The sequence below is a fragment of the Malaclemys terrapin genome, chromosome 15 (assembly GCF_027887155.1).
Source record: "Malaclemys terrapin pileata isolate rMalTer1 chromosome 15, rMalTer1.hap1, whole genome shotgun sequence".
Classification (NCBI taxonomy): Eukaryota; Metazoa; Chordata; order Testudines; family Emydidae; genus Malaclemys; species Malaclemys terrapin.
This window is the reverse complement of record NC_071519.1, coordinates 22,371,791-22,515,969: the sequence shown is the minus strand read 5'-3', so window position 1 is coordinate 22,515,969 and position 144,179 is coordinate 22,371,791. Positions and strand designations below refer to the sequence as shown.

General features: G+C 44.9%; 2 protein-coding genes, 1 long non-coding RNA gene and 1 pseudogene across 7 annotated transcripts; 2 read left to right on the top strand and 2 right to left on the bottom strand.

Annotated features, from left to right (window-relative positions):
• Positions 1–4,785, top strand: part of LOC128823426 (transmembrane protein 45B-like) — a 5,751-nt pseudogene extending 966 nt beyond the window's left edge.
• A 7,071-nt stretch (positions 4,786–11,856) lies between these two features.
• NFRKB (nuclear factor related to kappaB binding protein) lies at positions 11,857–47,351 on the bottom strand. 2 transcript variants are annotated; one of them, XM_054005368.1, is made up of 28 exons: positions 47,243–47,351; positions 46,436–46,467; positions 45,411–45,511; positions 44,079–44,234; positions 43,190–43,391; positions 42,590–42,717; positions 39,865–40,039; positions 38,532–38,633; positions 37,583–37,656; positions 36,322–36,406; positions 34,666–34,846; positions 33,257–33,365; positions 32,620–32,746; positions 31,726–31,791; positions 30,567–30,646; positions 30,424–30,467; positions 29,398–29,458; positions 28,073–28,247; positions 26,642–26,748; positions 25,998–26,121; positions 24,771–24,850; positions 23,730–23,950; positions 23,317–23,590; positions 21,418–21,639; positions 19,476–20,261; positions 17,293–17,399; positions 15,785–15,920; positions 11,857–14,898 (listed from the first exon to the last, which is right to left on the bottom strand). In XM_054005368.1, the coding sequence occupies exons 4-28, from the start codon at positions 44,211–44,213 to the stop codon at positions 14,773–14,775; spliced, it is 3,927 nt and encodes a 1,308-aa protein (XP_053861343.1). In that variant the 5' UTR covers positions 44,214–44,234; positions 45,411–45,511; positions 46,436–46,467; positions 47,243–47,351; the 3' UTR covers positions 11,857–14,772. The 2 variants fall into 2 exon arrangements, with proteins under 2 accessions (XP_053861343.1, XP_053861344.1); XM_054005369.1 differs by having other exon boundaries at positions 29,398–29,455.
• Positions 47,352–56,851: 9,500 nt separating this feature from the next.
• On the bottom strand, positions 56,852–130,732 carry PRDM10 (PR/SET domain 10). Of its 4 annotated transcripts, XM_054005544.1 has the most exons (24): positions 130,487–130,732; positions 124,242–124,362; positions 114,938–115,127; positions 112,406–112,570; positions 110,863–110,922; positions 107,182–107,301; positions 105,192–105,411; positions 104,468–104,709; positions 102,975–103,178; positions 100,108–100,180; positions 99,036–99,153; positions 97,689–97,818; positions 91,936–92,163; positions 80,001–80,348; positions 77,882–78,037; positions 75,851–76,030; positions 74,590–74,700; positions 73,015–73,215; positions 71,965–72,108; positions 66,667–66,837; positions 64,226–64,366; positions 63,803–63,971; positions 62,735–62,847; positions 56,852–60,538 (listed from the first exon to the last, which is right to left on the bottom strand). In XM_054005544.1, exons 3-24 carry the CDS (start codon positions 115,028–115,030, stop codon positions 60,302–60,304), a joined length of 3,624 nt encoding a protein of 1,207 aa, XP_053861519.1. In that variant the 5' UTR covers positions 115,031–115,127; positions 124,242–124,362; positions 130,487–130,732; the 3' UTR covers positions 56,852–60,301. The 4 variants fall into 4 exon arrangements, with proteins under 4 accessions (XP_053861519.1, XP_053861518.1, XP_053861521.1 ...); XM_054005543.1 differs by lacking the exon at positions 124,242–124,362; XM_054005546.1 differs by lacking the exon at positions 124,242–124,362 and having other exon boundaries at positions 114,980–115,127.
• LOC128823305 (uncharacterized) lies at positions 130,526–136,099 on the top strand. The gene is made up of 3 exons (XR_008441724.1): positions 130,526–130,578; positions 131,142–131,181; positions 135,223–136,099. It is a non-coding gene; the product is annotated as an uncharacterized LOC128823305 (long non-coding RNA).
• The last annotated feature ends 8,080 nt before the right edge of the window (positions 136,100–144,179 follow it).

Below are 144,179 nucleotides of genomic sequence, written 5' to 3'. Positions count from 1 at the left end.
GGCCCAGCTCTGCTGTCAGCAGCGCAGAAATAAGGGTGGCAATACCATACCAAGCCATCCTTACTTCTGTGCTGCTGCTGGTGGCGGCGCTGTTTTCAGAGCCGCTCTCCAGCTGCCCAGCTCTAAAGGCAGTGCCACCATCAGCAGCAGCGCAGGAGTAAGGGTAGCAGTACCGAAACCTCCCCTACAATAACCTTGTGATTCCCCCCACAACTCCTTTTTGGGTCAGGAACCTACAATTACAAACACCGTGAAAATTCAGATTTAAATATCTGAAATCATGAAATTTATGATTTTTTAAATCCTACGACTGTGAAATTGACCAAAATGGACCTAGGGCCCTACGTATAGACCATGGGAAAACAGGCAGGATCTGCTCAACAGGCTCCAATATCCTGCCCTGTCCTCCAGTTAAAGTTCGTAGTTAGGCTGTGTTGGGCTTTTGAATAGTAATCGATCTTTCTGAAGCTAAAAGAAGGCAGATGCACCGTAAATCGTTTGCAGACTTAAGACAAGAGATCTCACTATGCTCTGCAGTAGTGCAGACTCCATGTCACATCTAGGTTAATACTGATAAAGTACTTACCTCTGTCGCAGCTGCACCTGCCTCCCTGTACCACAACAGGGCAAAGGGGGAGAGAGGGGGGGCGCCACAGGCAGAGCTGGAAGGCTGGGGTAAGGGGATCCTTGCACAGCGCCTGGATTCTGATCCTTGACTCGCCTACATGCCAAACCTAGAGCAGAAAGGTGGTTAAACGCTAATAGCTTTCTCAGTGACTTGGATCCTGTTCTCCCTTCACACCTGCCCTTTTCCTGTTGGATAGGGATTCTTGCTGGACAGTTTATTCCCAAGGGCCCCCATTTGCATCTCTCCGCCCAGGATCACACTTGGGTGGACCTGCTGACTTGGACACATGGAACCATGAACTTTGCTTATGTCCTCGCTGGCCTAGTGGATATTCTCATCTCCCTCCCACTTGGGCTGCCCCCAGGGCTGGATCACTTCATGCTCTCCCAGGCACTGTTTGTTGAAGGTTAGTAGCAAACAGCACTACTGACAAAAGGCTGCAGCAGCCTAGGTAACAGATGAGTCAGAAGCTCTAATAGCAGTGGTCCCCAAACTTTTTAGGGTCACGCCCCCTCTTACCCCTGTCTGTGCTCCCCTCCCCCAAGTTGGGGCCGGGAGTGGGTCTGGGGCTCCCGGGGGGAGGGGATGCAGACGGGGTAAGGGAGCCAAGGCCAGGACTGCAGCTGGGGGCAGGGCCAGGGCCAGGACCGGGGCCAGGTGCAGAACAGCAGCCAGGCTGCAGCCGCAGATGAGACTGGAGCAGGGTGGTGCTCCCTCCCCATCCTGTGGGAACTGGCTCAGGCCCCACCGTGCCCTCCAAACTTTCCTCTGTCCTTCCCTCAGGAGGGTGTGACTCACAGTTTGGGGATCTTTGTCTTATAGATTCTGAAATCCTGTTAACTCTTCAGATCCATCAGCAACACGATGGGTATATCTATACTACAAGCACTACAGAGGCACAATTGCAGCTATGCGGCTGTAGCATAGATGTTTCTTACGTCGACAGAAGGAGTTTTTCTGTCTATGTAGGTAATCCACCCCCCGCATAGCAATTCTTCCATTGACCTAGCCGCATTTACGCTGGGGATTAGGTTGGCTTAACTATGGTGCTCAGGGGTGTGGATTTTTTCACATCCCTGAGCAACAGAGCTAGGTCAACTTAAATGTTAAGTGTAGATCAGGCCTATGTGGCTTAAATAATTATAAAATCCTTCACATTTGTAAATTATTCACTTGAGATTTTCATTTCAGGGGAGGCTCTTGGCTCGTTTCAAATCAATGGCTATGAGAGAATCTTGGAAAACCTCTGGGCACATGGGCATAGTTTCATTGTCAAAAGGAAAAAAAAAGAGGGAATGAGACATTTTCAAAGAATGGGCAGAAACTCAGGCATCAGCACTAGAAGAAAAAGAGAGACAAAGCTCTGTTCCAAAACAGTGTGATTCAGAACAATCAGTTATTTACAGGAAGAAAGGTACTTCACATAACCTGACTTACCAACAGTCACTTATCAGTGACTTGCCTTGTCAACTGGCGACAGACTGTTTGCCTCATACTCATTTGGACAATAGGATCTGGCTTTTCCCAGAAATTCTTCCTTTACTTGCTTGCCTCAAGTTTTTAAGTGGCAACATTTCCTTTCAGAACAATAGGTCCTCTCTGTGATCTGCACTATCTGACCCAACTACGTAGCAGGCACCTTTTCCTTTAAAAGCAGTTGCATGTGCCCAAAGTAGGGAACATTTCTTCTTCAATCAATCACAGCCTAGGCTCCATGGTCACTGGTTGGCTCTTTGCATCCAGTTCTTCACTAATCATTTAAGCAGTATTAGCACGATTTGGTTTGAATTTTGGCAGGTTTTCTCTTTTATTTTCATGCCCATCACCGCCCCGCGCTGGATCAGCACATTCACTCACTGATGCTCATTGCCATATTTGGTGGTGCCCTCTGCTCCCTTCTGGAAGTGTTCATGCGAGATCACCCAATCCTGGAGCTCTTAAGGACTACCACGTTCCTTCTCCAAGGATCCTGGTTCTTGCAGGTTTGTAATTCTTACTCTGTACTTTCAGCTTGATTGACTAATATCTTGGGACCAGCACAACTAACAGCTCTCCGGGTTACAGCAGTTCTCTCTCCAGGTTATAATTGTACACATCGGTTCTTAAAACTTTACCTCCGATTTGGTAGAAAAAAAACCACAGATACACATTTGTAACACTAAGAGCGGCTCAGCCTGGGAATGTTGGTCATTTTGTTGCATTCACAACTTAATAGAATCAGGACTCATCTAGAAGCCAAGCAAGTCTTGCACTGTGCTCTCAAGGTCAGCAGCCTTGGGCTCTGTCAGACAAGCAGGGAGAGCAAATTCCAGAGATTAGAACCTAAGTCCTGCCCCCTTCTGACTAAATTCAAAGGTAAGGACAGTCAGGACAAACCTCAGATGATCTCAGCTGACCAGCTGGTGCATCGGGAAAATAGAATAGGCTAGTGGTTAAAGTGCCAGCCTTGGACTTGGGAGATCTGGATTCAATCCCCTGCTCTGCCACAGACTACTTGCGTGACCTTGGGCAAGTCACTTAGTGTCTCTGTGCCTCAACTCCCCACCTGTAAAATGGGGATATTAATACCTCCCTATCTCACAGGGATATTATGACGATAAAGAAAAACTGGATAGTTCTCCCATTACTATACTAATGTCAGTACCCCAGATGGGCTGTCTCTATAGCCAGGACCCAAACCACATAGGGCTTTGCAGATTAAAAACACACTTGTAGTCGGTCACTAAGCAAATTCTGCATTCCTTGAAGTGTCTGGATGGTTTCCAATGGCAGTCCCAAGACAGCACGTTAGAACAGTCTCATCAGCAGGTAAAATTGGTGTGCAAATCTGCAGGAAGGCACAGGTACAAAAGAAGTGCAATCTCCTAGACAGACACTAGAGTACAATGGGGAGCCTTTGGTCAGTGCATCCATATTTGATACTGAAGCTGTGTAATAAAGGAGAGGATGGGGCGTTGGAGGAGCTGGCCTGCTCATCATATCACCACTTATTCTAACTAGATCGGGTTTGTGCTGTACCCACCATGGGGAGGGCCAGGCTGGGACCAGACTGATCATGAAAACATCATGTTCCTCACCATGTGCTTCAGCTGGCACTATATAGGTGCTCTCCTCCTCTTTATCATCAACACCACCATCGTTTACTGGTACGTAGTGGGGCCAGGTGGTGGGAGGCAGGATGGGAGAACGGTCTGGGCAGACATGACAGTAACTAGCCCTGGTTTGTGTCAGTGACACACAACAGATAACAGAACTGCTTATATGCAGTGGGCAAAGAACTCCCATTATTTGTACTGTGGTAGCACCAAGAGGCCCCCAGTGAGGGATCAGTCCCTCCCCCCTGCACATTCCTAACAAAAATATGACCCCCGCCCCGCCCCACAGAGTTTATCATCTATGTATCGGGGAAGAAAACAAATGGGGGAGTGAGATTATTCTGACTGATGTAATAAGCAGGGGTTTCAGCACTGCCTAGCCATTGTCAATGGTGGGGATATGGACTTATTCCATGGGTGAACAAGCCCCTAACGTAGCAACTTTAGATGTTCAATTCAAAATAAAACGCACTGAACATTTCCCCCTTCTGAACTTATTTAAGCACTAGAGCAGCAAACAGAGGTGACATTTAACTGCTTCACTGCTGCCAAAATATAAATTCACTCCAGATACAGTTTGGTACGGAACATCCAGTCCATTGAGTTACATGTTGTAGATAGGCAAGATGAGCCTAGGGTACCCTGGAGAAAACATGCCTACTTGACTATCCAATATGTGGTATACTCAGCACCACTGGGGTTAAACTAATGGCTCACGATTTGGATCGTCAATTTAGGACCTGCATAATGAGAGGCAACCCTTCACAGACAACAGGACCTTGTTAAAATTTAACCCTGAAGATTAAGAAATATGCAAAAAAGTCATAAATCTTAGTTCTCTCACTTGATTCATTTCCTGACGGTGGGAGGCTGTCTCATAGCTTATTAACTATGCCTGTATCAATATTAATCTGTTACAGTTGCATTGAGAAGTGGAAGAAATATGGCCGTCGGGGAAAAGTTGGGAGTTCGACGTTCAACATGAGTTCGTATACTCCTCTCCTACTGGGAATGGATAACGTGGAAAATGTTGACTCCATGCTGGGGTCTCTTCCTTCCTAGAAGCCAGGAGGGTTTTCCTGCCCCCAAATAACATGGCTGCAGATTTGTCATGGTGGTTTTTTAACAAAAAAAATCACAGCGAGCTCACAGTACATTTAGTAAAAGTCTCAGGTTTAGGAAGAAATGTTAAAGTCACCAGGGGGACATGTCAGAGTGGTGTAGGGTGACCACATGTTCAGATTTTATAGGGACAGTCCCACTTTTTGGGTCTTTTTCTTATATAGACTCCTATTACTCCCCACCCTATCCAGATTTTTCACTTGCTGTCTGGTCACTGTAGAGTGGTGGTGTTGGGTCTTGCCCCTAGGGGATGGAAGGCCCTAGGGGATGGAAGGCCCTTGGGGAATGATTGGGCCTACCCCCAAAGGCTGGGAGACCCTGGGGGAGGTTGCAGAGTGACCCCATCCCACACTCACCCTGCAGTGGGGCGCCTGTACCCTGAGGCCTCCCAGAGACATCATGGACCAATGGATTAAAAACCAAAACACAGCATCTGATGCCCACCCACCCCCATGACAAACGTGCAGCTCCACAAATAACTAGTGAGAGGAAAAATGGATGGGGAAGCCGGAGATCGAGGTTCAATTCCTAGCTCCTCCCAAACATTCCCCTGTGATTCTAGCCAAGTCCCTTAACCTTTCTGTGCCTCGGTTAATCAACTGTAAAAATGAGGACAACAATACTTCCTTTCCACCACTGTCTAGTCTATTCAGTTTCTAAGCTCTCCAGGGCAGAGGCCATCTCCTTATGTATGTACAGCACGTAGCACAAAGGGGATGTGATCTAGATGCTCTAGATTACAGCTGGGCAAAAATATTTCACACAATTTATTTGCTGAAAAAATGCAATACTGATCAACCCCAATTCACATGATCGCCCCCTCCGGCTTAGATGCCATTCACAAAACAGAAGAAAGGTATCACCACCTCTTCTTCTTCTGTTTGTTGTGTGAATCTAGCCCTTTAAGAATGTCCAAAAACATTTGTTTCAGGTCAAATGACGTGCTTCATTGAACCCAAAACAGATTTTTTCAGCTCAGCAACATTTTTTCAGTTTTCAAATTCAGTTCAATCAGCCCCCCCCCCTTTTTTTTTAAAATCAGAACGGCCAACTGAAAAATGAATTATTCACCCAGCTAGACTCTAGCCACTACTGTAAATGCAAATGAATGTACACTAGCTGTCATTCAGTTCTCTTTCAACGGAATATAAAGGAACTTAAGCAAAGTGACTTACAGTGGGAGTCTTAAGCACTTTGAGAATTTTGCTCATCATCATCATTCCATTCCTACCCTCGCTGTTAAGACAGAAACCCTTTCCATTAAACAGAAACAGCAGCACATTCTCCCTTCCCACATAACAACGCTGCCTGTTCTGATGCCTGTTGCTCTGGGGTGTAACATTTGTGCCTTTAAGGTGTTTAAGGCAAAAGCGCGGGCGTTGGCCTGGCAGTCAGCTCTTGAACTACGTAAACAATACTTGACAGAAAGATGACTAAGTATTGAAAATAGGCACCAGGTACAGGACTGGAGTCACAAGTACTAAATCTGGATCTGCCAGGGACATTCTCCGCTACTTTGGCCATGTCGCAGTTACATGCTTCAGTTTCCGTTTTCTAAAGAGAGAGAGAGTCGGAAAAAGGTTTCCCTACCTCATCTACAGTGTAAGAATTATTGTAAAGCATTCTGAAGATGAAAAGTGGTACCTAACATTTAAATCATGGTCTGGAAAGTCATTTTCATTGAGAACCACCCTAGGAGTATCTCCAAGGCGAGTTTCTAGCCGTCAGGGTGCCCTGTACAGTTACAGAACAGACTGGCTTCATTTTTTTTAGTACATACTGTGACGGTGAACCCCATAAGGCTTTATGGGGAGGGGGTGCTTATAAATGTATGTATGACATAACTGGAATAATGTTTTGTGCTGCCTGTGCCATGTAACATATCTCCGTAAAGGTTATGGTCTACTATATCTATTCATCCTAGTTGTACATATATATATCATTTTCTACTTGAGGTTAAGAATATGGGCTGAATGCTGGCTTGGTTTCTAAGTAAGCTTTGTGAGGCATTTGGTCAGCTTCTTTAGGAAGGAATTCGCCAGGTTAAGTACCTGATCAGGAAACACTTGGGGAACAATGCATCTTGGAATGCTCCAATCCACATGAGAAGTCTTCCTGGAGACATGCAAGATACCATGTGGACAATGGCATCGGCCTGTAAAGACTGAGTCATGCAGGGGCATGTGACTTGCCCAGGTGACTCCAGAACTCCATCTTGGAGCTGGACTTTGCATAGGAGGGAGGTCTCCACCCACAAGAGTCTATTTAAACCCACTGGAGACCCCTCCATTTTGTCTTCAGCTGGCTAAAGAAGGAGCCTCTCCACCCCCCCTAGGATACTTGAAGGAGACTGAAACAAAGGACAGTAACTACAGGGGGTGTGAGTGATTGCTGGACCCAGGCTAAAAGGAGATTAGCCTGTAAAAGGGAGTGCTCTGGAACTGAGGAAATTATCTGTATTTAGTTTGATTAGACATAGATTTACGCATTTTATTTTATTTTGCTTGGTGACTTACTTTGTTCTGTCTGTTACTACTCTGAACCACTTAAATCCTACTGTCTGTATTTAATAAAATCACTTTTTATTTAGTAATTTACTCAGAGTATGTATTAATACCTGAGGGAGCAAACAGCTGTGCATATCTCTCTATCAGTGTTATAGAGGGCGAACAATTTATGAGTTTGCCCTGCATAAGCTTTACGCAGGGTAAAACGGATTTATCTGGGTTTAGACCCCATTGGGAGTCGGGCATCTGAGTGCTAAAGACAAGCACACTACTGTGAGCTGTTTTCAGGTAAACCTGCAGCTTTGGGACAAGCGATTCAGACCCTGGATCTGTGTTAGAGCCAGACAGGAGCGTCTGGCTCAGCAAGACAGGGTGCTGGAGTCCTGAGCTGGCAGGGAAAACAGAAGCAGGGGTAGTCTTTGCACATTGGGTGGCAGCTCCCAAGGGGGTTTCTGTGATCCAACCCGTCACACATACCCACCCATCAGTTGTTAAAAAAAGGCAGACTTCGCTTCTCATTAAAGGTGTTAATATTTTATGGATGTGTGTGGGGTAGGGGAAGTTTACTAAGGCCATGTCTACACGACAAAATTAAGTTGACCTAACTTACATCAGCACACAGCCACCGCCGCAATTACATCGCTCATACATGTCTACACTTTGCTCGTGTCGGCGGTGCATGTCCTCACAAGGAGTGCTTGTATTGATCGTACTGTTAGTGGGGGGCATTGCAGGAAGGCTCCTGAACGCCTGTAACAGTCGACATAAGCAACGCAGCATCTACATTGACTCTGCGTCAACCTAACTATATCAACCTTGACTTTACGCTGCTCGTGGCGGTGGAGTTAAGTTGGCATAGCTGGGCAGTTACACTGGCAGGAGCAAAATTTAAGTGTAGCCGCTTCCATAGTTAAGAAGCTGTCTTGCATCAACCTAACTCTGTATCATAGACCAGGCCTTAGTCCTTGTGGGTGGTGGCTAGAAGTTACTCTCTTGATGAGACGTGTGTCTATCCCACTGGTGGAGAGAGGAGGAATTAAGGCACTCGTATAATACATAAAAAGACATACCTTCTTTCTAACGCCATGTGTAGCTTTTCCACCCAAAGGGTCTGTGCAGAGGTAGCTGCTCCTGCACCGCAGGGCATATACCTCAAATTCTAGTAGAAGGAGCTTCAGAGCAGCAGTAACCCAGGGAGGGCTGCTCATGGTCAGCCAACAGCTTAGCAGCGACAGGGAAGGAATGAAGAACTCTTTCCATTTAACGAGCCCATAAGAGCAGGGATCTAAAAGTTGGACCCTTTTGGTGAGGGGAGGAGTGTCAATTGAACACTAGTTAGCACAGGCTTTCCAATAAGAATGGCCGAGAGCAGTTTCTTGGCTGGTATAAGCTAACTTAATCATTTTAATCTACACTGTAACTTTGCTTTTTCAAAAATTTCAGAGGAATTTGTCCCTAAATGCCACAACATTTAGGCCTAGAGAGGAGTGATGATCTGGGGAATTTGCTTGTACACTTTATGAATTCATTGTCAGATTATGAACTCTGTATCTTTACCAAGCTGCAAACTCCATTTCGAATAAAGGGCTAGTCGTCGTCTTCGCTGTTGTCTTCCTGTTGTTCTGAAATTCCAACGTGTAGCGGCAAAGGTCTGATAAGAGAGTCATTAAACATTGATAATCCTCCACCTAAATGATACGGAGATGGCTGCTGCCCAGAGCAAACTGTTTTTTTTTTAAATCTGAAGTCAGGGAGATGGTCACATGGGCAATGAAGTCACTGGCAGGGATCTGATCACCTGAGGAATCTGAGGGCTGGTCTACACTTGAAACGCTACAGTGGTACAGCTGCAACAGTGCTTCACTGTAGACATTACCTCCGCCAAGGGAGAGGTAATCCTAGTGGGAGCAGGTCGATGGAAGAATTCTTTCATTGATCTAATACTGTCTACAGTGGAGGTGTGGATGTGGATGTTTCACAGCCCTGTGTGATGTGGCTGGGTTGACAAAGGGGGGCTGAAAGTTATAAAAGGGCAGGAGCTGCTCTACTCTGGGGGACTTTTTTCTCCACTGGAAGAGGAGGGAGAAGCAACCCAGCATTGAGAGCCTGATGAAGTAGGGGTCCCCTGCCTACTTTCCTGAACATAGATGGACACTGAGCAAAGGTGAGCTAGCGAATGGCTTGCATTCAGCATATTTGTTGTTTTCTATATGATCTGTAATCTGTGCATTTCTCAGACCATTAAAGAACAACAGTGTTTGAGTAGTGTTGTGTGTTGCAACTCCCACGGGACCCATTGGAAAGGTAAACCAGAAGGCTCGCCTTGTCGGGTAGAACACAGAGAGGGTGGGTTTAATATACCCAGGGGTCAGTACTGGTCCTAGGGGCCTACAGCAGGTGGGCAGAGGGGCGTTATTTCCGTGAAGGGGTAGCAGACATAGTCGGTGCCCAGGGAATGTGTCAGAAAAGCCACGGGAAGAAACAATGCAACCTGGTGAGAGCCATGGAAACTCAAAGTACCTGGGGATCCAGAGGTGTGGATTCCCTTCACAGCAGGGAGAGCCAGACTGTATCTGTGACAAGGTGCAAGTTAATTAGAGACCCAAGTTCTTAACTGCAGAGAAACAAAAGTGCCTCAAGTAGAGCGAAGCACAAGGTCCAGTTTTAATCAAATGCTACAGATGACCCCAGCATTTCAAGTAAACAGTGAAAAAACATGGAACATTGTCTGGTAGGAAAGATCTCTTCAGAGCAAGCCTAAGAGTAAAGCATCAGACTTCTACAAAAGCTCTCTGGGAAGGGGTATCCCCTCTCTTATCCTCAGCACTACCGGAGGTAGGAAATAGGGTAGGCTTGAAAGGATTAGATGGTTGGTAAATATCAATTTAGCTGTTTTCAGTGTTGTAGCCATGCTGGTCCCAGGATAGTAGAGAGACAAGGGAGGCAATAGCTTTTTTTGGATCAACTTCTGTTGGTTAGAGAGACAAGCTTTCGAGCTCTTCCTCAGGTCTGGGAAAGGTACTCAGTGTCAGAGCTAAACAGAAGTGGAAAAGATTGTCATCATTCAAGGGACCATTCAATTTCTCCCTTTCCTCCCTGTTAACACCTCTCTAGTCACAGGGAGGAAAGGGAGAAAAGAAAACAAAAAAAGGATAGGGGTGGGAGGGTTAAGTGGAAGGATTGTTGGAACAAACCATAAATCCACAATCCCACATTAGCATCAACTTCCTGGAAACCACAATCAGCTTCAGCAATGGAACCCTACAAACAACTATAAGCAAGCAAACTATGGATCATCACATCTACCTTCACAGATCCAGTAACCACCCCAAAAACACCAAGAAACCAGGCACTCAGATACCACAGAATATACTCCAAAAAGGAAGTCTGGGATATATACCATAACACACTTAAAAATGCCTTCACCAATCAAGGACACTCCATCAGAGAAGTAGATTGCATCATGGAACAGGCCCCCAAATACCCCAGGAGAACCTGCTTCAATACAGAAATAAAACCCCCTTTGACGCACACTCCTAGTTGTCACCTACCACCCCACACTGGAAATCATCAAACAATTACAACCCACATTCGATGGGGACCACATCCTGAAGTCTTTTCTGAATCCCCTCTTCTGGCCTTCAAACAACCCCTCAAGCTCATCATCAGAAGCAAGCTCCCCACAGACCAGGGCACACCAATTCAAAGCGGCACCAGACCCTGCCAGAACAGGTGCAAAACCTGTAGATGTATCTCCACTGCTATGATAATCAACACCCCCCTGAAACACAACTTTCAAGATCCATGGGTCCTACATATGCCTATCACAACATGTGGTGTACCTCATCCAGTACACTAAATGCCCCAACAACAACTATATGGGTGAAACGAGACTGTCACTACACTCTCAAAGAACTCACACAGAAAAATGATAAAGACAGAAACATCCTATCACCTGTGGGTAAACGCTTTCCACAAAATGATTGTTCTATATTTGACCTCTCAGCCCTCATCCTCAAAGGAAACCTGGCACAGCTCCTTCAAAAGACAAGCCTGGGAGCTTAATTAATAACTTTGCTAGACACTAAAAACCATGGACTGAAAAAAGACACTGGATTTATAGCTTATTACAACAATCTGTAACACATTTATCTCCCTCCCGCCCCTCCACTTTCCTTCTATGACTGGAAATATGTTAACAGGCCACTTCACCTTGAATGGTCCCTTGAAATATGAGTTAACTACCTATGCTATCCAATCTATTCTATTCCACCTTGTAACACTGAGTACATTTCCCAGACCTGAACAAGAGTTCTATGTAAGCACCAAAGATTGTCTCTCTCATCAACAGAAGTTGTCGGTCCAATAAATTATTACCTCACCCATCTTGTCTTTAACTTCACTGTACACACACAAACGACAAAAAAAAAAAAAAAAAAAATTTCCACTGATAAGAACCAAAGTATACAGAGAGGCAAAGTAAGAAAAATGCTGCTTGAACGTATTAAAGTTTGATTTAAGGATATTTACTTTGTACATTTTGACATATTGACAATTGGTGTTTTATTGGTTATAAAGCTTTAAACTTTTGAATAGCAACATCTACTGTCATTAAATTGTCTGACCCCCTACCATGATTTCCCACAACTATGAACATTTAAATTGATAAAAATAAAAATAAAATGCTTAAAGATAAATGTTGAATTATCCATTGAAATTATTTTTTTAAAAGTGAATTCTGCCAAGCCTAGAAATAGCATAGGCAAGCGGAACACTTGTCTAAACTGCTAGAATGGTTTGGCAAAAAACAAATTTTTGTTGGGCGAACAAGGTTTGGTGAAAATGGCTTTCAAGCTCTCCCTGGGCTGGCAGAGCCGATGAATGCTGCATGGATACATCAAGTATGTTGAGTGGATAAGTATGTTTTAAACAGACACTTTCGGGGAGGGGCCATCTTTTCATTGTGTTTGTGTACAGTGCCCAACGCAACAGGGCCCTGATCCTTCACTAGTAGGTTCTAGGTGCTACCACAACACAGATGATAAATAACTTATCTGTGGCACCAACTGGTAAAAGGAAAACAAGCTCAAAACCATCAAAAATAATGGGGGCAATGGTTCAAGAAGGTGGAGTTTAATGGAGCCTGGCTGGCGCAGAGTAAACCCCTCCATTCTGCAGAAGGAGGGTATCTCCCACCACAATAATGCACCTAATTTGAGGCTGGGATATAGCTTTTTTCCCCCCGTGTAATGCCACGAGTTCAAGAGTTACAAACCATGTCTAATTACCAGTAATGGGCTACATTAAAGCCGCAGTGCTGCACACTGTAAGAAAGACATTCAACACGTCTCTAAGGCCTGAGACATAACTCTGTTAAATACGACTAGCAAATGGGGATTACCCTGATTTGGGATAGGATTTATATAATAAAAACATTTCAGGAGTATTGTGGACAGCACTTCAGTTTAGCTCTATATTTGACTAGCTTTGGTTACCTGACTGAGCTAAACTCGGGTTAAAGAATTCAGCTTCAAAACCAGAAGCCTTCCTGTTCATCCTGAAGGAAAAGGGACAAAGACACAGGAAGTGACTGATATGGGGAAGAGGGGAAAGGAAGCTTTATCTTTCCAGATCTTGTTAAGTGCACAAAAACCATGATTCAAGAGAGTATTTTAAAATGCTGCATTTAGGTACCTAGCTCTGCTCAAATGCAGCTGCCATCTGCTTCTTGATATATTTTTTGTATCTGATTTTCCCAAGTGGGTTGGCTATAGTTAAAAATAAAGAGTGCACGACATACAAGGTCTCAATCTAAATTCAATCAAAAGCCTCATGTTGCCCGGATCAACAGTACCTGAGCCAGCAATGAGTAGCTACAACTGAGTCTTTCAAGCAGAATCCAGCCTCAACAATTCAGCTAAACATTGGAAGACCATGAACAGCAGGGCTTTTTTTTTTTTTAAATAGACTATATTCAATGACGGTATCAATCAAAGGCAAACAAACAGTGTATTAAAAAAACAAGAGGAACAATGTTTAAGAAACCTTCTTATAACAGTGTCTATTAGCCCTTAGCAGATCAGATGATCACACTACATTTCATGACAGTATGACAGAACTCTTTCCTTGCCAAAATGAAATGGTCTGTCTAGAACTGAAGGGAGATGGCAGGTCAGATCTAAGCAGGAGGGTGGTTAGATCTCTGGAGCATGGGTTGTAAATAAAACTGCTTTCTGCATTGTTATTTTTTTCCTACCCTGACACTTCTTCTGGACTCATTCAGAGAAAGAATTTCAGTGATGTCAGAGTTGGGAGCAGAAGTCAGTTCATCTCCTGATCTGTAACATGCACAATCCCAACAACTTGTATATCAAGATAAAAATCAGAGACAGATAAAAATCAAATAAGGCCAGGCCAGCATCAACTTGGGTTAAAAGTAAAACACTTCTGCTTGAGTCAGAATGAATGCAGCGTGGACAAAACTGAAGGCTTGTTCTCTTTTCCTTTTAAACAGGCTGTAGTCTTCTCTGGTTGATGATTCAATCTCTGAGAAATGTAAGAAGGGAAATTCCCTGGCAGACTTTTCTTCCTGTGTCCTTTCTCTGAGCTCATTCACAGCCAGACTCTCATACGGGCAGATACATACATACAATAGTTATTAGCTATTTTACAGCAGAGGTTTTCTTCATCAGGCATGCTATGGGACAGGACTCTTCTATCTGGCCTTTGGAAGGATAACAAACGGAAAGTTTCTCCAGAAATGGTGATGACAGTCAATAAAGAATCTGGGTTGGGAAGTGAAAGGAGATGTCTTAAAAAGTTATAAAATAAATAAATATATAGAATTTGTATTACATACAGATTAAGCCCTAACAATAAAATCAGCCACCAACTACAGCCACCTCTACAGGATATAAAGAGAACTGATAGCTGGACTTCAAGACCAAGAATGAAGCTTGTCCATGACTTTAGAGAGTCACTGAATCCCTCTTCCCCTAGCAGCAAGTTTCAAAGGTAAAGGAAGAACCCAGGCTGACTGCCTGAGGCTAACCCAGAACATAATGCAATGACAGCAAGGCACACTGCCATTTGCAAAAAGGGCAATTCGAATGAGAAGAGAATAAAGACGCGTAGTAAAATCTCCAATTAGTCACTGCTATAGAGCTTGATTTTACAACTCTGGACTGAGATGTTTAGGTTCTTAAATACAGAGTCTTGTGTTGCTGTACTGAGGTTTCCACTGGATACCACAATTCTGGCTCCAGGCACGCCATGTTTTGCTTTTGGCACAGGTGAGGCTCCAGTCCAATCTCTGGATGGTCTGTGTTGGCACCTAAGAAGCCCTGACTGGTGATGGATGGGGGAAGGATAATAAGGCCAGGGAAGCTCTTGGAAAGTGATCCCTTTTCACAACTGATGTTCACTGTTGATCCTGTGTCTGTTTCGGAGATGGTGCTGTTGTCACAACAACAGTAGAGACTGCCTTGGTAGAGCCCGACACTGTTCCCTGCTGGAGATGGGAGGCTGATACTGTTTGAATTCGCACCTGTTTGAAATGAAAGAGCATTTAATTCACAGCAGAGCACAACATGTCGTCACACTGCACACACACAGCATCAATCCCAATTGGCCAACAGCACTAATTCAGGGCAAAGACTTCACCTGATTCAGTCACAGCCAGCATTAAAGTTAGTCCAAAAGTCACCCATACAAGCAATACTGAAAGGCACTGACTGCACTGTTTGGCATCAGCAAGTTCAAAGCATCCAGTGCAGTGGAGGAGGGATGGGGGGGGGGGGAGGAGGGGGGGAGAGAGACAGATTCTAATGAAAAAGGATTAATCACCAGTTTGAATAAATTCCCAAATCTCAGCTGCTTTCAGATTTTCAGAATAAAAGCATTTGATCAGTTAGATTCTCTGGACTTCTACAGGCCTCATATCACAGGCTCTCAAAGTATCCTGCAACTTCCCAGTTACTATTATACCAAATTTATGGATGGGAAACTGATGCACAAAGCCTGATGTGATTTGCCCTAGGAGACAGAGGGAGTTCAAGCTGCAGACCTCTGGCTGGAAGGTGCTAGAGAAGTGCAAAAGTATCAGTAAGTGTAAGATACAATCCTTTTAGCCCTAAGTCACTGCAGAGGGAGAAAAGTTGGCATGCTGCCTGACATTAATATTGTTCTTTTTCTTCGTCCTTACTATCCAGTAGCTCATTTCATTAAAATTTAAAACAAAATAAATCCAGATGCTATAGAAGGAAGTGGGGAGATGAACTAAATGTGCTCAGTGCAACCACCAAAGACATACATTTGCAGATTGGGTACCAATGTCAATGGAACCTTATGTCTTCATGGGCAAGACCTTCATGGAGATGCGACTGCAGTGAAGAGCGAATGGGCAGACCTATAGTCCTGCCAGGTATTCTTACCTGCGTGGCCTGGCCTTGTTGCTGCAGCTGTTGTAGCTGTTGTGCTGTCAGGAAGCTCACTGGTTTGTTCCCAGCAATCAGTTTTGTCCCAGCTGGCATGGTAGTCAGGATGATATTCCGACCCAGCCCACTAATGCTAAAGACAGAAACCAATTGAAGGTCAATAGTGATGCAGAGGGCTGAATTAACTGGACTCGGTGACACAACCTAGGACTCCCCATATAGCCCTGCATGCAGCTCCCGACTTAGCTCTGAGTGAGACAGTGGGACTACCCTGGCATTCAAGAATCACTACCAAATTCTGGTTATTTTCAAAAGTAGCTGGAAATGCAAATGGTAATACAGTTCTGTTGTAGTGTACCTGTATTAGCTAAATGCAGTAACTGCTGATTTGGTATGAAAGTATTTGTGTTTCTATGCCGCTCTGATCACTGACTAAACTGCTCTTCAGCTGCTAAGAGATGAAAGCCACTGACCTCATTTAGCACTGGTTCTAAATTTTTCATGTGACTATATTGACAGAGGTTAGAATGAATAGGTTATGCTAACGTTCACCATGCTGCATGGCAGAAGGTACTGCATGCTAGTCACATGACTGCAACACTGGAAGCTCTGAGGGTCACCCTGGCTTCTTGTCAATGGGTTAGTCTAACCAGACGGTTAGATAATGCAGAATGCAATCAGCATGTGGAATTTCCTGCCCTAGACGTAGTGGCTAGAGTGATGTGACAAGGATTCTAGAAATGAAAATGGACCATTACTTGCATGCTGATGGGATCTATGTTGATACAGTTACACTTGGGCTAGTTTCTCTCATGTTGACTGGGCCTCAGATCATGAATAAGATTAGATACTTCATCAGGGTGATTCTCGCTCATGTGAATGGAGCTGAGCTGATAGCTAAGTTCAGAGTAGGGAACAAATTCTCCTCCAGGGCAAAGACCTTGGGGCAGTGGTGGCAACCTGTGGTCTGCATGAGGCCCATCAGAGTAACCTGATTGCAGGCCACGAGACATTTTACTGATGTTGACCGTCCGCAGGCACGGCCCCACACAGCTCCCAGTGGCTGCGGTTCGCTGTTTCCGGCCACTGGGAGCTGCGGGAAGCAGCAGGCCTCAGGGATGTGCTGGCTGCCACTTCCCGCAGCTCCCATTGGCCAGGAAAGGTGAACCATGGCCATGGGGAGCTGTGGGGGGCTGTGCCTGAGGACGGTCCACGCCAGCAAAACGTCTTGTGACCCACAATCTGATTACCCTGATGGGCCGCATGTGGACCGCAGGTTGCCCACCACTGTCTTGGAGGAATGATCTGGAGGTGCCTTCCTCTGGAGCAGTGAGCAGGAATCATGTTCGGATCATGCAAGATGGGTATATCTCCTCAAATTTCCTGTGATTGTGGTGTGTCCAACCTCGATTTCTAGATCTCCATGAACCTGATTGTTGGACCTCTCCATCTCACTTAGAGAGCAAACGGAGATGCTGCTCACTGGAAGGTTGCACATTACTCACTTGGCCCCGAGGTTGCCCTTGATGATGGGGGCTGTCACCACATTCTTGCCTTTCACTGGCTGGCTGATCACTGAGAGCGGCACCGTGATTCGAGCTGGCAGTTTACCCTAGGGAAGTGGAAGATTATTAGACAATATTGGGAGTAATGGGGAGTTCAGTAAAGAGCCTGGCAACATACAGGTGCCACTTGCAGTCCTGGCATAGAAATCAACAACAGTTCTCAGCTTTGCTAATGAAATCTGTCTCATTTCTGGCTCATTAAAATGTACCCTACCTACCCTACCTCACAGCTTGCTCAACCCTATGTCTCCACAGCAGCATTTCCCAGGGAAGGGTTGTTTGGTTAACATTTGCAGCTTATTTAGCTGCCTTTATTGAGACACAGTTTTAGGTGCTCATCTTTGGGCATTAAAAAACAAGAAGTGCCGGCGTTAACTTTTACTGAACTCCCAGCTCAACACAGGCAGCACCTCATGAAATTCCAAAGCTGACACCATTCCAGGAGGTAAATGTTCCAGAGAATCCTATCAGGTGCAAAAGCGGCTTGTATGGCTGAGCGACAAGATGTAGAATTTTATGCCACTACTGTAGTAGTGACAAACTTGTCATAGAGAAAACTTATCTTAACAAGAGAAGGAAGACACTTTCCATCAGTGTTTGAAGGCAGCTTTTAGCCAAGGTCTAGCATATTTCAAGGTTCTGCAGCCATGATATTAGCTGCACAATCACATTTTATACTACAAGCCAGGTTTCTAGCCCTTACGGTTGCAAAGAAAGCTTTCCAAACATGAACCAAAAATACACAAATGCAGTGACATCTGCCGGAGTCTGCAGAGAGCCTGCAACAATGGGATCTGAGAGCTGCAAACTGCCCCCATTCACCTTAGTAAAGAATTAATGTTGAATTTAAAGGTGCCAATTTCATTGTCAAATCTACTTATTATTTCACTGCTGATCGTTTTAACATCCAGGTAACAGGGACTGTCACACAGACTGTCTCTCATACTGCCTCTGATGCCCACAACCGCATCTATACCCTACCTTACCCAGCTGCCCAACCTTCAGCTTCTGCAACAGCTTCTATAATAGTTATGCAACTTTTACATAAAATTCTTTAGCATATTAAAAATTCAACTTTGTAGGGCAGCATAAAATATTCTGAAATGAATATGAAATTAAACAGGATGGAAAACTGCAGTGACTGGATTTTTCCTTTTCATATTGATTTCAGTGAAAACCTCAAATTTTTCAGTTTATCCAAAGCTAACACAGCATCTCCAGCCTGCTGCCCTGGTGGGCTGCAGAATCCAGGGATCTTGCCACATAATTTCCATCCATCTTGCAGAGTACATGGGGCCTTGCTTGCCATCTGGATGAGGATATTTTGCTGGGGCTGACAATCAATAAATTGAATAATGTGCTGACAATTTGGAGAAATCAGCATCAAGTCTTCTCCCTGCAGCCCACCTTGGCTCTGGATTTTGTCCAGACTAAGGTGACCTATCTGGGACAGGGTGGGATGGAAAAAAAGAGACTATAAACTGCAGCCATAGATGGGTTATCCTTAGAAACAGTTTAGCAGATTCATCCTTAGTCTCTTGACTCCCTTTTGTTTTCCCATCAACATTTGTTACTGGCACACTTTATAAACTTGTATCCAGTTTTCTACAGTTGAGCTCCCAGGTAGGGTAGACTTGTGAGACCCTATCATTAAAACAGTTCTTTGTTGAAATGGGAGGAGGAAAGTAAATTCAGCTCCCGTCTCCCTCCCCTTGAAACAGAAGCTCTGACCATTGGCATGGGACTGGGATGGGTAAGACCCCTCCCACCACTCGTAAATCTTACTCCATAACCCACACACTTACCAAATCGGGGTGCCTTCCTGCTTCTCACCCAATTCTAACCTGCAGGCTCCTGGCCTGAGGGGAGGGTTGGGAACCAGCAGTGGGGACAAATGACCTAACTGAACCTGCCTCCTAGTGGCCAGAAGCCACCCCTCTTTCTGGCACAATGCTTCTTAGCAGTCACTGTGTAACTCTTATGAGCTGGTTAGTCCTTCAATGCTCTATGCTTTAAAATCAGCTAGTGCCCTAATTAAGACGGATCTGGGATGTTTCAGCAGAAAGAGGGAATGAGACTATCTCCTCTCACCCCAACCACAAGAGACAGCATGAGTTACTTACAGCCTGGGATGTAGATACGACTGTGGTGCTCACGGGTACCTGCCGCACAGCAGTGGCTCCTGTTCCTATGGTTATGGGAGTGCCAGCTGCCCCAGAGGCCACAGCAACTGCCTTGGACACCGCAGCACTCATGGTTGGTAAAGAAACAGCTGAGGTATGAACTGTGCCAGGCATGCTCACTGAAGAGGAAGAGGGCACTTGCTTGGCATGAGTGGCTACAGTAATAGTCTGCCCTGCTTTCGGTGGCATAACCCCCAGTCCTTGCACAATTCTTATGGTGGCAGCTGGCTTAGCCTCAGTGGATGCCACTGTAGTAATGGCTTTGCCCTTCTGATCTGCCATCGTCATGCCCAGAGCGGGCATCAGTCTGAAAGCTGAACTGGTCGACTCCGCAGTCTTTAAGTCAGGTGTCACTTTAACCACCGTGGTCCCAGCAGGGCTGGGAGAAGCAGAAGTGGCTGTGCTAGTCTTGGCTGGGGAATCAGCAGACTGGACAGGATTGGATGTCACGTGCAGAGTTGCAGAGATGCCCTTCCCGCTAGTGCTGCTTCCGGCAGCTGCTGTGAAGAGGTCCTGAGTCAATTTGACTGTGGTGACTTGAGACTTGGCAAGGGTGGCCATCATGTCTGGGGTGATGCGCAGCACAGTCTGTCCCTTGGCATCCGTGGTGATGGAAGAGGGAGGCAGGCGCAGCACGTCCTTGCCTTGGATCCGGAAGTTAGCAGCTGTGAGTGGGATGCCACTTCCAGCCTGGGTCTTCATGCCAAGTTGCCCTGTAATAGCCACCTGGAAGACCAAAGAGGTACAATCATGTTACATCCAGTGAGGAAATGGCCCGAGACGCAGCCGGACACAAACAAAACTTCCCAACAGGCTGATATTGCTCAGCAGATGCTGCTCTTTTTATCTCTTCCCCATCAGAATTGAACCAATTCTCCAACAAAGGTTCTAGAGAGCACTGTGCTGCTGGAAATTGTGTCGATGACTCATTAGCTGGCACCTCTTTCCTCCCCTCACACACCACACAAGAGATTGAGGGACGATAGATACTAGTTCCCTTTCAGTCAAGCTTGGGGAAGAAATATTACATTGGTGAGGCCTCATCTGGAATACTGTGTCCAGTTTTGGGCCCCACACTACAAGAAGGATGTGGAAAAATTGGAAAGAGTCCAGCGGAGGGCAACAAAAATGATTAGGGGTCTGGAGCACATGACTTATGAGGAGAGGCTGAGGGAACTGGGATTGTTTAGTCTCCAGAAGAGAAGAATGAGGGGGGATTTGATAGCAGCCTTCAACTACCTGAAGGGGGGTTCCAAAGAGGATGGAGCTCGGCTGTTCTCAGTGGTGGCAGATGACAGAACAAGGAGCAATGGTCTCAAGTTGCGGTGGGGGAGGTCCAGGTTGGATATCAGGAAAAACTATTTCACTAGGAGGGTGGTGAAACACTGGAATGCGTTACCTAGGGAGGTGGTGGAGTCTCCTTCCTTGGAGGTTTTTAAGGCCCGGCTTGACAAAGCCCTGGCTGGGATGATTTAGCTGGGAATTGGTCCTGCTTTGAGCAGGGGGTTGGACTAGATGACCTCTTGAGGTCCCTTCCAACTCTGATATTCTATGATTCTATGATTCTATGAATATCCAAGCCTACCGGGCTGGTAACCAAAGAGGTCAAAAATGTCCATTTGGTGTCTGCATGTTCCACACACGCACATCCCACATTTACACTTGCAGTGTGACCAACTGCATACACCGGAATTTGAAAACGTGGTCCAAATACAGCAAGCCTTCAACTGCCTGAACCTGCATGGGCAACAAAACCTTCCAGCAGTAATGGACTTGCTGTAGTTTTCCACGAGCCTTTCACAGCTGGACACCTAAGCTCTCTGTTAAGCCACAAGGAATAGAAGAGTGACTCACAGTCCAGCTCCCCATTTGTGCCTCTCACCTGCTTGAGGATATTCTGGCCAGCTACGTTCTGGATGACAGCGGTGGAAGAGGAGGAGGATGGTGCAGAGCTGCCTGGAGAGCTGGTTACTGGCTTTGCAGTGGGGCTGGACGCTGCAGAGAGTGCTGTCACAGCGATACCTGCCTGTCCTGTCACAGATGCGCCTGGCCGTTGCACCTGCACTGGGCTGGTTTGGGCTTTCACTGGTACGGTCATAACAGCCTAATGTAAAAAGTGAAGGCAAAAGATGCATGGTCGCAGGCAAGACATTCACTTCCCCATTGTGCCCTTCTTGCCGGCACACTGTCCAAGAGGCCCGGGACCCTTCTCCCTGCCCTGACTCATATGCCTCCACTTGTCATGTCCCTCCTTGAAACGGTTCTTTAAGGCCTGGAAACACAGCTACCCCAAACCCTTATTGGCAAAGGTGTGTGCTGCCAAGTTTATTGGACCACAAATTTGTACCTACAACAGTTTCACCCCATTGAAACAGGCTGGTGCCCATACTCCAAGGTTGGGGATCGGGTGCAGGCCGTGGCTTGTGTCAGTGTCAATTTTTCCTTGGGTAACTTCTGAGTAGGTTAATCCATCCTTCTAAGGGCCCTGATCACGTGGTAAAAAAAATCACGTGGCTCTTTTCACAAGAAAAAGTGTCAAGCCTGCTGACCTAGCCAAATTCAAACCAGGTATAGTTAATGTTGCCCAACAAAAAACCTGACCCCATAACTTCAGAGGTGCTCTCTTCTATGTACCCTGTCCCCAGATGCACGCCCTTCTGTCCAAACCAACATCTTCTGCTCTCCCCTGACATTTGCTCATGGTCATCCTGCCACACACTTATCTTCTGCAGAACTGAATTTAACATCCTCCCTCCTGATCCACTCCCATTCACTACCTTCATTGATAGTCCACTACCTTCTGCCTCCTAGGCTCATAACCTTATTATCAGTGATTCCTCTCCTCCTTCTCCCCCTATATCCAGTTCCTTTGCTAAGCTCCATTACCACTTCATTATAATGAAAGTCTTCCCTTTGCCTACAGCCTCCACTGCTAAAGGTTTTGTCCTCTCTTTACTTTACCACTTAGTAATAATTTGTATTGCAGCAGCACCTAGCAACCCCAGCCAGGAATCAGAGCCCTATTGTGCTAGGTGCTGCGCAAACAGAACAAGACGACTGTCTGCTGCCCAAAAGAGCTTAGCCATCATTCATCACTGTAACCATCTCCTTTCTGGCCTCCCTATTTCTCCTTTCTGCAACCTCCAGTCTAAACCAAACATTGCTGCTAACCTCACTTTCCTCTCCTGTCACTGAGCATATCAGCCATATTCAATCTGAATCCCCTCACAGACAGGAAGCCACTTACTGCACTAAACACAAGGGTCTCACATGTTAACCCCAGGTCCCTACACAATCTTGTGTCTCCTGCTTTTTCTTCTCACCTATCTACTTCCCTCCATATTTTCCCATTCCCAGTTTTGTTCTCTCTGTACTGTGCTGCCTCTTAGCCCTGAAACAGTTTCCCCTCTTCTAAGTGCCTCTTAAATCCCTCCTTAAAACCCACTTCTTCCAGGAAGCCTTCTCCTCCCACCTTTCTTGAACTTCTGCTCTACTCTTTCCTTCATTTGGCTTGTCTGTCTTAGACTGTAAGTGCTTTGGGTCTTTTATGTTTGTAAACTTCTATGTAAATTTATGGTGCCATATAAGTGAGTGATAAGTAATACTAAGACTGTTATGCAGCGGTGCTGGTCTAGCATGGCTGATGTGCTTCACCTCAGATGAGATTGCTTATTAGCAGTTGGTGAGTGATTTATATATATCATCTCCAGAGTGCTACGGGATCTATCAGGGTGAAGAGTACTTGAGAGCTGGCTCACCATTTCTACATGGCTATTCTCACCTGCGATGGTACTTTTGTTTGTGTGGCTGTAGCACGGATCTGAGGCACCGATGCAGGTTGCTGCTGCTGCGTTACCACTGGGGTTTGCTGAGACACAGGTGGGAGGCTGGACTGCGCAGTGACCACTCGGACCTGCGGGAGTCCTGAGGCGGCGGCAGTATGGCTTACCACCCTGGTTGGAGGCGGCTGTGGCCCAGCCTGCGTCTGTGCACTCTGACCTGTGGAGAGCAGTGTCCCCAGCTGGGGCATGGGAGGAGATGACACCAAGAGAAGGCTATGGAGAAATGGAAAGTCAGTGGGTTAATGAAGCTATAAAGAAAGACAACAAGAGAGACCAACAGTGCCCACAGTTCATGCATTGAACTTGTTCTCTGCCGATACTGGAACATAAAGGAGTGCAGGGGAAACATTACCTTTGGCTTGGCTTAGCTGGCTCCGGTCCAACACTTGGAACAGTCTTGCTACCCACAGAGACTGGAGGAGGTGAAATGGGTGTCGCCGGCAAGGCCGGTGTGGTGGGCGTCACTGGCGTCACAGGGGTTGGTGGCATGCTGGAGTCACTGAGGCTCAGCTGGCTTGGCTCTGAAGTGCTGCTGGGGAACACTTTCACTGAACTCTCCTTGCTACTAGACTTCTGCAACAAAAGCACAACGGGAGTGAGGGGCCTTATGGAAACAAGCGCAGTAGTTCATTGCGCAGGGATATCGTGGGTGAGACCTTAAAAATGAAGGCACTTTTCTCTGTGCGGATGTAAATGAGCCCTTAAAGCACCTTCCACAAAAGCAGGACCTTGGGGTTAGAGGCTAATGATTCTCCTCCCTTCTCAATGTGGCACAGGGTGACAGCAGCTGTTTGGCTACTGGTGCTTTCAGGGGTGACTGCATTTCAGTAGTGGTGGATGTATGCAGATTTCTTCGTCTCCTATTTCCACTATGTCAGACAGCCCTAATAATCTCATATCTCCCGCTGCCAACTGGCTAGTTCGCTACCTGGAAATAATTTTGATCAAAAATTATTTAGTGCTAATCAAAAATGCTGGAGTGGAAGCCCTGGAGAACGAAGTCCTCTATTTAACCAGAGCTCAAGTACAGCACGGACAATGGCAGGACAAGCGTCACACACACCATCCTGCTAATGAGTCTCAACCTAGGGAAGGATGTATAATTCCATTTCATTGGCCTCTCTGCTGAGCCCACCACCACCGATGACTATTAGCACCCACTGTGGTGCGGATTTTGTAGCATGGACAATTGTCCACTGGGAACTGGACTGAGACTCACCAATTCATTCTCTATGTGTGAATGTAACTCCAACAGATGGTAATGATTTGAAGACCTATCAATGTGGACTGAATTTGAACCAACAGCCTCAAGCTGAAAAGTTCAGTGTCCCACTCTCAAAGCCATCCTATCCCCTGTATTCTTTGTACCACACACTTGCACAAAGCAACTTACTATCTTGGCTGGAGGTTTCGGTTTCTGCTGGAGGGCTTTCTTGGCCTTTGCTGCAGCAGCTTGAGCTTGGTGAATCCGTTCTGCAGACGGGAACAATTGGGGGACAATCCCCGAATAAAGAAAAACTGAGGCAGCAGACTTGACTGGCCATTCACCAACTTTAGATTGGTCTTGAGAGACACCACATCAAAAGTTGTCAGTTGCCAATCAACAAAAAATAAATCAGACTGAAAGACCTGAAAGTTTGGCCACGATGATGGAAATCCATGTGAAAAAAAATGTGCACAAAAACATAGATAATTGCACATGCATCTAAGACAGCTGTATGTACACCTGTATACATTTCTTGCACATGGATCACTACTTTTCTGGACAAACATTCAAGTCTTTCAACTTGATATATTATTCTATTGATCAGTGCTCAACAGCTAATGGTGTGGTGTCATAAACACCAGAAACTGACTAGAAAGGGAAGTGAAACCGACTATACTCATTTCATTACCCAAGATGAGCAAATAATAAACAGCACGAAAAATGAAAATTAGATTTTTAACATTTTCTAATTTCCAATAATGTAAGAGGTATGTCATAGATTCCAAGGCCAGAAGGGATCACTGTGATCAACAAGTCTAACCTCTTGTATAACACAGGCCAGAGAACTGCCTCAAAATAATACCGAGAGCAGATCTTTTAGAAAAACATCTGATCTTGATTTAAAAATTGTCAGGGATGGAGAATCCACCCACGACCCTGGGTAAAATGTTCCAATTATTCCACTGTTAAAAATCTGTGCCATATTTCCATTCTGAATTTGTCTAGCTTCAACTATCAACCAAAGGGTTGCATTATACCTTTCTTTGCTAGATTGAAGAGCCTGTTATTACATATTTATTCCTTTCCTTTGTTAAGCTAAATAGTGACCAATACAGAGGTAAAATAACCTCTCTGCTCCTACTCGAGATTCCCCTGTTTATGCATTCCAGGATCCCATTAGCTCTTCTGGGCAGGGCATAACATTGGGAAGCTCACTTTCAGCAGATTATCCGCCACAACCTCCAAATCATTTTCAGAGCCCCTGCTTCCCTAGTGCTGTATTAACAGGCCAGGACATTTTTAACCTGACACCAACCCTTTCAAATATTCATCTAGAGATTTTAAACAGAACTTTCAAGTGTCACAAACAAGTCCAATCCAGATGCTTCACGGCTCCCTACAGCAAGCACCTACCAAACTCCTCTTCACTCCTGTCCCGGTGCAGGTATATCCACAGTTTGCGTCCGATATCGTATTTCACACAGGGATCTTTCTCATAGTGTAGCCGGTCCAGGGCACCGCTCACAACTGTATTAACCTGAAAAACAGAACTCACAGTAAACTAAACGTGCCCAAACTTTGCCCAACCAATGGGCATGTTCACAAATGACAGGAATTTAAAGGCTGAACCTATCTGGCATAAAAATGGAAGCAATTATTAGCGAACCTCATTTGAACAAGGAGGTGCAGCTTTTGGAGAATACAGGTTCCAGCCTATGCTGCTGTTTGTCTACCCAGACCAAGATGAAGCTTCACATTGCGAGACCTTCAGCTCTGTAGCAAAGATGAGAACAGTATGAACTCTGTGGGCCACATTTGGCCTGCTAGCTGTAGTTTGACCATCCAAAGCCCAAAGGGGGTGCGGGTGCTGTAGCAGCCCCATGAAATGGTGTATACAGCTCCCATTTCCACCTCCATGAGCCACAAGGTACCGGGCCTTATGTCCATCACCAAATAGTGCCTATCTTCATCAGCGGATTTTTTAGGAAGGGATGGTGGTTTCTGAGGCTTAGAAATGGCAACCAGCCCTATATGGACTATTGTCTCATCCAACTTACTTGGGCACTGGTGACATCGGGAGCCAGGAACTGGGAATCTTTAAGCAGCTCACAGATTTCAGCACGTGTACCCTCTCCATTAGGAAGGCGGGCCGCAGCATCACGAACTGAGATAACAGGAAAACAAGGCTTAGTCAGGGCTCCAGCTGCAAATCTAGGCAGTTGGCTTCAAGCCCTTCAATTTATATTTTCTTGTTTTGTTTCTCCATCTTATTCACAGGCTCCCCATCATTGGCTCTTTCCTTTGACTGAGGAGAGCTTCCCATGGATACCTTCCCAGAACCCACTATACTGATACTGCATAGATGGCAAAGGGCAGCTCCAGTGCAACATGCAGCATCTTCAACTCCTGTGGGCTGGAGGGACTAACTCAGGGGTGCAAATTCTGGCTCTGCCACTCAACTTCAGCACCCAAACTTTGCAATACAGAGGGCCAATCTGGCAACCCGGAGCCCAAGAGCTGTACCTAATCTGCATATACTTTTCTATAATGGTTTAAAGCAAAATACCTTCGGCACTAACATTTGCTCCTGCTTGAAACTTCCCTCGTAAATCAATAGAGATTGTTTCAGCAACAGAAACCCACAACTGCTAAAGAATGTCTTCAAACTGTAATTACAGGGAGGGGCAGCTATGAGTCATGGCTATCTCTGCCTGTACTGTGGACTAAGCGTTCAGGCCTTCTGCCAGAAGACTTAACACTCCGCTTCATGAAGAGGCAGTACCATAGCGCATTCAGGCATGAGTTAAATTCCCATGGCTCATAGTTCCTAATAGGCTCTTTCCAAAACTAAGAACTGATCTGTAACGGATCCATATCCCTTTCTTCACTGAGCGTAAAAATGTAGAACAGAAACACTGTCAAATATGTTATCCATGGGAGCATTTGACAAGAGCCAGCTTTCTAGAAAGAAGTTGGATTCACCCCCACTCCACATCTTTCCATCAACTTCTGTCACTTCGGCTTCTGCAGTCCCTATTCTGTACTGCCTGAGTCCAGCATGTGCAGAATGCTGACACCCACCTTCTCATACACCTCACTCCACTTCACCCAACAATTCCCCTGGGGCCCCTTTATATCAGGATCCAGCCCAAAATACTTCTCCCCATTTCCAAACCTTCCATGGTTTCTTCCAATCAGCCTCAAGGACCTCATCTCTCTCCTTCTCTGCTTTCCTCCCCATTTCCTGTCTCTCTCTCTCTCTCAACTGTAAAAAACCATCTTCTCTTCTGCTGTTCCTGCCATCTGGAACAGCCTCCCTGAATCTCTCCAAGCTCCTTATCAGCTCCTCATCTGAAACATGTTTTTTCCTTGCCTATGTCACCCAATTCCCCATTCCTCCTGCTAAGATTTTGCTGTGTGAGGCAATTTGTATGAAATATTTTTTTAAATAAAAAAGCTGTATTTTGCAGAGGACACTGCCACCTTACCAAGAGACAAGATGGTAACATATGCAGGCCTGTCGGATCGCAGTAGAGAATGCTCCCGGGCTTTGTTCAGCGAGGTCTCCTTGTCAAACACTCCCTTCACAGGACCAACCACTGACTCAAAGCCATGCATGCGGAAGGTGAAGGCCTTGTGGGGCTGGCTGTAACGGTAGCGCTCCTGGATGTGGGGAGATGGGAGAGGACACAGCTCAGCAGGAGGTATATGGTGAAGGAAAAGGTCTTAGCACCTTTGACGATTAGCCATGTATCTAAAGAGCAGAGCATCTGCACTATAACTTGCATGAAGAATAATAGTCATTTCACCCTTCAGGGTGTGAGGCAGTACCAGTCAGGTCAGGAAGGAATATCTCCCATGATTCAATACCATGCACTATGAAGTGCACTAGGGGGTTTTAAGCCTCTCACTGAAGCATCTGACAACTGGTGCCCTTGGGTCCTAATTTAATACAACACCTCTTACACAAAGGATTATTTTTAATACAAATGAAATGTGTTGTGTTTAAATTGGCTAATCTCACAACCAGTTAGAGTCAAGGGGAGAGAGGAATGTGAAGTGTGGCAAAATATTAAGCTACTACACAAGTGTCAAATCATTTAGAGATTCCAAACATGAAAGGTGAATTCCACCAGCTTATTTCCTGTTTAGTGAATGGAGTCAGTATAGGTGACAGAAACCATATTACATCCAGGTGGCGAGGATTCTCATGCGAATGTATACCCCACCATTCTACCACACCTTAAGTGGCAAAGTGACCCGCTGCATACACGTCACACTGCTGAACACAAGCTGAGTATGAAGCCTACATATGGAAGAGGTGAATTGAAATTCTCCTAATGCACAGGCCCTTACATGGACTGCCAGCCTGTAAGACGCATTGAAACCAACATCTACTACAAACATCTTCTACACTGAATATTTCCTGGCATGTGCAACCATGCTCCACTGCCTGCAGGTGGATGGAATCAGACCTGCTCAAGAGTACCGATTAGGTGACCCTCAAGTGGTGGGAAGCTGCAACATGGATGCAAGCCTTAATATTACTGATTTGAATATATTCTCTCCTTTATCCCAAGTGGGAAGCACTAGTGTATGTAGAAATGAAAGTGTTGGGCTCAATTCTCAACGCAACATGCTTTAAGCCAGCAGCTGTGAAGCCCACGTGAAGGCAGCACAGATTTATTACAATTGTTCTCGTTTTCACTGTAAGTGGTTTGCAGAAGATATCGGACTCCTGTTCTAAATTATCCTACTTGCCAGATGACTTAACCACATGCACATTGAAACAAGGGTGGATTTCTCCCCTCACCTGTTCCTGGAAAACACGTTTCTCCTCCCCAGTGCTGGGACGGACCACGTAGTCAGTCCTTCTGAAACAAAGATTAGTGTCAGTCCTCAGTGACTACAGTCAAACTGCAGGTCCAAAGGATATCAAGCAGGACTAGCCACACACAGCCTACCTGCAAATGTGTCTCTCACAGGAGGAACAGATTCTGAATGAACCTACATTAATACAGAGCCTTTCATCTTTAAGGATCTCAAAGCATTCTTCAGATTGTATCCACAGAAAAGCAGCGTCATCTAAAGGTTAGAGCAGGGTTCTGGGAGTCAGGAGTCTTGGGTCCTATCCCCAGCTCTGCCAGTGAAATCCTATCTGGACTGTGGGAAAAGTCATGTCACCTCTCTGCACCCCCATTTATGCGTCAGTATTTGTACTTGTCTCACAACCTCCCTGTGAGGTAGATTTCTTAAAATACGTAGAGCTCTGAAACGAGGGAAGAGGTGCTACAGAAATGCACATGATCTGTAATACAGGGACCATCAAAATGCTGCTACTGCTAGGATGGAATGTAGCGTCTGTCTAACAAAGCACACTCAGACTACACAGAAATATATGACAAGAAGCAAAGAAGAATTTCCCACCTAACTGAAATGGTAGGGGGAATTTAAGGAGGAAGAGACTAAATTGCCAGAGTAGGAATTTGGCCAGGACAACAAACTACACCTGAGATCTGGAAACCCAGATGTGGCCTGTAGTGAAGATTCTATGGTCAGAAATGCACAAAAGGAGCACAGAGTCCAGCTCATGCTCCTGGTGCTGTACCGGCGCTGCAAGACTTACTGATAAAGGTCTGTTTATGTCATTAGTAAAGTCATCAGCAAAGATCTTGACTAAGTGGCCCTTACAGAAGCTTTACCAAGAGGAAGGACTGTATGTGGTGACGGCTGCTCCAGAAGCAGCGGTTCAGGCCCAGAGGCCTGGTGACTGAACCCCACAGCTTTAGTAGGCATCACAGGCCTGGGCTTTCAGGCTGCCTCATTGCTAAATACTTACACCCGGGGAATCGGTGTGGTGGCGTCTGAGCTGTCTTCATTTTCCTGTCAAGAAACAAAGAGAAATGTCAGCCTGTGATATCTGCTATTATCTGTGCTACAACCCCGCTGGTATCTGTGCTATGAAAGGAGAGACTGCCTCACCTTGAAAAACGTCTGGTCTTTGGTCTCCAACCAGAGCTGGAAGAGCGCTACCAGTTCCTTCTCGTGGTCTTGGGAAGAGCCTGGTACAAAAAGTCCAAGAAGAAAAACATGTTTAGGAGACATTCTTTATTCTTTATGGAGCCAGCACCCTCCTACCTGTGCATCCTGATCAGTTCCCACCACCTCCCCCACTCTGCATACATTCAGCTCCAGAGCAACTTCCACTTACAGATAAGTCACTCTCCAGACATACCATGATTACGCCAGAGTTAAATACATACAGGCTGTTCAGGAAGCCCTAGGTATCCCATAGGTGGGTACAGCAGTATAGTGAAGGAAGACAACAACAGTCAAGATCCAACTCCCCAAACTTCAGCAATGGCAAGCAAGATTGTGTGGGATAAGTGCATCTGATACTGACAGATGATCCTCTCTCAGTGCTCCAAGTGAACCCCAGGAAAGTGAAACCCAGTCCCCCAATCCCTGAGCAGAGAATTCCCACGCCAAAATTCTGAAGGGAGTGCAGGAGTACCTTCCTGAGTCCAAAGCTCACAATCGGTTTAAGCCTGTGAATATGAGCAAGAATCACTGTGGTTAAGGACAGGAAGTTTTGCCTGGTGGCTAGAGCACAGAACTAGATGTCAAGAGGTCTGGACCCTAATCCTGGCTCTGCCATTTACTTACTGACACCCTGGGCAAGCGTCTATCAAGCTATGCCTCAGTTCCCCCATCTGTACCAACACTGACCTGCCTCACAGAGGACTGAAGAGCTTAATTAATGTCTACAGAATACGTTGAGATCTTTGGGAGGAAGGCACTACGGAAGTGCAAACATGAAAAATGTTTTAGTCACGCTTGAAGGATGGAAGTGAAGGTCAACAACACAAAGAAAGATGTTCCATCCCCTCTGGCCACTTACTCTACATAGCTGTCCCATGTGTATCATTGAGTCTTTACTGGTGGCCCAGACAAGACTTCCTTCTCATCAGGCTTGCAGGTTATAGATGCCTTGCCATAGCTAACAGTAGAGAGAGTAGCTGACCACTGAAATTGCTGCTCTTCTCATTTCTCAAAGCTGCAGCCAATTGGGAAGGAAACACCCGGAGAAAACAACTGATCTTAACTATTTAGAAAAAATGGTATGAAAAAAGTTACCTACCAAGCAATTTCCACTGCTGAGTTTTTTCCTTGAATTCAACAAAGGGAGAAAAGCTGGAAGGAACATCTGCAATGGAAGAGACAAAGGCATTTCATGTCCATGTTCCACAGATGCCTTACAAAGGCACACATGCAAACTTTTACTACGGTCTTTCAAGCTGCAGTTAGTCTCATGATGAAAAATAAAGCACTCTAACAGATTAAGTCACTACATCTCTAAATATGGAGTTGACAAAGCAGGTCAGGGTGGCGGTGGAAACCTCAATAGATCAGAACTGAATACTGAGCCTCTCACTTATAGATTGCCAGTTTGAATCCTATTCAGAATAAAAGAGGCCAGAAGTGACCAGAAGTGGCTGCTCTTTGGCCAACATGAAATGAATTTGGGAAACATCAGCCCAGTTCCTAGTGAAAAATCCACATTGCAAAGACCATCCTCACAAATACTAGCTGTTCCCCTTTTAGAAGCCTCAGCTAAGGAACCAGGGACCAAATGAGCCATGGAGACTGAACTCTCTTTGTGCCCCCAGTGTTGGGATCTTAATGCAGGGCTGATAATGGACGAAGGCTGCACTGCCACTACCCAGGTCGTACCTGATCTGTGGATAATCAGAGAACTTCAGTTCCCAGGGCTCTTTCAGGCTCCTTTCACCAGCACTCAGTTCAACATACAAAGTTTATAAAGATATCAGGAACCAAGCACTGTGGTAACAGGATACAAAACAACTGCAACACCACTGAACTATGCTGCAGAACCCCTATCAGAGGTGCAAGCAACACTGGCAATGACTCGGTGCTTTTGTGAATTAATTGCTGACTGGGGTTAAAATACGGACCAGCGCAGATTAAAAATAATAATTTTGTTTGTACTGGAGTTTGAATAAGTGAGTTTTACCTCTGCTGTCACCTGTCAGATATTGCAGAGCAGGTAAAACCAGTTCTGACCAGTTAGAGGCAAAGGAGAACCAGCTATTCAGAGTGCTTGCAGGGGAAGACTGCCAATCCAGAACTTTATCCTCAAGCTGAAAAAGAAAACAAGATGCATTTATAGTGTCTTTCATACAAGCTCTAAAGGTTTAATATATAGAATTAATAGAATACACAGCAGAGCGAAAGAAAGGGTAGTCAAGAAAGAAAAAGATGTGACCAGCTGAATTGTGAAGAGAGACACACATAGGAGAAGGATGTGTCAGACAACAGAAGCTGCAGAGGAGAAAGCTCTTGCACCAATGTGAATGAAGGCTGCATATGTGAAAAACAAGTTGCTCCCCCCCTCATCTGTAGTTAATATATGAACAGGAAGAAAGGGAGAGAGAAGTTCTACAGTCAGATGGGTTCAAATTTATTATGAATGATGCAAAAGTTCACTTCCCCTGAGTTTATGTAACACATGTTTAAAACCAAGAAGGGCATCTAAAGACTTGTTCGTTTGATTCGGGTGGAATCACGGACGTGTAACTAGCACAAAATTCCCTAATTTTGCTGAGTCTAGAAAGACTTCTACAAAGAAGTATCAATTAGTAGATCCTTACCACAGAGAGACTAGCAGGTCCTTCTAGAAGGAGGATCTCCAGAAGGAGAGAGAAGAAGCTGGAAGAGATTTCATTTACTCCAAGGCATGGCTTGATCTCTTCAAGAGGTCTTTGAATGAAGAAAAACACAAAATGTTAAATAAATTGGATTTAATAACATTTTACCAGCATTTCACACACACACAGAAATGAGGATCAATGCTATATAATTACATAAGCTTATGCACCACAAGCTGCACGGAGCAGAGGCGAGCAGCCTCCTGTATGGTTCCCCCCAAAATTATAAAGGGGAAAAGGCTCGTAACCAAAGGAGACAGCTGTCACTTTCCCCCAATAATGATGAAAGAGTGAAGAGCTGCTAAGCATGGGTTAGGGCCAGACACAGTACAGGCAAAGGCTGTTCCATAGCTCTGCCAATGAACCTCTGTCTCGAGCTACAGCGCATCTACTCCAGCTCTGGAAACTGTACAGAGCTTTGCCAATGCACCTCAGTCAATCCACTGAACCCCACCATCATTTGACTTGAGAAGCTTTGTGACTAGTTGTATTAAAGAATGCTCCTGGTTCAGTTTACCAAATGGACTCTGTATCTCAGGTGTAAGGTCCCAAGCATCAAATGAACTTAAATTTTCACAGTGCCCTATCTCCAAATCAACTTTTAATCATGTTGTAACTGGGATTCCTGACTTGATTATACTGGGCCTGCTGGTGGGGTCCTTAAGAACTGCACACACAGTAGGAGGCACATTTTCGAACCATGGTCTATGCTTTCCCATCCCATTTCTTCCCAGAACGAGGTGTTATGGGGATTATTTTGGAGTTTCTGACAAAATAAGGGATTATTTCCACCCCATTTATCCATTTTTGCTTAACAATTGTAGTTATATAAAATAGCTTGTAACAGGGAGGACTGATTCTGAGGGAAGGCCATTAGCTCTAATGCACATGCTGCACCACACTCAATGGGGTGCAGTCTGGATGAAAGCTAAACACAGCAGATGCCTTTTAAAAAAAGTTATTGGTGGGTGCAGGCACCTTCCCTGATCTGGAGCTATATCTCCACTATGACCTACACATGGGATTCCCAGCTTGCCTACCGATACTAGCTTGTTGAGAACTAGCGAGAGTATAAAAAGTAGTTTAGCTGCAATAGCTTAGTCATGTAAATACATACAGGTGATTCAGGTGGGTTTGTGCTCAGCATGGCTTACCCATGCCACTGCTTTCGCTGCTCATGCTATCGTGGCTATACTACTATTTATACTCATGCTAGCTCTCAATGAGCTAATGCGAGTGTGTGTTTGTGAGCTGGAAATCATGTCCTTAGCTTGTAGTATAGATATAGCCTGTCTCACTCACTCTCTTTCACACCCACACACCCCTCTATTCACTTTCTGGAAACCACTTACTCTTCTTTAACAGCTGACAGAGCAATGGGAGATGGGTCCTGTGATATTGGGGGGATTCCATCAGCGTTGCTAAAGGAGTCGGCCAAATCTTCCACCTCGGATTTAATCACCTTCAACTTTTTTTTCTTCTTTTCTTCCTTTTCTTTCACCTTCTTCTTCATGATGGCAAGGTCAAACAAGGCTTTGGATAAAAGGAGACAGAACAAATCTCAGTGAAACATTTCAGTGTATAACATTAGGGATCAGAAATGAACTAGATACTCAATTATGTATTTGGAAATGTATTTAACATGCATTTAATTCTACCATCAAATTATTCCACTGGAATCGAGATTAACTTTTTGGAGCAAGTGACTATTTTTATATCTTTATAGGTGTTTGTATAACATTACACATATCCCCATATAACAGCAGCTCGCCCAAAACTGCTGCAAGATAAGCAGTCATTGCCACAGGGCACTTATTCAATCTTCTGCATTATTTGTAGGGAGATTCCACAGGAAATCCCCCTCTCTTCCTTTCAGTGCAATGCTCTTGACTAGAGAAACTCTTTAGTTGGGGAAAGGGATGTTTAAATAATATGGGAAATTTGAGATTGGGAGGACTGGTGTATTTACCTAGATCAGTAGTTCCCAAACTTTAACAACCTGTGAACCCCTTTCACTAAAATGTCAAGTCTCACGAACCCCCTCCTAAAAATGAATATTTCAAGCGATTTTCTCCTTTATCCTGAGCATAAAATATAAAAGCAGTGATCTTGGAAATATAAAATTTGTTTTTCTGACATGCTTATTACACACTAATAATTATTATTTATCATTACAGTATTTTTATTACATTATGAAAATGGCAACACTCTTCCAAGATCTCACTTTCGTAGCTTGTAGCACTTTGAATAAGCCTGTTATAAGACAAGGCTCCTATGTTTTATCAAGGAGTATCAGATGCGAAACAGCGTGAAGGTATTTAAGAAGCCAACTCAAAACATTCCTCCTACACAAGCATTCAGGACTTGGGCAGTCCAGGCAAACAATGCATGCTACAACAAAACTTAAACTTGTTCTTCATAATAATTTTAAAAACAGCAAAAAATATCCACCTCCCTTTCCATTGCTTATAAGGAGTCTTGAAGTTGAAATCTCCTCATTGTGATAGATATGCTTGCTTTGATCTGCTTAGCTCTCGGAAGTCCAGGGGCTCCAGGCTATTGGTCCTTTGCTGCCCGGGGTCCCTAGGGACAGCTCTGTCCGCCAGTAGGGAATTTTCCCCCGGAGAACCCCCTGTAACATTTCATGAACCCCCAGGGGTTCATGAACCCCCGTTTGGGAACCACTGACCTAGATATCTAACACGCCACATATTGCACTTACCCTCAGCTTTTCTTGTGCACATAATCTCCTGTGTCTACACTATTTAGATCCAATAGCCTACCAAGTAATCATTAAATTAGGGTTATTTCCACAAAGGAAATTTTTTCCAGACCCAAATCTATAGCTATGTTTATTTTTCCTAATATTCTGAGCTGTTTATTGGTAAGAGACAAACTGTACTGTAAGTTGATGGACAACCAACCACTCTCCTTCCCTCTGTAGAGCTGCAGCAACAGAAAGCCCAAGGGACACATCCCCATGACAACACTGCACCCAAGTCACTGACCTGCCAAGGAGCCCTTCCGGCCAGCATTCACACGGGTCATGATGTCATCAAGAGTCAGGTCCCCTGTCACTAGGTCAGGGTGGTCCTACACAGGACAAAGAGGGATAGGGGAAAGAGGCACCGGAGAAAAAGGGAAGGGTGTTAAATTAACGAAGAGGCCATGGCAGAGAACTTATCTGTGGATTGCCTACAGCAACTCAACTTACTGAAGGTGAACCGAGGAAACTACTTAACCCTTGTGACACTCTGTACCTCAAAGCAGCCCCCTGGAACCTCCATATTCACCCCGTCATATAATTATGATATAGTTCAGGGGTTGGCAACCTTTCAGAAGTGGTGTGCCAAGTCTTCGTTTATTCACTCTAATTTAAGGTTTCACATGCCAGTAATACATTTTAACGTTTTTAAAAGGTCTCTTTCTATAAGTCTATACTATATAACTAAACTATTGTTGTATAAGAAGCTTCATTTAAAATTAAATTAAAATGCAGAGCCCCCTGGACCGGTGGCCAGTACCCGGGCAGTGTGAGTGCCATTGAAAATCAGCTCGCGTGCCGCCTTTGGCACACGTACCATAGGTTGCCTACCCCTGATATAGTTCATACAAGCATGGCATATAGTCCACAGACAACATTTAGTCTCCCCATAACACATCACTGGTGAGTTCTAGAAGACCTCTGTAGATGTCAGCATAAAAGACAAAAGGTAAATATCCATGTAGACTTAACTGTAGGGCATGATAAAGGTTAAACTGTGGTTATGCTTTGACAAGTGACAAAGCCCTTATGAGTTCCAGATGTATTCTCTCCCTACGATCCCAAATCAAACTGCAGTTTAGAACTCAAACATTTAACTCCTGACATCTCAATCCTGGCACTTTCAGGGACCACACCTGCAAAGCCATAACTCCCCAACATTCTGGGATTTGGAAACCAAGATGAATTTTATTTCTTCCATCCTCAAAGATTCCAAAGCCACAACCTAGCTGACAATTTTGCTGAGGATGCATGAGGAAGGATAGAATTTCACTTGGGTCTCCCCATAGCTGTTTTGACTTTGCAGGGCTGAAAGAGGTAAAAACTTTTCATTGTGGGGGAAAAGGCAGATATGACAGATGGAAAGTAGAAGGGCTGTATGAGAAGGGGCCCTAAGAAATTATTGTAATTTTACTAGCCATAACTGCACTATACCTTACAGCTGACGGACAAGCTAAAAAACAAACAGAGGTAATCCCCAGCCCCACGTTTCCTAGGTGTCTTACAGGCTGACGTTTCCGTTTCTCATGATGCTTCTTCAGCATCACCTTCAGGTCATTCTCCCCAAAATCAAGTTTATCTGGAATGAAATAAATCCAAGAAAAACTATTACCAGAATTCCCTGTCAGTCTGTTATTACAGTAATTTAACATACCTTTTCCTCATCCATCCCCACCTTCAACAATCTTCAAGTTTTAATAGCTAAATGCTACTTGACAGCTTGAAATTCAGTCTGTGACCCCACCAGACCAGATCATGAAAAGCCACCACAACACTTTCTTATCCAGCTTTTCTTGGTGGTTTTCTTGGGAGTAGTGTGTAAGAGGAGTGTGCAGCTTTGACTAGACAACCCTAAGATTAGCTCCCTTGATATATAGTAATACTGTTCAACTTGCATTATGGGGTACTGCTTTATCCATTAGAGAGTGAACAATGATGAACATACACATTACAACAACAGAGAGGAAGGATGGCTGTGTGTTAAAATATTAGCTTGCCTCAACAGAAAGGAGGGAACCGGAAGGAGTATATCTAGAGACCTCATGGATCAAGAAGAAAGTGAAGCATTACAAAAGATCACGTTCATGACGTCCTTGACTTTCAGTACTTGACTTTCCAGAAGGGACTGGCAGAAATCACCCTTCCTGAATAATGCTATGTCTATACTAGAGAGCTTACAGCAGCACAGCTGTACTGATGCAGCTGCATCGCTGTAAGATCTCTTGTGTAGCCACTCTAAGCCGATGGGAGAGAGCTCTCCCGTTGACATACTGCTGTGCACGCTACCATTTACACCGGCAAAACTTGTGTCACTTGGGGAGAGGTGTGGAGGGGAGCATGTTTCACACCTTTGAGTGACAGAAGTTTTGCCGACATACGTGGTAGGGTAGAGATGGCCTAAGTAGCTCCAAGCACCTCCTCACTACTTCACTTGTGCCTTTGCTCAGTTCTCACCTGCTGTTTTCATATCCAGCGTTGACAAGGTGGGGATCACTCTGAGGGGAAGAGCTGGACTCGGGCAATGTGCTGGAGAATTTGGAAGCCAGGAACTTAGATCTGAGAAAACAGACAATTGTAAATTCAATTTTATTTCTACAGGGAATGCTGCCCAAATAGCCAATTAATTCTATCCCCAGGGTTCAAAGGAGCCATGCCAATGAAACATGAATCCAATAGCTACTTTTCTGTCAAAAAGACACTCTCCCCATGCCCTCACTTTCCTGGCAGCTTCCTTTCCACCAACTGGACGGGTTATTTAAACAGCCATGAAAAGCAGACCTGAATTAGAGGAACAGTGGTTTAATAGCAACAGAGGGTCCCTGTGGCACCTTTGAGACTAACAGAAGTACTGGGAGCGTAAGTTTTCGTGGGTAAGAACCTCACTTCTTCAGATGCAAGAAGTGAGGTTCTTACCCACGAAAGCTTACGCTCCCAGTACTTCTGTTAGTCTCAAAGGTGCCACAGGGACCCTCTGTTGCTTTTTACAGATTCAGACTAACACGGCTACCCCTCTGATACTTGACACAGTGGTTTAATAGTTAGTCTGGTAGTTGAGTCTCAGTGCTAATCCCAACACTGATATGGATGCTGTGCATGGTTTTGTCCAAGTCACTTCATCTTTGCATGAATACTTCAATTTCCCTATCTATAAATGGGGATAATGATTCTTATCTCCTTAACAGCAGTATTGTGAAGCATTATTAATAAAATTTTGTGTAGAGCTCTGAAAAAAATAAGGTGTTATTGATTCCACCTGCAAATAAACAGTCTGAGTATCTACCCCAGGACAAGCAGGAGAACCATGGTCCACCCACTTCCCAACCTGCACGAACACACAAAAGACTGTCAGGGAAAGAAAACATATGAACTTTAAGAGCAAATAAAGGTGATTGTTTCTGTGATGTGCACTCCTATCCACTAGGAACCTGACTCTGAACCACCACCTAGGCGTAAAGTGTGTCAGAAGGTGGTAACCATTGATTACTACCATCTTGGACAGGACTGGAACCAGGAACCCAGAGTTGCAAGTCTGTATTATTAGTTATCCATCAGTTCCCCGAGCCATCCATTGCACTGTGTAAGGCAAGTTTATGTCAGAAAGATATTAAGGATTTATTCTTCTTCAATAAAAAGTAAAATTCCTAGGAAATTGGGAAAGTCATTATATCCAGTTCTGGCATCAAGGCCAAAGGAGGCTTTCAACTGTGCCAGTATCTGCAGAGGGCTTTCCAGCCCAGCCCACACCCCAATCTCTCATGCTATTCCGGGAACACACTGGCTACATTACCTTCTTCATCAGAGGATAAGGTGGTGTCTCCACATTCCTCCTTCACCTCCCTTAGGACCTTCAGGTAGCGCTGATGTGTCCGTCTATCCCGTTCTTCTGGGCCACATGGAGGGGATGGGTATTTTTTCTTAAGGGTCAGATCAGGGCCACCTTTTTTAGCCAGATCGAGCAGGTGCTGAAGTAAAGAGACAGACATCTACAACACAGGGCAGACTCTGGGATGCAGAGTCCAGCTTTGTGGGGAAGGAGTAACTTATACACACCTACAGGTCAATTTAATTAGTTTAAAAATTATAACATATCATCATTACATGGTTGCTGGTATCACCTACCCAGTTCTTTATAAGCTAACTAACAGCATTCTAGTATTTAGTATGCAGGGAATCCCAAAAAGTATGCCAGTACTTAATAAAGGGGAAGTCTAAAAACTGATTGTATTCCTGCATCGCTTTCCATTCTCATTATCCCTTATTCTCATTCTATATGATCCATTTTGTCAAGAACAGGCTAGTCATTGTTCGGAAGAGCACCTGAAGAGGTTTGCACCCCATGAAGCTTAACACAGATTTGGAACACTGGCTTTAAATAAACAGGTGAGGAAAATATCCTTCAAAAGAAAAATGAAAAAGTAGTTTAACCCTTGGGATAACAAAGAAGAGAGATCTGTCCCACATGAAAACCCCACCTCCCAGCTACCATTCCCATCCTTAATGTAAGAACTCCCCTCCCACTCAATAGGTGGAACACTTCAGTCTCCCTGACTATCTAACCTTAGCCAGAAGCCACTATCATGGCATGTAGCCCAGTAATTATATGCCTCCAGCCTAAATTGCTGTTGTGACATCTCCTCTCTCTGATTCCTGGCCTGAGGGACAGGCAAGTTGCTTCAGGAGCACAGACCGAGTGATCTTCCCAGTAGAGCAGGGTAGGAGTGCCCCTTCATGAGTCCAGACCTGCTCTACCTGCCAGCGGCAAGAAACTCTCCCTACTCCTTACCACAGTACCTCCACTGCACTGTCTAGTTTGACTCAAACTGCAGCTTCCAAGGACTACTTCTTCAAGAGATAGTGAAGTTTAATTGGTTTCTGTAAAACGCTTTGAGATCCTCAGATTAAAGGTCCAGGAGTCACATAGTTAATTAAGGACTGCCTAAGAAAGGTGAGGCTATTGACTAATAGCAGAAGTGGCGACGTCATTACAAATAAATGGTTTATTTGGAAGTCAGTTCCTTTTTCCTTACCTACCAAGAGACTCAAGTTCAGGTTCTGGGTTTCCCCTGCTAAAGGGTATGGCATCAGTAACATCTACGTGGATAAGTTTAGGTTTTTAGGACCAATTACAAAAGAAACTGGACACTGAACTCAATCTCAGTAGGAAAAAAACTGTCCAATTAGCCTTCAAACAACACGTGCAGCCAGCTTTAAAAGAAGGCGAAAGATTTATACAATCTGAAGAGAAACCGTATCTAATGTTTAATACGGTAGTATTATGTTTCATGAAGGTAACCAACTTGATGAAAACATTGTTATATTAAAAAATAACCTCAAACAACACTTCACTGCACTCCTAGTCAGATACATTTAAAAGCCAAGATACCAGTGCCGAAACGAACATGGAATGCAGACTAATGGTTAGAGCAAAATACTTGGAATCAGTACTAGTGGTTCGCTATCACAGGTGACAAGAAGTCAGCATTGGGAATTGACTAGCCCAGGGAGTCCTAACTCCCTGATTCTATTCCCAACGTTGCCACTGAACAACATGATGTTGGGGAAGTCACTTGACCATCACTTTGCCAATGCATAAAATGATGATATTTATTTTGCTGGGATGGAAGGAGCAGGAGAGAGACGGGAGAAAGGCTGAGTGCTAAATATAATTGGTCTCTATATTTGGCCTTGGTGCAACCGCTGCTGGAATATGAGGTCCAGTTCTGGGGCCCACAATCCAAGAAGGTTGATAAATTGGAGACGGTTCAGAGAAGAGTCACGAGAATGATTAAAGGATTAGAAAACCATCTCTCTAGTGATAGACTCAAAGCTCAATCTATTCAGCTTAGCGAAAAGAAGGTTAAAGGGTGACTTGATTACACTCCATACATATCTGCATGGGGAACAAATATTTAACAATGGGCTCTTCAGTCTAACAGAGAAGATATAACAAATTACTGGCTGGAGGTTGAACCTAAACCAATTCAGACTGGAAATAAGCTGGAAATTTGAAAGAGTGGGTAACTACCACTGGAAGAATTTACCAAGAGTCATGCTGCATCACTGGCGATTTTAAGACTGGATGTTTTCCACAAGATATACTCTAAGCATTATTTTGGGGGTAGTTCTATGGCCTGTGTTATACAGGAGGTCAGACTAGATGATCACAATGGTCCCTTCTGACCGTGGAATCTATAAATTGTTTATAAAATAATGAGGTCCTCAGGAAAAAAAAAAAAAAAAAAAAGGTGTTACATAGAAGAGTGAGGAATCTGTGCAGGTTCAGGGTAAGATAGATACTTGTCAAATATCTGCGTGAGCATCAAGAATCCTTTCAGCAACTTTATATTTAGGGACCAACCAAGCCTAAAATCACAACAACTGCAGTATTTAATAAAACATTCCAGCAGGGAATAGTGGCTACATGAACACCACCGAATCCTTCAAAAGACAAAGTTAAACCATGTTCTTCATGTAATGCATCAAGTAACTCACTGCACCCTGCAAGAACTTACATTGCGGGAAGCAAGGATCTGCTTGAGGAGTCGGTAGAAGTACTGCTGCTGGGAGTTCAGGTAGCGTTTGTACTGGGACTTGAAACAGAGCTGGCGGTATTTCACAACTTCAGGATTGAAGTGCCCATCTGTAGAAAAGAATAAAAACTGTTTTGACTTCCCTTCGCTGCAAGCTGAGATTAAAGCCTTTTTAAAAGTTTGCAGTTTATTTTCTCTACATAAATAATCCAGATGCTACAGCAGCCATGACCTCTTGAAAAATTAAGTATAATATCAAAGATTACAATTCTCAGAGGAGTGACAAGATCTGGAGCTTTGCTGTTCTAGGTCAGATGACCAAGAGTTCTTGCCACATTACCGTGTCCTCTGAGAAATAAATCCGGAGATCTCAGCAGACAAGTGTACACATCACAAAAAAGGCACAGCTGGCACTAGTTAATACATTGTTGACAGTCTCAGCAAACAGGTCTGTGTTGTACCAAGTCCATGAATAAACAGAGCTTCAGTCTCCTTCGCTATCAACCTGGCACCTTTCACCAGATATACATTCAATAAAAAAAAAAAAAAAAAAAGTTAAAAGCAAAATGAGCGGACACTGACCCCGGAAGAGTTTCTGGGCAATGTGCAGTGGGTTTCCAAAGCGGAAGTTCTCTCCACTGAACAGAGCTGGGATGAGCTTGTTCTGGTGCTCAGGGTTCTTTTCCGGGAAATGGGGCAGGAACTTTTTTAGGTGGTCTCGCTGTGATTCTGTCAGCACCTCCTGCCATGTAGATAGGCTGACAACTTCAAAAAAGATCTCAGGCTAAAGGAGACAAAGACAAGAATGAAGCAAAATGCCTTCCAGAATCTTTAACAAATCTTTATCCCTCAAGGCTTTCCAGAGTTAAATAAAAGTCACAAGACACTGTGGAAAGCGGTAGTCTAAAACACTGAAAGGCGAACATATTGAAGGATTCCAGTCATGAGAACCCATAGCAGATGGAGAGAGAGATCAGGAGGTATAAAAGTAACAGAAAGATGTTCTAATATTAGATCTGAGAAGAGATTGAGAGTCACTACGTTTACTAGATAAGGAACAGACTAGAAAAAAAGGTAAAATAGATTTGGCTAACGTGACATGAAACACCACTCAACACCTTTAAAATCATGTTTAGCTAGCTATGTTGTAATCTAGGAAGGAGCCCAGGCTACAACACAACAAGGTAACTCAACTGCTAGCTGTTAAAACTGTCTCTATACAGGTGTCAGGCGAAGGGAGAGTTCCAATTGTGTTGACTCAATCTGGTTAGTTTAAGCTGATTTCAAAACCCACCTTTTTTCAGCAGGGCCTGGGACATCTGGGGATGTTACCCCTCTTTTCCTGCACCCCACAACTGCTCTGACTTTCCTCTGTGAAACAGTGAGAATAATACCCACAACCTCCTTGTGAGGTAAGTAATTATGTTTGTCAAACACTCTGGAAATGGAAAATGCTCTTACTATTACTTACATCCTCTAGGAGGTCCTCTGGCAGGCTAACTCTTGTTGCTCCTAGCATGCAGTCCTCCATGATCCGTGTGCCATTTCCCTCCCCACATGGTCCCAGCTCCAATGGGTCTGTCAGCATGTGGTCCAGAGAATCCATTCTTTACTGTACTCTCAGTCCCTGAACAAAAGAAACTATTATCTGCTGGCATAAACTTGCCAACAACAAAGTCCAAAATTCTCAGATACAACTGAAGGTGTCTTTGCTTTTTAGAAGGTACAATTTGATGAAGAAATTGTTGTAACAGAATCCATTCAAGTTCCACAGAATTGTGTAACTGTGCCATATGAATTTACTAAACAGTGAAATAGACAATGCAGATCTGATAGAAGTACTAGGGACTATCACTCTTTCAGGTGACACGCCTGCACACAAACATACACAGAGTATATATAAAGAACACTAGGGAAACAGAAATGGACATTTGCTGATTAATAACCATAGTTTTAAATTTTTCTTACTTGTTCCACTTACAACACTACCAATTGTTTGCATTCTTAATAATTTACTTTTCACTATATATGCAATTTATATTTTGCCTGTCACTAAACTTTATTATTAAAGACTGGCCTGGTCAGTTTCACTTTGAGTCTTATGCACTACATCATTGCTGCAATATTTGGGATGAAACACTCTTACAACATGGTTTATGGTGCATGCTCAGAAGCCTCACAACTCAGGATTCTGAAGAGAGTGAAACCTGTAAGTAGAGTAATGCAAACTACAAGAAATAGAAAAACCCAAGACAAGGGGATAGATGACAAGTGTATAAACAATCATGAAGAAAGAGCTACTGGAATTAGAGGGTGTTGCCTGCTGAGCAAACCAGACCTCAGGCTACAGGTCTGCAAAGATACTTCATGGCTCTGACCAGATGTGAGACCTGTAAATATACTCCCTTTATTTTCCTTAGCAGCCTGAAGCTTTCTTACAAGTGAGTTAAACATTACTCTCATGCCTCCACTCTTGAGCTCTCTGCCACCACGCAAAACATGCCACAATAAGTAGCATTATAACATTAAAGAATTCACGACTTTGCTTCTGTGGTTGTGACTTCAATACGCCATCTACAAAGGGCCAACTACTCAGCAGCATCAGGCTTGCCCAAACAACAAAGATTAAGCCATTCATTAATTTGCCCTACATGTGAATCCTTAGTCATGTTCAGCCACTGGAATACTGAAGTAATCAATTTTGAAATCTCATTTCTATTCCAAGCTTTAGTGCAGTTTGGTTCAATATATCAGAGGGGATGAGTCCCTTTTCAGAACTAAATTGGTTCAGAGGAGGAATTACCTCTTGCCTCCAGAAAGCGTGGACACTCTAGCCAAGGATTAAGAACATTAGAGAAGTGGATTTAAAGTATATGAACTGAAGTCGTCTCAAATGTACCTGATCTGTGAATAAAACAAGAGATTGAACTTTAATCAATAAGAGTAGAAAAATGGGAATACATGTTTACTTTTTTTAAATTAAAAAACACAAGTTCTAGGGCTTGTAGCCTTATAAATAATCTGGTTAAACCATGTGAATTCATCATAAATTGGAGAACAGACAACTGCATTGCCAATAAAGACAATTATAATCCAATATTGTCAACTAGCATTTCAATGGGGTTTATAAAATATGCTCTGTAAATTCTATGAGGTATGGGAAGTCATACTAGCTAAATAAATAAATATATGGAGATATATGTATCTCATAGAACTGGAAGGGACCTTGAAAGGTCATTGAGTCCAGTCCCCTGCCTTCACTAGCAGGACCAAGTACTGATTTTGCCCCAGATCCTTAAGTGGCCCCCTCAAGGATTGAACTCACTTTGCATCTGCTAGTTCCAAGGGTTTAGCAGGCCAATGCTCAAACCACTGAGCTATCCCTCCCCCCTACTAAATAGTTCTACAATACAGAGAGAAACTGAGGCACAGAGGCTAAGGGACTTGCCTAAAATCCAGTGGCAGAGTCTGGAATAAATCTCAGCAGTCCTTGCTACCACTGCCCAAAAGACCATTTACACAGCAGATTCAATGCCAGACCTACCATTCCCTATTAAAAATATTACATTCATGATACTCTACATCAGCTACTATAAGACGCAGAGTCACATCATTCTTCCAGATCACCCTCATTTATTTTCAAAAGTGTTTTCCAAATTTATTTAGATTTTGTGGACTATTCCAGGCTCAAAGCACTTACAAAATATAACATCAACCATTGATAAAACGCAACCAAAACAAATAAAATGCTCAAACACAAACCACAGAGACTATAACAATATACATGTGCTAACATATAACAAAACAAACTCCTCAAATGGCACTCACCATCCCCCTCTAACCATCCCTTCCAAAGAGCCCTGGGAAAGAAGGATGGACATAGTTAGATCTGTTTGCAAAGTCTAGGTATTTCTTCAGGGAGTGCTCATCCCCCAAAATAAATCAATGCTCTTTCTGCTAATAACAGAAGTTGATAACCGAAGTCAGCAGCAACACTACATCAAACAAACAGTAATTGCACAGAATGAAGAAAAAAACAGCCTGGCTGAGGGCACATGTCCACTCAAGGGATCCAGGTAACAAACAGGGGCTTGGAGACCATTGCCAACCACCCTCAACAAAAAGCCCCCCCTCTCTCCAAGGATCACCCCGCCCCCCAGGAACCCTCACACCATGCCAGTAGCTCATCCCTGGGAACCCAACCACCCCACCCCATAGACCGCCCAGCTCCCCACCCCCCAGAAACCCCCCCACAGGCCCTGCCCCCCCCCGCACTCCCCCCCCAGGAGTCCCCCCCCAGGCCCTGCCCCCCCGCACTCCCCACCCCCAGGAGCCCCCCCCCACAGGCCCTGCCCCCCCCGCACTCCCCACCCCCAGGAGCCCCCCCCCACAGGCCCTGCCCCCCCCGCACTCCCCACCCCCCACCCCCAGGAGACCCCCCCCCACAGGCCCAGCCCCCAGGAGCCCCCCCCGCAGGCCCTTGACCCCCCTCTCACCCCCAGGAGCCCCCCCCGCAGGCCCTGCCCCCCCGCCCCCAGGAGCCCCCCCCCCGCAGGCCCTTGACCCCCCTCTCCTCACCCCCAGAAGCCCCCCCGGAGCCCCCCCGCAACCGGCTCCAGGCCGCACGCGGCTCACCCAGCTTCCAAGTTTCGTGGGGGAGGGGCGCAGCACCCAGGGCGTTTGCGGGTTGGGGTGGGGTGGGGGGGAGAGGCAGGCGCGCGCGCGCACCCTCTCCCCAGAGCACGAGCGCGAGCACGGTGCCCGGAAGGCGGAGCCCCCAGCCCAGCCTGACGGACCCTTCGTACGCATGCGCACCTCCTCTTCCCGGCGACCTCAATGTCGAGCGTCTGCGCAGTAGCCTCTCGCGCATGCGTAATGTCACGTCGCGGGCGTGGCTCGGACTGGCGGCCTGCAGTCCCGCGGGCGGGGTTAGCGCCGCGCAGGGGGCGGCATCGGAAAAAATAGGAAACAAGGTTTTTTAGCGGGGAAGTGGGGTGCATAGGTGTGAGGTGTATAGCTGGGGGTGTGCAGATGTGGGGGGAGGCGCATTGGTGCGGAGGGGGGGTGTACAGATGTTATGGGGAGGCGCATTGGTGCGGAGGGGGGTGTACAGATGTGGGGGGAGGCGCATTGGTGCGGAGGGGGGGTGTACAGATGTGGGGGAGGTGCATTGGTGCGGAGGGGGGGTGTACAGATGTGGGGGGAGGCGCATTGGTGCGGAGGGGGGGTGTACAGATGTTATGGGGAGGCGCATTGGTGCGGAGGGGGGTGTACAGATGTTATGGGGAGGCGCATTGGTGCGGAGGGGGGTGTACAGATGTGGGGGGAGGCGCATTGGTGCGGAGGGGGGTGTACAGATGTGGGGGGAGGCGCATTGGTGAGGGGGGGTGTACAGATGTGGGGGGAGGCGCATTGGTGCGGAGGGGGGTGTACAGATGTGGGGGGAGGCGCATTGGTGCGGAGGGGGGTGTACAGATGTGGGGGGAGGCGCATTGGTGCGGAGGGGGGTGTACAGATGTGGGGGGAGGCGCATTGGTGCGGAGGGGGGTGTACAGCTGTGGGGGGAGGCGCATTGGTGCGGAGGGGGGTGTACAGATGTGGGGGGAGGTGCATTGGTGAGGGGGGGTGTACAGATGTGATAGGGAGGCGCATTGGTGCGGAGGGGGGGTGTACAGATGTGGGGGAGGCGCATTGGTGCGGAGGGGGGTGTACAGATGTTATGGGGAGGTGCATTGGTGCGGAGGGGGGTGTACAGATGTTATGGGGAGGTGCATTGGTGCGGTGGGGGGTGTACAGATGTTATGGGGAGGTGCATTGGTGCGGAGGGGGGTGTGCAGATGTGGGGGGAGGCGCATTGGTGCGGAGGGGAGTGTACAGATGTGGGGGGAGGCGCATTGGTGCGGAGGGGGGTGTACAGATGTGGGGGGAGGCGCATTGGTGCGGAGGGGGGGTGTACAGATGTGGGGGAGGTGCATTGGTGCGGAGGGGGGGTGTACAGATGTGGGGGGAGGCGCATTGGTGCGGAGGGGGGTGTACAGATGTTATGGGGAGGCGCATTGGTGCGGAGGGGGGTGTACAGATGTGGGGGGAGGCGCATTGGTGCGGAGGGGGGTGTACAGATGTGGGGGGAGGCGCATTGGTGAGGGGGGGTGTACAGATGTGGGGGGAGGCGCATTGGTGCGGAGGGGGGTGTACAGATGTGGGGGGAGGCGCATTGGTGCGGAGGGGGGTGTACAGATGTGGGGGGAGGCGCATTGGTGCGGAGGGGGGTGTACAGATGTGGGGGGAGGCGCATTGGTGCGGAGGGGGGTGTACAGCTGTGGGGGGAGGCGCATTGGTGCGGAGGGGGGTGTACAGATGTGGGGGGAGGTGCATTGGTGAGGGGGGGTGTACAGATGTGATAGGGAGGCGCATTGGTGCGGAGGGGGGGTGTACAGATGTGGGGGAGGCGCATTGGTGCGGAGGGGGGTGTACAGATGTTATGGGGAGGTGCATTGGTGCGGAGGGGGGTGTACAGATGTTATGGGGAGGTGCATTGGTGCGGTGGGGGGTGTACAGATGTTATGGGGAGGTGCATTGGTGCGGAGGGGGGTGTACAGATGTGGGGGGAGGCGCATTGGTGCGGAGGGGAGTGTACAGATGTGGGGGGAGACGCATTGGTGCGGAGGGGGGTGTACAGCTGTGGGGGGAGGCCCATGGGTGCAGAGGGGGGTGTACAGATGTGGGGGGAGGCGCATTGGTGCGGAGGGGGATGTACAGATGTGGGGGGAGGCGCATTGGTGCGGAGGGGGATGTACAGATGTGGGGGGAGGCGCATTGGTGCGGAGGAGGGGTGTACAGATGTGGGGGGAGGCGCATTGGTGCGGAGGGGGGGTGTACAGATGTTATGGGGAGGCGCATTGGTGCGGAGGGGGGTGTACAGATGTGGGGGGAGGCGCATTGGTGCGGAGGGGGGTGTACAGATGTGGGGGGAGGCGCATTGGTGCGGAGGGGGGTGTGCAGATGTGGGGGGAGGGGCATTGGTGCGGAGGGGGGTGTACAGATGTTATGGGGAGGCGCATTGGTGCGGAGGGGGGTGTACAGCTGTGGGGGGAGGCCCATGGGTGCAGAGGGGGGTGTACAGATGTGGGGGGAGGCGCATTGGTGCAGAGGGGGGTGTACAGATGTGGGGGGAGGCGCATTGGTGCGGAGGGGGGTGTACAGATGTGGGGGGAGGCGCATTGGTGCGGAGGGGGGTGTACAGATGTGGGGGGAGGCGCATTGGTGCGGAGGGGGGGTGTACAGATGTTATGGGGAGGCGCATTGGTGCGGAGGGGGGTGTACAGCTGTGGGGGGAGGCGCATTGGTGCGGAGGGGGGTGTACAGATGTGGGGGGAGGCGCATTGGTGCGGAGGGGGGTGTACAGATGTGGGGGGAGGCGCATTGGTGCGGAGGGGGGTGTACAGATGTGGGGGGAGACGCATTGGTGCGGAGGGGGGTGTACAGCTGTGGGGGGAGGCCCATGGGTGCGGAGGGGGGTGTACAGATGTGGGGGGAGGCGCATTGGTGCGGAGGGGGATGTACAGATGTGGGGGGAGGCGCATTGGTGCGGAGGGGGATGTACAGATGTGGGGGGAGGCGCATTGGTGCGGAGGGGGGGTGTACAGATGTGGGGGGAGGCGCATTGGTGCGGAGGGGGGGTGTACAGATGTTATGGGGAGGCGCATTGGTGCGGAGGGGGGTGTACAGAGGTGGGGGGAGACGCATTGGTGCGGAGGGGGGTGTACAGATGTGGGGGGAGGCGCATTGGTGCGGAGGGGGGTGTGCAGATGTGGGAGGAGGGGCATTGGTGCGGAGGGGGGGTGTACAGATGTTATGGGGAGGCGCATTGGTGCGGAGGGGGGTGTACAGATGTGGGGGGAGGCGCATTGGTGCGGAGGGGGGTGTACAGCTGTGGGGGGAGGCGCATTGGTGCGGAGGGGGGTGTACAGATGTGGGGGGAGGTGCATTGGTGAGGGGGGGTGTACAGATGTGATAGGGAGGCGCATTGGTGCGGTGGGGGGTGTACAGATGTTATGGGGAGGTGCATTGGTGCGGAGGGGGGTGTACAGATGTGGGGGGAGGCGCATTGGTGCGGAGGGGAGTGTACAGATGTGGGGGGAGACGCATTGGTGCGGAGGGGGGTGTACAGCTGTGGGGGGAGGCCCATGGGTGCAGAGGGGGGTGTACAGATGTGGGGGGAGGCGCATTGGTGCGGAGGGGGATGTACAGATGTGGGGGGAGGCGCATTGGTGCGGAGGGGGATGTACAGATGTGGGGGGAGGCGCATTGGTGCGGAGGGAGGGTGTACAGATGTGGGGGGAGGCGCATTGGTGCGGAGGGGGGGTGTACAGATGTTATGGGGAGGCGCATTGGTGCGGAGGGGGGTGTACAGATGTGGGGGGAGGCGCATTGGTGCGGAGGGGGGTGTACAGATGTGGGGGGAGGCGCATTGGTGCGGAGGGGGGTGTGCAGATGTGGGGGGAGGGGCATTGGTGCGGAGGGGGGTGTACAGATGTTATGGGGAGGCGCATTGGTGCGGAGGGGGGTGTACAGCTGTGGGGGGAGGCCCATGGGTGCAGAGGGGGGTGTACAGATGTGGGGGGAGGCGCATTGGTGCAGAGGGGGGTGTACAGATGTGGGGGGAGGCGCATTGGTGCGGAGGGGGGTGTACAGATGTGGGGGGAGGCGCATTGGTGCGGAGGGGGGTGTACAGATGTGGGGGGAGGCGCATTGGTGCGGAGGGGGGGTGTACAGATGTTATGGGGAGGCGCATTGGTGCGGAGGGGGGTGTACAGCTGTGGGGGGAGGCGCATTGGTGCGGAGGGGGGTGTACAGATGTGGGGGGAGGCGCATTGGTGCGGAGGGGGGTGTACAGATGTGGGGGGAGGCGCATTGGTGCGGAGGGGGGTGTACAGATGTGGGGGGAGACGCATTGGTGCGGAGGGGGGTGTACAGCTGTGGGGGGAGGCCCATGGGTGCGGAGGGGGGTGTACAGATGTGGGGGGAGGCGCATTGGTGCGGAGGGGGATGTACAGATGTGGGGGGAGGCGCATTGGTGCGGAGGGGGATGTACAGATGTGGGGGGAGGCGCATTGGTGCGGAGGGGGGGTGTACAGATGTGGGGGGAGGCGCATTGGTGCGGAGGGGGGGTGTACAGATGTTATGGGGAGGCGCATTGGTGCGGAGAGGGGTGTACAGATGTGGGGGGAGGCGCATTGGTGCGGAGGGGGGTGTACAGATGTGGGGGGAGGCGCATTGGTGCGGAGGGGGGTGTGCAGATGTGGGGGGAGGGGCATTGGTGCGGAGGGGGGTGTACAGATGTTATGGGGAGGCGCATTGGTGCGGAGGGGGGTGTACAGCTGTGGGGGGAGGCCCATGGGTGCAGAGGGGGGTGTACAGATGTGGGGGGAGGCGCATTGGTGCAGAGGGGGGTGTACAGATGTGGGGGGAGGCGCATTGGTGCGGAGGGGGGTGTACAGATGTGGGGGGAGGCGCATTGGTGCGGAGGGGGGTGTACAGATGTGGGGGGAGGCGCATTGGTGCGGAGGGGGGGTGTACAGATGTTATGGGGAGGCGCATTGGTGCGGAGGGGGGTGTACAGCTGTGGGGGGAGGCGCATTGGTGCGGAGGGGGGTGTACAGATGTGGGGGGAGGCGCATTGGTGCGGAGGGGGGTGTACAGATGTGGGGGGAGGCGCATTGGTGCGGAGGGGGGTGTACAGATGTGGGGGGAGGCGCATTGGTGCGGAGGGGGGGTGTACAGATGTTATGGGGAGGCGCATTGGTGCGGAGGGGGGTGTACAGATGTGGGGGGAGACGCATTGGTGCGGAGGGGGGTGTACAGCTGTGGGGGGAGGCCCATGGGTGCAGAGGGGGGTGTACAGATGTGGGGGGAGGCGCATTGGTGCGGAGGGGGATGTACAGATGTGGGGGGAGGCGCATTGGTGCGGAGGGGGATGTACAGATGTGGGGGGAGGCGCATTGGTGCGGAGGGGGCGTGTACAGATGTGGGGGGAGGCGCATTGGTGCGGAGGGGGGGTGTACAGATGTTATGGGGAGGCGCATTGGTGCGGAGGGGGGTGTACAGATGTGGGGGGAGGCGCATTGGTGCGGAGGGGGGTGTACAGATGTGGGGGGAGGCGCATTGGTGCGGAGGGGGGTGTGCAGATGTGGGGGGAGGGGCATTGGTGCGGAGGGGGGTGTACAGATGTTATGGGGAGGCGCATTGGTGCGGAGGGGGGTGTACAGCTGTGGGGGGAGGCCCATGGGTGCAGAGGGGGGTGTACAGATGTGGGGGGAGGCGCATTGGTGCAGAGGGGGGTGTACAGATGTGGGGGGAGGCGCATTGGTGCGGAGGGGGGTGTACAGATGTTATGGGGAGGCGCATTGGTGCGGAGGGGGGTGTACAGCTGTGGGGGGAGGCCCATGGGTGCAGAGGGGGGTGTACAGATGTGGGGGGAGGCGCATTGGTGCGGAGGGGGGTGTACAGATGTTATGGGGAGGCGCATTGGTGCGGAGGGGGATGTACAGATGTGGGGGGAGGCGCATTGGTGCGGAGGGGGATGTACAGATGTGGGGGGAGGCGCATTGGTGCGGAGGGGGGGTGTACAGATGTGGGGGGAGGCGCATTGGTGCGGAGGGGGGGTGTACAGATGTTATGGGGAGGCGCATTGGTGCGGAGGGGGGTGTACAGAGGTGGGGGGAGACGCATTGGTGCGGAGGGGGGTGTACAGATGTGGGGGGAGGCGCATTGGTGCGGAGGGGGGTGTGCAGATGTGGGAGGAGGGGCATTGGTGCGGAGGGGGGGTGTACAGATGTTATGGGGAGGCGCATTGGTGCGGAGGGGGGTGTACAGATGTGGGGGGAGGCGCATTGGTGCGGAGGGGGGTGTACAGCTGTGGGGGGAGGCGCATTGGTGCGGAGGGGGGTGTACAGATGTGGGGGGAGGTGCATTGGTGAGGGGGGGTGTACAGATGTGATAGGGAGGCGCATTGGTGCGGAGGGGGGGTGTACAGATGTGGGGGAGGCGCATTGGTGCGGAGGGGGGTGTACAGATGTTATGGGGAGGTGCATTGGTGCGGAGGGGGGTGTACAGATGTTATGGGGAGGTGCATTGGTGCGGTGGGGGGTGTACAGATGTTATGGGGAGGTGCATTGGTGCGGTGGGGGGTGTACAGATGTGGGGGGAGGCGCATTGGTGCGGAGGGGGGTGTACAGATGTTATGGGGAGGTGCATTGGTGCGGAGGGGAGTGTACAGATGTGGGGGGAGGCGCATTGGTGCGGAGGGGGGTGTACAGCTGTGGGGGGAGGCCCATGGGTGCGGAGGGGGGTGTACAGATGTTATGGGGAGGCGCATGGGTGCGGAGGGGGGTGTACAGATGTTATGGGGAGGCGCATTGGTGCGGAGGGGGGTGTACAGATGTGGGGGGAGGCGCATTGGTGCGGAGGGGGGTGTACAGCTGTGGGGGGAGGCGCATTGGTGCGGAGGGGGGTGTACAGATGTTATGGGGAGGCGCATTGTTGCGGAGGGGGGTGTACAGATGTGGGGGGAGACGCATTGGTGCGGAGGGGGTGTACAGATGTGGGGGGAGGCACATTGGTGCGGAGGGGGGTGTACAGCTGTGGGGGGAGGCGCATTGGTGCGGAGGGGGGGTGTACAGATGTGATGGAGAGGTGCATTGGTGCGGAGGGGAGTGTACAGATGTGGGGGGAGGCGCATTGGTGCGGAGGGGGGTGTATAGATATGTGGGGGGGTCTTATGGTGTCTGAGCTTTTCTCAGCGTTCTCCTTGCAGGAGTGACTTTGCATCTGCTAGTTCCAAGCTCTCTAAACATGCTTGTTGCGTTTCTGCAGCCAAAACTGGTTTATCACATGCTGTGTCTGAGCCGCCTGGATAGCTGCCAGACCAGGTTAAACCTGTCTTAAGAAACATGTACAAGGCTCTTTAATGAGGGCAGCTTTTCATTGGGAATCAGTTTGGCTGCAACAGTTATGTAGGTGGTGCCCCACTCTCCTCCCCTGGAATCCTTTTCATTCCCTTTTCCCCACCTTAGTTCCCAGTTATATCCTTTAAGAACATAGGAGTTGCCACACTAGCTCAGATCCATTTAATCCAGCATCCTTTCTCTTATAATGAAGGCTATGATTTTAGCACAGGTATTTTTATTAAAAGTCATAGACAAGATGTCGACAATAAACCATAGATTTATTGAAGCCGAAGCCAGAGCCCTGCTGCCCGTGGCTGAATTACTGGAATTTTCAAGAAATCACAGAGGTCGCATAAAATCACAGAATCCATGACAGATTTGTAGCCTTATTAACAATGTCTGTTGCCAAGTGCTTTGGAGGAAGGAATTGTCTCTATAGTAGACAATTATGCAAGAGCATGACATTAGGGGAGGTTCCTTACTAGCTCCCATCATTAAAACACACAATCAGACCACTTTTTACAGTGCCCAAGTTTATGCTCATTTTATTTCCCTTCCTCAATGCTCAATCCTCCGAGTCCCCCAAGACCCTTCTCCCCGACTCCTCTTGTCCTCCTAGACCCGGGGTCTCCAGCTCCCATGCAGCCAGCTCTGCTCCTCAAATACTGCTCTGAAAGATCATTGCCTAAAATGTTAAAATGAAACTTCATCAAGAATACACAGAGGAAAGTCATGTGGTGCTGATGTGATGCTACATCATTAGGTAACACTCCTCTCCTTGGAATTAACCACTGTTTGCATGGCCAGGTCATACATTAACAGCAATGATGAGATTAAAGCTCCCCTGATTTTTCAGATATGAAGTCCTATCTATTATTTTTCTGAAGGACTACATTAATAATTACATCATTGGATCGGTACATCCTTCTGCAGAAAAGATAGCATCAAGAGGCTAGTATGCCCTATGTGACTCTGAGTGAGACAGAGGGATCCTTTCCTTTCTTTTTAGCTCACTGAGTGTAATCTTTGGTTATACCAGCATAGTCTGTATTTCATTTTTTTTTTGTCTAGGCCTCAAACAGTTTTGTAAACACTTCAGTTATGGGGTTCCCATCTCCAGCATGTCTTACAGAACCATGAGGATCTCTTTCCCGCTCCCCATCCCCACTCTTCATACCCTGTATCATAGCTACCATCTCTCTCCTGTCCCAAAGGCCCAAGTAGCAGTACCTTCAGAATCTGCCCCATTCTTGCTGGCAGGGCTGCTGATGAGGAGTATGTAGTACGCACAGCCCCTGCCAAGCCGGGGAGCAAGAAAAAACAAAGTAACTTTTATTTTCTTTCCTATCAATTTAGTTTTGGTGAAAAGGTACCAGATTGACAGCCCAGGAACCTCATGTCTTCAGATTCTCCACAGCACAGGTGCAACTTGGGTAGCAGCAGTGCAAGCTTTTCCACACTATCTGGTCAGTGTGCTTGAACCCTAACTTAGAGAGATCTGGGGAGGAGTGGATAGGTGTCTCCATGGCCCAATCCATTCATACTGCTGAGACTGCCAACAAAGGTTGGACATGTTTTTTCCCCATGTGTTGGAGACATCTGTCATGAAGAACTGGACTGACACCCATTTTCACAAAGGTCACCAAACCATCATTCCATGGTGGATTTGAACTGCTCATCTACTGATTTCCAGTAGCCACCACACTATACTATGGCTATTACTGCTTTTTGGGGGTAATTTAATTACATTGATGGGAGAGCTCTCTCCCATCAGCATAGAGCGGCTACACGGGAGCTCTTACAGCGGTGCAGCTGCAGCGGTAGTTATGCTGCTATAAGATCTCTATTGCAGACATGGTCTAGGTGTATGATTAGGATGCTACCAAAAATTTTATGACATTTAGTGGCTATCTATAGAATAAAGACAATACCAAATTACGCTGCTAGCATGATGATAAATTGGGTCTTGAGGAAGGATTTGATCCAGGCAAAGATAGTGGCCTTGCATGTGAGCTATGGGTGGACATTTCATGCATGGGTGGGAGGCAGCATGGAAGAAGATGAGGAGGTATTTATTGGAGAATTATACAATTAGTATATGGGAAAGTGGAGGGTAATACAAAAAGACCCAAGAAAAGAAGTATGGAGGGACAGAATTATGCAGCACCTTGAATGCAAAAACTGGAAATTAGGGCCTGGAAGCTTAAGATAAGTAATTTACAGGTGTAAGCTGAATCATATTTGACTACAGCAGCTGCTGCTGCAACCATCATGAATGCACAAATCATGTTCCGTATTTAAAAAAGAAGAAAAATTTATTAATTTTGTTTTTACACCTGCCAGGTAGCACAATACTATTAACACTATAACAGTCACTGAATGTACAATAAACATACACATTTAAATAACAGAACAGGGTCAGAATGATGCAACTAGTCAGTCAGCTTCAGTGTCTCACGAAACATCCAGATTTAGTCCCAGGTGTTTTAACAGTTCTTGGAAAGAAGCAAGTAAGACGCTTTTGGAGAGCAGAGAATCAGGGCCAACTTCTGCGCTCAGATGCATGAGCAGAGGTACCCAATGGAAGCCAAAGGGAGCACCCAGCATGTAATTCTTAGGGCAGCCTTTAGCTCTCAGTGACAATGAAGGGTACTCCAAAATTAAGCTCTGATGGGACATTATTTAGGAGACAGAGATCTTCGGGCTGGCTCCAGCAAAAGAAAAGAAATTCATATGTTTTCTGCACTGCAGGTCTGCGCACAGCCATAGAACAGATTTTCATTTTTAAGAGGGGTCCTGCACTACAGACCCAACTGTAGGACTATTTTTCACTACCAAATTTCTGTTCTCTCCCCAGATCTGTGTAATCATTATAATTCATTACTTTGGAATGAATATGCATGATGCTTAATTCCCAGGGAAGATTAGGTCTCTCTTTGTATATATTGTATTTTCATCCATCCATTAATTTGAGACACAAAGTGAACCACCGCTTTGGTTTCTGACTGGTGGTTTTGTACATGGTGCCTCTGTGAGACACAGGACAAAAATCCTCGATTAAACAAGATACAAACTTAAAAAGGCCATTTTCAAACTGCATTCCATAACAACGGGCTAGTTTTTAACTTGAAATAACTGGTACAAGAACAAGTGTCCCCATTAAGTGATGTTTTCTAAACAGAGTTGAAGAAAACATTACTTTTTAAAGCCTACATTTGCAATGCTTTAAAGGCTTATTCTTCATATCTGGAATCTGGACCTTTAAAGACTTTAAAAGACTCCTGTAAAACAGTAACTATTTACCATGTGACATTTTCAAATCCCCTACTTCTCATTATCTGTAGTACCACATATCGGACTTTAAATTTGTAGGACCGTGTAGAGGAACGTGTGTACCTTCATTTTTAGTCAGTAGATCATCTGGCAATCTGAGAAAAGCCCCCTTTTTATTAATAAGAAACTGTGAGGCAAAGTCAGGGCTTCCTTCTTTTCTCCTACACAAACAACATCCCAAGGGCCTGATTTCCAGAAGTGCTCAGCATGTACAACTCCAGTTGAAATCAATAGGAATGACCGTTGCTCAGCACAGCTGCAAAGAAAGGGCTTGATCCAAAGCCCATGAAGTCAATGGAAAGACGCTCATTCACTTCAATGGGCTTTGGAGCAGAACCCAAGCCCCTAACTTGTTAATGCCCCAGCATTTCGGGACAGTCAAAGCAGGAAGATCCCAGGTACAAATTTAATCTACATTTTGGCCAATCGCTTCAAGACTACCCTAAAGCAGTGCTGAGCCGGCCAATATTTAAACAGGGTTTATCTCATCATGCTCAGTCATTGTTTCCAGTCCATGTGAATGGATATGTTATTTACCACAGCAATATGTGTCACCAGGCTTTGCCATCAAGTAGTTGTCCAGTTACGGCTTTAAATTGTGACTTCAGTTGAAGGTTTGGCATCATCGAGCCTGCTACTGCAACTCTTACACACACTCACAAGTAGCCCCACCAAAACCAACGGGGACACTTGTGTAAGCAAGGGATCTTCAGTGCAGCACCAAAGGAAAGTTGTTCAAAATAGAGATTTCATCTGTTAATTATTATGTCCCAAAAGGCCATTGAGACCAAAGTTTACAATGTATCCTAGTAGACACTGACACTCTGGGGTAGCTTTTCAAGCAGAGTCAGTGGAGATTTAGGCATATTTAGTATATCCCATCAACAGTCAGTGGAGCTGTGGTGATATTCTCCTAAGTACCGGAGTAAAAATTACCCCCTTCCCCTTGGTTTAAAAGCAAACAAATAGACCCTTAAAGGGGAGCAATGTAAGAAAAAATAAACTGCTTTAAAGATACAGCTTCCCTTTCTCCTGGTCCCAAACTATAACACAAACTCTATAAAAGACCAGGTCTGCCAGATCAAGCAATCCTTTGAGATGGCTTTCATTGTCCTATAATAGTGGTCCACTAGCACTCTTTTTTTGTGTTTCCTGAGTCCAAGGCTGGTCATTTTATGAAACAGTCCATAGGAATTGCAGCACAAGGTACATGGAAAATCAGAGCAACCAACTTTATCAGAGCAGCCAACTTTCCTGTCAACCTTCACGGGGAAAAGAAATTAAATTTTGAGGCAGTCCTAGAGATAAGTATACCACATCTGCAAAAAGTGTGTACAGAGGGAGCAGGTTACAAAGGTTCGCTTCTGACATTGCAGGTTAAAGTGAGTTTCAAACAGCAATTGTAAGGCACAGAGTTCGGAGTGCCTTTTTACTTTAAAACTACCAACGAAAAGTTTAAAAAAAAATAATCAATTTCTTTAAACTCCCTCCCCCCATTCTCTCTTCATACAACCATCATTAGGGGTCACAGCACAAAGCTACAATAGAGGTTCAAACATTACTGAGCCTTTTATTGGTTTACAAGGGAAAAGAAGAGTTCCCTGTGAGTGTAGGGGAAACACAGTATAGGCTCAGTGTTACTGTCATGTGCTATTAGGATTTCAATTCCAAACACTCAGGTTTCAAGACTGCATCTTTCCTTCTCCCCAGAACTTCTTGGCAGGGCAGCGCAGACAGTATGTAAACAGTTCTAAAAGGTTGCTAAAATAATAATTTAATTGACTGCTTCTGCACAGTTTCACAGCTTCATTGTTACATCTGTCCCTCTCACACTCACGCGCACACAAGGAATCACCGATTTGCTGCTGCTCCTTCTTTCCAGGCGGTCTGCTCTTTATCTAGCTGGTATATTCCCCTCTTCCTTGGCCATTTAAAAATAAAGACACAGGGAGCAGTTCTGACATACAGCGAATACCACAGGCAATTTATATGATGTCTTTTTGTTTAACTGTAGATGGTAGAAATGTAAATGGGGCATAATCTGCCGTTAGCTATTTGGCAAGTATTTTCCCCCACCTTTATAATAAATGTTGTATACTGTGATACTTTCACAAAGGAAAAATAAGGGTCATCAGACATGCCAAAAAGTAAAGTTCTGGGCAAGCAGTTTCCGTTTCTCACTTTTTCCTTTTCCTTAAAGATTTGCATAAGATGGCACCATTCCCAAAGGGTTATGAGGGTATTTTTTTAGTTGTTGCTGTGACCTAAACCCCCTTATAAAGCATCAGCAAGTGCTCCAAGCTTCTAGCTGAAGTTATGTGAATGAATACTTTAAAACATAATGAGCTCCAGGACACCCAGATGTTTTGGGGGAGAGGTTATCCTTAAAGTCAGGTGACACAATGGGATTTCTTCATTCATGCTCTGCGGAGAAAGTTCTTGGTTTAGTGATGTGCACTTCACTGCCCCCATTGCCATTGGTGGTTGTAGTGATGATGTACTGCGTGGTTTGCTGTTGATTGGTTGTTTGTGATTCCAAGGGGTCACAGTGCGCTGATGGCTGAGACACACCCACCTGCACCCCACTGGAGAGTGAAGAGTTCTGTTTTACATCCAGATCGGGTTGACCTTCAGATATCACATAATGGGTCTGCACAGAGAGTAGAAGCACAAGTTACAGTGATGTTTCAGAGCACCTGAATAGCCATCTTTCTCTCACACCTTCTTATTACAACTTTTCTGTCTCAACACAGGGGGATATTGTCTATATGAATGAGCGATTGTAAAATTAAACTGTATTCCATTCAAACATTTACAGAATAAAACCACAAACAGGATATTTCAAAGTTGTAAGGCTCATTTAACTACTATAAAAAAAGGTTTCAGAGTTGCAGCCGTGTTAGTCTGTATTCGCAAAAAGAACAGGAGTACTTGTGGCACCTGAGAGACTAACAAATTTATTTGAGCATAAGCTTTCATGGGCTACAGCCCACTTCATCGGATGCATGCAGTGGAAAATACAGTAGGAAGATATATATATACACAGAGAACATGGTATGGTAACATAGTGTTACCATACACACTATAAGGAGAGTGATCAGTTAAGGTGAGCTATTATCAGCAGGAGAGAAAAAGAACTGTCTGTAGTGGTAATGAAAATGGCCCATTTCCAGCAATTGATAAGAAGATGTGAGGAACTGTAAGGGGGGAGGGGGGGAGAAGCATGGGGAAATAGTTTTACTTTGTGTCAATTGCTGGAGATGGGCCATTTTCATTACCACTACAAACAGTTCTTTTTCTCTCCTGCTGATAATAGCTCACCTTAACTGATCACTCTCCTTATAGTAACAGAGAGTCCTGTGGCACCTTTAAGACTAACAGATGTATTGGAGCATAAGCTTTCGTGGGTGAATACCCACTTCGTCAGACGCACGCACCCACAAAAGCTTATGCTCCAATACATCTGTTAGTCTTAAAGGTGCCACAGGACTCTCTGTTGCTTTTTACAGATCCAGACTAACATGACTACCTCTCTGATACTTGTCTCCTTATAGTGTGTATGGTAACTCCCATTGTTTCATGTTCTCTGTGTATATATATATTTTCCTACTGTATTTTCCACTGCATGCATCCGATGAAGTGGGCTGTAGCCCACGAAAGCTTATGGTCAAATAAATGTGTTAGTCTCTAACGTGCCACAAGTACTCCTGTTCTTTTTATAAAAAAAGGGTTAATTTAACATTGGCTAAAACCAACTGTATAATTAACCCACCCATGCAAAAAATTAAAATAACTAACTCACTTTACAAAAACTCTGAAAGTCTCCTATTTCACCATACATTCCAGTGGGAGCTGCATTTTCTGTATCCTAGATCAGTATGTTCGACCTCCTGCTAGACAATCTGAGTATCATGGCAGTTTTCACTGAGTCCGTTCACACCATTCAGTTATGCAAAGAGTTTAACAATGACAAAAGTTTCTAAAAACTGTTTTGAAAATTCATTTCTGTCTGTAGCCGGCTTTAATAAATATTTACCTATCTGAAGTATTATAACTAATCAATACTACTAATTTGGGCCCTGGTCCTGCAATCATTTATGCAAGGGAGTAGTCCTACTGGACTCAGTTTGATGAGCTAAATGGAACTATTTGCTCATGTAAAGCCACTCATACGAGTGAATGTCAGCCACACGGTGGCATCAGACTGGAAATGCTTTAGTACAGGGTTCTTCATGTTCACTTGTGTGTAGCAGCATGATCCGCATATCCAACTAAGCAGCAGCTAATGATTGGCTCCTACCTGCTGGGCTTCTCCTTAGGCCAGGGCTTGCTGCTCCGTAGCTCTGCAGCAGATCACCCAGCTACCCCACCTCATAGGGATTGTGGTACTGCATAAATAATTAACTGTGTTTTCCCTTGAAGTAGATGACTGACACCTTCCCACCAAATAGATCATTTCTTGCCTCCTGGACCCTTAAGAACAATGCCACATTGCTCCTCAGCCTTGGGTCTCCTGAGTCCCAGCATGTTACATAACTAAGGGCTGCAAGCGTAGCTATGGTCACTGCCCCAATATAGTACTTGGTACAAGTGTTGCAGAAGGCCTGTGATCTTTTAGATCATACAGTTCTATCTCTCTGTCACTTACACACACATTCAGTTTTTATCAGTTGTAAGGCACGTAACTTCAGAAAACACCTTTACACGTATCCTTGGTATGACACCACCATGTTTCCTACTTTGTGTCCCCCGGACATTTCTTTTGGTGTTTCTTTAATGTGTTCAGACCGAGAGCTTTATGTCTAATTCATCCTCCCAGAACAAAGACTGCCATCCTTCTGCTTACCTGGGTGACCGCTTTCACTTGCCCTGTGTTCACTGTGGTGACAGGAGTGCCTACCGCGGTCTCTGCGATCACATACTGACCCTGTGGGATGGTCATCATCTGAATTTCTGATGCTAGAAGAGAGGATCGAGAAATACAGTTAAAGACTCTCAGAGGTTAGTATGGATAAAGCCCGGGAGTGCTACAATGGGGCCTGTGACTATCCCCATTTTAATGCAGAGGTAAGGCTGACTGGCAAAGAGTACAAGTTTCAGCATGAAATGGAGTGCGGCTGCTTAAATAAAGATGGCAGTTGCATGCTGGCACCCAGTCTCCAAGGGCTGTAAGATTAGGCAGCAACTGACGCCAGGTCGTACAATTTAAGTGTTGGGCTTCTGGTGAGTTATCAACACAGCCTTCATCTGGGCAAAGTGAGCTCCCGTGGGAAAAAGAATCAGATACTTAGGGCTGGATCCTCAGGTGGTGAAAATCAGCATAGCCCTATTGACTTCAGTGGAGCTACACCAACTGACATCATCTCAGGATCTCTTTAGTCCACAGCCATCATATTCCGTTGTTGCCATATATGGAAGTATTCCTCAAGGATGTGTTGCTCCAGGATTCATAGAGGGTTGTTGGCCAGAGTTGCACAGGAAGGTACTTGACATCAGTTGTGAAAAGTCCATTTTGTGTCACCCTCTCTTAAATGAGCCTTTTCGGAATGCGTTAGGGCTTTCCTCTGAATTTAAACAATCCATTCTTCAAGGCAGACTTATTTTTGCCAAATGCACTCCCCTTGGAAAAGAGAAACCAGCCTGCTAAAACAGACCACTTAAAACACAAGGAGGTGACTCCAGCCTGGAAAGGGGAAAGTCCAATAATAATAGTTTGTATTTATATAGCCCTGTTCCCCTTCAAAGAGCTTAATGAACATTAACTAATGAATCCTCCCAATCCTCTGTGAAGTAGGGAAGTGTTTCACTTCCCATTTTACAGCTGGGGAAATGGAGGAAAAGGAGCTAAGAGACTTGAATTCAGTCCCAAAGGGAGTTAATGGGATTGCTCACCTTCTCCATTTCTGATACTTACGATAGCTACGAAATGAGTTCCATGTGCTGGGTAGATACGTGTGCTGGACTGCAGATCCTTGCTGTTGCTGGAGAGTTTGGCTTGGTGCTGATGTCGTCGTTTGCATTTGGGAGGGGCTGAGTTCCTGCTGAGACTGTTGTGATGAGGGACTCAATGGCTGAGCTCCTACCTAGAACACCACCATGAAAATAGACATAATTATTTATCTGCCAGCAGGATATGGATTACACGCATTTGTACCGCTGGAGATACATTCCTCTTAGGCCTGGTCTACACTGGGGGGGTGGGGATCAATGTAAGTTACACAACTTCAGCTACGTGACTAATGGGAAACAATGGGAGTCCTACGGACAGAGCATCAGCTGCATAGGGCTGGATAAAACTCCAGCGGAGAATGCTCTTTGCATTGAAAGCATGGGATACCTGTGATGACGATTGAGTTGTTGGGGATGGCTCTGTGACCTGGATATGCTGGACCTGGATGGCATGCTGGGTGTACGTCTGGGGGTCATGCAGCTGTCCAACGTCCACCGTGGAATGCTGGGACTGGTGAGGTGAGGTAGCCTGGGAAAATCAAAGCAGAGCTGTGAACTGTAAACTCCCTGGGGCAGGGACGGTGTCCACCTTTCTGTTTGCATAGTACCTAGACCAATGGGGCCATGATCCTGATGGGGACCTCTGGGCACTATCCTAATACAAATATTAAACAATAAGCAACACTTGGAGTGATCAGTAGCCTACATTACAACAGGGTTGTTGCTAACTTGTAAACAGGGCTAAAAAATTGCGTCATAATGGAAGGTAAATAAGCAATTTAGTGGCACAAAGAGACAATTCTCTAATTATTAAATCTATCGATTTATATGGTGCCAATTACCATAGCATCTGAGTGCCTCACGATCTTTAATGTATTTATTCTCACAACACCCCTGTGAGGTAGGGAAGTTCACTGTACAGATGGGGATCCCAGGCACAGAGAGACTAAGGGCAAGTCAACATTTCAAAATTAAGTCGACCTAAGTTAGGTCAACGTACAGCCACCACAGTAATTCAATCGCTTTTGCATGTCTACACTACGCTCCTTATGCTGGCAGTGCGTGTCCTCACCAGGAGCACTTGCACAGATTTAACTGTTAGTGTGGGCACTGTGGGACGGCTTCTGACAGGCAGCGCCAGTCAATGTAAGCAACGCAGTGTCTACACTGACACTATGTCGATTTAACTACGCCTAAGCGCTACACCTCTCGTGGATGTGAAGTTATCCAGTCGGTGTAGTGGGCAAGTTACATGGGTGGGAGCTCATTTTAGTGTAGATGCTTACAGAGTTAGGTAGACATAAGCTGCCTTACGTCAACCTAGCTCTGCAGTGTAGACCAGGGCTAAGTGATCTGCCCAAGATTACACAGGAGTTCGTGACAGATCAGGGACTTGGACTCCCAAGTTCTAGACTAGTGCCCTAACTACTGGACCATCCTTCCTCTCTGTAAATGTTTGCGTTCATACATTCCAGAACTGCATATCCATGCTCTGATTAGATACAGATCTATGTTAGGGGAAAGAAAAGTGAAGTTTCCAGTGTCTTGCCTATTAAAGACTCTTAGGGCATGGCTACACTTGTAGATGTAGAGCGCTGTGAGTTAAACCCGCCTTCGGAGAGCGCAGTAGGAAAGCGCAGCTGCTTGCGCACTGGCGTGGCCACATTTGCGGCACTTGCAGCGGCATTGGGAGCGGTGCATTATGGGCAGCTATCCCAGCATGCAAGTGACTGCAACATGCTTTTCAAATGGGGTGTGTGTGTGGAGTGTGACAGGGAGTGTGTTGTGTGTATGTGGGGGGCTGAGAGCATGTCAGCATGCTGTCTTGTAAGTTCAGACAGCAGCAGACGCCCCACTCCCTCTCGCCTCTCTCTCTCACACACAGCATTCCACACTAATCTGTCTCGGAGCACACTTATCTGTCTTGGAGTAGATAAGCAGCCGGCTGTCAGAAACGGAGCTTTCAAACAGCATATCTGCATTCCTATAGCGAGTTCAAAACAATGAGAAGAGTGGCCACTTGACTTACGGGGATTATGGGACGTTTCCGCAGGCTGATCAGAGCGCAGTAATGCAACAACTCGTCCATGCTGGCACTGCAGCGCTCCAAGGGGGCGCAGCAAACGTTATTCCACTTGCCGAGGTGGAGTACTAGGACCGCTGTAGCCGTGGAGTCAGAGCGCTCTACATGCCTTGCCAGTGTGGACGAGTAGTGAGCTAGGGCACCCAAGGGTCCTTTATTGCGCTGTAACTCGCAAGTGTAGCCAAGCCCTTAGAGGCACCAACTTCTGCTTAATTATAGTAATTTAATTAGAGACATCACACCTTGTTAAAATCAGTTCAAAGCTGCAGGCACCAGAATCTCAGCAGCTGAATCATTAAAACTTCATAAATTCATGTCAAATGGTTCCAGTATTTAGGCCATCGTTAACAGGGGGTGCAGCATTGCTAAAAATGAGCGACAAAGGGACAGGAAGCAGCTCCCCATTTCAGGCTCAAATATAAGCTGTTTGACACTTTCAGATCCACCCAAGCAATCAGAGGCTGAAGGGTTTAAAGGAGCTGCTCTGGTTGTGCAAAGCTGCCTGAAATCCATTTCCCCAGCTCCACTAATCCCATTACCCTCTATATTTATTTTTAAGGGGGTTACTGAATGTCACAGAGGACAAATACCCTAAGAGTTAGTACATGGGGAAAGCAAACACTTTCCAAACATTCAGATTTTGGCTCCAGGTCTCTGGGGGGAGGGGGGCGACTTCAAAGTCTTCAAAACTGGTGTCACTTAGGCTTGGGGAGAGATATAAGATACATCCACAGTAGATTACCTACCTGGGCCACTTGCACAACCTGCAGCTGTATGTGCTGGGGCTGCTGCAGGCCAGCTGTAGATTGTGACACAGGGATGTACTGGATTCGCTGATAATCTCCCTGTGGGGTTCGATAGTCTGTCGTCAGGGTCTGGGACAGTTCTGTCATTGCTTGCGTCAGCAGGTCTGTTGTCTGAGGAAGACAGGCACACAGTGCATCATGCAAGATTATCTCTTGGACTGAATACTTTGCATGTTTGTACTTAACCTAACCTAAATCACTGAAGCTTAGTCAGTAATTTAGAAGAGTTTATTGTGTATGGAGCTCCACTTAATGAGATTCTGTCAGCAATCAGGCCAGTGGGAATGCTCTGTTCTGCACCGTGGGGGACCCATATTTTCATGCTCACTCTCTTTCCTTACCACTGGCAGGGACAAGGCATACAGGAAGGAACTGCATTCTCTGCCAGGTTTAGAGTTACTCTCCTGTTACTCGATGCAGCTGTGCTCAGCTTTTAATTGCTGGTGGGCCACCTTGCCAAAGACCGACATTTCAGACAACCACAAAATAATCACATCTTGTGATGGGGCTGCAATGGCTGTGTCATGCTGGCGAGTAAATGTGAGAGAACAGTTCATAGGTTCATGGAGTCTAAGGCCAGAAGGGACCACTGGGATCATCTAGTCTGATCTCCTGTCTAACACAGGCCAGAGATCTGCCCCAGAATAATTCTTAGAGCAGCTCTCTTAGAAAAACATCCAGTGTTGATTTAAAAATTTCCCATGATGGAGAATCCACCATGACCCTTGATACATTGTTCAAATGGTTAATTAGTCTCACTGTTTATGCCTTATTTCCAGTCTGAATTTGTCTAGCTTCAACCCCCAGCCACTGGATTGTGTTATGCCTTTCCCTGCTAGATTGAACAGCCCGTTATTAACTATTGTTCCCCATGCAGCTACTTACAGACTGTGATCAAGTCACCCCTTAACCTTCTCTTTGTTAAGCTAAATAGAACTCTTTGAGAGACAAGGTGGGTGAGGTAATATCTTTTATTGGGCCAACTTCTATTGGTGAGAGAGACAAACTTTCAAGCTTATACAGAGCTGAAGAAGAGCTCTGTGTAACTCAAAAGCTTGTCTCTCTGAGCAACAGAAGTGTCCAATTAAAGATATTACCTCACTCCCCTTGTCTCTCTCTAATATCTTGGGACCAAAACAACAACGCTGCATACGAGCTCTTGGAGTCTGTCATTATAATGCATATTTCCCAGTCCTTTAATCATTCGCTTGGCTCTCCTCTGAACCCTCTCCAATTTATCAACATCCTTCTTCAATTGTGGGCACCAGAACTGGACACAGGATTCCAGCAGCAGTCACATCAGTGCCAAATACCGAGGCAAAATAACATCTCTACTCCTATTCAAGAGTCCCCTGTTTATGCATCCCAGGTTTGTATGAGCTCTTTTGGCCACAGCGTCACACTGGGAACTCATGTTCAGCTAATTTATCCCTTAAATCTTTTTAGAGGCACTGCTTCCCAAGACAGAGTCCTTCATCCCGTTAAAATGGCCTGCACTATATTCTTTGTTCCCAGATGTATACATTTACACTTAGCCAAATTAAAACACATATTGTGTGCTTGTGCCCTGTTTACCAAGCATCTAGGTCACGCTGAAACACTGACCTATCCTCTTCATTATTTACCACTGCCTCAATTTTAGTGTCATCTGCAAACTTTATCAGTGATCATTTTATCGTTTTTTTCAGGTCATTGATAAAGATGTTAAATAGTGTAGGGCCAAGAACCAATCCCTGTGGGACACCACTGGAAACAGACCTGATCAATGACAATTCTCCATTTACAGTTACATTTTGAGACCTATCAGTTAGCCAGTTTTTAATCCATTTAGTGTTTGCCAATAGTCTTGCTATTTTGTACAGATGTAGTTTCACAAGATTGTCATCACATCTCTACACTTTTCCGCCCCCGGCTCCAGGGAACAAGGGTTCCATCTCCCGTCTCTCTTCCCTAACTGTTGGAGTGCAAGGATTTAATTCTTGCCTTGCAATAGGCCGAGGGACCCAAGAGTTTCATTCTTCCCTCTGCATGGAAGGGAAGCAGGGGAATTCAGAAACTTCCAACGCGGTGGTCAAGATTCCTCATGCTGGCTGGCACTGTGGAGAGTGCCTCTGTGACTGGCATTGTGCCCATTCTGCTTTAGATCAAGTCATGCTGATCACGTGTGCAGAAACTAAACAGCCTCTGGCTCAGGAATCAAAGGCTGAAGCTCTACACTGACTCTTGCTACCTATGCTAGTGGGTTCCAAACTTAGTGCCAGCCAGTCCCAGCTACAGGACCTATCTTTGGCGATCCTCAGCGCCCCGCTTAATTCAGCCTTACTCTCACTCAGCCATGTGCAGAGAAACCCCACATGCCAACATCACACTGTTACTATCTTCATTCACAAGCCAAAAAGAGATCTGGATTCGCAGCTGGGAAATGTAACTGTTTGTCTTTGGAACATTCTGAAAACCTTCCTGTTGGTATAACTGAACTGAATGGTAAGTGCCATCCTTATGATCTACAGGACTGCCAAGCAAGAGAGGGTCCTAGGCAGCCAGAGATGAGTTTATTCCCCAACTGGTCCAGTTGCTGAAGAAGCAGATAAGGCTGCTGCATGAGTTACAGATCTTGCCTGGGATTCATATTCCCCCAAAGAGCAGGATGCAAAGTGGCTGTTCATTTTTCTCTGCTTGTACCAGCCCTGTCAACCAGAAAATGATTTCTACAATAGTATTTTAAGGTGATACAAAAATAAAGGGGAAGTTCTGCTCCTTGTGGTTGTAGCATTTTTATTCAAGTATTGGAGCAAACGCGTGCATCAAGAGCTCTATCTAGAAAGTCCTATTCTAGCATATGAGCACTTCAGTTAGGCACATAAGTGCACAATTTACACATCTTAATGCAGATTTAAATGCCCAAATACTAGAATGTGACATTGTAACGAAGCTGAAAACTGCTCTTTGCTTTGTGTTTATACAGCCATTGAGCACAACAGGCCCAGATCCTGTTTGGTATTCTTAGGTGTTATCATAATAGAATAAACAATAAATAAATAAAGAAAAAATTGTATCCACAAGCTCAAAATTATTCTTTATAGAAGTAAAAGTTTTGTCCTTCCAGGAGCCTGATCTGTGTTTCCAAGTTGAATAATCTTTTCTCCAAATATATTCCAGCTATCCTACCTATCTAAATGAAGCAGTGCTGCTCTGTGCTATTGTATTTACTAAACATGAAGAAACAATTAACACTTGGCTAATCCGATGTATCAAGCCAGAAGCATCAGGGACATTTTCTGTATGCTCAGTGCCTAGCACAATAGGGTTCTGGGTCTCTGACTATGGCCCCTAAGTGCTATGGTAATATAAATAATAATAATAATAATTATGGATGAGTTTGCCCTCTCTCAAGCACACTCTGGTCTTGGTTATTTACAGTTTCAGTGAACAGTCCTGAAATAAAGTTTAAAGTGTGGATGACATTTTTTAAATTTTGCAGGAGTTTGGTCCTTTGCCATTCAGGGGAGACAAGAACAATTTTCTGGTCTCTGCCAATCGCTGCTTTGGGAGTTGGGAGTGTTGTGGAGGCAGCACGCTTCACCAGTGGTGATGGAGGGAGCTCAGATCACTCAAATAACACCCCACCCAAATGATTAAGGGGTGGCTTTGACTAGCACTAAAGGGAGTTTAATCCAGTCCTCGGCCATTAGGATGGAACATGAGATTTTCCAAGGCACTAAAGTGATTTAGGGGCACAAGTGCCATTGACTTTCACTGGAATTTGTGCTCCTAAATCACTTTGGTGCTTTTGAAAATACCATCTGGCATCCATAACATATGGAGAGTGAGGACAGGAGATAGGGTGACCAGATGTCCCGATTTCATAGGGACAGTCCCGATTTTTGGGTCTTTTTCTTATATTGGATCCTATTACCCCCCACCCCCTGTCCCGATTTTTCACACTTGCTATCTGGTCACCCTAACAGGAGAGGATGGGGTACGGCTAGTGGGCAAATCTTTAGATCTTCAAACAGGGAAATACAGAACCTAGATTCATATATAGAAGTGATCTATGGGAATGTCTCAACATAAGCCTTGTAATAACAAAGTGATGGGAGCCAAGCCAATGCTAATAATAATTATAATCTAGGATATCTGACTGTTTCACTCAGATGGCCTGATTTACCATCATAGATTCATAGACTCTAGGACTGGAAGGGACCTCGAGAGGTCATCGAGTCCAGTCCCCTAACCTCATGGCAGGACCAAATACTGTCTAGACCATCCCTGATAGACATTTATCTAACCTACTCTTAAATATCTCCAGAGATGGAGATTCCACAACCTCCCTAGACAATTTATTCCAGTGTTTAACCACCCTGACAGTTAGGAACTTTTTCCTAATGTCCAACCTAAACCTCCCTTGCTGCAGTTTAAGCCCATTGCTTCTTGTTCTATCCTTAGAGGCTAAGGTGAACACGTTTTCTCTCTCCTCCTTATGACACCCTTTTAGATACCTGAAAACTGCTATCATGTCCCCTCTCAGTCTTCTCTTTTCCAAACTAAATAAACCCAGTTCTTTCAGCCTTCCTTCATAGGTCATGTTCTCTAGACCTTTAATCATTCTTGTTGCTCTTCTCTGGACCCTCTCCAATTTCTCCATACCTTTCTTGAAATGCGGTGCCCAGAACTGGACACAATACTCCAGTTGAGGCCTAACCAGCGCAGAGTAGAGCGGAAGAATGACTTCTCGTGTCTTGCTTACAACACACCTGTTAATACATCCCAGAATCATGTTTGCTTTTTTTGCAACAGCATCACACTGTTGACTCATATTTAGCTTGTGGTCCACTATAACCCCTAGAGCCCTTTCTGCCGTACTCCTTCCTAGACAGTCTCTTCCCATTCTGTATGTGTGAAACTGATTTTTCCTTCCTAAGTGGAGCACTTTGCATTTGGCTTTGTTAAACTTTATCCTGTTTACCTCAGACCATTTCTCCAATTTGTCCAGATCATTTTGAATTATGACCCTGTCCTCCAAAGCAGTTGCAATCCCTCCCAGTTTGGGATCATCTGCAAACTTAATAAGCGTACTTTCTATGCCAATATCTAAGTCGTTAATGAAGATATTGAACAGAGTTGGTCCCAAAACAGACCCCGGTGGAACCCCACTTGTTATGCCTTTCCAGCAGGATTGGGAACCATTAATAACAATGGTTATCTCTGAGTATGGTTATCCATCCTTTGCATTCTTACCACAACGGTCTCTCCAGTAGTGCTGTCAGTGGTTAAAACTGCAGGGGTGGAACTGATGACGGCTGCTGCCAAGGGCGTGTGTATCGTGTTAGGGAGCTGAGCAAACTCAGGGTGCTTCTTGCGAATGTGTTGTACCATCTTGGTCTGTGGAGGGGTGCAGAGAAGAGGGTTAGGGAGTTGGCCAGTGAAATTCCTCAGATCATGCGATGCTCAGGTCACCAGTGAGAAAACACAAAGACCATGGAGTTCATATTAATTAGACTTGCCTGACTATGAGCTTTTGCCTCTCAAACTTCATGGCCCCATGGACCAATCTCCCCTGCACAGTCAAATATTTTGAGTACTCATTCAGAAGAGAGCAGAAAGTCTCTTCTGTCTCTGACTCCCTCCTTCCTCTCTTTACTACCCGTCTCATAAAAAAGACCCATCAAAAGAAACCTAAGGGGACAGTTTTGAAAGATCTATGGACAAAATTCACAGAAGTGGCCCTGATATTGGGTACCTCAACCCTGGAAAAGGAAAAAACCCACTCTTTTAAACTCATGTACCCACGAGGGGCATAAGTATCTCCTTTGGCTTAGGGATGTGTTTCTGGAATATGGTAGGGTCTGAATTTAAAGTGCTATAACTATTCTGGAATAACACTCTGTGTAAACACTTTTATTCTGTAATAAGAGTGTCTACATGGGAAGGTATTCTATAAGAGCTTATTCCACAATAGCTATTCTGGTCAATTTCCACATATAGACAAGCCCTGACACCCAGGCAGATAAAGCAACTTACCCAACATCACACAGCAAATCAATGGCAGAGCTTGGAATAGAACCCAGGAATCCTGACAACCAGTTCCCTAATCTAACCATTAAACACTTCCTTTCTTTGTAAATCAAGTAAACTGTGTTCACAGTGTTAGTCCTCAGTTAGCTTGAAATCTGTTGTCTGATTCATGATGAAAGGGCTGAACCCCTGGATTGACCAATGCAAGAGCTGTGGTGGAACAACGCCACTAGGGAGGGGCTCTGTTCTGAGGCAAGGAGACACTCACAGTACCTTACTGCTGTACTGTTTGGAACAGTGAGGACAACAGACTGGTGGAGTGGCTATTGTGCCCGTGAGCTGGGTGTGAGTACTCAGCATGGGGTCTGGCTCTCCCGGTCCCGCTGGGCGCAGTTTCCGGATACTCGGAGGTAGCTCAGCACCGGGATGGTTCTTCAGAATATGGGCTTTGCGTTTGCTGGCACTCTTGTACACCTGTGGGTCAAAATTTTTGAATGAAAGCAGCTTAACACCAATGGCAGTGCCCAAAACAGACAGAGATTGTGTGTCTCCATCCAGAAAGTTCACATGCCTCTTTTAACAGGAATTTGTACAATAATTTTATGATAGTTGTTTCTCTCTCTCACACACACACACACGTATCACTTTACCAGCTAGTGAGACAACTATCTCCAGGATGGCACGTAATAACTACTTCACACTGCACAGAAACCCAGCACTACACAACTACTTAGGTCAGGAATTGAGGAGGAAACCCCTGTTCAACTGACATTCAAAGGGGAAATGTCATGGGAGGCAGAATGTCATCACTGGAATTGGAATTTGCCTAGGCTACTAAGATTAACATCTCTACTGTTGCTCAAGCATCACTGGGTCTTTAATAAACTATAAGGGATCCACAAGTCTGTTTTTCTTTAGACACGTCATAGGAGCTACAGTTAGAGAAAAACAACAAAGTAACCTTTTATAATAATCTAAAAAGGAAGCAAGCGAAACAAAACTAAAGAAACATTCAGCAAGGAGTGGGATGCTCTTCTAAACCACAGATAGGAGGCATCAGTGAATCACATTGTGGAAGCAAGAAAAGTTGGTGCAACTTTTCCAGAATAAATAAAAGTTCATATCAGAAACAGAGGTCAATGAGTGGGTCATACTCAGAAAAAGCAGGCACCCACCAAAGGTAAAGGAGAAGAAGCTGCAGGCTACACCAAACACTGGGAATCACTGGAATGTGGCTAAGAAGTGGATAGCACACAATAAAAAGTCTTAGGTCCAGATCCTTCAAGGTAAATAGGTGCCTAATTCCCTTTTACAAGTGCTGAGCACCCACAGCTCCAGCTGAAGACAAAAGAAACTGCGGGTTCGTGGCACCTCTGAAAACCAGACCTTTAGTCCCGTGGGCTCCAACAGTGCAAGGAGCTTGTGGTGTGAGAAAGAAGCTGAGCCTACAGACATTACGAAGTGTGCAACCCCCTAATTAGAAATTGCAGAGCTACAATTCATTTGCAAACTTAACACCATTAATTTGGGCTCGATTAGGGACTGGGAGTGGCTGGCCCACTACAAAAGCGATTTTCCCTCTCTTGGTATTGACACCTCCTCATCAATTATTGGGAGTGGACCACATCCACCCTGACTGAATTGGCCTTGTCAACACTGGTTCTCCACTTGTAAGATAACTCCCTTCTCTTCATGTGCAAGTATATCTATGCCTGTATCTGTAATTTTCACTCCACACATCTGAAGAAGTGGGTTTTTACCCACGAAAGCTGATGCCCAAATCCATTGATTAGTCTTTAAAGTGCCACCGGACTCCTCGTTGCTTTGATTGGTGACTTCCTTACATACCTTATCACAGTACTGACAGAAGTAATCTCTGTTGGGTTTGATGATGGGCAATGTTAGCTCTGGCACCTCCTCTATTTTCATGTCTGGATGTCTCTTTGATAAATGATTCACCTAAGAGAAAGAAGCAAAGCAGAATAAGAGAATATATTACAGCTGGAAGCTAAACAATGGACTCTTCTGTTGGTCACAGGGAGTATGGATTCCTCAGTGCAGTGCCCCACCAAAACGTTGCTAACCAGCAGCCCCCCCACCCATCTGATGGCACTGGGGTTCACATTCATTTGTGGTCAGTTACTGAAGGTGAACCTAGTCACCCTGCATCCCATTTCCAGTTTCTATGGCTGAAAGACTTGCTATTAGAAAAAGCGAAAATATACTCACACAAATTTCCTTTGGTGAATGGTCCTGATACACGCTAGTTTAATTTTGTTTGAGCCAGTGCCATGGAAAACCCAGGTGGGGGTCTGATTCAGACTGATTTTTCGCATTCCTCCAGAATTTGCTGGCTCCAGGCAACACTACAGTTTGTGTGTGTAACAAGGTTCCCAATGCACTGAGCATCCTTCCCCACTAATCTCACAAGGACTGTTTCCCGAAGTGGCATTTTATTTCTTGTGGGGCAGATACTAGAATGTGCATGCCTGATCCACATAAGATGAGAAGAGGGTCAAACTCTGCAGGGCTGGGAACAAGGTGTCCTCATCAGAAGCCCCTTGGCTATGTAACTCTTTATTAGCAGAGATCACAACCAGCCTGAGCCCTTGTGGGGTGCAATACAGATGTGTTTGCACAAGCTTTCCCTCAGTGGCAAAGGCTGGTGAGATCCCTCACAGGAAGGAGGGAAAAAAAAGAGAAAAGAGAGAGAAATAGTAGTGGGGACAGAGGAATAAAACAAACTTCCTAGTAAATAATAGAGGAGTGTCTGGAAACTGAGCGGTGAAGCCTCCCTGTCCCATCTGGACTATGCAATTGTGTTACTAATCTCAAACTTGGTGCCCAGATAGCACTATGATGGATGTATTATACATCACAATGCTTATATACCATGGGGATAGGCCAAAAAGAAAGGAAAGAAACAAAAAGAGGATCCTTTGTAAGAACTACAATTCCTGCAGTTCTTTCTCAGCATTCCTCTGTTCTAATCACCTGAAATCTGCAGGCATGTCTTTATTATTCACTAAAGCTAAATACTTATGTAGTAAATCATTGCTAATTGACAAACGTTCATAGGCAGAGATCTCAAGAGCATCCGGACACTAACCAACATGCCTCTCCTCCGGAAGCCCATCATGCACAGTCGGCATTTGAACATGAAGCTCTCGTAGTCGGTGGAAGCTATCCGAGGCTTGAAGGTTTTGGAGCGGCTGATTCGATCAGCTTTCTTAGCTTCTCTTTCTGGATTATGCATCCTTTGCATGTGCTCCCGGAGCTTGTCTTTTCTCTGTTTAGGACAACAGTCAGAGAGGAAGAAAAATCAATTTTATAGCATTTGTTTGTTAAAGGAGTGGCCAAAACATACCATAGAGAGGTCCATTCTTGGAATGGTCATCTCCAATGTGGAGCAGGCTGCTAAGATATGGATGGAGCACGGTATGCTGGGGACTTTTGCTTCTGTGGGCTGCACCTTCATTATTAAAGAAGCTGACTGGAGAACTGGATCAGTAAGAAGCTACAGAACACCTTTCATTTCTAAGTTTATGGTTAGCAGGCACTGAAAGCTGTTACCTGGCTAATGCTGGTTCATTGGTCTCTGAGAGATGAGCTGGTGGGTCTCAGTCTAGTTCCCAGTGGCAAAGGGTTCCCATGACTACAAGTTGGCACGAAATGTAACCCTTGATGGCAGAGCCCAACTGCTGACTAAGCTGCAGAGACCAAGCCTACCCCACTCCCCCGCAAGCTCTAGAAATAGTCCCTCAAAGGCAGAGACGAGGCTTGCACCTCCACTGGCTATATCTAGGTAGAGGTCTCAGGGCTGAATTATGGCACTTTTCACAAACACATGCAAAACATAAGGGGAAAATACAGAGGACAGTTGCAGTTTGCTCTGTTCAATGCAAAGATGCACATGTATCCATTTTTACTTATCTTCCTGACTTCAGTGGGAGTCCTACTTAAAAATGATCTTACTAGGTGGCCCACTGTTGTACATTTTTTCCACCCAACCATTTCCATTTATGCACCTTTGTCCTGCATTCTGCATTATGGTAACAATAGCTACTAGGGCTGATGTTATCCATGCTGTGAAAGGCTTTATAATTATAACAATGTAGTAACATTTTGCACTTTTGCAGCAGCTGTCATCTCAAAATGCTTTATAGGCATTGTTATCCTTCTGAGGTATCATAGGATTTATATTATTACACCCATTTTACAGATGGGGAAACTGCAGCCTAGAGAGATTAAAGTGACCTGCCCAACGCCGCACAATAAGCCAAGATCACAGCTGGTAATGGAAGTCTGGAGTCTCAACTCTTGGGCACAGCCCATTACACAATACTTCCTCCCATAAAAAGAGTATTTCCATCACTTTTCCTCTAAAATAACCCTTTCCCTAGGCAGCATGAATGCCATTGTTTCATTTGTCCTTCTAGTTTGATGCTATGATCACATTTTGCTACTCTTCTTAACTTTTCAGAGGCTGAAGCATCTTATAGTTTCATGCTGTGGTGACCAAACTTACAACATTATTGTAGTGTGGATCTTACCAGAAATCTCTCACATGTGTTTATTAGATTTTTGCTCCCCTTTGGTCCAGTTCAGTTTCATACTGTCCCTTTAAAATTCTCTACAGCAGTTTAATTCCGTCTATTCTGTACTTAGAGTTGTAATTTTAGGATCAGATGTCCATAGCCACTTCTTATAACTTATTTCTCGTGGCTTGTCTGGGATATTAGTCCATTAATCTCAGTAAAAAAGATTTCCTAAACCAAGTAATGGGAAGCACAATGTTGGTGGCACTTTGCACTAACGCTATGCAACAAACTGACTCTACAAGTGGATGGAAGGAGGATGGACCTGCCTGTTGGTGTTAACAAGCTTATTATAAGCAAGGGCTGAATTGTTTGCTCAGGACAGAGAGAGTAATTCAAAAACATATGCTGCAGCACACACACTGCATGGATCGGTGCATGCAATCTGCATGCAAACCTAGCATGTCATCTGCATGCAAACCTAGCATGTCTACACGTGCTGATTGCTTCTGTTTCTGGGAGGACAATCTTGCTGACAAAAGAGGGAGAAAATGCTGTTCCGGTATCGCTTTGGGAACACCAGAGCCCATTAGATATGTTACCTTGAACTGCTTGCCACAGGTGGAGCACAGGAAGTCCTTGCGGTCCGAGTGTCGCAGCATGTGGAGCCGCAGCTTGTCGGGACGGCAGAAAGCCTTGTCACATTCCGTACACTGGTAAATCTTTTCCGAGTGGAAGCTGCGCACATGCTTCTTCACCTGGCAGTGAAGACGACACAGAAAACTCAGGGCACTCAAGATATGGAGCAAACAGACCACGGAACCGTCGCAGCAGCTCTTAGCAACACTAGGGGGAGACTTGGTTACTACTGAAGCTCTGTTCTTTGGATAGAATCCATCAGCACAAGAAACTGAACAGCCTTGAATAACAGTTTCCAAGAACACATTAGACAAAGCAATTCCCTAGTGGTGCTTTGGAATCCTATTCTCTTGCATATCTGGGAGATGTGGAGATGGGAAGAGTTTTTAAGAGTTCTCTAGTCTGTTCTAGGGAAACCTCAATTCTTCAGTGTGAAAGATGTGGTTTACCAGAACACTTGGGGTCCTGATAATAGCTTAACAGATGCTAACAGCATAATGAATGAATCCTCGTAATCTTTGTTACAGATCTGCATGGACACTCTGATCTCCCTAGGAATGATTCTTGAAGGCACCTGCAATTGCATGATTGGGCATTTTAAAGATAATAAAAAAGGATGGCTGATGTTGTGGCAATGGTTTTACTAGACCAACATCTTCAAGTTACATGGTTAGCTGATGCTCATTCCCTCTATTTCTTTCATTTGAAGGAAATCTGAGAACATAGATTAATTCCTTTGGATCAGAAAGAATTAGGTGGCAGTTACAGTATGCATGCAACATAGGGAGCAGTTCATTTCAAACACCTTCCCGCATGTAGTTTCCTTTGCATGTTTTAGGAATGTCTTTGTCTCATCAGATGCACAGCAAGATCTTTAATAAAACAGCGGTTAAGGCTTGGAATTCCAAATCCCAGCACTGAAAAGAACAGGATCTTTGACGCAATCCTTATTTTCGTCCTGCACCATGGAGCCACTTGGTATCTGTATCTGCTCAACAATAATTACTTAGGGAAGTAGACCATGATTTCTGATAATTAATTCCCAGAGTGACTGGACTTAATTATTCATACAGCAGCATATGAAAAAGTGGAAAGAATTTGGGAACCCTTCCATTACTAGATCAGTTTAACTGGAAAATTGATGGGGGAGATGGTCATAGCTTAGGTAATTAGCTTGTTATTTCCTTTCTGCTCCATGTTAACAGAGGCTGGATTATTTTGGGGTGGAGGGGTTTATTAATAATCCCCCCCGTCTTTTCTTCTTTGAATTTTTGGATAATACCTATCAGTTCCGGGATGTATCACTTGACTTGAAACTGGATTTCCGTGTTTAGTCTCCGGTCATGGTACCTTAGTGAGATATATGTCATTTTCTTTATTCATGTTAAGTGTAATGAATGTATGTAAGGTAGGTTTACATTTTTCTCACCAAGCAAGAAAACAATCCTCTAAAATTTCTGTAATGTCTTTCATCTTGAAGGACCCCACAAATTGCACAAAGGGGTTACATCGCCCACAACTCAAACGCAGCTACTTGTATGGAATGTGGAAATGAAGAGGAATATACTCAACTGAACCTACAGGAGGAATTTATGGAAGCAGAACATACTGAACTGCTCTGAATTACTGCCCTGGAGTCAACAGCATTACTCTTGCAAAAAAGGCCAGGGGATTTTAAATATATAACACATTTTAATATCTAAGTTTAATAGTTAGGGACAAATGTACATTCTGATGTCTACTGCATCCAGCAAGAGGGAAAAACCTGTTGTGCCATGCATCTCAAACAACCATGTACGATCAAGAATTCTGTTTCATGTTGTCCAAAAGACTGCACCAACCGCACTACACCATGCTGGGGTATTGGGTCACTACTGACCAAAAGGGAAAAGTGCCATCTACAAAATGAACGTGACCACTTCCTGCAATGCTGTCAGTTTTCCCATCCACAAACCGATCCTGCTTAGCTTGTAAGAGCATACAGACTTACAGCATAAGCTGGCCTGAATGGAAACAGTACTGAGAAGCATTACACATGCCAAAGACCTGGAAGCCATTGCTTCTGGTCAGCACGGCACTCACCTGGATAAAATCGGGAAAGCGCTTTTTACAGGTAGGGCAGGTGAAATAGCCATCATTGACGTGGATTGCCACGTGATCTTTGAGCAGGTCCAAGCGGTCAAAAGACTCAGGACAGAAAATACAGGAATATGTTTTCTGGTCCAAGTGGAACTTCATATGACTCTCCAGAGCGCCGCTGTTGATAAAACCCTTATTGCAGATGTCGCAGGTCAGAGGGCAGTTCCCCTCCCGCCCATGGAATCGCAGGTGCTGATCCAGCTTGTCCTTCTCCCGGAACGCCTTCCCACACTGCAGGCATTTGAAGGGACGGAAGGACTTTCGGATGAACAGATGCTGAAGAGCTGCATTCTGAAAGACACATCCAAGAAAGAAGATCATTGTTTATTATCACATACAGACTTTACATACAAGTATTGTCAAATTTAAGTGAGCCAAGATATTGAGCAGTTAAATCTCAAAAGACTCCTTGGAGGTAGAAATGTATTATCTCCATTCTACAGATGGAGAAACTGAGGCAGAGAACGGTTACAAGACTTGCCTAAGGTCACACAGTGAGACTGTAGCAGAGCCAGGAACAGAACTCAGGAGTCCTGAGTCCCTGTGCCCTGCTCTAAACACATTTTGACACATAAACTCACTCTTCCGTCTCCAGGGTGGGCTTGAGCCTGAGAGGTGTTGGACATCTGTAGCTGATCTCTCAGGACAAGGCTCTGGGTATTTATATTTGTAGATTAGCCACCACACTGAGGCATCTCCCAATTACTCATACGCATTGTCTGTTAGCAGAGCCTCTGGGAATCTGCAGCCTTTTGGGGGGTCGGTTTCTGCATCAAGGAGCATCAGAGAGATCTGCAGCAGTGGTTTAGCATGGCCCCAAACGAATAACGCTGGATCAAGTGGATCTCTGTGCTAACCTAAACCTTCTCAGTATTATTAAAAAAAGAGGAATGGGAGTTTTAAAAACATTACAGTAGGGCCAGATAGGCAGCTTCAAGAGCAACACATAATATCTTGTGGGGAACCCATACAATTCTACCCTTTTTTTTTTTGTGAGTGAAGTAGAGAAGTGAACACACTCACAGAGAAACACATACAGAGTTCTGCTAAGAGCTTTGGTAGAATTTTGTGAGCCAATCAAAGGTATTTGATTATATCTAATCAAGCATTAATTGCATTTTTATTCATTACAATGTTTAGACATTAAACTCAATTAAATATATATTTTTAAATTAACTTACTATGCATCTCCTGCTATTGTTCTTCCTTCTCTTTCCCTTTTCTTTCACTCCATTTCTCTTTCTTTCGTTCTCTCTTTCTTTCTACCGTATATCTTTTCTTCTCTCTCTCTTGCCCCCTCTTTCAGTGTCTGTTTTCCTTTGATCTAGTTTTCCTATAACATTTAACAACTGCTGTTTCTTTCCTTCTCCTGCTTTCTAGATTAGACAAATCCAGCGAAGCCCTGCTCAGCTCCTGATCCCTGCTCTGGCTGCTGTAGGAGCAGTCACAGCTGGACTTGCAACCTGTGGAAATAGTTGGTTGCCCAGTGGGCCTGCATTTCAGTAGTGGCCTGGGACTTTTTATGCTGGCTGGCAGTGCATATGGGAGCAGACTACATTGACAAATATGAAATCCCATATTACAGTGCAGAGGACTGAAATAGTCTGGGGATTCAGCAATTTCTCTGGCGGTGCTATTGAAATCTAAGGAATTTTTACACTCTTTCAAGACAGGATCTCCCTTCCAGTGTTTACTGTTGTCTCCTTTCCACTCAGCTTCTCTAATTTTTGTTTTTTTTTAATCCACATCCATGCTAGTCAGTGAAACAAGGCTAGAATGCTGCTAGTTACTGTGTTTGAACATGCTCGTTATTAGCATGCTTTAGAGTAAACAGAGTCTTAGAGAACAAAATTCCCTGGTTAAAACCATCTCCACTCTCCTTTATTTATGGGACTTCTTGGCTGGCATGCGCTGCTACTCTTGAGTCAGTGTCAAACAGCAGATACTGATGAAGCAGGGTTCAAAGATGCTCTGTCAGAATTAGAAGGCACCTCGGAAGTTATTCTGGAGTACTGGGCTACAGACACATGAAGATAATCTGAATGGTTCTGGCCACTGTCTAAACTGTAAAGGAGGAAACCGTCCACTCTTTCCAGTAAAAGCGAAACGTAACGGCAACTGTTTATAGAAAATGACAAAACACTATATATATATATATCTATATATACACACACACACACACACACACACATTTCCCTTTTCCCATGTAATCTCAGACACCATCCCATGACATAAGGAAAATTTCTAGGCACAATCAGAAGATTTTGGAATGTTCAGCGACACCAGTGATTAATTTAGCTGAAATCCCGAGTGCCTTATAATGGACTTCACTGGAGTTGGGAGTCACTCTTATACTGTAAAAAGCGACTGAGTCCTGTGGCACCTTATGCTCCAATATGTCTGTTAGTCTATAAGGTGCCACAGGACTCTTTGTCGCTTTTTACAGATCCAGACTAACACAGCTACCCCTCTGATACTCTTATACTGGGGGCATGTTACTCCGTTACTGAGTCAAATTTTGGGGTGGTTGGTCTTTATTTCAAGACACAATAATACCTCAAAATCCTACAGCACTTTTCACAGAATTATTGACATATTGGGCTGGAAGGGACCTCAAGAAGTCATCAAGTCCAGCCCCCTACACTGAGGCAGGGACCAAATAACCCTAGACCATCCCTGTCAGGTGTTTGTCCAAACTGTCCTTAAAATCCTTAAGTGCTGGGGATTCCACAGCCTTCCTTGGAACCTTATTCCAGAGCTTAACTACCCTTGTAGTTAGAAAGTTTTTCCTAATTCTAACCTAAATCTCCCTTGCTGCAGATTAAGCCCATTACCTCTTGTCCTACCTTCAGTAGGCATGGAGAACAATTGATCACCGTTCTCTTTATAACAGCCCTTAACGTATTTGAAGACTGTTATGAGGTCCTCCCTCAGTCTTCTTTTCTCAAGACTAAACACGCCCCATTTTTTTTAACTTTCCTCAAAGGTCAGCTTTTCTAAACCTTTTATCATTTTTGTTGCTGTCCTCTGGACTCTCTCCAATTTGTCCACATCTTTCCTCTGAGTGTTGCACTCAAAGCTGGACACAATGCTTCAGGGGAGGCCTCATCAGGGCCGAGAAGAGCAGGACAATTACCTCCAGTGCCTTACATGCAACACTCCCCACAATGATAAGAGCCTTTTTTGCAACTGCATCACGTTGTTGATTCATATTCAATTTGTGATGCACTATAACCCCCAGATTCAGCAGTAGTACCACCTAGCCAGTTTTTCCCCATTTTGCCATTATGCATTTGATTTTTCCTTTCTAAGTGAAGTACTTTGCACTTGTTTTTACTGAATTTCATCATCTTGTTGATTTCAGATCAATTCTGCAATTTGTCACGGTCATTTTGAATTCTGATCCTGTCCTCCAAAGTGCTTGCAACGCCTCTCAGCTTGGTGTCATCTGCAAATTTTATAAGATACTCTCCACTCCATTATCCAAGTCATTAATGAAAAACAGAACCAGACACAGGACTGACCCCTGAGGGACCAAATCAGACACACCCTCTCAGTTTGTCAGCGAACCATTGATAACTACTCTTTGAGTACAATCTTTCAACCAGTTGTGCTCCCACCTTCTAGTAATTTCATATACACCACTTTCCCTAGTTTGCTTATGAGACTGTTATGTCGGACTGTGTCAAAAGCCTTACTAAAAATCAAGATATATCACTGCTTCCACTAGGCCAGTAACCCTGTCAAAGAAGGAAAACTAGGTTGGTTTGGAATTTGTTCTTGACAAATCCATGCTGGCTATTCCTTATAACCCTCTTATCCTCCAGGTGGTTAGACACCAAATGTTTACTAATTTGTTCCAGTATCTTTCTAGGTATCAAATTTAGGCCTACTGGTCTGTAATTCCCTGAGGTCCTCTTTGTTCCCCTTTTTAGCCAAGGATCTCAAGGCACTTTGCAAATATGAGAAATTACACCTCACAGTGTCCCTGGGAAGTGTTGTTATCTCCCCTTGACAGATGGAGGAACCGAGGCAAAGAAAGGTGAGGTGATTTGCCCAAAGTCACACAAAGGCAGAAACAGAACCCAGAAGTGCTGACTCACAGTCCCCACCTCTAACAGCTAAAAAAACCATTTCTCTTAAGAAACACTGGGCCAAATTCACTCCTAGAGTAAGCAGGTGTAACTCCCTATGTGCACTTGCACAGTGATCCAATCTGTCCCATAATCTTGGGTTTACATGTTTCAATTGTTTGTATAACCATTTACTTGTGCTTTGAAATAAAAACATGCATAATTTTCTGCTAATTACAGGGATTTACCAGGAAGTCAAACAATCTAGACAGATGCAATTCAAATTTCTATCTCCTCCAATACTGTTTCTTAATGTATTTAACCCAAATACTTTATCACAGTGGCAAAACAGAAGGCCAGATCCTCATCCAGAATAAGCTGCCATAGCTCCATTGATGTCAAAGAGGCTATGCTCATTACCCCAGATGAGGATCAATAAACAGGCTTTTGGAGACTTTTATACTCTCCTCTGTTTATCTCTTAGAAGTTTAAAAATCATATTTCTTTTCTTATCGCTTCTGTCCTTTTCCCTTTTCAACTCTAAGTGTAATGAATTGCAGAATTTGAAACAATGAAGCCACACTCTGGATGGTTGTACGTAAGTGTTACAAAAGATCTACCCGCAGTTAAAGAAAACCATAGATAGCTAGAAGGTGGGGGAGGAAATATCTTTTGTTGGATTTTATTTTATAGATCGCTACATCATTCAGATTCCTCACCCACTGCCAATGAGGCTCTTCCTTGATGGGATAGTATGTAAGATGTGACTGAAAACTGAAATGAACAAAGCCTTTTAGAAAAGCAGTCAGGCTTGGCTTTAATTTCAGAACAAAATTCCACTCTCAGAGCAGCCCACTGCATCTTGATTCAGATTTTTCTCCCCTTATATTCATGAATGTCGCAGCAGAGGCAATCAATGTGGGCCAATAATGATGTAAACACCTATTCACTGGGAACTGGACTGAGACCCATTTCACGCAGGCCAAAAAGCAGCTATAAGATGGCGACGAGTCCCTTCTCCAGTTTCTTCTGATCAGGTTTGATGACCAAGAAGGTCATCAAATTTGAATAGATGATCAAGAAGAGGGAAAGGTTCTGATTCCCAGCTACCAATTCCAGGATCCATCCCGTTTCCTTTTCGTATGGTTTAATGGAGCTGGGTGTAAGCCAATCTTCAATTATTAGAAATCAGGATGAGACCTAATGTAGGGGCAGATTGTCTCACATCTGTGGGATTTTTACACTTTCTTCTGACACTTCTGGTACTCATATTGTATTCGAGAAGGAATACTGGACTAGCTGGACCCTGTGCCTGATCCTGCATGGCACTTCCTGTATACTACCCTATATGTATAATTACATCATGACTATGCAAGATCTGCTCTGGAGATAGTTTGTTAATTAAAGCACTATTGTCAACTAGTTATAATACTTTAGAGTTTGAAAAAAGTAAGGGGATTTACAAAACCTATTATCAGTACATATGTTTCTCTAGTTGTTGTTGGTTTTGCGGTTGGTTGGGGGGGGGGGGCGGTTGCTTGTTTGTTTTCCATTTAGTTTTGAATTTAAACATTCCCCTTTCACTATGTTATAAACTCAAACACTGCAATCAGGTGCTAGTGCCATGAGAACCAGAAAAGTGAAACTGACTGGAAACTTAAGTGATATTGACCAGACTAGTCTCAGCCAAAACTGAGTGATGTGCATAATTTTTGTATGTTATTTTGTTATTTAATGAATGTGTTATTTATGTAAGTATGCTTAAAGATATTTGCTAAGCACATTTTAAAATATAAATAAATACATAATATTTTGCATTTACATTCAAAGTAAGTAAACAGCAAATAGTAAAAGTATAACTGATTTTTAAAATTATCCGGCTTGTAATATCTGTAGTTGTTATTAGTAACATAGATAAGGGATATTTTGTTTATAAATTAGTTTTATGTTGACCAGTGTCTCTTTAATTATTGCTAAAGAACCCAGGGTGAAATCCTGACTCAATGACAAAACTCCCATTTGACTTGAATGGGTCCAGGATTTTACCCCCTAAAGTTTCAACAATGAACGTTTGGGAGTCCAGCACAAGTGGTGGTAGCTGTTGAAATATATTTATCAACAACCGAGTGCTGCATTTTTAAAAACTATTTATTTAGAGGCATTACTATGGAGCTTATTACCACAATACCTGTTAATAGTCATTACAAGAAATGTTAATTCACTAGAAAACTAGATATTTAGATGAATCTATATGACTGAACACCAAATTTAAGGTAGTTTTAAGGCGGGTCAAACCCAAGGTACTTGAAAATGTTTCTTTCAAATTGCATGCAACTCCATATTAGGTATTTCCTAAGTGGGAACTGTTAAAAGCACTAGACAGAAAGGTGTAAAATATATTGTTATGGTCCACACTCTGCCAGACTACTAAAGCCACTGAAGCCTAACATAAACTACCAAAATCAGGTACACAGAGGTGCACCAGACAGACTTGAATCAGGTTCAGGGGCTGCAAAGGGACAGCCCATTAAATACCCAGCTTAAAGTTTTGGATGATTCATTTAAACATCTTTTAAAGAGCTAATTATTATTAATTCCTTGCAGTGGATCAGTCTGAAGGGGACTAAGAGCAACTATGCAAACACATAGTTATTGGGATGACACTCAGTTTTGTGCATGATCTGTATACAAAAGAACAAACACAAGACCATCAACAACGCAGATTCCATCTGGAGACATTAAGCAGAGGTTGCACAAAATGACATGGCAGGCAATTTTGTTTCGTTCCATTAGGTTAGACACAGGATAAAAACCAAACCTACCTGCAGCTCCAGCTGAGCAGGCAGCATTGGGGGAGAGAAAAATATTTATGTTATGAAATGGACCGTAAAACAGAAGACTTGGCTTTGGCAGAAATCAGTCTCCTGTGGGTCATTATCAGTCAGGGCCAGATCTGGAAGTCCTAGCTCATTCTTCACTCAGGCAAAACTCCCAATGAGAGTTTTGCCTCAGTAAGAACTAAGCAGGGAGTTCAGGATTTGCCCTTCAGTTAATAACTGCCTAGAAGGAGTTAAGATGTGAGTAAGAGTGAAGATGAAAATCACAGGTAACCTTTAAGACACACTGTCTTTCTGCCTTTCATGTTTTCTCAGATAGGATGTTTATTAAAAATTATATAATGAACCCTCCAGAGTCTCGGTGAGAATGAAATGTGTCTGGCAAGAAGTGGTAGCTATGGGAAGATAAAGAGGTTATGGATGCCAGGATCAGATTGCTGGGAAGTAACGGGTAGTGATTTATTTAAGTGCTGTCCTACTGGTCGATACTCGTCAGAATTTAATAATCTCTTACATTTCCATTGTGACTTTCAGCCTGAAGGATCCCATTGTGCTTTACAAACTGCACCTCTGTCCTGCAAGCTGTTCTGCATGAGTGTAGGGCTTCATCCACACGGAGAAACATTCAGGATCAAGCCTAGGTAAGTACAGCCATTTTTGAAATGCATCCAGAGAGTGGCAACTAACAAACGCATTGGATGGTGCACAACAGTGGGTAGGAAACATTTATTTTAGCCAAGGACAATGATGTAACCCCCTATGTCACAGTTCAGGGCAACTGCACCTGTATTCTCCGCCTATGTTTCAGTAAGGGCACCCACTGGTTCCTCTGGCCGTCACCCCTCTTGAAGGGAGACACGCATCTCATGTCCTTCTGAGAGGCTATTTCCAGGCTGAACAGTTCCCTGCCTTCACCATGTTATTCCCAGCAGAGACAGGCTGCTCAAACTGGCCTGCTGGCTTTCTCTTCAGAGACGGCTAACAGTGTGACTGCCCACGAGTATACCACAAAGCTCTTTTTATGCAAGCCTCTTTTATTCTTAAGGTAATAGCACTACAGACAAAACACATTACAAACAATAAAAGAACCTACACACGTGCTAACAGGCTACCAGAGATCACCCCAACTCTAAAATGGGCTCTTGCAGGAGCAGTCCTTCAGCATCCCACCAAGGTTTCAAGTTCATCACAGCTTCATCTCAGAACAAGCACCCAGTCTTATGTGCTTGTGAAAATTTCCATTACTTGCATCTGAAGAAGTGAGGTTCTTACCCACGAAAGCTTATGCTCCCAATATTTCTGTTAGTCTTAAAGGTGCCACAGGACCCTCTGTTGCTTTTTTCCAGTCTTATGGTGCCTCGTTAGGCCCAGTTCTTCCAGCCCTTCCCTGAGGATTGGGACCTGCTGTGGGCCAGGGGTCCTGTCTAGTTATGGGATCAAGAAGAAAGCCCTGGGCCTGTGTAAAACCAGGCTAATTATCCAAAAGTCGTTTCTTTGTCTGTTGGTCAGTGAAGAATCCAGTTTGAACTAGTACAGCCGAACCTTTCTGGGGGGGAGCTTCAAAAAGCTGATAACCGGAGGAATTACATTTGCACCCCCTTCCTCCTCGAGGAGTTGCATGTGATTCCACAATGACACATAAAAAAGTGCATTTTTAATACAATGGACCCCAAAGGTATTAAACCTAATTCAATAAGGTTTAAATTCATACAATAAAGTTTATCTTAATTCCATAAGGTTTGTCCAGTATATTGTCAGTCTGTCACACCCTACTCTTACAAAAAGTGTTCCATAGGGTCGTTAGTGTCCACCCAAAACAAGGCAGGACCTCAGTGTTTAAGCTCTAATCTCAAGAGTTTACTCTCCCGCAGAGTAAACTCCATGAACTCTACAGAAGAAGGCACGTGTTGATCCTACCAGGATTTGAACCTATTGTTCCAGTGAATCTGTGTTTCAAACTAGAAATTTAAACCATTAAGCCATTCCCTCTAACGTAGAGCCTAAAAATAGTAGCCTTCTTGGTAAGTAGATCTGTACCTTCCCAAAACATGTAGGATGGTCCTGATTTTGACAGGTGCTTTCCAAATGCAAGTCTTATATTTATATTGATTGTTGTAACACTGTGTTATGACAGCTTTGTATCTTCGCCATGTGATGTTGCACAAGTAAATGAAACAGAAAATGTCTCAAGAGAATTATTTACTTCATGGAATACATGCAAAAAGGTGATGTCCCTCCACATATCTACTTCAGGCAACAAGTTCTAGAACTGCAAAGGCAAATGAATGCCAGAGCTGTAAACAAGAAACCCAAGAGAGGAATGACAGATATATCTATGTACTTCCTTCACTGTGGACCTGATCCAGCCCCCACTGAAGCCAAGGGCTGGATCAAGTCCTACATGCATACTGCCCTCTACTGGACACACTGTCAGCCTTGCATACGCATAGGTTTATGTTACTATGCTTTTCTCAAGAGGCTGCATCCTACAGGATGATATAAACGCTAATGCAATGGTACAAGTGTAAACGTCCATTAAGAGCTAGTCTATTATTACTGTGTATTGTAATGCAGAAGTTTTGTTATTTAAAATACAAAGAATATTGCTCCCCTTTGTTGCAGATATAAAAGAATCATGTAATTTCTAAAGAACATCAATTCACTGAACAAAGCACCCTCAGTTACATCTAGGTTGCAAATGTCTGAACATATGTAAAAGCTTTATTATTTTTTTAATATTACTCATACTCCAGGATACCTTTTTATGTTTAATTTCAGAGTGCAACAGAAGGAGACATAGTAAAACTGAGGTTTGTGCCTAATAAAGGCTTAGAAAAAATCACACAAGGCTTCTTCATGATAATTATTTCTTTTAAATCTTTGACTGGAATTGTTTGTCTAAGAGGGGCAGTCCTATCATCACCTCATGCTTTATTCCTTTATTAGAAAGGTAGAAGAGGTTCACAAAGCTTGATTGATGAAAATAAAATTACTTTCATATCTCTTATATAGTTTCTCAACTGTCAGGTCAAGACAAGCACCAAGTTATTGCTATCGAGTAAGAAATCCTATCTAAGTAATCAGGGTGACTTACAGCTACCTAGTTCCAGGTCCCAATGGGTAGCCACAAATTTTGTACCCGTTCTTTAAAAATAAATGACATTTTACATATTTGAAACCATAACTTGGGCTTCCCTTTGCTGGTTTATGACATTTCCTAGCCACACGCTGTGATAACAGGGCACAGTGGATTGCACGCACACATTGGAAGAGTAAGTTCTGACAAACTGTCACAGTACGGTGTGAATTTTCATGGTTAAAATCTAAGGTTGAATGACAGAACTGCTCACAGTCTAACATAACCTAGGCAGGCTCTATGCAACCATCCCACATGCAATGCCCCCTTGAGTTGAAGAATCTCTGCTTTGAAGAACCATACATCTCTAGGGCTCTGCTAATCAAGGGTTGTCAAATGTGCCAATCTGCAAGGGGAGCTGAGGAAGGAGATCTGTGATACAAACATGTCACTGAGGAATAAATCACCACCACACTCATCTCACTTGTGACCCAAACTCAAGTTTCCAGGAAACAGGCTAATGCATGAGACAAACCAAGTCAATCTTTTCCCCGTTACCGCCAAACCAAGAGTGAGACCTTCAGACCTTTTAAAATCCAGTAATTAAAGAAATCCAATGAAACCACCTCTCCCCATCTCACCCACGACTGCACCTTATAGGACAGAAGTTGTACTATCTTATGCAAAATGAATCAAGACATACGTGGGAACTGGTCCAATGCTATTTATTGTCAGAGCTTCAGCAGCTGGTTCCTTACTCTATAATAGTTTGATCACCACTGTCTGCTACTACCAGCCATGTTCCCAGTGTTCTTGGGTTACAGCTGTCTGGTGGACTTACATAAACACACCATTACTAGTCTAGTGTTTTCAACAGAGAGGAAGATCAAAAGAAAGACCACTTCACGGAACAGTGACTCGTAGATGCCAAGCATTTAATAAGTTTCACACTCATGCATTTTTAGTGTGACTTGGCCAAATTCTGCTCTTAGTTAAGTCACTGTATCTGTTAAGTAACACCATCAATGCTGTCACATAGACATTGGTGGACACTGAGAGTAAAATCTGGCTCAGTGTCCCCCATAAGAATCATTCATTGTCTCTTTTTTTAATCCTCTCTCTCTTTCTCTCATCCCCTAAAAATGAAGTCTCAACTTGTTTGCAGCTGTTTCCTTCTGTAATCAACATTTTACACATGGAGGAGGGAAAAAAAAGATTTTAGGCTAAATAAACCAATCTCACAATTACATGGCTTGGAGGATTATTTGCCTGAATCATTTCCCTCCCACACATGGTGGAAAAAGCAGCTTTCTCAGCTGCCACTAAGCACAGGTTCAAAGTGTTTGCTGTTGGTATGTAAAGTTCTCAGCACCGGCTTTTAAAGGGAGGAGGTTTCCTACTCCAAGAAATAATTTTATGATTACAAATCTTCATCTTCATCATCATCATCATAGGAATGAATGGACACAATGCCTCTTTAGCAATGACTTCTAAAGCCAACAGATCTGCGAGACACGCAGATGGTGTTCTGAACAGGCCATTAGTCCATGCCACAGCACCATGATTTGGACGGCTGTCCGGAGCGCTCCTGCCTGCCAACTTGGATGGACTATGTTTCTATGAAAGAATTATTGTGCTGGAATTGAACCAGCTCCAACTGGTGTCCAAATCTCACTAGCATCTCATGACACACTAACTCTTTGTATTAGGTTTGTCTTACTTTCTGAGCGAGGGAGTTTTCTGAGCTTGAGATGCTGTGTTTGGGATTTGAAGACAGACACCACACTGGAGAAAAAGACCAGCTGTTGCCTGACTGGCCAACCAAGCCTTCCACTGGCTAAAGCAAAGTGAGAGGGCAGGAGAGGACAAGGGCCACCATCATCTTCACTTACCCGAATGCGCTTTGCTCGCCGCATGTCATCTGCTGTCATGGTGCTCTGCGTAGGCACCGGGCTCTCATCATGCTGCTGCTGGAGTTGCATTGGATGGCCTTCTGGCTGTTGATCCAGTGCCGACTGTGTCTCTGGTGGCACTGGGGTCTGCTCCTGCTGTTCCAGCCCATTCAGTGTGGCTTGTCCAGCCTCATCAAACTGCCCCTTGCTGGAAAAATTCAGCAAGTCCTGAAATCACAAATCACACAGCCAGTGATTATTTCCCTCACCCAGCAAGAAAGGCTCTAATAATACTCCATTGGCAGGTGGTTGGATTTCTGCATATTGTTAAAATGATCACACTCATTACACTGGTCTGTACTTGCCTTTTTCCTTTAAAATTTCCCATTGCTGACAGCAGTTCGGCTCCATCAGTGGTAGCAACACTGGGAGCAGTAGCGTAGCTGGTGCTGCAGGCGGGAGCCCAGGTTCTAACCACCATATTATCCAAGCCTGCTCATGACACAGGGATTAAACCACAGGTGGCCTAGCTACATTAGTGCCCTACTATTGCTGTTACCAAGGGAGATGAACCTGTTAGCCATAGTGGGAAATTTTAAGGGAAAATCCTAGTGTAGATGAGGCCTCAGGGGAAATACAGAGGGTCTCTCTCTTGTGCAAGTTAATTGTCAAGTGAATTGAAATATGATGATATTTTCATGTTCAAAGTTTGCCCGATCCAGCAAACTAACGGGAGTGGTGAAGCTGGGAGTAAGACACTAGGACATAAAATTGTGCCCTGTTTATTTTCATATCCGACTCCCAGTCTCCATCTCTCTAGGCAGCAGCAAAACCAAACTGGGTGTTGAATTTACATTTGTTACACAGCGGAGCTGCTTTTCTGTTTCTCGGAACCAGTTCAGAAGAGGAAGGGATGTTGGGAGTGAGAAGCAGAATGCCCCAAACCCCACATTCTCCTCCCTGACAAATTCCAATAAATATTCTGGGATGGAAGATTCCAGTAGCTTAAGAAAAATAATTGATTGTTATATTAACTGCTTACAAAACAACTAGAGAAATTTGAGTAAGAAGAAAGCCATGGAATAGGGAGCCAAGGGCATCTAAGCTCAAGAGATGTCCTGGCAAAGCTCAGCAGTAAGGGGAGGAGAAAGAGCGCGCTGCAAGGAGGAGTGCATCCAGCTACGAGCCCTGAATGCTCAGTCAGGGGAGACTTTTAATCTGAGGATCCAAGGTTCAAATCCCGGTTTGATTGGTAAATTCCCACAAATTGCTGAACTTGATGAGGAATTCCTGGTTGAAGTTCTGCGCAGGAGGTCAGACTAGATAATGATGATAGTCCCTTCTGACTTTAAAATCTACGAAAGGCTGGGCAAGGCCATTCGTTTAAGCAGTGGATAACACACACAGCACTGAGTTGAGTCAATGTGAGTCAGGAGGGCATCAGGTCTCTTTCACTGTGCTACTCAGCGTAATGAGAACTCTCCAACCCTACCACAGCTATAGTGGCTGCAGAGTTTGAGAGCCTCCTAAATGAGATGCTGTGCTACACCACGTCCGCCCCCGTCCCTAGCAGTGATGTTCCTATGGCACTCAGTGTTGACACGTCGCAGTATTCACAGGGTGCCTGTTGTAGAGTGTAGTAGCAGTTCTATCCTTTGGACCTACTTAATTATATTTATCTGTGGCCATACCACCTTGAGCCTTGTCTGCTAAGACAAGTAGGGTTGTGCCAGATGACAGACTTAGACTCATAGACTTTAAGGCAAGAAGGGACCATCATGATCATCTAATTTGCCCTCCTGAATATTGCAGGCGATAGAACCTCACCCAGTGACTCCTGTAATAGGCCCATAACCTCTAGCTGAGCTACTGAAATCTTCAAATCATGATTTAAAGACTTCAAGTTACAGAGTGTCCACCATTTATTCTAGTGCAAACTAGCAAATGACCCCTGCGCCATGCTGCAGAGGAAAGCAAAAAGCCCCCAGGATCTCTGCCAATCTGACCTAAGGGAAAATTCCTTCCCAACCCCAAATATTGTCATCAGTTAGACCTGGAGCATGTGGGCAAGACCCACCAGCCAGACACCTGGGAAAGAATTCGCTGTAGTAACTCAGAGCACTCCTTTTCTAGGGTCCCGTGTCCAGCTGTTGCAGATACAGCAGAATCCTGTTTATCCGATCTAATTGGAACCAGATCAGATAATCAAAAATTCAGATAATCTGGATAATGGGAAAGTGCAGGGCTACCGTGTCATCTAGTGGCCACAGGAGAGATTGCCCACTTCTGGACCTGTCTGCGCTGGTTGTTCGGTTAATATGGAGAGCTGGATAATGGAGGGTTGGATAAACAGGGTTCTACTGTATGTGGTAATAGCGCTTGTGGATAGGCCATATACCATTGTAGGCAACCTCATCGTACCAATCGCTCCATAAATGTATCACACTCAGTCTGACAAAAGTAGGGTTTTTGCCCTCCCTCTCCCCTTTGAATGCTCTTCCAAAACTTCATTCCTCTGATGGTTAGAAACTTTTGCTTAATTTCAAACCTACACTTGTTGATGGCCAGTTTATATCCATTTGTTCTTGTGCCAACACTGACCCTTAACTTAAATAACTACTTTCCCTCCCTGGTGTTTATCCCTCTGATGTATTTATAGAGAGCAATCATGTCTCCCCTCAGCCTTCATTTTGTTAGGCTAAACAAGCCAAGCTCCTTAAGTCTTCTCCTGTAAGGCAGGTTCTCCATTTTTCTGATCATCTTCCAGTAGCCCTGCACCTGTTCCAGTTTGAATTAAATGCGGGAGACCAGAAATGCACACAGTATTCCAGTCTCAACAGTGCCTTGTCAATGGTAATAACACTTTCCTGTCTCTACTGGAAATACCTTGCCTCATGCATCCTAGGATTGCATTAGCCTTTTTCATGGCTACATCACACTGACAGCTCATAGTCATCTTGTGATCGACCAATATACCCTGGTCTCTTTTCTTCTCCGCCGCTTCCAACGGGTAAATTCCCAGCTTATAGCAAAAATTCTTGTTGTTATTCCATAAATTCATGACCTTTAACTTTGACTTATTAAATTTCATCTCCACTAATAACCTCCATCCAGGCTGACAGTTCATCTTTCAGTATGACCCACTGTAGTCTCCCCTTTAACCAGTTCCTTACTAACCTTTCAATTCTCATATTAATCCCCATCTTCTCCAATTTAGCTAATAGTTTCCACTGTGGAACTGTACTAAATGCCTTACTGAAATCCAGGCAGATTAGATCTGCATTTCCTTTCTGGCTTTTGCAGATCTCACTTTATCCCTACAGTTTCTGATCTCTAAGAGAGAGCTTTCCTTGCTGATCCACTCCTTCTTCCATTCCTTGTAGGCTTTCTGTTAATAGCTCCTGCAACTTTAGCTTAAAGTAATTCCAAACCTCCTCCACATTCACATTCTTGAGTTCTGCAGTCCACTCATTTCCCTGACTAATTCTCTTAATTTTTTAAAGTTTGCCCTTTGAAATCAAGCACCCTATTCGCAGACCTATTTTTGTTTATCTTTCCATTTAGTTTAAACTGAATTAATTCATGATCACTCAAACGAAGGTTATCCTCTATAACCAGTTCTCCTATGAGGTCTTTGCTACTTACCAATGCTAACTATAAAATGGCATTACCTCTTGTTGGTTCAGTGACTATTTGGTAAAAAAATCTGTTGGCTATCACATCCAGGAATATCTATTAGTAACATTTGTCCTCCACTCTATAGCTGGGAAATTAAAGTCTCTCATAAGCACACAATTCCCAGTAGCATTTGCTTCAATAAAAGTATTAAATAAGTCTCTAGCCATATCCAATTTGGATCCTGGGGGTCTGTAGCAGACCCCCAAGAACCATCCCAGCAGAGCCTCTATTAACATTTTCCCCCAAAATGATTTTGACTCAAATAGATTCCATTTTATCCATTCCATCACTTATTTCTTTACAGTCTACCTCATCGTTATTATACAATGCTACTCCACCACCTTTACCTTTATTTCTCTCTCTCCTGAACAGCACGAACCCTTTAATGCCTGTATTCCAGTCATGACTATTATTTCACCATGTTTCTGTTATCCCTATAATGTCTGGTTTCACTGCCTGCACCAGTAGTTCTAGTACCTTCATTTTGTTCCCTAGGCTCCTTGCATTGTTGTACAGACATCTTTGTTGTTTCTGCTTGGCCTCACCCAGATTTCTTGCCAAATTAGGTACAGTCATTTTTCTGCCAGTATCGCCTACCTGACTGTTACTGTCAGTGGAAATGGTACCATCTTTCCTATTGATGTCCATTCTCCTACCCGCTGTTGTTCTATTCTCCATTGCAGTATCCTCCTTTACTTGATTTTCTTCCCACTCAATACTGGAATCAGGCATGGAGATTACAGCTGTCTCTCCTGAATTCCTAGTTTAAAGTTCTTTTAATCAGTTGTGCCAACCTCCACCCTTGAAGTCCATTACTCTCCCTGATCAGGTGGAGTTCATCCCATGAGAACAGTCCTCTGTTCGAGAATGCCTCCCAGTGGACGAACATCCCAAAGCCCTCCTTATAGCACCACTGCCCGACCCATCTGTTGGTCATCTTAATCTTGTCTCGCCTTTGCTCTCCTCTTCCCACTACAGATCACCTGAGCCTCCATTTCTTTAAGCATCTTCTCCAGCCTGGCATCGTCTTCCTTAACACATCCCCAGTGAGAATCTAGCAGTATCATTTGTTCCCACGTGGATGATAATCAGTGGATTCTTTCCTGCTTTCATTAGGATCCTCTACAGCCTCAGGTTCACATCCCATACCTTAGCTCCCTTCTGTTCTCTGGATCAGCTCTGGTGACATGCCTATCCGTTCTTCTTAGTTAGGGAGTCCTCAATTACATAGATCTGCCTCTTCCTAAGTGTTGCATTAAAAGATGCAATAGAGTCATTTGTATGCAATGGATGCACTCTTCCCACTGAGTCAGTACTGAACCAATGCCCCAGCGACATGCCAAAGGGCAGATCATTGCTCCAGATGTCAGTTTTCATCTGAGACATAAAACTGAACCATTGATCACTTTTGACACTTTTCGTAAAAAGAAGGGCATTAACTCTAGGCCTGATGTGCACTGGAAAGAGTTTGCTGGCATAGCTATACCAGCAACACTCCCCCACCTCCCAGGTGAGGTGCACCTTATCCTGGCAAAAGAGAGGTTTTTTTTGCAGGGATAGCTTATATCAGTTCCCCAAATGAAATAAACTGTACCAGAGAAAGAACCTTTTATGCTGGTATAACTGCATCTCAGGCTTTTGGCTGGTATAAAAATATTGTAGAGAATCACACCCCTAACCAACATTATTATATAGCAAGTTTCTAGTGTAGACCTGGTCCTAGTGTCCCAGCCAAATTCCACTGCTTTCCTAAATTCCCCCTGCAGTTTCAACTGGAGCTGACCTTTTCCACTGTCCACCCCACACAGCTGTGTAATGCTGTCACTACTGTGGCATTGTTAAACAGCTGCCAGGTTCCATCCCGTAGCTGTTTTCCAGTAAGGGGTGAATTGCGTTGGGATAAAAAGGGCTGTAGAAATGCAAGTTAGAAATAAATTACTGTGCTTTCCCCAGACTGAGGTGCAATTACCAGAACAATAAAAACTAGCGGCCGCATTCTGCCCTCAGTAACACAGGCATAAATCAAGAGATTACATCCTAGATGACATTTTTCTCCACCACTCCCCCAAATATACCTGAGTTCCTTCTTCACACTTTTCCCCATTTTCACTGGTTACTTCCAAGCGCATGAATTTCGGGGGGCGCCCTGGCCGTCTGCCTGGCCCAAACCTCCTCTTTCCTCGCCCGCGACCTCTGCCTCTTGCTCTGCAGAACATACAGCGCTCCGAGTTAGAGAAAGAGGACATGGATTTGGAGACCACACTTTTCCTGCACCTTTTCTAAGCAATCAGGCCTAAACTACCCAGTCAATTCAGTAATAATGGCCTCCAGTAAATTATAAAAAGTGAAGAAACCTTGGGAGCAAAAACCGGGTCTCTAGTTGGTGCATACTTCTATCACCCCCCCAATGGAAATAAAACCCCATGCCAAACAAACATATGTCACTTGATGTGGGACTGTAGGGACAAGCAGTGGAGCTACTGGCTCTTATCAAATCCTCTACAGTGACAGCCAGTAGCAGCCCTCTAGGCATCCTGGAAAACATTAAAACCTGAAAGCAAAACATCTGTCCCAAGAAAGATGCTTCTCTACTGATGTCAGACAGCAATCTGAGGGGTTCCATTTTATATGTGGATGTTTTAGCACCCACTTACTTGCTAATGAGAGAGATGCAATCAAGTTCAGAAAAAACAAGAGATATTTTCCCTCTCTCCTGCTGACCTGCCGTCCATTTCTAGATTCAAACCTTTCACTTGTAATTTTTGGACATTTCTGTATTTTCAATTTCTGGCCCCACAGGGAGCTGATGCACCAGAAATGTCATTAGAAGGTTGGTTCTCTTGAGATTTCTAGCCCAATTCTGTAGACTCAAGAGGTCAGGGTAAATTTGATAAGCATCCAAATGGCTAAAATCCTGGCCCTGTTGAGGTTAACGGCAAAACTTTCACTGACTTTAATAGGACAGGATTGTACCCCGACTTCCCACATAACAAGTGCCCTTCCCTTCCTTCAAATCACTTCTTATACAAAGCCACCTATGCCAATCACTTCCCCAGTGATATCTCCCTACATTCTTTTGCCTGAGCCATTGTCCCATGTTTGTCTGAGTGGGACTGTAAACTCCTGGGTTCAGAGGCCCTTTCTTTTACTACTTTTCTCCGTTCCCGACAAGCGCCGCTGCAGCTTCGGTACACGGAGATCTCCAAGAGATCTCAACCACTTCCTAAACTTCCACTGGGTCCCAGTCACAAGTTTGCAAATAACTACTACTGTACTCGTGATGGACGCAGGGAGTGCTACTGTGCTATATAATTAATAATAAAGCCAGGCCTTTTGAGATTCACCTATCACTAGTGCTATCAATAGTCAGGATATAAAGTGCTGGGAGTTGGGAAATTCAGTTTCTGCAAAATCATAAATACCTGCTAAAGAAGTCCAGCTTCTCATCATGGGAGTTGAGGTGTTGTTGGAGCTGTTCTGAGCTCATGAAGCGACGATTGCATTCATAACATGGCCAGTTCTTCTCTTGGTCGCGGAGAACTATATTAAGTTGGAAGTATCAATGACAGCATCTCAGTCATCAACAATTAAATGTCCCAAGTTTCCTCCAAGTCCTTCTGTCCCCAGTAGTCTCTGTGGGCCACATTTCCATACTGAAGACTGTGTCTTGCAATCACTCTACTGTATAGCTCTATGTGGCTTGCAAGCTTCTCCCTTAGCACCCCTGATCTACAGGCTGACATCAGCTGATTGCAGAAAAAGGCAGAGGGTCGTGAATGGGATTGAGGAACATTTATATTGAAGGCCAGAGGGAGATTAAATATTTACACTGCCCACCTAACAAATTCCCTACATTAAGCTGCATTTCTAAACAACATAAAGATTGTTGAAAGATAAGTCTTTCAAGTAAATAATTACAAAAATACAGTCCAACATACCCAGAAACGTAAGCTTAGCTTATCGGACCAGCAAAAATCAATTCCTTTGTATATGTGGTTAAACCTCCTTGAGACTCTAAAGCAGTTATTTAAGACAGGAGGGAAGTGAGGATGTTCTCCTTAGTATAGGTTAGGTTTTATTGTATTTACACTGTCCAGCAAAACTTCCCAGAAAAACTGCAACACAGATATATCATACTGGATCCTACCATTGGTACTTTGAGTACAGGACTCCACCGCCATCAGTGACCTGACACTTCAGAGAAAAGCAACCCCCACTCTTGCAGCCCCCAGTAATATACCCATATACATGGGGGGAAATTTTGTGCCCATCCTCTGGTAATAATCTGAAGCTCTTAAGCATGAGGCTGAATTATCCTGATTTTAGCGTTATAACAGCAAATGGAGGGCCCCATATTGGAGCTCCGGCATAGGTAAGATTTCTATTTGAATTTTTGCCTGAAGGATTGGGACCATTATAATGGGTCATAACATTAGCCACCTCTTTTTAAAACAACAGCCACAGAGAAGGAGGAAAGAGAAAAGACCAAACTACCTTTCCTTTCCTCCTCGGATATGTCATGGATCTTCTGGTTCACAAACTCTGCATAGGAGGCCGCATACCACACCTGGAGCAGACACACAAGGCAAAAAGACATCTTCTTAGATGAACCCTGAAGTGAGGGGAATTCATTGGAGGCTTTCTTAAGCATTGCATTTAGTCCTCTCATCTGACCCAATAACTTGTATTGCTCCTCTCACCCTTGATAAAGCCTGCTGAGTTCATTGTGCCCCCGCTGAGGAATAAAACAGCACTGCTCACAAAGTGTATCCATTTGATTTTCAGGTACCGTTTCCTAATATGAATCTTCATCTCACACATGGTAACCACTACTTGGAAAGGAAATGAGGTTAATCTCACTAGACTTGACTATATGATCTTAAAAGATGGAATACATGTTTAGCAGGGATTCTTCCAGAAGAGATGGTCGTTTTTCTCTTTACAGACAATATGCAGCATGGCATGCAGAGATTCGTTTTAAAATGTGTCTAAAGTAATAGTGGATTGGAGCATCATGCTCCTGCTTCCTACAGAAAAACCTGGACTCCCTGTAATTTAGAGAACAGGGATTTAGGAAGCCTAATGAAGAGGGAAGAGCAGTAAGCAAGACAGAAAATTACTACAGCTTGGATAAGGATTTCAGTAGAGGCAGGGTCAAGGTTAGGATTCTGGTACTGTTTCAGAGGTTACCAACCCATCTCATTAAAAAGACTGAACTTACAAATGGCTTGTTTAGCTGAGCCTTAAACAGGATTTTAGGCTATGTCTACACCAGAGAGCTTACAGTGACGCAGCTGTGCCACTGTAAGATCTCTCGTGTAGCCGCTCTATGCCAAAAGGAGAGTGCTCTCCCATCGACATGATTAATCCACCTCCAATGAGTAACGGTAGCTATGTTGGTGGGAGAAGCTCTCCTGCCGACATAGCGCTGTCCATACCCGCACTTATGTTGGTGTAACTTATGTCTCTCAAGGTGTTGGGGGGGGGGGTTATTCACACCCCGAGTGACATAAGTCCTGCAACATAAGCTGTAGTGTAGACAAAGCCTTTAGAGTGAAAGACGTGGGACACATTTGTGTATTTCACTTCTGGGAGGACCGAGTACATTTCTATCGCAGAAGCCAAGCCTAAATGATGCTCTTGTTGGAGTCATTAGCAGGTATTTGTTATTTCCCAGGCACCTCACTGAGAGGACAAATTTTTCTGGAAAAGGGAAACTAACAGCTCATTAACAACAAAGGTCCATGAGTCTGTCAAGCAAGGTAAGCTTCTGCTTTAATGACCCTCCTGGCTCCATTCTTACACACAACTTACTGTTTCATGAATGCCTAATTGGGGAAAGGAAAATATACTATGGAGATGTTTGAACTCTCTATTATCAGCCTGATTTTTACCCCCAAATGGCACTGCTAATACATGAAACAAGATTAAGGGCTTGTCAAGACGCAGATTTGTGCTGGTTTATCCACAGTGTGATTTCAATTTGGTTTAGTTAAACAGGAACAAAAGGCCATATTGACAGTCTTAAACTGATATAAACTAGGCTTATATTGATTCAGCTTAAAATGATTTGGAACAGATTTAAGATAAAACAAAAAATGTCACTCTAACTTCAAAATAAGTGTCTCTCTACACAGGGTTTTGGACTGATTTCACTACTTGGGTTTAAAACAGATTTATGTTAAGCTAATGAAACTTCTGTGTGTAGACAAGGCAAGAGAGAGAGAGACAGAGGGAGAAGGAGGACACAGACAACAGCAAGAAAATTCCTGACAGCAGCAATCAGCCTTCTAATTAGTTCTCAAAATGGATGTTTGAAATTAAAACAGCCTCTCCCAACCATCCCGCACTAAGCTCAATTTAATTAAAATGTTTTCAGTCTGGGACAAAAAGTAACTTCATCATGTTCTTAACCAGAAACCTAAAAATTTGATTCTATGTGTGGAGTATAAGTTTCAAAAGTCACAGGAAAGTTGAGTGAACCAAGAGACCTCATTAGTTTACAGAGCACTAGTACACCAGCAGCCAATGATATTCAGGTGCGGGTGGGACGAATGGGAACAGGAAAACAGAGCATAACACTGTTGCAGTACTAGTTAGGTTATAATCAGTGGAGTACAAGTCAAGATGGCGGCTAGGAGTACACTATGAGAGAGAGATCATTTGTATACATTTATTTTGAGCTTCCTCACTTAGGATCTGATCCAAAACCCATTGAAATCAATGAAAGTCTTTCTCCTGACTTCACAGGGCTGTGGATCAGGCCCCCATCTGCTCTAGCAAGCTAAAAAGGTTAAGAAATTGCTCAGACTATTTAAGAACAATAAAGGCTAATGTTTAAGGCTTTGTCTACACCAGGGGTCGGCAACGTTTGGCACGCGGCTCCCCAGGGTAAGCACCCTGGCGGGCCGGGCCAGTTTTATTTATCTGCTGACGCGGCAGGTTCAGCCGGTCGCGGCCCCCACTGGCTGCGGTTCGCCGTCCCAGGCCAATGGGGGCGGTGAGAAGCGGCGCAGGTGAGCGATGTGCTGGCCGCGGCTTCTCGCCGCCCCCATTGGCCCGGGACAGCGAACCGCGGCCAGTGGGGGCCACGATCGGCTGAACCTGCCACGTCAGCAGGTAAATAAAACTGGCCTGGCCCGGCCCGCCAGGGTGCTTAGCCTGGCGAGCCGCGTGCCAAACGTTGCCAACCCCTGGTCTACACTAAAGTTATAACTAAGTCCAGGGATAACAGGGTTTCAATTTGTAGCATAGGTGGGATCTTAACTGAGTTGGGTATTTGGGATATTTTCTACATTTCAATTTACCTTCTTTCCCACTATAAAGGGGAATCATGATGGGTGAGCACTGCAGTCTCTTACCTTCAGTTCCTGTTTGGGCTCCACATTCTTAATTGTTGTATAATAAATATGGTGGCCATACTGGTATGCCACCAGGTTCTGCTCCAGGTGGTTTTGGGCTGGACGCACAAACATCATCCAGTTACAAAGCGCCTCACTGGACAGCTCAAACCACAGATCCTCTTGTAAATCCCTGTCTTTTCTGTCACCCTTCTCAAGAGACACCTGAGGCAAAAACCAAAATGCACAGAGTAGTCGAATTCCACAGTGGTCACATAATACAAAGGAACCTGAGCCCTTAAAAATCTGTTCTGACAACTACAGCTTCTCCATGAGGAAGGTAATGCAGCCAGAGCTGAGATTTTCACTTTGCCCACAGGACTCCGGTAACAGATGGAACCTAGGAAGGGGCTTAAAAATAGACACAGATGGGATCTATGATTGTAAGGGACATGCAAAGACAGTGGACCCTCCCTCAGATGGTGAGTGAAAGAACTATGTTCATTCATCTATACCTGATGTACTTCTGCAAATAGGCCATGGAAACTGGAGATGGCAAAGACCTAATGCAGGGATTGGCAATCTTTGGTATGCGGCCCGTCAGGGAAATCCGCTGGCAGGCCGGGACGGTTTGTTTACCTGCAGCGTCCACAGGTTCGGCCGATCGCAGCTCCCACTGGCCGCGGTTCCTCGCTTCAGGTCAATGGGGGCTGCGGGAAGCGGCGTGGGTTGAGGGATGTCCCACAGCCCCCATTGGCCTAGAATGGTGAACTGCGGCCAGTGGGAGCTGCGATCGGCCAAACCTGTGGACGCTGCAGGTAAACAAACCGTCCCGGCCTGCCAGCGGATTTCCCTGATGGGCCGCATGCCAAAGGTTGCCAATCCCTGACCCAATGTATTAGGTTATGTGGACTAGTGATCGTCAGTCTGTGCCTCTACAGATTCTCAAAGCTCTTTGTGGCCTCACCTCCACTGAATACAGGAGTACTCCCAGCATGCAAATCAGTGAGCAAATAGATCAGAGTCAGTCAAATCCCTCCTCTTTCATCCAAACAGATTTGAAAAAGGGAGAAAATCCCCCTTCCGTCTAGAAGTCAGGGGAGGAAGAGTCAGAAAGAAGAAATTCTGCCAACTGAAGTCACAGCAGGCCACAATGCAATGGCTGCAAAATGTCCTGAGATGGAGTTGCAACGTTTGTGTTGACACTCTGCTTTAGTCAACTAACAGTGAATCATAGCACTCAGTGTCATGAGACAGATATGTCATAGCACAATAGTATCAGGATGTGCACCTTGACTCTTTTGTGGCTCCCTGCAACTACCTTGGATGACTAAGTAGCTCTCTGGCTGTACCAGGTTGGTAACAGTTGCACTGCAGTAAGATGAAGGTGTCGGGAGAACACCTCTGATAAAATCACAACAACAGATTCTAGGGCACGAAAAACAAGTAGGTGTAAGGTGTCTCTCTTTTTCTCTCTCTCACACACACACACACACACACACTCAGAGTGTTACCTTTAAATGGATGTAGCAGTCTTTCAGTTCAGTTTGTCTGACCAGCGGTCCCTCCACGGGGCCAAACTGTGTGCGTTTGGGAATGCGTCTTTTGGAGAACACTCCGCCCAGGAACCTGTCTATATAGAGCACCAGGGGGAGGCTGGCTCTTGCTCTGGTCAGCACTGGCCGGTTTGGGATTGGGTGCAAGGGTCCATGTTTTGGACACACCGAGGGATGTGCGTTATTACACTCTTCACACCCTGCAACACAGTCAGAGAGGAAATGAATAATGGACATGAATTCCCATGCACTGGCATAAAGAAAGGCCCTTACACACAAGATATGATCCCCCTTTAACTGCCTCTGACCTGAATATTTGCCAGAAACTGCTGCAGGTACCACAGCACTCAAGCTAATGGTCTGTTTATGCTTTAAGAAAGCTGTCATCTTACAATGAAACATAGAAGAGAAGCCTCACGTTTTACTTATAAGCAAACAGTGCACTCACTCCTTGAAAGCATCTCAGAGGCCCCAGCTAATGGAGAATGCAGCTGCCCACCATCGAAGTCAGATAAAGGCTGGTGTGAGTATATATGCTTCTAGGTGCAATCCAAGGTGTTGGCTATGATCTCTAAAGCCCTGCACGGTCTTTGACTCCACTTACCAAATGGTTGACCAAAAAAACAACCAACTAGGGAAGGGGGAAGAGGGCAGTAAACTAAATGCTTCCTCTTACGCTTACACAGATCATGGGGGTCAAAGGGTCGAGGTGGATCTGGGTCCCATTCATCCAAGTCGGTGTCTTCCCCGTCTTCGTCTTCATCTTCATCATCCTCGTCGTCGTCATCATCTTCCTCTTTCGTTTCCATCCTCCCCATTGGGTTCTGCAAAGGTGCTAAAGGATCAGAACCATCCACTGCCTCCATAGGAGGTAATACCTGGTTATGCACTGGTAATGATGCCTGAGGAAAGAATTCACAACACAAAGTTAGATGGCTCTCCTATCCAGAGGGGATCAAAGCTCACAATTAGATCATCACCTCTATCACAAAGGCAAGAAAACAAGATTATTGCTAATCTACTCTTCACCTCTTTGTTTCCTTTGGTAACCAAACAGAAAATGAGGGAGAGTGAAATCATGAGTATATCACCGCTGAGCCTATGTGCCCTGTAATGCTTCACTGTTCATAGTACTGTGAACCTTCCCAGGTAGGCGCTTGGTGAAAATATCTACCCAACCCCATAAAACAGTGACACATCAGGAGGATGCACCAAATGAGAGGAATTTTGAATCTTCAGAGGGTCTTAGCAACTAAACAAATCCCACTCCCTATCTGTGCTTGAAGAAAGTACTTTGGGTCTATTTTAATTTATTTTGATTTATAAAATGCAATTATTCAATGCTCTGACATATGATCTTCTCCCTCCTACCACGAAAGCAAATGAAAACAACCCCTTACATACACACAGAGGCAGAGTTCACAATCTCTCTCTCTCATACACACTCTCTCTCACGCACGCGCATGCAAACACACACACACCACACAGGCAGAGTTCAATAACGCAGTAGATAATTAAGATCTAAAATCCTATCAATGTAAGACAACAAGGCTGATTCTTAATAGCTAATGGATGTTTCGTTTTAGCTCTAATTTTAATGAAGATTTTCTTTGTCTTCATCCACACAAAAAGCAGAGGTAAATTCTCCACAATGTACAAAAATATCCAACCTCCAAAACAGGTCTCTCAGAAAGAGAACAAGAAAGATTATACAGGTTTGTCGCATCTTACGCACATTTAACATGTGCGAATTCAGCTTTACACGGTCGGCAAAAACAAAAACAAAACCAAAAAAAAGAGAAAAATAACAGTTTAAATACTGTTCATGTAGTGCGGGCGATTCTGCCCGCCATTACATTCAATGTAATTTTGACTATACGCGGTTTTCGCTTTACGCGCTGACCACGGAACGTAACCCCAGCGTAAGATGAAACAGACCTGTATATTGTAAAACCTGTCTTAACAGACTACCAAAAAGAGAACAACCGACACTGGTCACATATAATAGCAGGGATTACTAAATTTGATACTCAAAACCTTGGGAGAATACTTTAAAGCAGGGGTTCTCAAACTTCATTGCACCGCAACCCACTACTGACAACAAAAATTACTTCCTGACCCCAGGAAGTGGGACTGAAGCCTGAGCCTGCCCAAGTCCCACTGTCCCAGGTCGGGGAGGAGCGGGGGCAAAGTCCGAGTCCCACCGCTCCAGGCAGGGGGGCCAAAGCTGAAGCTCAAGGGCTTCAGTCCCAGGCAGGGGGCATGAAATCTGAGTCCTGCCGCCCAGGGCCGAAGCCCTCAGGCTTTGGCTTCGGCCTTCGGCAGTGGGGCTCGGGCTTCATCCTCGGGCCCCAGCAAGTTTAAGCCAGCCCCGGAGACCCCATTCAAAGGGGGTCCCGACCCACAGTTTGAGAACCGCTGCTTTAAAGTGATTGCTTCAGATAGAACAGTCCCTAGAGCATGTTTCACTATACATTAAACAAATATCCCCCGCCCCCTCAAAAAAGCCCCATATTGTATGATAAGACAGTGGAATGCTGTAGAAGCCTTCACTAAAACTTTTTTTTGCATCGCTTCTTGCATCACTCAGACATATTTAATCATCTGTTTCCATGGAGCAGTGACATCAGAGTACCTTTACAGTTAAAAGAAAAGGGGTCCTGTCAACTTACTCTGTCTGCTTGTGGACCCTGCTCCAGAGCCATTTGCTGTGGGGATTCGGCAACGTTGCCAAGCACGGAGAGGTTGGTGGAATTCATACTCTGAGCAGCGGCAGGCAAGAGCACAGTTACCTAAAATCACAGGCACTCATTTTAGCACTACAGCATTTCTATCAGTCACTTACACACGGGCAGTGCCCTGCATACAAAGCTTCTTGGAGCTCTTCACAAGATGAAAAAAAATGCAGAGTTCTAAAGGTGTTTTTGGTAGAGGTGATGGGCCTGAACCAGGCACCTGGACCCAAGCATTCCTGAATTGGAGGGAAAGGGTTTTGAATCCAGATCTGAATTTTGCAGCTTTGGCATATTCCATCTCCGGCTTTCAGCTTTAATTTAAGATCCTTTCCAGTCTGGGATTAAAACCATGCTAGCTGCAAGTGTGTTTAAATGCCCTTTAGCTAGCTGGTTCCTGCTAGAACTAATGCACCAGGGACTTTGTTTTTTCTTTTGTTCTTCCCACATACACACTTTTCCCTCCCTTTTCCTTTCCCTTGCAACAAAGACTATAGCTCCCTAATTTCTTCTCTGTTTCTTTTCCTTTAACAAACCAAGGAACAATACATTAAAGAAACTAGTAATAAAAAGATTAAGTTGAGAGATGAAGCACTCAAAACTCGGGATTCCAAAAGTTAGCATTATCTACTGCCCTCCTTAGTTGGCCACACGGCACATGTAGTATTTTTCTATTCTTGTTTTCCTTGTTATAGTAACACACATCTTAATTTACAATATTATTGAGTGCATTAATTTACCTCTCCCATAGAACAATTTAGATGTGTAAGACTGCCGAATTAATATTGCAGGAATGACCTTTCCTGACTTTTGAGTGCTGCTTTCTACTTATCTATGCAGGTATTTTACATGACGTTCATCACTGTGCTGTCTGAACTTTCACCTTTCTTAATCTTTAACACTGCATCGGTGCTAGTGTTGCATATAATTATATAAGCAGTCTTTCAACTGAGACACAAACCCATGTCCATCTATAGAGAGGCCTTGAGAGAACTAAATGATGATCAAAAACCAGAACAAAAGGTGTGCAGTCAAGAACAGAGAGGGAGAAAGTCCCTCTTATAGATATATATATATATGGAGGTGGTATATGTTTTCTAATTCTAGTTCTGCTCTAAAAGAGATAATATTAGAACAGCCCAGGCTTCACTAGGGGCTAGAGTGGGCACTACAGAATGGATGCATTGGCCAGTATATTAGAGAGGTGTAAATGAGTACAATTCCCCAAAAGGCTGCAAAATATTCTCTCAGGGAACAGACAAAAAAAAAACCAAAACCCCCAAAATACATGACAGGTTTCAGAGTAACAGCCGTGTTAGTCTGTATCCGCAAAACCCCAAAATACATGGATACTCAAGTTCCTAGTTCCTTTGAATTTGTTGTTGTTTTAATTGGTCTAATTTATAAAATTGCTTTCAAATTAGGACTGCAGAGAGCAGTGTGAAAATGACCAGGATGCAGCCAAGAAGACAGCTGAAATTAACTGTCTGGTATTGACGTTTCCTGATGCCAAATGGCAATGCAATAGGCATCATTATTCAGTGGCATGCCTCCAGACCTGCCAGCAATGAGGAGTTCACACAAAGCTTGTGTCTGTGCGTATATCCTATTAGCACCTCCACATATATCACGCTTCAAACACATTGTTACTCTCATCTCCATGACGCGCATTGTAAGGAATCAACATTACTTTAAAAAAAGCTTGGAATGGCCCTTTCATATCGAGTTCTTTTGAAAGACAAGAGGAGCCTTCTTTATCATTTTAACTGCTATGATTAGTTCAGATGTCACACAGGAAATGTGTGTGTATAACACCCGCGGAAGCAGCAGCTGCTCTAATGATATGATAACGGCTCACAAACAAATGGAAGGCCTAGCCTGGAAAAATTATGATATTAAAAGATGTTGGTGTAGGGGCAGGACTTTGGTGGGAGGGTTGGGGATATAGAAATAAACCACTTGGTCCCCACGTGGCATATCCTGTTATTATCAGGAGATACCGTATGTGTGGGCAGGGCCGGTGCTTCCATTTAGGCGACCTAGGCGGTTGCCTAGGGCACCAGGATTTGCGGGGGCGGCAATTCGACGGCGGGGGGTCCTTCCGCGCTCCAGGTCTTCGGTGGCAATTCTGCGACGGGTCCTTCACTCGCTCCGGGACCCGCCGCCGAAGTGTCCCGAAGACCGGGAGCGCGGAAGGACCCCCCCCACCGCAGAATTGACGACAACGACCAGGAGCACGGAAGGACCCCTGCCTAGGGCGCCAAAAACCCTGGCGCCGCTCCTGTGTGTGGGGATGGGAACCAGTATCTTTGCTGTGTTTTAAGTGTATAACTTGCATTGTTTCTGGTTTTAAGTTTGATCAGACATTTACAGCCTGCTGGAAAAACACAGATTAAATAGACAATAATAAGGGTGGGGGTTGTTTGTTATTTTTAAATGTGAATCCAATCTAATAAAAAATGCCAGAATGGCAACTACGGACTGCAATCCTCTATCCACAGAATAGGTGGAGCACAGACAACAGCACTGTAAGCTTCCTTCGCATTCTACCCAGGCGCCTCGACCCTGATCTGGAGGGTCTCCTTCTAGCAGTGAGAAAGGACCTTGTTCTCTGTCTCTGTTCATTCCTTCGAGTCTCTGCTGAGACTGTCAACAAGGTTGCAGGAGAGAATCAATTGCAGTGGTAGCTTTTATACTATGGAAATGATTGAGATCTACCATCTCACTTCATATAGGTCACTAAACTGCTATCAAATGGTCATGATTTTTAAATCAGTAATGACCAGGGCTGACTTTAAACCAATAACCTAGAAGTGAAAGTATCCATATCTTATTACCATTTCCTTGAACTATCCAATCCTTGGATACATATTAGATAAAATGAAAAACAATCCTTCCCCACCCACCCAGAAAAAAAAATCTTGCATCATCCCGCCTTCACAACCACAGTCCTCAATTTCATGCTGCTCCTAGTCAATTTTAAACTGGTGAGCACAACAAGCAGAAAGCCTGGGATACACATATCAGACATGGACCAAGTAATTTAACTATTTAGCCTTTACAATTACTTTCCTAAGAAATACCTGAGAAATGTTTGGCAAATTAAGAACTGGATCCATAATAGTCCATTGATATCAGCAGAAAGACTCCATTGACTTCAGTGGTCTTTGGATCAGACCCTGTCTGAGGAAACCTAGAAGCCCTGGCTACCTGTGACTACACTAAAAACCAAAAGAAGTAACAAAACAAAACAAAATCACACAGATCTATTCTCCCATTTAAAGGGACACTGTTGAGGGATGTTTCATAATATTAAGGAGGAAAAAAAATCAGAGTAGTAGTAATATAACCCCTTTAAAGCTTAAAACTGAATTCTGCTACAATTTTTCTACTCATTTATACACACATTGGTCAAGATAGCACTGGCTTGTTATTGTAAGATTGGTTGTTCATGATCACCAAGAAGCTGGTACTGAATGACTGAAAGAGAACACGATTTGTTCTGGACATAACTCAAAGTACCACAGTAGAATACACAATTCACGACGGTGCCCCTTTGCATTCCCTGAGAGTTCCTTCACTGTGGTATTCAGGATCCAGTAGAAAAAAAATGCTTCTCACCTGCTGTGTTGTGGCATCCTGCTGGACATAAGCCACTTGGGACGGGTCTGTAAACAGAGTCTAAACAAAGCGAAAAAGGCTTATCAATCAGGCCTCAGTTTACTACCAAATCACACAAAGAGAATTACTCTCCTGCTAAGAAGCAACCTATGTAAGAATTATTTATTTTATTGAAGTCTAAAGTGCATATAACAGACACAGCTGTGTTCAATTTATACCAGTAACCCTATGTATGTAGAAATTAAACTGAAACTAGTGGCCTCCATATAGACTAGTGGCAGCTCTATAAGAGGATAATAATTTTACATTAATATAGCACCTTTCATTCAGATACCCAAAATGTGTTTACAGACTTTACTGATCGTATATATGGAATAATATTTTTCTCCATTGCTAAAGGGTAACAACCTCTAGGATGAAATACAACAGCTGTTTAACAGTACACAGCAACACTACAGAACAATTAAAGGCAAGAATTTAGACATATTGGATTCAATTGAAATTACAGGGGGATTTAGAGAGGTAAAATGTTTACCCAAAATGGAATTGAGCCAGGATCAAAGAAGTTGGAGACGGAAGACTGTTAGACTACTAATTCCATCATTCTGCAAGTGTGGGAGCTAGCCCCTTAAAAGAAGTTCTCAAACTGGATGGGACTTGAAGATTGCTGGCAGCTTATGCACTATATTATGATAAACTCTGTATATACTATCTCAGAGCTGTATGACACAGGTGGAAAATGGGGCAAAAGGCAACTCTGGTGTTGCCCCATATACCAAATACAGTTCCTTTACAATGTTAATATGCATGCTGCCATATCAGCAAAGGGATTAAATGCTCTTGACAAGGTCTCTCTCCCTTTAAATATATTATATATACACATGGAGATATAGATACATAGCATATATTTTATATGATGTATATGTATCAGGAACAGCAGTTATTAGATATTTATTTAATCTAATAATTATGCAGGACAAAAATCAGGCCTCTCAAATCAATTGTTTTGCCTAAATAAGGATTACTGGGTTAGAGCCAATGCTTTCAGATCCTATGACAAAAAGTGCTATACAAGTGCGGAATCTATTATTATTATTATTATTATTAATTACCAGAACTGTGCTGTGCAAAATAAAGAGACTGTTTCTAAGAAAAGCATGGATTAAGCAGCACCTCTTCCCTCTCCTAAGTATTCACAGCCTAGAGCTTTTAGCATTTTATGGAATATAGTGCAGGCAGAATTTCTACAATGATTACAAACAGCTTTGATTTAATTACAGTCCAGTCTAACTGAAGTGAAATAGCCAGTACTTCGTGGTTAATAGCCCCAGCATCCCTTGATTACCGCATATGCAGAGTTGATTGGAATGAACAGTATATACTCCCTCTTCACCAACGGTTAGAGAGAGGTGGCTATGCACAGCTGATGGCCATTATACAAATCACATAACTTTGCAGGTAGCTGGCTTTAATCCTGAATTAAATTATTACTCTGTGCAGCCCACAGGGGGCAGGAAGGGGACAGATGTGGAACTACACGTGCCTGCGTAGCCTCCACAGGATGGATGTAAACCAACGTGTGCTCCGAGGTGTCCACTGAGGTGTAAGAGGTGCCATCTGCTGTGTAGACCACCTGCTGCGGGGGACGGTCCTGATCATCACTGTACACAATTTGTGCCACTGTTCCACCTTCAGGGACAAAATGCACCTGGAGAAGAAATGAAGATGATATCCTTAAATAAATGTCTCTGTGAAAGTGTCCCCAAACACACTCATAATAGCCATATTCATCATGTAAAGACCTCCTGAGTCCATTCTACACAGCCAATTGCTATGGACATAACACAAAAATCATTGTATAATTTGGACTGAGAAGCCTAATCTAAATGCCAGTGAGGTAGAATCCTGCACATAAAAATCACTACATCCTTTTCCTTTTTACTCTGCATTTTAACTAGAGACATAAATATTTATACACAGCCATTCCTAACATTTAGTTCTTGGATCATTCTTCTTCCTTCTGCTTTTTGCAAAAAGAAGTTGAGATGATACAGGACAAGCCTTGTTAATTGTTTATATACTTTTTCAATTTATTTTAATACAATTTTGTGGATTTATATTATTTCATTCATTCCATTTTGTATTTGGATAGTAATTATTTAGTTCTTATTTGAACAGCTAACATAGTTCATTAACTTACTGATGCTGCTGCAAGTGATACTACTATATCTGTAATGTTGGAATGTGATATGTGGGATTGTTTCCCTGTAGGATGTACATGCATAAAGCTATTTGAATGGAAAAAAATATAATTGCAAAAATTATTTGATAGCTCCTAAAGCTGCTAATGGGATACAGAGACTGCACCTCCAGACCAGCAGTTCATATCTAGCCAGGTAGTGACTGGAAATTGTTGTCCACGATGGCCTGTCTGAAATGAGTTGTTCTCAATCTTGTTGCCAGTAGGCAAGTGTTCTCTTCTTGACAACTTTGAGCTGAAGTGCTCAGAAATTTTGAAAACTGGGCCATTTATTTAGATACCTAAATATGGAATTAGGAACCTAACTTTAGATATCCATTTCCAAAGTATCTTAGCCAGAGTATATGCAGGTACTGCACTTTCACAGAGTTTGAAATAAAATTCATATTATTTTATTAAAACTTGTTATAAAATAATTGATTTTGTTTGGTCTTTTGGGATATTTTTTCTAAGAAAAAACATAAGCATCTTAGTTTAGGCACTAAATGTAGATCTTGAAAATAAAATGACATTTAAAAACTAATAATAATGATGAGAATAATACATAGCATGCATACAGTGCCTTTCATTTCCAGGATGCTGTGAAAATACTAATGAATCCTCACAACACCCCTTTGCAGTAGCCAGAGGAAGTAAGCATTGTTATTCCCATTTTACAGCAGGAGGAGCTGAGGTACAGACAAATGCAGTTTCTTGCAAAGTCCAGAGAGCAAGTTATTGGGACGGCCAGGATTTCAAGGCCTTACTCACAATCCTATGCAAATTCAGCTAAACAAAAACTGAATAATTGTTTTTAATGTGTATTTTAAATCATTCCGCTGCACTGCTGAGACCCTGAGCAACAGTATCTTACTAATATTTGAGAAGTAAACATGAAACTGATTTGAAACTAATGTGAAACTAATGAATCTTGGTTTTGCTGTCCAAACTGAGTGAAATACAAAGAGTGAAACAGAAGCAATTTAAAGTAAATGAGATTTTTATAAACCTAAGGCCCAATAATAACCACGGTTTAAAAAAAAAATTCTGTATATATGATATTACTTTTGACAGTAATGCTTTGAACTGATCCACATTGGTGCTAGAAAATTAAAGCAAAGTGGATGTGTGATGTGACTTTCTGTTATGCTTACAACGAAAAAATGGCAGTAGGAATCTACTACATATGTATTATGGTCTTGTGTTAGTCATGTGACTAATCCTACTGACATCAGTTGGACTAATTCAATGAATTCTTACACATAAAAGAAGGATTTGGCTGTAGTGGTCACTGAAAATTACATATTTCCTTTTGGCATCACCTCCTCCTGCACTACCACAACACTTTAACCAGAGGTCCGATTAGAAAGAAAGAAATTGTGGTACTTTCCCAAGCTTCCAAGCCCAGCTATGTCCATTTCTGATGCCACTACCAGCAGATTGTGCAAAGCTTCTTATGATTGTCGTTCCCCGGCGCTGTGTGCTTATACTAGCAGTGAAATTGTGGACAATGTTGACATTTAAATGACCATTGGTAGGCTCCAGAAATCACACCCCTCAAAATGAATAGGGATAGTTAATATCTCTCAGAGCTATTGTTTCAGGCTGTCTGCGAAGTCAGACTTCACAGCATTGGTTTACACTCAGTTCAATTGCTCAAGCTTTACTTTGCAAACATAGTGCTAGGCTTCGATTTCTTCTCAAGCTTAGCTTCTGGAGCACAAGATGGCAGGCTCCGGACAAAAAGTATGAGCTTGTTGACCTGCTGCAAGCAAGCCCAACTCAATCCCTGACTCTAAGAAATAATCAGAGAAAGTACTAGGAGCTGCTAGTCACCTGAGCAGTATTCTGTTCCTGCTCAGCAGATTCAGACCACACCTGTGGACTTTCCTCTTTCGAGTCCATCTCGTCCCTGCTGTGGTGCTCCATGGTGACAGCTAATTACAGGAGCAGTGCTTGGCTGAATAGATTCATCTGTTCGCTATGTCTCTACTCACACAAGACAAGGTGATCTTCTGTAACATGGCTATAATGACAGAAAAGAGACCCAAGATATTAAATAGTCGAGTACATTGCAATCAATTTCCATTGTAACAGAAAGGCAGCTGAAAGGTGTTACTATCTACCACATGCAGGGATGTGCTTCTATGACAGAAGTCTTAATTTTATGAACATATTTTTTCTCAGTTCTCTTTCCCAAATCCTGCTGTACAGTATTTTCTATCCACAGTAGATGAGGAAACAGGTCAACAACTGCAAATGGCAGAGCTCCTTAGGAGGCCTGGGAGAAACAGATCCATCCTGCAGCACTGAATGTGATAATTATTGCAGAGCAGAGAGAGGAGTTTAAAAAAGATCCATTTCCCTTCCCTCAAGGTCATCACATTACACTGATCATCCATGAGCTTAGGGTTAGACTGGATCCCTTTTGAAGCCCATCACTGCTGCTCCTGCACTGGTCAGAAAGGGTTTGTTTCTTCCTGGCAACAGGATGTTCCGTCTACAACTTTCTCAGCCTCTAGTGGCCTACGGATCAAGAGACAGTGCTGGGAATTGAACCTCAGTCTTTCACAAAAATAATCATTATGTTCAGAGGCAGCCACTGTTTTCTCAATGTATTTGTTTAATTTTTAGTGCAACACTAAACCAATCATGAGTTTAGAGGCAACTCTCCATGTGCAGCTGGCATTTCAGATACTATTAAACGAGACATTTTTTTAAACAGCGAGAGAGAAGAACAATGAAGCTTAAATTCTAATCGATGTGAGCCTGGAAATTTTGACAAATTGCTTCCATGGTAGGTTTTATTCACCCCTTGCGATTTTATCGGAGCCTCTCAAGCTGCCATTGGGAATCTCAGAAGTGTAATTTACAGCTCTGCTGATTGGTTTAGTCAGTCATTCAGCACCTTCCCAGTCCTTCGTCTCCAATGTCATATTAAATCACAGACTTAGGAATTAGCATGAGGCTGAGTCCATTTGATTTTTCAGCAAGTCCAATTAACTTTATTTTATACTGGCTGTCTAGTTGGGCTGATCTGATGCCAGCACACCAGGAAGAAAGCAGAAGGTCCCTCACTGATGCTATCACTGATTTACATTTTAAAGTCAAATTATTACAGTCATGATTTATTCCCATAAATTCTGGCATTCGCTTCGTCACTGACAAGCTAGTAAAAGAAAAGGGGAAAAAAGCAGGCATTTTCTGCCTTCTGTTAATCTCACGAACAACGAAGTAGCCTTGCAGGATCTGAGCACATATATCCTACACAGGCTTTCCCGAGAATGCACAAAGCAATAATTCAGGAAAGCTTTACTATAACGTCATCCCGTGGAGTGATGGAAAAATTAACACTATCTCCACACTGAAAAACAGCAAACGGGGGAAAGAGGTTTTTGTGCTTTATTAGACAGTATGTCATGCTATCATCACTGGTAACAGCCTCCCACTGACTCCCTCATGCTAAGAAATATCTCGCATGCATATGTTGCTCAACCAAAGGGTTGACGGAAGAAAGTAGGATATGTCATGTGACTTCATATACACTCATGCCTTAGACTCCGGGGAAAAGAAAACAGAAATGTTACATTCATGAGTGATGGTATATATACACCCCACATAGTACTCAATCCTAAAATCTGGGCAAAGAGCAGAAGAAGAAAGAAAAAATGCAATGCCATATCAATGAGTGATGCTTTAGCCAGGGATCTTACTAGTAAGAAAAAAACACTATTGGCTGCACTGAACAATGGTCAGGGCTGAGAATCATCTAACACTGCTGTCCAAGAGGCTATATTATAAGGTGCTAAAGAAAGGATTAACTATAATAAATAATAATACAGAGTATTTTGACCTTCTATAGCATCTTTCATCCAAACACCTCAAAGTGCTTTGTAATGTAGGTAAGTATTATTTTAAGACTTCTTCTTTTTTATGATCACCAGGGTGTATATAACGGATTGTGTAGCGCATGTCAGTGTTCATAATATTAATAACAAAGTCTGAACAAGACAGCGTTTAGCTGTATTTATCATAATATCATAACAATCTTTATGTATATGTAAATAGAATAAATAAACCAAACAATAAAACCTTCAGCATTTATTTTGATCCATTTTGATTGTTTTAGGCAGGTAGTTATTGGATAATTGATTAAAGAACTGGCTATGCAATTACTGCTATTCAGTTAATACTGATGGCCAAAAGCTTAGAATAAATTGATAGAAAAGGAATGCAAGAAAGATTGTTATGAGAGATTTAGTTACTAAGGATCTGATCAAGTAAACCAAGCACTGAATTAAGTAGAAAGCATGAATATAATCAATTAACAGATGGTGTAACAGGGTGGCAGAGTTTTTTGACTGACTCACCCTTTAAACAGGTATTGGAATCTTGAAGGCAGATGCTGATTCATTCCTGCTGACTCATGGTGGTAGGAATAGCTCTTCTATGTTGAATATAAAGGAGGTTGGAATGATTCTTTGGCCCCAAAACTGAACTTTATAATATAATCATTGCAGGGAAACACTAGGAACAGCCAAGCTTAGGGAGAAAGCATTGGGTTTGGTTTAATTTTTTGCTGTGGCTCTGTGAGTTACTGATAAAGCCAAATCTCAGGAAGAGTGGAAGTTTGGTCTACATTCAGGGTATGGCTACACTTGCAAATGTAGAGCGCTTTGAGTTAAACCAGCCTTCGTAGAGCGCAGTAAGGAAAGCACTGCAGTCTGTCCACACTGACAGCTGCAAGCGCACTGGCATGGCCACATTTGCGATACTTGCAGCGGCATTGGGAGCGGTGCATTATGGGCAGCTATCCCACAGAGCACCTCTTCCCATTCTGGAGCTGTGGCTTGTGGGAAGGGGATAGGGGATGTGGGGCATTCTGGGTCCTGTCCCAACGCCTCGTGATGCATCGGTTCACATCCCAGCAATCCCGGTGCTTCCATCCACATTTGGCGCCATCTTTCAACGTTTTTTGTACTGCGCGCTCTGTCTTCCCTTTCGGTCTGCAGGAATGGAGGAATACTCTGACGAATCTCGTCAGCACATCACGTTTGGCAGTCGAGTTACTCGTTAAGATCCAAACTGACAGTGAGGACTCCGACAATGATATCTACTCCAGTAACGCATACGACACGAGATTGCTTATGGCATTCACGGACATGCTCACCACCGTGGAACGCCGCTTTTGGCCTCAGGAAACAAGCACTGAATGGTGGGATCACATTGTCCTGCAAGTCTGGGATGACGAGCAGTGGCTGCAGAACTTTCGGATGAGAAAAGCCACTTTCATGGGACTGTGTGAGGAGCTCGCCCCCACCCTTTGGCGCAAGGACACGAGATTGAGAGCTGCCCTGCCGGTGGAGAAGCGGATGGCTATTGCAATCTGGAAACTGGCAACTCCAGACAGCTACCGATCGGTCGCTAACCAGTTTGGAGTGGCAAAGTCGACTGATGGAATCATGTTGATGCAATTTTGCAGGGCCATTAATCTTATCCTGCTCAGAAGAACTGTGACTCTGGGTAACGTGCATGACATTGTGGCTGGCTTTGCACAAATGGGTTTCCCCAACTGCGGAGGGGCGATAGATGGGAGGCTTATTCCAATTCTGGCACCAGCCCAGCTAGCCTCCGAGTACATTAATCGGAAGGGGTATTTCTCTATGGTTCTCCAGGCGCTTGTGGATCACCGTGGGAGTTTCATGGACATTAACGCAGGCTGGCCCGGAAAGGTGCATGATTCATGCATCTTTCGGAACACTGGCCTGTTCAGGAAGCTGCAAGCTGGGACTTTTTTCCCAGACGAGAAGATCACCCTAGGGGAAGTCGAAATGCCCATTGTGATTCTTGGACATCCCACTTACCCTTTAATGCCGTGGCTCATGAAACCCTACACAGGGAGCCTTGACAGCAGCAAGGAGCAGTTCAACAACAGGTTGAGCTGGTGCAGAATGACTGTGGAGTGTGCTTTTGGCCGTTTAAAGGGCCGCTGGCGCTCTCTATATGGGAAGCTGGACCTGGCCGATGACAACATCCCTGCGGTTATATCTGCGTGCTGTACCCTCCATAACATTTGTGAAGGGAAGGGTGAAAGATTCACTCAGGCATGGAACTCGGAGGTTCAACACCTGGAGGCTGAATCTGAACAGCCAGAGAGCAGGGCTATTAGAGGGGCCCAGCGAGGGCTGCAAGGATTAGGGATGCCTTGAGGGAGCAATTTGAGGCTGAAAGCCACCAGTAATGTCTGGTGCCCTGCATGGGAGTGAAGTGCAGTGGTTCCAATGTTAGTAGGAATCTGTGTTTGCTACACTGACTTGCAGTGCCTGTTGCTTTCCTGGGCTAAGGTGTCTTTTACTTTATGCAATAATAAAGAATGTTTTCAAAGCCAAAAAATCCATTTATTGAAAAGAAAATGCATTTATTGAAAAGAAACACAACTGCTTGGGAAACAGAAAGGGCAAGGGGGTGGGGTGGGGAACTGTACAATCACAGATTTGCGTATGTCCTGTTATCATACTCAGCCTTCCTGTCTGAAGTTCTGTGCAATGAGTGCTGCACTTCAGGATGGCTATAATGCAGGGAGCTGAGTGCAGTGGGTAAGGGTCATAGTTTTCAGGGCTGGGTGCACGGGCCTTGTCCTTTGTCTGGGATACCCAAACATCTGGCATAATGAGGGAATGCTCTCTTCTCTCTATCCGTGCTACCTCTCTATGGATCATTTTCTACATGTATACATTTCTCTTTCCAAATATTTTGGGGGCTTTTCCACACCACGTGTAGAAGTTTGACACCTTAGAAATATAGGCATATCAGTGCAAATATGGGAGATTCTGCTGTGTCAGAAGGGATGCATGCAAATGCAATATGAACCTGATGTAACTCAATTACTTGCATTTCTATAGCATCCCTGAGACATATATAGACCACAAGCAGCACATTAATCAGTATGCCAATGTGCAATATGCTAAACCATTTACAGCACCCATGAAGAGAGCATTTTCCTCCTCAAAATAGCAGGCATGCCTCACTCAGTATGGAATCAGGTGATGACACAAGGGCTGCAATGATAATAGATATAAATACATCATATCATCATCCTCGAGTGTGAAAGAAACAGGATACCAACAGAATGCAGCATAAACAACACAGCAGGATATGGTGTGAGGCGAAACCCACACATTTCCCTTTATTATTAGGAAATTACCTATTTAAATTCAACACAATATTGCCTTGGGTGCATGCACCCGGATTCCTCTGAGCATTCTCTTGCAAGATCTATTTAAATGATCATTTAATCTCATCCATGGTTTAATCTCCTGTAATAATAACACCTAGCTCTTTAACTCCATCCTCTATGTCATCCCTAGGTCCAGTCCTCCAGATGCCAACACATGTAGAATGCAGCTGCCTGTCTTCTCAAATCTATAAAGTGCAACCCCCTCAGCAAACTCTTCAAACAACTCCACTGGCTCCTCATTCATTTCAGGATAGTTTAAACTGCCCTACTTTTGTTAAAAGCCTCTGGGGACTCCTGCCATCCTCACAGACTCTGTCCCTCTTCTCTTCCAGCACTTGCCTCCTCTTTGACCTTTCCAAAATCTCATCAATGTTGGCTCACAAAATAATATATTATTCCCTCGAGATTCCCCAAAATCGGAGGGAAGGTTGGGGCAAGACCAAATGCAGGTGTGCACCTCAACAGCGATTTGGAAAACTGGAAACGTACAAAATAATGAGCTTAATTCAGGAATTCTCAAGTGAAGGGGCTTGACCCACACCACCCGTTACCAGGAGAAAAGAAACTAGGGGTAATAGGACTCAGCAGGAGCAAGAACAAGGAAAGGAAGGAGAAATTCCCTCCCTCTTCCTCCTCCCCTCCCCTTCTGTGGCTGCCCCCGCCGTCTCCCTGTTCGGCCCCCTCCCCTCACCAATTTGTGTGCAGCTCTCACCTTCACAGCATTCAACTGTGGGGGAATCGGAAGTGGCATGGCCCACGGCTAAGCACTGGGCATAGACACACGCACCTCATCCACAACTCCGCACCCAGCGTCAACCCCCTCATGGGCCCTGTTAACCCCAGCACAAGCTACCCCCACCCAGCCTTCTTAGCCAGTTCCCCATCCAACCACTATCCTCCCTAACAGCACCAATCCCCCTCAATCTCATCCCAATCCATACCACCGCCCAACACCATCAATTAATACCCTCATCATAAAGCACTTGTCCCTCTGCACGCTACCCAGCAATAGCCCCACCTGCATCAGGACCCATACACCAGCCATAATTTCTTGCCATGAATCCAAGGACAGGTCCACAAAAACTGTAGGATTTGGGTTGGTCACAGCAAGATGCCATGGCTAGTTTCTGGGTCCCAAGTGGTAAAAGGTTGAGATCTGCTGGCTTAAATTGTTTATTTGATATTACTTTACATTATAAAAGGCAGAGAAGGAAGGATTTTAGGATAGCACATATGAAAGACTAAAAAAATTAGTATGAAGGGACCTTTTAGTGGTTGGACAGAAAGTCCTGGATCACAAGGAAACCAAAAAGTGTTCCTTTTTTGACGCAATAAACAAAGATCCCTCAATGTCCACTGTGTAGAAAATACACAGTCTGTTTTAATGGTGACTGAAGGTGAAGTTACAGGAAGAGGAAAACAGGCAGTATCTCCTGTATAGACACTGCACTAAGCAGACAGTTTTAAGGAGCTCCTGATACACAAGCAGCTGCAGTTACATTGATTCAGGTACTGATCTCAGCATGCCCTTAATCTGAGAAATGTTCACTAGAAAATAAGGCAGCTCAACCATTTATTGATATGATGGATTTTGAATTAGAGAATGACAAATAATCTGTCACTTAGTATTTCTGTTACTGCAGCGTCAGGGACAGGAGCAGTTTAGTATACGGTTACTAAATTTTACAAATGTAGAATTCTTAATTTGTCTCCTTAATTTATTCTCTGAATAACAGAGGTCTAACCTTTTACTTGCAGAAAATAACTGTTCAGCTAAGAAAGTCATTTGCACAGGGACAGTGGCACCTTTATAACATATACAGAATAATAAATACCCTCTACTTTTGTAGTCATAATACCAGTGTGACCTCATCTCAGAGTGAATTCCAGCAGCAATGTCTGTCATTTATATGAAAACTGATATGTTTCTACTTGGTAAATATTTTTTGTAACAGAAAATGTCTTTAAACAAATTAAGAATTAAAAAACAAACACACACACACACACACACACAGAGGCCCTTCTAAACACTTGGAAGGCTTCAGATGCTGGCAGGAGAGAACAGTGTTCTTCATTTCTAGACCACAAGATTTAATCCAGTTTATGTCAGTAGCGACTAACTTATTAGCATCCCAGGGCAGCTCTAGTCGAGGTCAACAGATACAATTGCACTTACAGAAATCAGGCCCACATCAACCAATGTGCACTCAGTGCATTTGCATAGGACCTCCATCTCAAGTTTGGCCTAGCTGTCCCCCCATCACAATGGAGGAGCTGCCTGGCCAAATTTGAGAGAGTGGCACAGTGACTCCTTGTGCCAGGTTGCAATGCCATTCACTCAAAAGCAGCCTGGCCACCCCACCAACAAAGGGTCAGTTTGTCCTAGTGTGACGGAGGGACGACCAGGCCAAATTTGAGTGAGTGGAGTGGCTACCTGACATTCGCAGTTTCAGCACCAATCAGGTTTGGCGCCTGCCATAGGTAGTGCAGGGAGCAACTTGCTTGTACCAGATCCCACTATCACCACCACTGGCATCATCATGCTGGGCTAGGGTGACCAGATGTCCCAATTTTATAGGGGCAGTCCCAATTTTGGGGTCTTTTTCTTATATAGGCTCCTATTACCCCCTCTCCCCACCCGCTGTCCTGATTTTTCACACTTGCTGTCTGGTCACCCTATGCCGGGCCCAAGTCAACCTACCAGGGCAAGAGCCCGGCGGTAGGTGCAGATTTGGGGATACCGCTCCCATCAGCAGTGGGTCTGGAGCTCAGGGAGAGATGGAACTGGAAGCAGACCCCCAGCTGCACACAGGGCAGAGCCCCCCATCTCCACAGGGAGGGCAGCAACCCCACAGGCCTGGGCCCTCTCTTATCCCCCCAGCTCCCCACCCTCCAGTGCACTCATTGAATGAGAAGGCTACATCAGCCTCTGTAGTATCAGATCACTGTGAAGTGAGTTATGAATGGGAGGTGAAATCCAGCCCCACTGAAGTCAATGGGAGTTTTGCAATTGGCTTTAATGGGATTCTCAGTCCAAGTTCCGGTGGACAAGTATCCATATCACCAAAACCACAGCTTGCACTCTTGCTAGCAGCCTCAGAAAATGCACGAACTATGGGTCTAGCCAAAGCACTGTTTTTCCCTGCATGGTGTTATTACTGGGATTTCCTAACTTCTTGAGAAGGAAGGTTTGAAAACTCCATTATGATGAATCCACTCACTTCCGACTGAGCCAGAAGACAGCGGCAAAGAGTTCCCTTTCAGTATCAAAGGCTTTCAGAGAAGCTATGTTTATCTCTGAATACCTGAGAAAGGACATCACTTTCTCATACAAAGAAGAGGTTTGGTGTCCCCTAACTGGCTAGCGTAGGCCATGGTCATAGTATTAGCTATAATGAGGACATGGTGATAATTTTACCTTATGAGAGCTAACGACATAACTTAGTTCTGGAAAGCTGATGTTGCAAGAGTTGACCAATGCCCCTGCATTAACATTGTTTGAATGGGCTCCCCAGCTGAAATGACTGGTATCCACTGATGTGGATCTGGTCAATTCTATTTAGGATGAACTGCTTTGACCCTGTGCTTCTCAGTCCAGTAAATTAAGCAGATTATTGATTGGGGAACAGTGAAATTGAACTGGGGATGACTCAGAAATTCTGGAGAAAGAGATATAAATCCAGAATTCCTAACTCCACCAAATTGTTTCAGAACCAAGATGGAAGAGTTGACTTCCTGGTACTCTCTTCCCTTGGAACAACTTCTACTACTCCAGCCTGAACTAACTTCCTGAATCTGGAGTTCTTGGGAAAAATGGACAAAGTGAGAAGAGGGAAGCATTGATTATGAAGAGATTGAAGGGAGGGAGGGTGCTAGGAAATTCTGTTGCATACTCCTTACTACCTGTTCAAAGCAGAAGCCCCAGGATTTGCAAAGTTGAGGAGTCTTCCCCAGGGGACACAGATCTTTAGGCAGGCAAGGTGCTGAGGTGAATCATGCTGAGCTCTTGTTACTGCAAAGTGCTCTGAAAGAAGTTGATTCTGAGTCAGTTCCGAGGTGATCTTATGGTAAGTATCTGTTTTCTGATCCAATGAATACGGAGGCAGAGAAGCTCCGAAAGTAGGGCTTATTCCTATGAAATTATGTATATATTTTCATCTGCTTGGAGGGAAAAGGCATCTTCTCCTATATAACTGCCTATATAACTGCTTTCTTGAGAGGCTCTCCAAAGAGCTTTCCTCCTATCATATGATTCCATTTCTTTTCTCTTCTACACCTCTACCCCGATATAACGCTGTCCGCGGGAGCCAAAAAAATCTTACTGCATTATAGGTGAAACCGCGTTATATCGAACTTGCTTTGATCCACCGGAGTGCGCAGCCCCCCACCCCCTCCCAGAGCACTGCTTTACCGGGTTATATCCGAATTCGTGTTATATCGGGTCACGTTATATCGGAGTAGAGTGTATTTAGGTTCTTACATTACAAAAATTCTTATGGTGTTTGAGCACGGGACATTCGCTTCCCATTTTTTTGGGCACAGATAGTGTTGCCTGTTTGGTCTGTATGGTTAGCCAATACCGGCGTTGTTTCCATTAGGGAGAGAAACTGATTATACACTCAGGTACATTCTTTGGTTCAATCCTATTTATTTACAAAGAATATACACAAAGTCTTCCATCCCTGAATACAGTAGAAACAAAAAACAGCCGGCAGTTTCCTTGCTCCTATTTCCAAATCTGCTCCTCCAGTCAGTTCTGTGCCCAAGGAGCTGTCTCTCTGATCCTTTTCGGGGGCACGCTCATGACTGCTTCTCTGCTGGCTTTCTGCATCTCACACACAGAGCCTGTCAAAACAATCTTCTAGCCCCTGCATTTACAACCAGTCCCAGGGAAACCCTCTTACTCTCCCAGGGTTAGTTTTTTCACAAGCCTTGTCATGCAGTCTACTCCCTTGGCCAGAAGCTTCTATAGTTTTCAGTTATCTCACTTCATAAAGGAACATTTAACTGCTGCTTCCAGCCAGCCAGAAAGAAGGGTGTTTAGCACACCCATGACTTTAACCAGATCTGTGATTGTCTATAGCAGTGGTTCTCAACTGGGGGTTCACAAGCCCTTTCAGGGGGGCTGTGGAACCCTGTTTCTGAAACCCAGCTCCCCCAAGCCCCAGCGCTGAAGCCGGCGGCCCCCCGACCCCAGCCAGGAGCAGCATGGGGCTGAAGCCTGTGGCCCCCTGCCCCCCTCAGCTGGGAGCAGCGCGGGGCTGAAGCCGGCAGCCCGCCCCCACAAGCCATGAGCAGTGGATGGCTGAAGCCAGGAATCCCAGTGCCTGCCTCCCTCCCCGCTGAAACCAGGAGCTGCACTGGGAGCCACCCCCAGCCCCTAGCTATCCCCTTCCCTGCACCCTGAGCTACACCCTGCCTGCACACAGCCCCTAGCTACCCTCCTCCCTGCACCCTGAGCTATTCCCCTCACTTCACACAGCCCCTAGCTACCCTCTCCCTGCACCCTGAGCGGTTTTCAAACTTTTTGAACTGAGCCCACACTTGGAGTTATATTTTTGCTTGCATCCCCCTACAGCCCAGACAGGCTGGGTGGCCTCTGGAGTGAGTCAGGGGATTGAGGTGGTGCTCCCTCCCTGGACCCTGCTTTGTGGAGTTGGCTCGAGCCCCATCAGCCCTTCCCCCCCCACCCATAGAAGTAATACTATGCCTATGCCCAAGGCCCTCCTTCCCCCTGCCGGGCCCTGGCATTTTTATAGCATATTGAGGGGGGCCGCAGCAAAAAAAAGGTTGAGAAGCCCTGCTCTATAAATCAAACACCTGCTTGATGGCATCCAACAACAGCTTCCACCATACCAGTGTCTTCTGGCCATCACAGTAATTCTTTCTCCACTTTTTTTTCAGGGAAGCAAAGGAGAGTGATTTCTTTCATTTCCTTATGAGGAGACTCAGGGCACGGCTACACTAGAGAATTTACAATGGCACAGCTCTCTAATGTAGCACTCTAAGCTCTCCTGTTGACTTAATGACTCCAGCCCCCATGAGCGACAGAAGCTATGTCAGTGGGAGAAGCTCTCCCACCAACAGTGTTGTCCACACCGGCGCTTATGTTGGTGTAACTTAGGTTGGTTGGAGGGTGATTTATTTACCCCCCTGAGCAACAGAAGTTATACCGACATAAGCTGTAGTGTAGGCAGTCTCAGATCAGAGTCGCCTAGCTGGAAACCGTGGCTGGACGTAGCATTTTTCTCCTGGGAATAGCTGGGCTCAATATATTTTGGTTCTTCTTCCATGGGGATTTTTGATATAGGGGTTCCTGAAGTAGACACACACACACACACACAAAATACTTAACAGTATCTGTATTTCAAGGGTGTGGCCTTTTATATTCCTGCTGTTGGGGAAAGGGCACCTTTCCTCAACAGTGAGAATATGCAGAAGACTGACAAATAGAGAGGACAGATTCTGCAGCAGGACCCTTGGAGTTACAGCGGTACCCCTGCTGAGACCAGCTTGGGAGATCCCACAGAGAAACCAACATCAAGGGGTTTCCAAGCATTCTTTTTTGCCCCTGCTCTGATAGGATAAAGATGGGAGAAAACTGGAGCTATGCAAGTGTAATGGTCCACCTCTCGGCTCAGAGAGTCATAAAGCCATGGCAATATCTCAAATGAGAATCCCTTTACAATACTGGTGCATAAAAGGGTTGCTTTGATTTACTCAAGGCTACAGAAGAGGTTTGCATGATGACTGAGGTTCCTTACAGCAAAAACAGCAATGGCTATTAGCTGAATGCTATTGCTGCTGAGCATTGAATACTTTCTTTCACCACTAATCATATACAAGGACAGCAAGACCATCATGCAAGGTGGGTTTTATACTAAATTATGCTGTGAATTGTCATCCAGCTTTTAATAGCAAAATGGTTTATTATGCTCAAAAGTAGCAACACATGTGTCTGCAAAAAAGCTGTATCCTACACTTAACTTAATTATCCCAGCACACATGGGAGGTAAGTCAGTAAATTTCCTGAGAGCCTTTGGGAGAATTTGCTCTCATGGCAAGAGGGCTGGAAGGTGCAATATATTTAACCTCACTGACTACTGAGTCATGACTTCTTTTTTCACTCATCAAAAACATATTTATTTCAAGGAACTCTGGCTCCAGTGCATTCTGGTTGGATGTTTGTAATCAGCCAATGTATGACTACAAGATTTATATTTCACCGGTTGACTAGAGATGGAAATCACACTTACAGCTAGGACACAAAAGTCTATTTATTTCCAGGACAGGAGTAATGGTTGCCATTTATTTAACCATATAATAGAGAGAATAATTTGGCCAAACACAAACAAATCTTTACTCAAATTGTGTGGAATGGATCTCTCTAGGTTCTTATATCACATCCATCATCATATTATCTGATCACCTAAAATCTCATTATTATGTTCCTAAATCGTTTCCCGCAGTTTATTAAATTTAGCTGCTAAAAATCTATTTATTTTAACCATGGAGTATAACAAAAAAAATCAAGCATTCTGAATGAATCCCAGGACAGTGTAACATCCTGACGCTGGAATTTTTTCAAAAAGCAATCATACCAACTGACCATGGGTTGCAAATTATAACAGGAATCTTCTACTCAAAGAAATGTGAGTCCTTTTACAAACTCCTGACTGTAATTTGCATCCAGATCTGTCTCTCAAAGAAACAGTGCTAGTCTTTTTGACTGGACTACAACAACTTCATCAAACTCCTACCTAAATCTGTGTCCTCATTTCATCCTCATGTTGGCTAAGCTGCTACACATCAACTTCTCTAACTACTCCCTTTGTCTTTCTCCCATTCTTGACCTTCTAATCTTTATGCTGCCCACTAAATTTGGTACAGTCTCCTTCAAACTTCCTTCTTTCAAAAAGATTTTTTGTTCTAATCTCACTAAGATACTGCTTTGCCTTCTAGTACTAAGACTGATCTCCCACACATCAAACTACTCAGACTTAGGGCATGTCTACCTGTACAGTGCTGCAAGAGTCCGTCTGGTGAAGACGCTCTATGCTGACAGAAAAGAGCTTTCCTGGTGACCTAATTAAATCACCTCAGCAACCAGCAGAAGCTATGTTGGCAGGAGAAGCTCTCCTGATGACATAGCGCTATCCACACTGGCGCTTATGTAGGTGTAACTTACGTCGCTCAGGGGGTTCACACCCCTCAGTGACTTAAGTTCTGCCGACATAAGCTGTAGTGTAGACAGCCTTAGATTCTAAGCCATTTGAATCAGGGCCCTTGCCTGTTAAATTGTTTGGAAAATAGCAACATATCCATACAGTGTCATATAAGCAATATGTGTAGTAGTAAAATAAAGCTACCTCATGGGGAAAAAAAAAAGTAGAGGCCTCAGAAACTGAAAAAGATCAAAGCACTAAGGGCCCCTGTCAAAGTACATGTGCCACAAGCAGACATGTCCAGAACATCCAGGTACAAAGCAGTCTTAGATTTCCATAAAGGGAGGTGACAGAAACATATCAACACTAGAATACTGTTCGGGTTTGCCCCAGCCTACATTTGTCATTTTGTTGTATTCCTCCTCTTGCTCACCACACTCATCCCAAAGTTTTATCTCCCAATTGCTCCAATTCTGTATTTCTTTCTCCTTTCCTCTAGTAATGTTTCCATCTTTTTGCTAAATCTCTAGATTAAAGTATCATGCTATTTTAAACTTCTCATAAGATTTGGAAGACAGAAGCTGGCTCTATGACTGAGATCCCAAACTGTCAGCATCTCAATATACGCACATTTCAGCAGCCACCCTCCAGTGATTTAAGGCCCCATAGTGTCCCATGAGCTAGGGAGGAAGGATCACACCCAACAAAAAACAGCACAGTCCCAAAATTGCTGGGATAAGTAGTCACTGTAAGATAGCCCTGCCATAGTATTTCTAGGATGGCTATTGCTTAAATGGAGAAATACTGAAACTTTCCTGTATCCCAAAGACAATTTGGGGTCCTGCAAAAGTTGCTGCCTTGCAACTCATTCTCATTTTGATATGGGGAGGTGCCATCCGTTGCACCTCCCAAACACCCACAAGTACCACTCCCCGGCTTCTTCCCTCAATCTTCATCCTGGGCAACCCCCTGCCTCCTGCTGGGAGTGGGGAGGAAGCCAGTGGGCCTCAGTCCCCAACACACCAGGCCAAGGCACCAGCCAAGCCAGCCCCTGACAACCAATCACTGGGGGGGGGGCCCTGCACTGGGCAGAAAAACAGCCCCACCAATAGAATTGGGCTCCAACAGCCCAACGGTCTCCCCCACTCCTCTCCCCCCCCCCCAATCAGAGAAGGGGGACCGGACACACCGCAGCCAATCAGAATGGGGGACAGAACCTCTCCCCCGCCCTAGAGCCTAACGGTCTCCCCAACATACACACAAAACGACCCCAACACCAGCCAATCAGAGGAGGGGGCGCGATCCCCCCCAGGCGCAAAGGGAGATAGGGGTGCGAAGCCTGTGGCCAATCAGAACAAGGACCTCTCCACCGCACAGAGTACTGTCCCCCCCCCCTCCGACAAAGCGGGAGGTGCAACAGCCCCCATGGCTGGCCTGGCACGCAACGGTCACTCAGCCCCAACCACTCTGGGACTGGGAGGGGGGAAGAGGCAGAGAGGTTGCGCCGCAAGAGCTGGGAGAGGAAGAAGACCGAAGCCGAGGGGAGGGGGAATGATCCAACCACGGGGGCAGGGGAAGATGAACGGGCCATACGGGGGCAAAATGCCCGGCGTGTTGGGAGGGGAATAAAATGGCTCCAACACCCCCCCCATTAATGAGGTGCCGGGGTCCGGACTGTACCATCCGGGAGGGGGGAAACGCGGGTGGGGGCAGCCCCTTACCCCCCTGTCCGGGGCGGGTGGGGGATCCCGATCGGGGAGGGGGGGGAGAAGCGGACTGTACCTCTCCTGCGAGGGGGGGGAATGACAGCGCCCTACTCCCCCCCACCCGCGGGAGCGAACGGTTTGTCCCGGCCCCAGCGCTAAGGAGCCGCCGGCTCCGGCGCCATCTTGGGTGCGACTAAAACAACAAGCCCAAACCCCTTGCATGTATCTGCGGTGCCCCTGGGCCAGAGTCCCCTCCCGGACCGTCCCATCGCGTTACCTGAGGGGGTCCCATGTGGGTGCCGCGCCCCGGCCGCCGCCGCAGGGCCCGCCGCCGCCCCAAACCCCCCCACCTGTCCTCACCTCACAATGGTAGCTGCAGAGCAGGAGGGGGGGCGGCCGCCCGGACCTCATTACCATAATCTGCCTGGCAACAGCTATCAGTGCTGCACGCTGATTGGCCAGGAGTCCCTAGCCCGCGGGAACCGGGCAAACACACCCCCACACAAAAAAATAAGCACAAAGCGGCCGGGTCCCCAGGGGGAGGTGAAGCAAAGCCCCCCCAATCCACAAGAAGGGGGAACCCTTGCCTGGGCTTCCACCCCACCCCAGCACCACGCACCAATCACAGCACCGCTCTCATCCAAGCGCAGCTCCGCCGGGGCCTGCTCGCCAATCACAGTGTGTCTCTCAGCGTCGGGCTCCGCCCTCCTGCTGTGGGAGGCGGTGAGGGGAGTAGAGTAGTGCCCCCTGTTGGGTAGACGGGGAGAAGGGAAGCCCAGCAGCGCCCCCTGCTGGTGGGGGGGGAGTGATGCAAGGGGAGCAAATAGATGAGTACATGGAGAATTGGGCTGGCTAGTTCGGCAGTGACAGAGCAGGGCATGGAACCCAGGAGTCCTGACACCCAGCCCTTCACCCTATTCTCTCTTCTCTAGGCCCTACACTCCAGGACTCAGCCAGCCCTTCATCCTCCAGGTAAACTGAGTTCGGTATCATTTGCTGTGTGTGTGCATTTCTGGGATGGGGCCTTCCATCCTGCGTCTCCATCTGCTCTGCCTTCAGAACATTTCTTGTAAGAGGGGCCTTCTGCCCCGGTACTCTTGGTCTACATTTCTCCACCCTCCCCATTGCGTGCAGCCCCTGCTGTTGAGAGGTGGCTGCATTTTGGAGTCGAAGGCATTCTTGTGTTTGCATCGTGTGTAATGGGTTTTTAGATTCTTTGAGATGAAGGCTGCTTTATAAATGTAAGGAATTGTTATTATATTATAGACATAAAGCAATGGTGCACATGTTGTAGGGATGCTTTATGGAGGGAGGAACTAGATGACATAATTGATCCTTTCATCTTCTTCACTGTATTATTCTGTAGGGGAAAAATTAAATTTAAAATCTAACCTAAACTCATTTTTTGTTTGAGAATGTTGGTTTTCTTTTTCTTGTTGTTTTTTGTGGGTTTGCAGGGGTGGTCAATTGGCTTCTGTTGTATAATAAGGACATTGATCCTAGTTCATTTATACTTTATATTTTTGTATAGCATCTTCAGCACAGACGTGAACACAAAATGCTTCACAGGTGTTTATAAAAAACATGTAAATACTAAATTATTAATCTAACGCACATTTTATTCTGAGTTTTCTCTAGCCTGGCCGAAAAAGGTGGGTTTTTTAAAACTACCACTAGCTGCACTCTCCCAAAATTCTTTGGGAAAGGATATTTGCAAATTATAAAAGAAACAGAAATTTGGTTTGTTTCTTCATAGACTCACTTAGAATTGGTATTCTAAAGTGAAAACTATAAAATGTTATTAGGGATAACTTCAGTACACAAGGAAATGCATATTTAATTGGGGTGATGCTTCCTGACTATTAGATAATGCTCTGATATATTCTGGAGACTCCTGCATCATTTGTCTCATTTACTTCTACTTTCTGTTCATGTGTTATATAATAAATTTGAGTTTTAAATGTCACCCAAAATAAATCAAGGATAATAATTGGCATAGTTCAGAAACTTGACCTACCCATTTGATATTCCATTCTCTCTTGGGGTTACCACTGTTCTTTTTAAGGGGGCGGGGGAAAGACTTTATATTGGTATGGCACAGAAAAATACTTTTTTTGCTAATTATCTTAGTGTTTATTTACCACATACCCAGAAATTTATTTTATTTTGCAAGTTCTTTTTTAAAAAGAATACTTCCTAGCAGCTTTCATTCTCATAATATTTCAAATTCCTTTACAAATGATATATATACAGCGCCACTGAAATGCAGCCGCTTTGTGAGCAGTTATCTACTCAGTGGAGTATGGCAGCTAACTGACAGAGCAGGGCAGTGGGGGAAGGGGAAATTGTGATCAAGGACACAAAGGCAAAGCACTACTCTTACAAAAAGTGCCACAGAGAAGCAATATCGAGAGCACAGAGGGGGCTAGATCCTCATCAGACATAAATTGATGTAGCACTATTGATTCAATAGAACTGATTTTCAGATGAGGATCTAGTTCAGAACCTCTATTTTTAAGATGTATGATGCTCAGTTTTTCTATGCTGGAAGGGCTAATGGGTGTATTCTGAAGTAGTCTCCTAAAATGTTGAATGTTTACTAGATTATTTAAATTTAAAACCTACAGGGACACTGTCAATTTAAAAATCGTATATGCACATTGCCTTACCTGTGTCAATAATTTCACCTGAGATCATTAAAACTAAAGTAGTTTTAAAAATTGAAGACAGTAGGATTACTTGCATGAGGAAAAGGAGCAAGATTTGGCTCTGTTTTGCTTTTCTCCACTGATATTGTGTGCTTGCTTAGACGATTAAAACAGTCATCTTCTTTTCCTTTATTATTATTATTATTATTATTATTATAGTCAATTTCATACTTTCACACTGATATGATGCTGAAATGTCTGAGTAGCAAACACAGCAAGGAAATGTTTAAGAACAAAGAAAAACAGGTTCATTTTCCATTTTATTTTAACTTCATGAAAACATTGTAATCATATTAGTTTGAAAAGAAAACATGTATTTTAAGCAAATCTGCATTTTAGGCCTATGGTACCTGATAGTGCCTTTTTAGTGTTCTGGATTGGAGAATAGGAAAGTTGTTACATTTGCTTACATACACATATGCTACTGTGTTATATTTTCATGCAGACATGTCTTGGGTTATAACTTGGCACATAAGAATATGTGGCATTGGCTCCATTCTTTCCCTTCCTCCTGCACTGGCCACAATCCAAGGGTTATTTATGGGTATTTGCTTCCCTCTTTAGCGGAAGAGAACTATTGGGCCTAAGCAGACAGTACATCATATGATATAAAGGGCTGCCAAATACAGAAAATCATGAGTCATCAACTCTTGTGTTTGAAATCAGATGTAAAGCCTACATTTCCCTTCTTTTAATCCTTTTTGTTTCTGGTGTTTTGATGGAGAGTCCATTTACCTAGTGTCCTCATTCACACACAGATCCCAGAAAGAAAGAACTTTGTTGTCAAACCAATGTGTTTTTCTAGGCACCCAGAATAAACTACATTCATTAATTCCCCATTTTCCTTAATTGTGTGGAATATTGGTGTAATCCTTGATCCTGAACTTTTCCCCACATCTCAGCATTATCACCGTGGTATACTGCTAGGGTTACCATACGTCCTCTTTTTCCCGGACATGTCCGGCTTTTCGGCAGTCAAACCCCCGTCCGGGGGGAATTGCCAAAAAGCGGAACATGTCCGGGAAAATGGCGGCTCTGTTTAAGAGCCCGGCTGCCTGAACGCTACCGGTTTCGGGCAGCCCCGTGCCTGGAGACCCTGCGCCGCCGGAGCCCGGGAGGGGAAGTGCCCGGCTGGGGGCGCAGGGTCTCCAGGCACGGGGCTGCCCGAAGCCGGTAGCTCTCGGGCAGCCCGGTTCTTAAACAGAGCCTCCAGCGGCTGGGGCTCTGTGTAACTGACACTGTGTCAGTTACACACAGCCCCGGCGGCTGGAGGCTCCAGCCCCCGCGGCTCTATTTAAGAGCTGGGCTGCCCGAGCGCTACCGGCTTCGGGCAGCCCCGTGCCTCCAGACCCTGCGCCCCCAGCCGGGCACTTCCCCTCCCGGGCTCCGGCGGCGCAGGGTCTCCAGGCACGGGGCTGCCCGAAGCCGGTAGCGCTCGGGCAGCCCGGCTCTTAAATAGAGCCGCGGGGGCTGGAGCCTCCAGCCGCCGGGGCTGTGTGTAACTGACACAGGGTCAGTTACACAGAGCCAAAGAGGAGAAAAGCCTCCAGGCCCCGGGGCTCTGTGTAACTGACCCAGTGTCAGTTACACAGAGCCCCAGCCGCTGGAGGCTCTGTTTAAGAACCGGGCTGCCCGAGAGCTACCGGCTTCGGGCAGCCCCCTTGCCTCCGGACCCTGCGCCCCCAGCCGGGCACTTCCCCTCCCGGGCTCTGGCGGCGCAGGGTCCGGAGGCACGGGGGCTGCCCAAAGCCGGTAGCGCTGGGGCAGCCCGGCTCTTAAACAGAGCCTAAGAGGAGCAGAGCCTCCAGCTGCGGAGGCTCTGCTCCTCTTTGGCTCTGTGTAACTTATACAGTGTAAGTTACGCAGAGCCGCCGGAGCCCCGGAGGGGAAGTGCCCGGCTGGGGGCACAGGGTCCGGAGGCATAGGGGCTGCCCAAAGCCCGAGCGCTACCGGCTTCACGGTTTGCTGGGCAGCCTCCAGACCCTGCGCCCCCGGCTGGGCGCTTCCCCTCCCGGGCACCAGCTGCGCTGGGGAAGCGCCGGCTGGGGGCGCAGGGTCTGGGGGCTGCCCGGGAAACCGTGATGCTGGTAGCACTGGGGCAGCCCTTTCCCCCTGGCTGGGAGTGGGAGGGAGGAGGGGGCGGAGTTAGGGTGGGGAAGGGGCGGAGTTGGGGCGGGGCTAGGGGTGGGGAAATGGGCGGGGCCATGGCCCGTGGAGGGTCCTCTTTTTTTATTTATGAGATATGGTAACCCTATTTACTGCTACCTTCAACTGAATTTCTTATCCATTCCTTCATCTTCTCCAGCCTTAGCTATTGCAATTCCCTTCCTTGTGGCCTCTGCAAGTCTGCGAGTGGTGCTGTCTGCCTTCTCGGATGGACAATACACCCACCTCCTCCCAGCAATTCTGCCTTCTCATTCATTTCAAAATCCAGTTAGAAAGTGATCTTGTGGCTTCTTTTTGTCTGATTGCCGTGTATAAGCCTGCTTCACAAAACTTGAGTGGCTGAACCCCGCTGGCTTATTGGCATACCGCTCACACAACAAAGCCACTGTCGGTACAAGAACCTTCTCCTCTGCAACTCCAGCCATCTGGAACAGCCTTTTTCAACTCCAGCTCATCAACTCTCCACCTCATTTCAAATCTAAGCTAAAGATACCTCTATTCTCCCCTGCCTATATCTCTGAATTCCCTTCTTTGCTATTATGTATTTGATTCTTTTTTGCGGTACTGTCTAATTCTGTAAAGTATTATGGGTTACAAATTATATAATCCGTATGAAGAACATTGATCTAATCTTGTAAATCCTTGTGAGTTGTTACCTAAGTAGTCTTTACATGAGTAGCCCCATTGACGTCACTGGGACTACTCATATGCATGATGATTACTTACATGAGTCAGGGTTTGCAAATGGAACCATAAATTGGATTGAACATTCCATCACTAGTTTGTCACTCCCCTGCTGCTCCTCTATGTCTGTCTATAACCTAAATAATTGGAAGATTGGAAAATTTCAACTCTATCTTGACTATGTTTCTATCAGAATCATTTACATCTGACTGACCACCTCTGAACTGTTTGAATACACTGCACTGTTTTATACCATAAGAGTAGAATACTAGATATAGTGGAGGTGTTGGTATAAGATTAATAATTTAGAAGGAAGCCATCATAAATTTAGATTAAGGGGATCATTGCATCAAAAGACCATACAAATAAAGCTTTATTCCTTTTTTCCAAACCAGTTCAATCTCTCATCGTCACAAACCAAGTTAATCATATTTGTCATTCTCTAATAGAAAACTTAAAGAGTTCTGCAGATGTCTGATATAATGGTGTCCCCTCCCATCTTTATCACTGCTGATGGCTGCTTCCCCTGGTGTACATCACACACAGCCATAATTTTGCTCTCTAATATTTGCAAAAATGTGTGCAAAGATCAAAATAAGAAATGAGCAGAAGAGTCCAGTTCACATTCAAGGGATCCATTTTCAATACAAAAGTCGCAACATTACTCACACAAAAAATGCATGTTAATTTCTAGACAGCATCAAGCTAATATAAGCTTGGAGACTCCACACTTATAGACACCATCATATAATCAGCACATTTCAGAACATCAGACAGATCATTCATAAAAAATATTCCACTCAAGCACATCACCCAATGAGAATGTATAGAACTCTGACATAAATTAATACAGCCTAAGGCAATGGGCCAGATCTTCAGCTCATGTAAATCACTTCAGTGGAGCTATACTAATTTACACCAACTGAGGATCTGGCTACATAATCCTTTAAAATCTCCATTGCATGTTTAATAAACAATATATCAAAGGCCTAGGGAAAAAGGTGAGTTTTACAGTTTCCCCTGAAGGTCTGCATTAACAAAGCCAAGCTCTGGTGTACCAACTGGAGGAATGCGTTCAGTCAAGGATCCCCTCATGGAAAATGCCTTGCTACTAGCCTGCCAATATTTCTGTGGCTCCAATGTGAAATTACAACGTCTGCTGCCTAAGGTGGCATTTATGAAGTTTGCCTGGGGCCGAGGGCCAGATAAAATGGCCAAGAGGGTTTTGTGTGTTATCTTGCTTTGATACTTCTGATAGACCCCGTCTTAAATTGTCAACTTTTGGGTGGCAGGGACCACTTTTTTGTTTAGAGTCTGTACAGCGCCTAATACAGTTGGTCCTAGTCCATGATTGGGGTTCCTGGGTGCTACCCCAATTAAAATAATAATACATTACATGGAGGGCACTCAGGGTAGGGTGAATAAAAGAGTAGCGAAGCAGTGGTGTTTGGATTTCTGGACTTTTTAATAATTGGAGCTTTTTCCAGAAAACTACAGTGGAGAAATTTATTTCAGCTTTAATTCCAATTTAACTAAATTTCTTTTGTCTGGGATTATTTATCAGTTTAGAGCACAGAAAGTTATCCCTTACCTAGGAAACTCTTCTACTTAAAATGTTTGGAACCCTGTTGGGAGATTTTTATATCAGCAGATCTGATTACATTCCTTCAATTTTGATAGCTGCTATCTTTGTAGGAACCACAAAAATCTGTTGTGATCTTGGTTCTGCAGAAGCAGTGGATTAATATTGTTCCCAATGAGATCAGTTGTGTACAAACAATGAAGGAAATAAGAGCCATGTTACTTTCAGCTCCATTAGAAAGACAGGGCTGGGTGAATCAAAACCTTAGCAATTAAACATTTTGAAGTTTCTGAATATGTTACAAATAAACAAGTTGAATTAACAAGGAAAACCTTAGTATTAAACTACCTTAGTTAAATATTTACTATATCAAAGTACTTTTAGTGTGTCCATCATTGTACTATTTAGATTTATTATATAAGAATATCTATTAAATTAATTTTCTACCAAGTTTTTAGAAGTCCCTCTGACTATTTCAATATTTCCATGATTGTGAACAGTCTTATCAATGAGAAATGACAATTTTTAAGTTCTTCATGGAATAACAATAGGGAAATTTTCCACATTTTGACATTTGTTTTCATCCTGAATCAAACAAGTAGAAATATTGAAAAATTTTGCAGAATTATAAGTTCTGAAAAATTTCAATTCAGAATGAAAAATATGACATTTCTCAGTTGAAATGTAATGTTTTGACATTGGAAAATGACATATTGATTCAAAGTGAAATGTTTTGTTTTGAAATGGTGCTTCAGAATTTTTTTCCCTTTTCCTCTTCTTTTCAAGAATTGATGATTTCCCATGGAAATTTTTTAACCAGCTGTAGTTTTTAGCCACCAAGGAGCTAATCCTCTGAGAAGCAGAGCACCCATAATTCCCAATAACTTGAGAGGGAGCTGACGGTGCTTGGCACCTTAATATAGTTGTATCAGTGCAACTGCACTGGTGCAAACCCCTAGTGTAGATATGTGTACTGTTGCAACATATCCCAGCTTCAGACCAGTGTAAACCATGCATCAGTGTAGCTATATTGATGGCTACAAAAATACTGTAGACAAGGTTTTATTCACACAAAAGTCCCATTTTGAGGCAATGGTTGTCTGAGTAAAATATCTCAGAATTTGACCACAGGTGGTACTGCCATCACCAAGCATTCAAACATCATGAGTCAGGTCCCCAAAAATCATGAGGTTGACTTAAAGATCATGAGACTTAAAAAATAAAAATGGGGTTCCCTGTATTTGCCTTTTGGTTTCTGAGCCTGTAGGGATCAAGTTTTTATGTTTTTCTCCACATTGATGAGGGCTAGAAATGTACTATTTTTAAATGAAAGCTGAGATTCTCAGCCTAGGTGCTGGGGTTTTAAGACACACACCAATTATTGCAAAAATTGGCAGCACTGCATATGTCATCTACATCTCATTGTATCCAGACTGCAGCTTCCTGTGTGAATTAACTATGATCCTGCAATGAACTCAACAGAGGCAAACACCTGGATCAGCATAGAGCCCTACTGATTTAGGCCACCTTATGGATTATTGTCAAAACACTTTTACTGATTTTTTTTTTGCACTTTAATGTATTTGGATATATCCTCTAAAAGATACTTGTCTTGGTAGAAGAGAATCTGATCTTGGTGAGTAATTTAAGGGAATGAGATATTTTGAAACAAAACTGAGTTTGGGAAATCAATATATTCCACCCTATGTACAGAAAGGTGTTTGAAAGCAAATGCCTTAGAAAAATATTCGGTATTAAATGGAATGAATTTATAACAATGCCAAGATCTGTCCGAGTTCAGCAACCCCTTATCTCTAAAGATGTCCAGGAAAGAAGATGGGAATATTTGGGACATGTGTTAAGAATGAAGCAAAAGTGTCTGCCGTGACAGGTGTGCAACCAGAAGAACATGCAGAAGCGTGTGACTGAAAGACTCCCTCCTTCGAACACTGCTCGGAGAGGAAAAAATTATGGGACTTAACACAGAGAAGATGCAAAGAGCAGCCCAGGATGGACAGGGCTGGCGGAGCCTTGGTCTAAGAAATGTCTGATGGCACAGGAACATTCCAAATTCAGACCCTAGCAGCTAATTATACTAAAGATTAAAATATGTTAATTTGGTTCCTTGATCTCATCCTTCATTTTTTTCTTTGCTTTTTGGATTAGTTTATCAATAATTGTATTTTTAGAAAATGTGGACATTCTATTGTCATCAGAGCTCATTTCATGTCACTCAGATGCATCCAAGCGCCGTATGATGTAGGCATGCCCAGAGTTTGAAAGCTGGGGACCCAAAGGTCAGATGTTGTCTTCAAGGAAGCAAATTGACAATGCATGTAATTATCCCTTCTTGCAACCTCAAGTATGCTAGAGCTCAGCATTTCTCCATAATTATGGAATTGAAAATTGTTGCCTTGAACTTTTGTAATTCCAGTTTGCAATCAGTGGAACAATTCAGGATTTATTAGATAAGTGCCTAGAGGATAGGTCCATCAACGGCTGCTAGCCAAGACGGTCAGGGATGCAACCCCATGCTCTGGGTATCTGTAAGCCTCTCATTGCCAGAAGCTGGAACTGGATGACGGGGGATGGATCACTTAATAAAATAATTGCCCTGTTCTGTTCATTCCCTCTGAAGCATCTGGCACCGGCCACTGTCGGAAGACAGGATACTGGGCTAGCTGGACCATTGGTCTGACCCAGTATGGCTTTTCTTATTAGGATTTGCTAATACAAGCCTGAGTCGAGTTCACAGATGTTCAAACTGACAGTGAAAAATTTGCTGCAGTTCCAGCTGAAAGTGCTTGTGTATCCTGCAGCACAGAACATGGAATATATCATGGATTTTACGAATATTTTTGACATCTCAATGGAGCTGATTGCCCCTATCTCTAACTATGACACAAAGGCCCATTGGTGCCAGTTGGCAACGGGTTCACTGCTCTATGTCAGCAATTCCTAACAGGCCTGACAAAGTCACTACACCTACCAGACCATTTTCATAGTATCTATCCAGAAAGAAAATCATGTAATGTATCTAATTGAAGCTTATGTCAGATTGATCCTCATAATCATTGCAAAAATATAGGTATGGATGAAATTTAAGGAGTTGTGTATATGTACTGAAAGCTGGGTGGACAAACAGGTTTTGCCAGACAAAGGGAAGTAGATTCAGGTCTGTCTAGGTTCATATGTAGATTAAGCATTGGAAGCCTAAGCATTGGAACCCAGTTTACATACAGGGGGATGGGAAGTCAACAGGAAGAGAACAGCAGCAGGGGTGAAGAAAAGAGCTTTGTCTAGAGGTGCACTTCAAAGGTTTATTAGACTATAACTGGAGGACAGGGACAGCAGCACCCTCTTGTCCAACGCAGAGAGGAAAAAGGACAGCACTTTATGAATCCACGAACCATAATTCCCAGGCAGGTAGACTGATGACGAGATTGTTTTAGGTGGGAAACTATTTTAGACAAGGATTGTAGCCTGTTACAGTTAAGTTTAGACTCTAAAGAGTGTGTTACACTTTTTGTTACGTAGCCTTTTCTGTTTCCATTATCCTTAGTATCTCTTAAATCTGAATCTTTGATCATAAACTCACGATTGTTTCACTGTAAATATAGCTCTATGCTGTTACGTTATAAAGAACCTGATTCTGAGTTGTACCAATCAAGCTGTGTGTACACTGTTCCCTTGGGAACAGTAAACCTGGTAATTACTGTGGGCGTCCAGTGACAGGGGCTGGATATTACAGGAGGATGCTTTCAGAGGGGCTCAGGGATTGGGTTGCACCTATTATTACTCTGCAAAGTAAAGTAAGGGCTGGCAGAGATCTGAGAAGATTGTCTGGGTGGCTGACAGATAGACTGGTGGTGTCAGGGAGCTTGACACCCGCACTAGCAAGTCTCTCTCTCCCTGAAGCAGGGGGAGTAACAGGGTGATTCACAGTTCTGGGCACACTGGGAGAAACCATCACCCTATCCCACTTTGTGGTTTCTGTCAAATAAATCCAGATGCTTTACACTTTGGATCATGCATAACAATTAATCCTCCAAGAAGTTCCTAATTACATTCCTAATACTAAAAAAAAAGAGGAGTCCTTGTGGCACCTTAGAGACTAACAAATTTATTTGGGCATAAGCTTTTGTGGACTATTACCCACTTGAAATGGGTTATAGCCAAGTGGGTTATAGCCCATGGAAGCTTGTGTTCAGATAAATTCCTTAGTCTCTAAGGCCTGGTCTACACTGGGGGGTGGGTGGGGTGTCGATTTAAGATACGGGAATACCGTAGCTGAAGTCGACATATCTTATTCCGACTTACCTCCCGTCCTCACGGCGCGGGATTGACAGCCGCGGCTCCCCCCAGTGGAGTTCCGGAGTCGACGGGGAGCGCGTTCGGGGATCGATATATCCTGTCTTAACGAGACGCGATATATCGATCCCCGATAAATCAATTGCTACCCGCCGATACTGAGGGTAGTCTGGACGTACCCTAAGGTGCCACAAGGACTCCTCATTGTTTTTGCTGATACAGACTAACACGGTTACCCCTCTGACTCTTAATACTGTATTGCTTAGACTTTTATTACTTATAGTGGGACAATAACACTACTGAATTCAAGGTTAAGACTAATTTACTGTTTAACAACCAGTTTTTCTAAGTGCTCTAAAATCCACATGCCTCGTCAGATTGTTTTAAAAATTGCTGTTCCTCACGCAGATCTGGGGTAGGGTTAGTAGTCTTAATTTGAGCAAGGGGTTCTTGAGAGATAGCACCCCCCCTAAAATCATATGACATCAACATTTTATGGTTCTTATAACTTTTTCTGTGCATACCTGTAGCTTAAACTATGGCTCTAATCCTCCCCAAACTTATATCACCTGTTTGGGATGGATTTCAGCTAATATATGGAACCCAATATTTAAAAAATTATTCAGGTTAAAAGTTGGATTTACTATGGGTCTTGAGTCAAGTTAACAGGCCAGAGAAAGTTATTTGGGTGTGAGTAGCAGGGTTGGGCTTCTATTGCTAATCAGAGGGTTTTCAGGCAGCCTGATGTCAGAGTAAGTGGGTGACTGTATATGATATACTGTGTCTGTTGAACCTAAGCAGCACTTTAAAAAAATATATATATGGAAATAGACCTATCTCATAGAACTGGAAGGAACCTTGAAAGGTCATGGAGTCCAGTATAGTCCTTGACAGATTTTTGCCCCAGATCCCTAAATGGCCCCCTCAGGGATTGAGCTCACAATCCTGGGTTTAGTAGGCTAATGCTCAAACCACTGAGATATCCCTCCCCTCCATCTACTGTAAACTTGAGTCCTTTCCTACATGGCTTTCTGAGAATATGTGTTATGCACATTAGGTGCTCTCTGCCTGTATTCAGCATGGCTCCTGGAATTTTTCCCCTGAACCCAAAGCTGCTGGTTTAATATCTGACATTTCAAAGTGCTCTGTAATCCACATGCATTGGGACACTATCTTGAAAACTGGTATGTTACAACAGGTGCTGGAGTAGAGTTTGGAGTGCAAATTTGGTGTCACTTGATCTTTTGCTTCCTAATATTCATCCCCTGATCCTATGTGCTCTTTTAAATGTTTAAAATGCTCTAAGTGATGTGCATAGTGAATTTATCTTGAATATTGGTATGCCACAACAGGTGCAGGACTGGGTTTTTTTGGTGCGTATTTGGAGTCCTTTGGTCAAGAGTTTGGGGTGTATGCAGATGAATGAGAAAGCACAGTTCTGTGAGACACAACACTCCATATAAAATGGCACGCTTACTTATGTCTGCCTATTATAGGGCAGCCCTGACTGAAACATTCCTACAATATATCTTATTTGGATCTCGCCAGCTCCAGGGGCAGAGTTAAGGTTGTGGGGCGGGGCTAGTGTGTACCTTGACTCTGTATTTCCTGGTTTCCAGTGGTTTAAGAATTGGTCTATTCGATGTTTTGGAAGGACATGAGGCACACACCATTAACTCTATTAAAGGAATATTTGGGAAGTGAATTATATTATATTTAGTGATGTCTGTTCAGTCCCTGGGAATAAGGATGAAGCAGTCTGGAGATTTTAAACAAAAGCCATTTCTCTGCATGTCTGCAATTTTGCTGATTGATTTTATTTTTATTTCTCCATGCCACTTGTCAGGTGGAAAGTAAATATTTCATAACTAATAATAAAAGAAATGCATTAGAAATAGTCATAAAATATTCTGATATCCACTTTTTAAAAGGCCCTGACTGATTCATTTGCCTGCATCGTCTCTGCACTGCAGATATACAATTGATTGCTTTGGAAAGCTTGTAAAATAAAAAGATTATGGCAGGGTTTAGGGGCAAATGAGTATTTAGTAACCGATCATTCTAATACAGGGGCTCTGTGGATAGTGCCATAAAACAAGTTGCTCCAGGAGCAAATGGGCTTTGAACCCAAGACTGCAGGTCTAGGGTAGAAATCCTGAGCTAGAGAGTGTTTTGGTAACTCTTATTCTTTGCTTAATGTATACAATTGTTCCTGAGAAAGGAACCTGGCAAACTGATGCTGTGGTTTTTTGTTTGTTTGTTCGGCTTATTGGTTTGTCAACCTACAGTGTTATATATCTGAAAGGTTGAGACAAAATATAGTCCTAATAGCTGTATTACCTAGCCAGATTTTGAAAAGCAATTTTTATTTTCTTATAGTCACATATATACTGTGTACAGTAACATGTCAAGCAGTGCACTCTTTAGGTTCTAATTCCATTTAAACAAACAAACAAAATTGAGCTTCCATCCTACACAGGAATTAAAATTGGGCCTGATGGTCACATCATATTCGATCA

Excerpts from the sequence above, each read along its gene's own strand:
- NFRKB (XM_054005368.1), bottom strand. The coding sequence starts at position 44,213 with ATGGATTCTCTGGACCACATGCTGACAGACCCATTGGAGCTGGGACCA. Across the intron at positions 26,749-28,072 it reads TGTTACCATCTTGTCTCTTG|TTCGTGATGCTGCGGCCCGC; the intron begins GTAAGGTGGCAG and ends CTGTTATCTCAG. Across the intron at positions 15,921-17,292 it reads AAGGGCAACCTCGGGGCCAA|CATTAGTGGGCTGGGTCGGA; the intron begins GTGAGTAATGTG and ends TTCTGTCTTTAG.
- PRDM10 (XM_054005544.1), bottom strand. The coding sequence starts at position 115,030 with ATGGAGCACCACAGCAGGGACGAGATGGACTCGAAAGAGGAAAGTCCA. Across the intron at positions 105,412-107,181 it reads AGGGTCCACAAGCAGACAGA|GCATCATTACCAGTGCATAA; the intron begins GTAAGTTGACAG and ends TTCTTTCCTCAG. Across the intron at positions 74,701-75,850 it reads TCCGGAGGAGAGGCATGTTG|GTGAATCATTTATCAAAGAG; the intron begins GTTAGTGTCCGG and ends TCTTTCTCTTAG.